The sequence below is a fragment of the Uloborus diversus genome, chromosome 5 (assembly GCF_026930045.1).
Source record: "Uloborus diversus isolate 005 chromosome 5, Udiv.v.3.1, whole genome shotgun sequence".
In the NCBI taxonomy this organism is placed as follows: domain Eukaryota; kingdom Metazoa; phylum Arthropoda; class Arachnida; order Araneae; family Uloboridae; genus Uloborus; species Uloborus diversus.
Genome location: NC_072735.1, coordinates 68,629,435 through 68,773,613, shown reverse-complemented (window position 1 = coordinate 68,773,613; position 144,179 = coordinate 68,629,435). Strand labels below are relative to the sequence as shown.

Genomic DNA, 144,179 nt, shown 5'->3' with positions numbered 1-144,179 from the left:
AATGCAACCAAATTTTAACAAAATAACTTAATTTATTCTGCAGGTATTTAAAGACTTTAGATTTTTCAGTTAAGTACGTCGTTTTATTGTTTAACTAGCACTCAGATACGATAATTGTGGATAAGAATGGGTGAGTGTGAGTTGCTATACTCACATGAGTAATAATTGCCATTCAAGGTCTCTAAGCCGAGAGAGGATAAATTGGGTAGCTACAAGGACACAATGGCAAAAATCAACAAGCAATGCTTTGTGACAACAACGATTAACGAGCAATCAATACACTGCCATCAAGCAAGTACGGATGGCATTAAAATATCGGATAGGTCAGTTCGTATTTATAATTACTTCACTACTAACTACCACAACTACTCTGCTACCAGTACTGGTATTACTCCTGCTGCTACTGCTAGTTCCTGAAACACAGCTGGTCCTGAAAATTTACGGTAAAAAGCATTGGCATCTATGTTGCAGCACCATTAGGTGAGTGAATTGCTCATGAAAAGAATCGTCAATCAAACGAGTAATTCAAGAAAAAGGCAATTGCTAGCGCAAAACAGCAACCCTTTTTGTTTTCTTCCGCTATCACTTCTCCATGGATGCACTATAGCTACGTTGAGTCAAGGAAAGGACGTAGTATCAAGTGATGTGATTCAAAAAGCTCTTCACATCTTTCGAAGAGAATTGGACCCTATAAGAATGCTCAGAATAGACAAATTACATGCGCTCCATCGTAAGCCACGTGGTGTTACAATTGGCAAGTCAATCGTTTGCCTTTTCCGGTATGGTTTGCTGCAATATTTTCTCAAAAAAATTAAAAAAAAACTAGAATTGAAAAAGAATTTTCAAACTAAATTTTGTTAAAATTATTTTAAAGAAAAAATCTGTTGACAATCACTACTAAAAACGCTAAGAAATAAATTCAGAAAGCAATTTTCACTCAGTTTTTAATAAATTGAATTTATTCACACCTTTATTTTTAGAAATGAACTACTATACTTCTTTTCAGTTTTTTTCTTTTATTTTATTTTTTTATTTATGGGATGTAATCTTTTATAGAGGTATCTAAAGAGAGATAGCGTCTTTGCTGCAGTCTTTTATAGCAATAATTAAAAAAATAAAAATAACGTTTTCGATGCAGTCTTTTATTGCGATAGTTGAAAAAATAAAACGTATTTGCTGCAGCTCTTTACAGCGATAGCTAAAAATCATAACGCTTTTGCTACAGTCTTTTACATCTATAACTAAAAATTATGTTTTTGCTGCAGTCATTTATAGCGATGGCTAAAAATTAAAACATTTTTGCTGCAGATTTTTAAAGCGATAATTAAAAAGTATAACGCATTTGCTGCAGTCTTCTATAGCGATAACCAAAAAATATAACTTATTTGCTGTAGTCTTCATTCCCTTTTTGTCAGCCCAAAAACCTGTTGCAGTTATTCAGCAGTATATGAAAATAATGCTCATTGCCCATCCAAAGATTAAATGAAACACAGCTAAATCACTTTATATTTTTCATAAAACATGCAACTTGTTTTAATTTTTTCCTTAATTAACTATGATCTACTACTGTTCGGGTTAATAAATGAAGGGGAAAAAAAGCAAAAACATATTTAATTTAGTGTTTAACATGTTCAACATCGATGTATATTTCTCAAAACATCGTTATGTAATTAAAACCAATCACAAACTATTTAATTCAGACAAAGGAAGAAATAAATCTTCTTTTCAGAATAAAAAGAAAAAAAATCTAGTGAGAGAGTTTGAAAAAAAATCAATTACTCTTAACTTTTTAATTTTTCTCAGAGAACGAAAACGAAGTAGACCATCACAGAAATTAAAATAAAGCACAAAGTAAAACAGCGAAAAAGAAGGAAGAAAACTGGTTCCACTTAATTTACCGCGCCACAAACAAGATTTCATTCTAAATTCAATTTTCTCCCAAAGCCGGTAAATAGATTAAATATTTTAATCTGTTAGGGAACACCGAAATCGTGCAGCTCGTTTGGAAGAAAAGTAGTCCAAGTCGGCCACGTTTGAGCGTTGAGCGAATGATGAATTGGACGACGAAATGTCGTTCATTTGAATGTTTATTACTAGTGGTGAATGCTAAACATTGCTTCTACCATGATAAATGGATCAAATTATGAAAATATCTTTTTTAATCCGAATTACGATGTTAGGACGTTATCAATCATTTTGAATCGAGACTCTTCCGCTGCAATGAATGACAAATATTTCAACGAACATTAAGGTAGTCAGTCTAGAAGTATACGGTAATGGGCAATGAAAGAAGTAACAGTAAAAAAACTAGTTATTTGCTTGGGAGATTAATACATTTGAAATATCTGCTCTAAACACTGAAATTGAAACGAAAAATAAGACTGTTTTGTTGAAGAAAAAAGGGTTAAACGCTTATCATTAGAGAAGCATGGTTTGCTAATACTTTTTTGATAGAATTGAGTAGACAAGCACCTTTTTTCTTAATTCTTCAATAAGGCTATCGTTATTAAGGATAAAAAAATTCATTTGTCGGCCAAAAAATATACGGTAATGGGCAATGATAAAATAATAATAATAATGAAAATAATAATAATAATAATAATAATAATAATAAATAGTACAAAAATAGCTATTTGCTTGGGAGATTAATACATTTGAAATATCCGCTCTAAACACTGAAATTGAAGACGAAAACAAAAAATAATATTAATAATAAATAAAAATAAGACGGTTTTTTATTGGATAAAAAAGGATTAAATGTTTATCATTAGAAGAGCATGGTTTGTTGATAAGTTTTTGATAGAATTGTGTAAACAAGCATCTTTTTTCTTAATTCTTCAATAAGGCTACCGTTATTAAGGACAAAAAAATTCGTTTTCAGCTAAAAAATATATGGGTGGCAATGATAAAAAAAAATAATAAATAAATAAATAATAATAATAATAATAATAATAACAACAACAACAGTAAAAATGTTATTTGCTTGGGAGATTAATACATTTGAAATATACACTTTAAACACTGGAAATTGAAGACGAAAAAAAAAATAAATAAATAAGACAGTGTTTTAGTGGAGCAAAAAGGGTTAAACGTTTATCATTAGAACACCATGGTTTGTTGATACGTTTTTGATAGAATAAAACCGAAAAGCATTTCTTTTTTTGATTAAATAAGGTTACCGTTATTAAGACCAACAGTCGTTTGGCCGAAAACCGAACAAAGATAGCAAGCATATTGTCTTTTAGAAATTAGAAAATTTTGATACGATTATTTAAGTTTACACCGACTGCACAGTTGGTTAATCAAAAATTTTTTCACTCTACAGCGTTCAACATGTGACATCATTCCCTTATAGAATCAAAGGGGTGCAAATGCCAAATGAAAATTTTTGAGTACCTACAATCAGAGCCGCAACCAGTCTTACGCTTCTATGAGGGTTTTACGAAATTCTTGTGAACCATGATCAATTAGTCGATAAATTTTGATTTTATTTGTTCATTCTATTGCGTTTTGTTACAATAGGTTATTTACATGAGGGGGTTGTCGTATCGTAGTCTTAGCTAATTAAGAGGATCTTGATCAAATGCTATAGAAAGTCGATGTTGATGTACCGGAAAGTTGGCTCGTTTGTTTTTGGACAAACTTCTTCTTTTCTACATTTTATGTTAAATTAACTTCCGAGGCTATGAAGGTAATGTTTCTTCTATTTTTTTTTTTTTTTTTTTTTTTTTTTTTGCCTGAACTGACATGGACTCTAAAGGATAGTGGAAAATTTAGCCTGTGATATAAGTCAGCACTTTTAGATACTGTAATATAAGCAATGATCTTTCCATTATTCTGTTGATATGTCTGATTAAACAATAAGCGAACATCATAAGAAAGATTTAACTTTGATTGCATGATTGCAGTCACATTGGTTTGCTGTTGGATCAAATGGAATTGAGGGGGGTGGGGACCTTGACGAAAAGTATATATGCACCGCTTCATTGCAGGTTATTTGTGTCACTGATGGCATAACAGGGAGATCTGCCCAAGGCCGAATTCAGCAGTGGATCAAAGGGTTAGCTGACTCCCCCCTACGATGAGAACCACTTTTCATCAGTTACGAAGCCATTAACAATACAGAGGAGATCGTATAGGGTAAAATCGGTTCAGTAAAAGAAATTTTAAATCTTTAATTTACTTAATATTGTTGAACTTGAAATTTTAGTTCTGAAAAATTAGTATAGGTATGCAATGTTAGTCGTTTTTTCCTTAGTCTTGTTAGATATCTTGTTTCGGCGCTTCCCACGATTTAAAGGGGAGACTGGTTTAGTTCTTTGGCGTTCTGTTACTTTGTGTTCACGCTCATTCCAAGATGAACACTCATCTATTACGAAAACTAGACATTTTCTCAGAGTTTTGTGCCGCCTCAAAACATGTGTTTTTTTATTTCGTTCTAATTATTTAACAATTTTAATTTCATAGTATTCATAGTTTATGATAGCATGACCGCAGTGACCAGCCTTCAGCGTCAAGAAATATGCCTGCTGGACAAAAATGCAAATATTTTCTACTTTCTTAAGAGAAACACATCAATATGATGTGAGCAAATCCATCAAATTGTCAAAACAAGGAGACTATGGTGTGAATATAACAAAAGCTGAAAGCATAAAAAGTAGAACGTAATATGAAGCCAACTGATCCTTTTATTATTACAGAAATTACAACAAATAAATATCGATATGACATCGGGAATTTTTTTTAAGTAGGAAAAAAATTAAACGGTGCATTAAAGTATACCACATTTTGACAAGCACGTTTTGACCATCGACGTATTGATTTCTGATTACTAGTATGTAATCAGCTACGCAAAATGCAATTTCAACAGTCATGGATTTCCAAAGGCTTTCTTAATTATCCTGATAGCTGAGTTATAGTAAAATAGCAAAGCGAAGCGTATTACGAAACGTGTGTAACTATTTGGATCAAAAGAAATAGGGAAAGGAAGGTATCTTCTGGCAGTTTCGTCTATTTCATTACTACAAACTGCAAAGAAGGAAAAACTTCGAGGGCACACTTGAGATGAATACCAAAAAAGTAGCAACAATTAACTTTACTATTTACAGAACGTTTGAAAACCCTGCTGACTAGATGCAAGAGGTTCCTTTCCCAATGACAACTCCGAAACGCGCGTCTGCAATATTTTGCATATTTATACTTCTTTTAACGTTTAAAAAAAATAATGCATCTAGGTTGTACTATTCTTGTTTTCATTGAAACAAAAATTTCTCGAAACGTTAAGTACATAAAAAGTGTAGTTTCATTTAATCGAGCAATTTTATAATTTAAATGCGATCCACATACTATACAATTAATAACTTGTTATTTATATTTTTCACGATAGTAATTTTTATTAGAATACATACATAAATAAATTGATAGAATTTCATAAACATCTTAATTGATATGACATATGGCCTACACCACTAGCGCAGCCAGAAATACCTTCTTGAGAGGGTTTTCAGATCAAAGATACCTTATGGAGGGTTTTTTTTTATCAAAACAGCCCTTTCATATGCATAAACCCCTGTATTAAAATTTGCATTCATGTTTAAACCAATGCCTCTAAGGGGTGTTTTCACCCCCCCCCCCTCGCTACGCCACTTCCCTATGTTATAAAGAAGGTTCAAATTATACATTGTTTTTCCTCTACCATATTGGTCACTGAAGTTTGACCTCCCTTGCAAACATTTCTGGATCCACCCCGGGTATCCCTCACATTAAATATTATTTTCTTGAGTTGAAGTCAAATATTCAAATTCATTAATAGTATTTTGGAAGAATACTAAAGTGGCGAATATTAAAGTATGTGACTGCGTTCGTAGGCCATACTTTCACAGCTCTTTATTTTAAACCACAAAGAACTCCGAATTTCGCTTTCAAAATGTGAGAATATATTCAGAAGCTACACAAAATTTTCAATTTTTTGGTGCCATAAAATAATTTTTTAAAACCAGAATTCTTTATATTTTTACACAACGCTTTAAAACTAAAAAAAATGAACGGAAAACTTAAAAAACTGAAAGTAGCTCCACAACGCATCCGTTAATGTACTCAATATCGACTTAAACCACTTAAACGTATGACGTTCGCTGCATTTCAGTTCTTCAGGTGCTTTATTTCACCCAGACAGACAAAGAGGAGTGGCAATAAAAGCATATGTGTTAGTTTTGAACTAAGTTAGCACAAAAAGTAATTTGTAAATCAATGAAAAAATAAAAATAAATAAAAATAAATAAATAAATAAAAATAAATAAATAAATAAATATAAATAAATAAATAAATAAATATAAATAAATAAATAAATAAAAATAAATAAATAAATAAAAATGAATAAATAAATAAAAATAAATAAATAAATAATAATTTTCTGACGATTTTAGAAAGCCAGAATTCATTTTATTTGTATACAACGCTTAAAAACTGAAAAATTAGCTGAAAAAATAGAAAACTGAAAATAGCTCCAATTACAATGCATACGGAAATTCATTCAACATCGACTTAAACCACTTTTGCATATGAGGTTGCATTTCAGTTCTTCGGGCGCATTATTTCACCCAGACAAGCAAAGAAGCATGATAATAGAAGCATAAGTGATTGTTTTAAACTAAGTTAGCAGAAAAATTAATTTGTAAATTAATGAAGAAAAAGAGCGAATAAATAATAATTTTCTAACGATTTAATAAAACCAGCATTTATTATTTTTGTATACAACGCTTAAAAACTAAAAAATGAACTGAAAAAATATATAACTGAAAATTGCTCAATCACAACGCATAACGGATATCCATTCAATATCGACTTAAACCACTTTTACGTATGCTGTTGCATTTCAATCCTTTGGGTGCTTTATTTCACCCAGACAGGCAAAGAAGCATGGTAATAGAAGTGTATGTGGTAGTTTTGAAGTAAGTTAGCACAAAAAATAATCTATATAATATATAAAAATGAATGTTTGTCTGCATGTCATCCATGAACTCAAAAACTACCCGGCAGATTTGGCTGAAACTTTCACCGTTTGTTATTTTTGGTACTGGGAAAGTTTATAGACCAGTTCGAAAAAAATCCGATCGATAGTTCCTTTTTTATTATAATTTAAGTCACAATCCATTGGATAAATACGAATAAAATTATCGGCTGCAGAAATTAATTCGCGTGAAAGATCTCATTGATAAGAAGTTAGCTGTTGCATTTTTCTTGAGTTTGAACAAATAAATTCTTTTTTTATTGTTTTATGACTTTTCATGCAATGGGGGGATTTAAAACTTTTTCTATTTGATATTTTTAGCGATTGATTGATCTTGCAAACTGCGTGAGTACAAAATTTGAGTAAAGTCACGGCTTCACTTGATACCTGGACCGATTATTATGAAAATTGCTATATATATATATATATATTTTTTTCCACGGAGAAGGTGCATAATATGCTCATTGAAGCCACTCGCCACCAGGTGGCACTGCAGAGTAGCAACTTCTGCCCCGTTCAACCGATTGTCATGAAAATCAGTATAATTTTTTTTGTTGGCATAGCAACGCGCGTCGGGTACAGCTAGTTTGTAAATAAATGGGAAAAAAAGCAAATAAGTAATCATTTTCGGGCGATTTTATAAAACCAGAATTCATTACATTTTTATACAACGCTTAAAAACTTAAAAAAAAAAAAAAAAAACCTGAAAAAATAGAAAATTAAAAATAGCTTCAATTACAATGCATACGGAAATCCATTCAATATCGACTTAAACCACTTTTACGTATGACGTTACATTTCAGTCCTGTGGGTGCTTTATTTCTTCCAGACAGACAAAGAGGCGTGGTAATAGAAGCATATGTGTTTGTTTTAAACTAAGTTAGCATAAAAAGTAATTTGTATATTAATGAAAAAAAAAAGCAAATAAATAGTAATTTTCGGACGATTTTATTAAACCAGAATTCGTTACATTTTTATGCGACGCTTCATCCAATTTTTTAAGCAGCAGCGTTTGATTAAAAGTTGTAGCGACGAGAGAAAGTGATGTTGGCTTTTAATTAAATTTATCCCACCGAAATCTTAACGTGTTTAGAATTTTTCTTCCAATCGTATTTGGTGATTGTTTCCCGCAAAAATGATTTCATTCCGTTGAATAATAATTGAGCTGATTAATTCTTTGCATGATGAGTTTTATTTCATACTTTTTATTTTATTTTGTTTTTTACATCTCTGGGTTTATTTGCCCGTGGTAATGTAGGAAGACAACAACAAAAGACGAACATTAAAGTTCTGGAAAGAAATCAGCCCCAAGGGAAGGTTGATGAATAAATCATAAGGTGGTTAAATCGAATTAAAATTTTCTATCTGGGAGAAGAGAAAGTTTTTCTGTACATATAATTACCATGTTGAATGCAGTCTAGGATAACGCTTGGCTGCATCGCAATTTTCAGCAAGTTTGGCTTGATTAATTTTCAAAATTCGAAGAAATGTTATGTAATCTCATTACTTGCCGGGTATTTGGAATTTAAAAAATAAGTTCGAAATTAGCATATTGATAACAATGAATTAAGTTTTATACGTAAAGTAATAAGAATTTTGTGTTTCTGGTGATTACTTGTTGATTACTTTAGAATTTGCTCATTTGAGGATGAGTACACAAGTACTGGATCATTTTACTTTCCCAATAACAAACTCTTCTGATTAAGAGGGTATGCCGTTATTTGAATAGAAAAATAAGAGGAAAAAAGTCGTTTGCTTAGCAAACTTGAACTTGGAGTGAAGTCTGCATATTGCTATCTTTCCCAGAGTCGTAATTAAAGAACATAGCTCGTGGTCAGTACGCTCGTAGATTCATGCTAAATATTCGCATTTCCGTACTCAATTCATTCGTCGATTTGTGCTGATCCGTAGATTCGTGCTAAATACTCTTAAATTCGAACCCAATAGACTCAAGATAAGCACTTTAATGAAGTTGTATTATGTTTTATATGTTATAATGTGCATTATTGATTGCGTTAGCATCAGTACTTGCTGACTGCGATTTGAGAACTTTTTCCTGATTGTCGATTATTTTACTCTGGCGATCTTCCGTTATAATTGCTAAAATAAATATTGTAGCGAGTAGGGACTCAACTTCCCAAGAGGCCTTAATTTTAACCTTATTTCTGATCCCAATACTGCCATGGGCAGGTAAAGGGCAGTAACTGCAAATTTTTCATTTTTTCTTTTTCTTTTTTTTTCTTTCTTTCTTTCTTTCTTTTTTTCTTTTTTTTTCTTTTTCTTTTTTTTTTTTTTTTTGCATTTTTGTCAGCTATAGTACGTTATCTTTACTGTACAAGCTTGCTTATTTGGTTTCCGCTGAAAAAAAGGCACAAAAAAAAAAAAAAAAAAACGCGTCTAATTCCAACATTTTGATATTGTTAGCATTGAATCCAACACACATTTCTTCAAATGGTTCGGAAACTCATTTTTGCAGATACTGCCATTTACCTGCCCACGACAGAATACATTAATGGACTTTTTTGACCATTCCTCCCCCAGATGGTAAATGCTGGCTGCGCTAGTGCATTAAACTGGAAATCAAAAGGTGGAGGCTGAAGTTACTACAATAGGAAAAATATGTTGCAAATTCGACCTAAATATTTAGAACTGTGTTGTATGCATGCTATTTGAGAGTTTAAAAGAAAACGAGTATTCATTAGGTTCTAGATTCATGTTTAAAGTTTGAAAAGGGAAGGAGTAAGGAGAAGGGAGATGAGAAGGTTACTTCATTTTAGCCTTATTTACTTTAAGATTATTTTCGTTGCACAGTAAAGTACTAAAGGAAGGAAGTTAGCTGATTTGTATTCACCGAGCTATTTATGATTTCATTCTTTCTTTCTTTCTTTTTTCTTTTTCCTTTTTTTTTAATTTATTATTATTATTTTTTTTTTTTTGAAAGAGTGTGTTCTCAACAACTGGCTCAAAATTTTCTCTTTCTGTATTCCAAAATGTCCTAATTTATTGTTACATGCGAAAACACTGTTTATTTTGATAGAAAAGTTATAATGGTATCCCAGACGAGGCATCTTTTTCCTAATAAAATTCTAAAGAAAAATACGTTTTCTAACAGTCGAAATGACAGTTCTACACATTACCTGTATTATTGTTAATTACGAGTCAGGCTCTGGAAAAACGTATTTAAATATAAAGGGGGGAAAACATGGGATTTGGAAGTCACTGATACTCCATGGTATTATAATACAGCATCTGAGCATAAATCCATAACAGCAAATATTATGTAAGCAAAAGGATTTGCATACTACTTTTCAGCATTTATTTACTTTACGAAAAATTGGTAAATTGAAATCTTTCTCCTTACAGCAAATTCCTCAAGGCACAATAATACATCTTTGAACTCATACAATACATCATACAATGCTTGTACTTGACGCTTAAAATTCTACACGGCTAACCCTTGGCTCCACAAAGCTCTTGCATTACCATTAACTTTACAGCCGGTCATTTTTCTCGAAAGAGCCAAGTGACAAGTGGGACCATTTCTTGATTACAGGCAAATCCCGAGACTATACCTACCAGTCTTGGTGACAGAGGGGGCCTCTTTTACCTCCTTCAGTCCCTTATATCTTGCTCCAGGAATCCATGGACAGTTTCCCGCCCATGAAGGTCCCTGAGGGGCCATTTGTAGACCCATCCTTTTGCTGTTCGATCATTTACCTTTGTCATTCCTCAGGTGTTGCAAGCTTCTTCGTCACCTTTTTGGAATAGGAAGGTGAGTTTACTTTTCCCACACTGTTTGGAATCTATTTCTTCCATCTGGGACAAGAAAATTGCTGATTGCAATGTACTACATATTGTACGTTCATTGGGGATACGAACGGAAGAATTTTTGCTGCGGGAACCTGTTAAAATTTACTAAATACATTGCTTTGTAGATGGAAAGATTTGAAATAGTTGTAACGCATTACAGAAACAGAAAAGGAAAACCATCTTTCTTCCTGTCATGCATTAAGTTATTTACCTTCTAATTTGTGTTCGTTTTAATTAAGTAAACCCACGTGCCACTTAGAAAGTTGTTCCACTTAAATCATTGGCGGCTGGTGCACCAAAAGGGGAGGTGGGGGTCAAAGAAGATGTGGGGTGGGGGGGGGGAGTGGGCTGTTCCTTTAACGTATATTTTTTTTTTGGACAATTGGATTTCATTATTTTATTTTAACCGCATTATTTGAGCAAATGATCTTTTCTAAAATTTGGGACAGGTCACCACAGCAGACAACCTCATTTGAATTCAAAGTTAAATCATAATTTTGATGAAATAACATGAGAAAAATATAAAACACACACTTATTAAGTCAATTCTTTCTCCTTAAACAGATTAAAAAATCAAAACTACCATTTCTTTATAGATTATTAATTTTCAACTTAGAAAAGTGTTCAAACATTACTTTTGAAAGGGAGAGGGTAGTTGCCCGACTATGACTTAAGTTAATCTCAAACGCATGCTTTTGAAACTGTAGATGAAAGTTTCCAAAATAGTAATTTTGCACTGAAATAATAAAGGGCAACTAATATAAAAATACGCTGTGCAATAATTTTGCTACATTTTAATAACTTATACTTTATAGTTACAAGTATTAACTACTACTTCTACGTTAATGCAAACAAGAACACGAGGCTTCTATTTTGATAATTACTCTTAGCAAGTAAAGTATTCAAACCGATTGGGTGACTTACGTCTTATAAAAATTGCTCTTATTTGTATAAACTACGAATAATCTATGATCGATATTAAGAATCTCTGACACATCATAAGATTTCTTACTTTTCTAATTCATTTTCAGAGTCTAAAAACTGCTATGAACTATCCCATGGCCTTATATAAATATACATATTTCTCGGACCACATAGAGAAATATTCTTAATTAGCTCATTATAAAGAGTGCAAAGTGGAAAATGAATTATTTTTCTTAAAAACATTAGTAAGTTATTTCCCTTCTGACTTGCAGTAGCTGTGTAAACCAAATCGTTTATATATATATATATATATATATATATATATATATATATATATATATATATGTGTGTGTGTGTGTGTGTGTGTGTGTGTGTGTGTGTGTGTATGTATGTATGTATATATCTTGGTCTGTTGGCAATGATTTCTGAAACATAAAATGCATCATAACGGACACAAAATGAGCAACCAGATCCCTCTCAACGCTGAACATTAGGTCATTTTTCCTCTCACTTGCATCGGCTCCACAAAGCATACTAAATTTTACCTAAATACGTTCTTTTCAAAATGGAAATAGCAACTAATCTAATGACAGCAGATCATTCAAAGAAAACAAAGATACTACAAGAGCAAGAAATTGACAGCTGTCGCGGAATAATGACTGGAAAGGCCGTACTTCGTAAAGGATTGGATACTCTCTGCCCCCAGAACGTCTCGATGAATAAGGAGGGGGAAGGGAAAAAATGATCCATCTATGAGGAAGTGAGGTAAAAAAGGCAGCAATTAGTTGACAGCTGTCTTGAATATCGGCGGAATGAGGCGCTAGGAATGCCACCTTGACCCCTAGCCGATGCATCTTCCTTCCAATTGGGTGCACGTGGGGTGCTTCGTACCTTCCATTGATGCAACTAGACTGAAAATGTTTCGTCCTTATTGTAGGATCGGTGGAAAATCTCTTGTATTCACATCTGGAGCTCTGGAAAAATTGTGGGGATTAGAATTTACCTTTGAAAGAAAATCCTTCTTTACCATAACTTGAAGAGAGATTTTCACCAAATTTCTAGAGTTGAATTAGTATAATTAATGGTTTTGGGATATTTTGAACCTTTTTTTGGAAGGGGGTGGGGGAAGAAAATGACCCAATAAGCAATAGTTACATAATCTGTGAAGATATTACCATAAAGGGTGCAACAATGGGGTTTTGGATCTTAGCTCCTTAGAATTCTCAGTTTTAAGCTATATTGTCAGTCCTAAAATGTTAATGTGTGTACATATAAAGAAGACTTTGTATGATTGCTACCCTTCCTCCCAAGAAAAATTTCTGTCTGCTTCAGTAGTTGCTTTTAATTTACTATTAAGAGGTTTGAAGCGTTTGTTAATGGTATATTATAGTTGACTAATCTGGTTGCGCACGTAATGGTGGTATTTTATCTATTTATTTATTTATGCATACAGAAGCTCAACGGCTTCAAACACACAGAGAACTGCGTACAAAGCGTCTTGCCTCCGGACATACACAAGAAAGATTTACAACACAAGACAAAGAAAGAGCACCCAGGGCACCGGCAGGAATCGAGCCCTCGACCTCATGCTCGGAAGACGAAGCTTCTACCACATTGCCACGGAGACCTCCAATGGTGTGATTAGGATAAACTTTTCAGTTCTGCCATGTTAGCCTCGTCCCAACTATAGTTGGTATGCAAGACAATATTTCTGATTATCAAATCTCAATTTTTACAAAATGGATTATTATTATTTTTTTTAATTAATTCCCTTCAAAAAATTGAATGTTTCTTGCATTGTTTAATCACAACATTTTTGATCAGGACGGAACAAAATCAATGGTTATTTTCTCGTGTCTACAATTCTCAAGTTGACGATTATTTGTTTTATTTTATTAGGATATATTTATAAAGTAGAACACAGTAAAATTTTGCATTTGTTTCGTTTATAGATTGATCCACTTAACATTAAATAAACAAACATTGACCTTTCATACTCGTTGAAACAAGATTAAGTTTTTCAATTATTCTTATTTGCTCAAAACCTTTACTGCACTTTCTCCGATATAGAGTCTATAATTACTTACTTCCTTTGCGAAATAACCTTAGCTGAATAGAAAAAATTTTACACGCAGAGAAAAGTACAAGTTCAGTCGAAAGAAAAGAGAAAAAAAAAGTTGAAAAAAGGGCATCAAAAATAACAGTTTTTCAAACCTTAAAAACATTAATTTTATGGCTTCGTCGTCCCAACCATTAACACGCACACCTAACAAGGGGCGGTCAGCCGATTCTATTTTGGAAAACTTCAAATGTAATCCTCGCTAAGGCCCTTTTGGTCTGCAGCACGCATATAAGAGCTCGGAATTTGAGAACAAACCCGCAGAATCCTTTTGCGTGAAGATTTAATCAGCCAGAGGGGGGCTTTCCGTGCACTTCTACTCACTAGTTGCATTGGCCAAGTCTAGTTCTCTCTCTCTCTCTCTGTGCGAAAATGAAAGATGACGAGGATGCTTGCCAATGACTCGAATCACGCCAACTACAGTGAACATAGTTTAACAGAGTGGGGATGCTAAGGGAATTGTCATAAGGGCATAGGAGTTACATAAAATAGATACGCTGAATTTGAGATCTCAGACCGTCATGAAAACCGTGAGTGATTTAGATGCGAGTTAAGAAGAAGTACAAATCAGCTGATACGTAATATTTGATATTTGCACATATTGTCCGTCGTTTAAGTCAGCGCATTACTTCTGTAAGGAAAAATATTTCTTTTCTCTTTTTCTTTAAACGAGATTTACATTAAATTCAAACAACGTTTTTCCTGTTAAGCAAAATAAGTAATTTTTTAATAAGAAAAGATATTTGTTTTAAACTTTATTGATGCATAGTTCAAAGATCGCGATGGGTTATCATATACCATCCTTCCTATTTTAAGATTGCATTGAAAAAGGCTTTAAAAGTTACACCTTATGAATCAGTTTTCTTAGCTTATTATTTTAAATGTCTGCTCATATCTTTATATATCGAATTTTGAGTTAACAACAGTGGAAGATTTACCATGTTGAAAATGTCACAATGGCGAGGGGCCCACACCACATGGGGGTCCAGTAGATGATCATAATACTTGTTTTTCAAACTCATCTTCTTCAAAAGTGATGGACTGCTGCCCCCCCCCCCCCCACCAAAAAAAAATCAATGCGAACGGCCCTTATATCTGTAAATTCGCCACAGCTTACCAAATATCCAAATATGCGAGAGGTTATTAGTAAGATGGGTCAGCCAAATTGGGCCATAGAGTAGACCAATATTTCATGTGTCTATGCTATGACCCACCAGACTCATGTGTCTGGTTACGTCTGTTTTGAGTGACGCATGATCTTTCTTTTGTTTGAAGTCACATGTGATTTTTCTTTCGTTTTAAGTTACGCATGATCTATGTTCTGATTTGAGTCACGTTTGAACACCAGATCTTTCTTCTATATTGAATCACATATTATATTTCTCTTGTCTTTAGTCATATCTGCATCTCAGAGCCAGATGGATTTAAGTCACATATTCGCAACTTTACAGGAGAGAGGAAACACATTTTCTTCCTTATGGAAAGGCTGGGACGCGCGATCTTTTAACCCTGGTAAAATACTGTAAAGATTTTTTTTTAGTAAGAATTACGGTTCACGTGGCTCGATGCGGAATAGGCTTCTACATACAATGTCCTAACAAACGAAAAATTGCAATTTTTGGACAAGTTATTCTGGTTCTGAGGTACAGATATATATGATCTTCCTTTTATTTTGAGACAAATATGATTTTATGCTTCTTCATCTGTTCTGAAACGCGTATGACGTATTTTATATTGAGTCTCTTATGATCTTTCTGCAGTCCTCGGTCTTGAGATCTCTTACGATCTTTCTTCTATCTTGCGTCATATATGATCTTCCTTTTATTTTCAGTCCAATATGATTGTATATGATCCTTCATCTGTATTGCTTGAAACGCGTATGACCTTTATTATATTGAGTTCCTTATGGTCTTTCTGCAGTCCTTCAGTCTTGAATCACATAAGATCCTTCTTGTGTCTTCAGTAAGTCATATATGACCGTTCTTATGAATTTTGTCACATCTGAAGCAGTGAGAACCAAAGGGATGTAAGTGGCAAAATCAAAATTGTGGAGATAACCAGTACAAATGGTAGGTTAATCATTTGTATTATTGTATCATTTAAAGGTTAATCATTTGTATTGTCTTGGGGCAAATACTATAGTTGCCCGGTAGGTTCTGTTATACGGTGTGATTTAGAAATCTTTTCATCGAAAGTTTACCTTAAACGCGTTTTACTCGAAATTTGAAAATGTCCACTTACATCCCTTTGCTTTTCACTGCCTCATATGAACTTCATTTGTCTTAGACACATACAACCTTTCTTCTGTCTTGAGTCACGCATATAACATTTTCCCTTTTGTATTATGTTCCAGCTATTAGAAAATTTGCTCATGCAAATAGATTTTATTCTGATTTGTTCGGAGAGTTCTGCACTACATACTTGAACGACATTTTCTCTCCCCCCCCCCCCGCTCCCTCAAAGTTGACTCATTTTCTTTATCTTAATTAAAAATCAGATCAAAAATACTTTATGTAACCAAGACAATTCAACCGCTTTTCCCAAATACATGGGGTTCCCAAACTTTTTCCGATTCGCGGCACCTTTTGAAGTATTATAATTTTCTCACGGCACCCTAGTCTACCGTTATTCCATACATACATACATATTGATACCATAGACACTTCGCAGGACCCCTAGCCTCTCCTGTAGCACCCCAGAGTGCCACAGCACTCGCTTTAGGAATCTCTGTGATGTAAAGTTAATTCGGGACATACTGAACTGTAATTGAAATAAGAAAACACAAAATATTTTCTGCTTCGGTTTGTCGCGGATTTAATACAGTAGTCTGGGAAATTTTAGTCTCGTTTTACCACGTAATAAAATAGTTCTTGTCGATGTATCAAAAACCACCAGCTTTTTCAAACGAACGTCTCTTTAAACGGGAGCAAAATCGAAGATCATTTTCTGTGACACTCATTTGGCCCAGCGTCAACATAACTTATGTCTAACATTGACCACACATTTATCAACCTCAGAAGTTTCTAAAAGATCGATGACTCCTTTTTTTTTCGAACAAAAATTTTTATTTAACAAGCTCTATCGAAATTTTCTAGCCGGAATAAAACGATACCCCAAAACAAAATCAGGGAAACCGTTTGATCCTTTGAAGTTCTTCATTAATATAAAGGTCTCAGAACAACATCGCCATCTGTCGTCGCTGAGTTTCCCAGCCCATCCATTACAGCGAGCGACGTTTTTCCTGGGCAATTTGTTTTTGCCACTTTGTCCTTTCCTTACCTTTTCTTCGTCAAATATCTCCATTCATCAAAGGGAACCCGCCTATCGATCAGATGGCAAGCGCAGACACCACGACAAATATCATTTTTAGGAGTCACAGAAATTGTTTTCTGCCTTTTCTTTGTCCTCCGAATCCTGTTATGTGTATTTTATTATAACTTTTCGAAAACTGGAACCTGATTTCGATTAGGTTTACTCAAGGCTTTTAACTCGCATGCTAGAACGAGCATAGAACCTGCAGCGAATGGCACTCCTACAAAGCTGTAATTTCCTAAAAGTTCAGTCTCTCTCCAAACTGGAACGAATACCATTCCGAAAGATATCATTTATAGTAAGTGAAACGATTTTTGCCGGGCAACTGAAATTGATGATTCGAGCCATTTTCGATCCCTGTTTGTTTCTTTTTTATATTATTTATATAGTAATATCACAGAATGGTTAAATTTTATTCAGGAAGCAAGAAGCATCGATATTCAATTTATATATAATGACACTTTTCAGTTTATTATAGTATGATGGATTGTTTTTTGACGCGAATATAGAAGTGGATGCCAAACGCGAAGAATAGATTCGCTAGCAGATTTTCTTCAGAAGGGAATGACCTCTGGAGAACAATTATGTTTGCATTAAGTACTGGATTTACGACCGTTAAAGTAAATCGTTAAGATTTCTTTCACGGTCTCAAGGTGAGACAATTTCCTTTTTATACCGAAAAAATACTAAATACTCTTACACCAAAATATGTAGTTTTGCCTTAAAAAATATTGTGAATATATTTGGTACTTATCGTATAAAAACTGACAAATGACCTCCGATGAGAGATCATGCTGATCAGGTTTTTCAGTTTTAGTGTCAGTCGTATCAAAGGTAGAAGTGCTATGGAATGTAATTCTTGGCAAATATGACTGTTTTGGTTCAAATATTAGTGGAAGGAATTAGGAAAAATTAGTGTGAAGGCAGAGTCCGACATGAGCTGGTGCTGATTGAATATTAGTCAATCATACAATAGAGGTTGGCGTAATCGAACACTTGTTGCTTTAGACATTGCTGATGTAACTCAAGCATTTAGGCAAGGAACGAAACGAAAACCAGTACTCTAATAGATCTTGATAGAGAGTGGTGCTGATTGCTTTTTAGCAACAATCATTTTAAGGGAAAGACTCAGCCGATTTTTTTTTTTCTGATTGATCATAATTGCTAAGTCGGAAAAACAAATGTGAGGAATAAAACGTTTTTGCAAGGACAGATCTCAATTAAAGCTAGGTTTGATTAAATCTGTATGCCAAACGCTCTAAAAGAGGAAGAACAGTCAAAATTTGTCCATCTTTCGCGTGATTTTGTGGAACTCAAAAACTAATAGGTATGGATTCAAACGGGGAAAGTTGAAATGTATCCAGACGGGAACTAATTCTGATTTGTTTTTTGTGAGGATCGCTCATGTTTGGAATTTTAAGGATAATATGGTAGTCATATGAAAGATTGATAGTAAAGGCTTCGCGATGTGGCAGCAACATAGTAATTAAAATCAAATACAATCTATTTTGCAATTGGCTCTTTCTTCTGTTCAGTGATAAATATTTTGCTTTCATTTGGTGTGAACTTGAATGCTGATTGCTTATAGAAAACATTGATAACGAGTTTAAAACCGGAATTTTGTCACATTGTAATACCTTTTTCTCGTTCTTTCCTCCTTTCTCTTTCTTTTTAAAATTTTTTATGTAAGTTATTAAGGAACAAAATATTATTCATGGTTCTTTATTTTACTATCACGTTCATCAAAAGACATTATAGAATTGTTAGATAAACGCATAAGTGCAAATGCTGAGAAGTTACCAAAAGATTTCTTGTTAAACGGGGTAAATACATCATTAAATCCACAGGACAGGAGTGAAAATGACAATGACTCACACGTTTCTTGAACGTTATTGACTTGTTTGTTTCATTGAACATTATTGGTGGAGCTCCCACCGAAAAGAAGTCTTTTGCCTTATAGCGTAAAAAGATCTAGTCTCACATTAATATTTTGCAATAGCAATGAGGGATTATCTGATATATTTTAAGTATATAGCACACATCACTTTTATGTGGACTAATGTGAGCTTATACTGTCCCTGGAATCAGTATTCGATCATCACGACCAATGACCAAGAGTAAAGATTGCTTTAAAAAAAAATCTTTAAATTCGTTGAGAAGTATCAGAAAATTTTAAACATATAATTATATTTCTAATTTTTACCTAAAATATTGAGGCTTGTTGTCTCAATCCTTCATTTTCAAAGTACAAATGCTTTCAGTGCAGATGTATTTCGTCTATGTGTATACATCTTAATATTAATTCTCTGTAGTCAGGTTACCGTTCTGGTATTTAATACCACTATTTATGATTGAAATATCCTGTTAAGTATTGGAGGGTTATCTGATTGCTGTGTATTCTGAAATATTGGGACAAATATATTTTCTAACAATTTGAACCGCCTTGCTTTCTGTTAAAGTATTTGAACTTCTGTAGTTTCTTCACTGCAGTCAAAGTAAGGGTAATGAAGAGCTGGTGAAAATACTTGAGTATGCGAAAGCACAATGGTGTAGTGTCGCAGTTGAATGCACTGTTATGGTTGATTACTGAGAATGCTTCCAGATGACTGTTCCTCTCTTTCTCTTATTTTAAAAATCAAGTTATAGTACAGTAGGCTATTGCTCTTGTAAATTTAATCCCAGCAACGGGGAATATTCAACACATCTAAAGGAGTTTTACTGACTGAAAGATTTGTAGCAGCACCGATGTTGACTAATACATGGTTTTTATGTATGCTCCCAGTACGGTCGGCTACTTTCTCGATATTGGGAAAAAAGTGCTTTGCTCTAAAGTTGAGCTCTGTCATCCCAAGATTAAGCGAGTGGCCATAAAATTCCTCTGATTTCGTTAAACTCTAGCCATTCTCATGGGGTAATTGCAATGTGGTGGCTAATTTTTTTTCCTAAATGTTCAGACTGATTAATTCTCTTTCTTGATAAAATGAGAGTCTTGTTCATACCGACCATGATCACTCTTCTGTTTGACTTGGATGATAAACGCACTTGCTTATATACAGCACAGTAGAAGGTGAGTGTAGTAGATTTACTATGAAAGTGTTCTAGATGTTGATTTACTAGTCAGAAGAACATCTAAGGAGGAAATAGAGTATTTTTTTTTTTACTATTGTAAAAATGAAATCTAAATGAATGTTGCTAATATGGCAAGAGGTGAGAAACTAATAGTCCCACGTCCTGCGGATTGTTTTTCGTGGCGGGAGCCTATTTCTGGAACGAACTAAGTACATAAGAAATATTCCTCTCCCATGTAGGTTACCCTGGGTGTGAAAGCAATTCCGATTTATCCGACTATAATCAGCATACACTGGAACCAAGATGGTCTTCAACTCTGGACATTGCCTAAAGGTGCTCTTCTAACACATTAGCAGGAACTTCTCACTCTTCCTATATGTAATCAGACTTAATATACTTTCTTATCTTCAACGACCTTACGGATTTTATGTATTTATTAATTTTTTTATTTTAAGGAATTAGCAAAGATCACAGAAGGAGTGAGCTCGATCTATACATGATTCCGCGTACTTTAACCATACCGCTGTTTGGCAGGTCGTCAACTGTTTCCATCACTCTAACCTCAAAGTTCTTGTGTAGAGTTTACCACAACACTGCTGCGAGGAGTTCTAATTGCTAAAGGAGGGTGGGGAATTGTGAGACTTGGGGTACAGTGAGACAAAGCTATTTTTTAAATATTTTAATTCTAATCTGTAAATGAACCTTGGCACCCATGTATCTGTTCATCAATTGATTCTTTCCGTCAAACTTTGCTTTTTGAACAACAATGGTCATCACGCACCAAATCCTTCATATCACTTATTGCCGCTATCACGTGACCAGCAACGTCGTAAGTCTAAATTTGCACCACATCACGTCTTACTATGTCGCGAACTAATGCTTATTTCCATACTTCCTTGCTTTCCATTTCGTGGTTTCTAACGCTGGTATTGTCATTCGTCCTTAGCAAAAGTCCACCAGTGTATAGAAATGACTTATCCACGACAAGGAGATCTCTAACGTGTTTTGCTTAGTGAAAAGTTGTTAAAGCTTCGATGTTTTTTTTTGTTCTTGATTAGTTGCTACTGCAGTTACTAATTCGATCAGTTACTTTGTCTATACACAAGGTGTGGTGATTAAATACCCAGACTGGACATGCTGTAGTTGATACACTTCATGTGGAGGAGTCATTGGCGGAAACTCGGGGGGGGGGGGGGACCGCAGCTGGCACTTTTTTTCGTCATCAACGATTTCCTCAACGTTAAGGTTTTAGTTTCAAAACATTCTGGGTGAGATTACCCGAACGTCACCAAACATAGTTTAAAATTTCAGTTTTAAAGCTTCAATTTTGAAACATTTCCGGGGGAGAAAATCTTCGAGCGCACTCCCTCCTTCTCTTAAATGCAAGGATGACCTAAATTTACATTATAAAGTCTCCAGTTTGAGGGTAAAAAAATCAAGAAAAGAATCCCCCTAAGATAGCGTAAAACTGCGTTTTTAAGACTCCTATTTAAAAAGAAAAAAAATCCTGAGATTTTTTTTCTGAAGTCCCTAAAGGATGTTTAAAACTACGTTCTTAGGATTTCATCAGTTCAAAAAAAAAGAAAAAAAAATACTAGGAGAACCTCTGAACTCTTTTGTTCCTCCTTCAGTCAATAAAAGAGAAGTATGAAAGAACGTTTTAAACTTTGCAAAATTTCTGGGAGCGAACCCTAAACCCCTTGCTCTAAGTTCGCTAAAGATGATTTTAATTTGTGTCTTTAACACATCATTTTAATTTTTTTTTTTGGGGGGGGGGGGGGGAGAGTCTTCCTTATCCTTAAATTACCAAAGTCCAAACTTCTTCGTTTTTAGCCTGCTTTCCCAGTAAAAGTCAGAGAAAGACGAAAAAAGCATGAAAGAAGGCTTAATGCATCTTGAAAATATAACAAAAAACAAAAAAAAAAGTCAAAAAAAAAAATTCAATGAATATCGAAAAATTAAAAATTGGAAAGTAGGGCATTGAGATAGAAAAAATGTCTGTCGGTCTGTTCGTCGGTTTGTCTGTCTGTCCCCCCCCCCCTAATAACTTTTGAGTGGGTAATCCGATTCGAACAATTTTTTTTTCGAAAGATCTCGGCGAGGACACCTCATTCCTATATTTCATTTTTTGATCTGCACTATTTTTTGTTCAGTTTTGAACATTTCAAAAAAACTTAACATTAGCGCCTACGGGGAAATGCAAGGCTATTCCGAACTAAGAGGCGAATTTGCTTCAAACTTTGTAGGAAAAATCTTTTGATGAAAAACTTGTATATAAAATATCTTTCTGATTTGAGCAATTTTCCGTTCAATTTTGAACAGTTCAACTCCGTTAACATTAACGCCGACGGAGAAACTGAAAGTCAATGCAGATTCCGTACTTGAAGGCGGATTTACTTCAAAAAAGTTTTGTTGGAAATAGCTCTTGACGACTAACTCCAGACTCCAACTCCGAGAATTTAGGGGCACCCGACTCCGACTCCTGTGCCGTGCCCGACAATTAGTCGGATTCCGACTACCCGACTTCGACTCTGACTTCGTAGCTTTAGCAAAAATTTATACACGGAGGACAAATGACTGCCTCCGATTCTTGGATATTCGACTCCGATTCCTTTATCTCAAAATGAGATTGATTCCGACTCCGCAGCTATGGTTTGAACAATGAAATAATTATTGTTAATATGACTTGTTTTTATTTTCACGCTAAAATTTTAAAAAGGGTATTCAGTTTTCGGCGTATAAACTCGAAGTCATTGATGTTTCTACATAAAGATATGCGCAGACGATTTTTTTTTTTTTTTGACATTAAAAATTATTTCTTTAGTATGATATTTTATTGTTTTTATTTATTTTGGTAAGTGCATTAATTCATTTAAAAATTATTTTTGGAAACAGGAGAAAAAGAAACGATTTTTTTTACATGATGTATTTATTTTAATGAGCTTATTAATTTTAATTATTATTTTTTTGTTTTGAAAGCTGTTAAAGATTTTTTTTAATGGGAAAAATTGTATTAGCTGCTTTGTTTAAAAGGTGCTGCTATTTTATTTGTTCGTTTATTTATTTATTATTTTTACGCATCTAATTTTTTAGATGAGTGAGGAATATTTTATTCCTAGAAATCAGCTTAAAATATTTAAAAAATATGTTTGAAACAATTTGCGATGTTAGATATTTTTGAGAATATTGATCAGGTACTAGAAAGTAGTATGGGTATACGGGAAAGCAGGCTCGTTTAGTTCTAGACGGAACTTCTTGTTACTATTATTATTATTAATTAGACTTTATTTTTAAAGAAAACATTACAGAGACAACCCGGGAAACTCATCTCCATTCTCCAAACTGTAATAAAACTCTATTAAAACGGCGTTTTTAAAACTACAATTCCAAAACGTTTACGTGAAAGAACATCAGAAGCCCCCCCCCCTCCCCATTCACTCAAGCTATAGCCTAAAATAGTTTTCAACTTCGTAAAAAATTTTTGCCCCCGCACTTATAAACCCCACTCGCCGTCTCTGGGAGAAGTGAAACTGGAATGTACGTTTAGTTGGTCTTTATACTTCTAGTGCTGTCTGCACTTTATTCCATCTCATCTTTGTTCCATCTAGTTCAGTTTTTCGTTTCCTTTTTCTTTTTTTTTTTTCATCTTGTTTTGAATAAGACGATGTTGTTTCAAAGTGCGGCGATCGTGATAACTTCAAAAACCGGGCAACGCATAAATTTAAAATTACCAGTATTTTTTTTTTTTTTTACAAACTCTACCTGAATGGTTTCAATTGTTAAGAGAAGTGTTTGCTATGTCATGTAGTCAAATTTGTTGAAAGGGAGCATAAACGGTTTCTGGATGGTACATAGGTTGTTGAAGATGATGAACTTTTTGGTCGTCCTTAAACTGCAAAAAACTGACGAAAACGTTTAAAAAAATTATGAAATCGGGCACAATGACCGATGTTTGAATGTTCAGATATTGTCAAATATTACGAAGACTGACAGAGAGAATATAAGAAAAATTTCAACCAAATATGTACATAGGTCGAAAGCTTGATCACAACTGTTATAAAAAAAAACTGACATGCTCAACGCTCACTGCGTTCCCTGCGAAAACGTTCTTGGCGGACAAACTCATTACTGCGCTTGATCATCTACTATACTCACCTCATCTCACACCATGCGACTTATGCCTGTTTTTAAAAATGAATAGTGCATTGAAGGATACTCATTTCCAGTCTATAGTAGAGGTGAAGGCCAAAACGGCAGACTTTAAAGTAAAGGTGCCACCAAATGACATGCAGCTCTGCTTTGAATAGAAAAAAAAACTCTTGTGCACAGATGTATTAATGGGGAAGAGAAGTATGTTGAAGGAACAAAAAAATATTTATACATGTTTTCAAAGAAGCTAATTTTTAAGAGTAGTCTGGTTACTTAATTATCACGCCTTGTATATAGTTTATAAATAACTGTCTTTTCCTTTAATTTCTCTGCTTTTTATTCTACTTTCCTAGTAAAAGTCAGAGAAAGAAGAAAAAAGCGTGAAAGAAGGTTTAATGCATCTTGAAAAGTGGGGGTATTGAAATGGGGAGAAATGTCTGTTGGAATTTTTTGTTCGAACGATCTCAGCGAGTAAACCTCATTCCCATACTTTTTTTTTTTTTTTTTTGTTTGTTTGTTTGTTTGTTTGAAAATTTTTCATTTAATTTTGAACGGTCCAAAAAAAAAAAAAACGTGCCGGAAAATTCTCGGCAAGTATAAATTCCAAACTTGGAGTTAAGTTTGCTTCAAACAAACTTTGTAGGAAAGCATTTTTAAAAACGACCGTGTATAGAAAATATATTTTCGATTTGAACAGTTTTCCGGTCAATTTTGAACAGTTCAAATCCCTTTTCACTATCGCCTACGGCGAAACTAAAAACAATATAGATCCCGAACTTAAAGGCGGACTTAGTTCAAACAAATTTTGTTGGAAATAGCTCTTGAAGTCCCGACCGACTCCTAGAATTTCAGAGCAGTCGACTCCAAACCCGACTCCTGTACCCAAAAATTAATCGGACTCCAACTCCACGATTCCAACTCTGACCCCGTAGTTTTGGCAAAATTTTAAACAAGGAGGGAAATTGAAATTTAAAGTTTTTGACTTCGACTCCTTTATCTCAAAATAAGTCCAACTCCGTTCCACAAACATTGGCAGAGTTGCGGTATTTAAGGGAAAATAACTGATTCTGTTTCCGAGTCTTTGAATTAAAAACCTTCGACTCCCGAATCTGACTCTTTTACCACAAAATAAGATTGACTCCGACTCCAACTCCGCAGCCATGGTTTTTACAATGAAATCAAATTGCAGATACGATTCGTTTTTATTTTCCCACTAAAGTTTCAATTTATGTATTTAGTTTTTGGAGGAGAAATTCGGAGTTCTTTATAATTTATACGCATGCAATTTCTTTTTTTTTTGAAATTTTATTTATTTTTTTATATATGAAAATTGTTACTTTAATTTGACACTTCGTTGTTTTTAATTCATTTTAAAATTACGTTTATTCATTTTTCTAATTAACGTTTTTTTAAAAATGTATTTATATTAATGAGCTTATTATTTTTCGTTCATTTTTTTTCTTTTTGAAAGCGATTAAAGATTTTTTTAGTGGAAAAAAAAATATATTGGCTACTTTGTTTAAAAGGTGCTAATACTTTTTGTTTGTTTGTTTGTTGTTTTTTTTTTCTTTTTACTCATATATTTCTTTAGATGAGCCAGGTATATTTTATTTCATGAAATCAGATTAAAACGGTAAAAAATTACGTTTGAAATAATTTACGATTTTTGCTGATTTTGAGAATATTGATCAGATACTAGAAAGTCTAGTGGGAAAGGAGGCTCGTTTAGTTCTGGTCGGAACTTCTTGATGACTTCTCATCTCGAGATCCAATCGGTGTTCATAAAAAAACGTAAGAACAAACTTTATTCACTTGCTTGCAGGTTGCGTGTGTTATATTTTTTTTAATGCAATTATAAGGCTAATTGAGCGGAAACATGAATTAACGGTGAGTTTTTTCTTATTTTTTAACTTTATTTTTAACCAGACTGAATTTACCTTATGGGAAGGGTGTTAGTCATAACTGTCCTTACATGTACTACATTATTATTGACAACATGTCGTAAAACCAAAGGGTCCTGACAGGTTGACCACTCCCGCATTCGCTGCGCCATTTCTTATAAATCTTATAAATACCCATATGAAACTTTAGAGAATGGAGAATGGTACTTTCCGTTAGATTAACGTATGATGGGTAAACAATCAGAACTAATTCTGTTCTTCACAGGATGTTATAAGAAAAAGAAAGAAAATCAAGAAAGAAAAAAAAAGAAAAAGGCTAAAGATGTTCGTGAAATTACATGATTTACGCATTTTAAAACCTGGATGCATTTTTAAAACAGGACAAGTGCAGATGTATTTAAAACCTGATGTGGAAATTACATTAAACAATTAAAGGTGATAATCGCAGTCTGAAAGAAAATAATCATCTGTAAATAATTTACGAAAATATTTTTTAAACGATATTTGTTATATTGCTTTATTATACAAGCTTTTTGTAGCTTTGGTATTGGTGAAGCCTTAAACACTTCGGAAGCTTCCTTTAATATAATAAGATATTAATGCGTAATAATTATTGAAATTCGGAAAGAGTGCTTTGAAGTCACGATGATTGGAATTACACATTAAAAAACGCATTACAACCCTGCTCCTCTATAGGGGAAAATATACATATTACAACCAGAAATTGTTTTTTAAAATAATCTATTCCCAAAGAAAAGCAGTGATAAAATAGGCTTTACAATAAAAAAAATATCCTGCTCCCTTCTGAGAAAAAGAGTATATGGTTAAATGCTCGTTGCAATTAGAACCAAATGAAAATCATACCAGCTCCTGCTCCCCGTAGCGCAACACAACTTGAATAACAGGAAAACTACACAGGAGTGGATCCAGAAATTTCTGTAAGGGGGTCAAGTTTCAGGCCAGTAAAGTGGAAGAAACACAAAGTGTATAATTTCAGTCTTCTATTGTCCATCAATTAATATTTTTATAACATTCTATTAAATTATCTATACTATGTAATTCTAAAAAAAAAATATTATGGCGAAAAATATGAATTTCAATTTTTTTCATTGTATAACATGTTGATAATGTCCTTTCAAAAAATGAAATTATAGATTTTTTATTTTTAATGCGTCGAGAAATTTTTTTGTTACTATGAAAACAAGAAAGGCATAATAATGTGCATTAAAATGTTATGCAACAAGGTTAAAGCAAATACGAATACGCAAAAGCAGATGTATTACGCGTTTTGAGTTTGTATTGTAAAAAGAACTCTTTTACAATGCAGTAATATGTGAACTTACTGAGAACAGGCATCAAAACAGCAAGTTTCGCTTTTTTATGCATGATCGTACTATTTTAAATTTTAAAGCCATATTTGAGTTTCTATTTTTACTGGTATTATTTAAATTTTTAAATCTAAGTTCTTTACATTTAAATCAATTAGGTCAATCGCCAGTTAAATTTTTCGTTTCTACAAAATTAAAGTTCACTAATAATAATACTAAATAATGAAAAAAAAAAAAAAAAAAGCTTTTCAATGTATTTTTTTTTTGGGGGGGGGGGAGTTTTTTACACTATACGTTCTCCTACGCATTGTTAACTTTGATCCTCTCTTGAATCTGCCCTTGAAACTATACTCCCCAGCAAAAAAAAAAAAAAAAACTGATTAAAAATACGAGTTGAATTTAGAGCGAAATAAAAATCCTGCTCTCTGGGTAAAAAAGAATTTATTATAAAATACGAGTCAAAATTGAAGCGAAATAAAAATTCACTAATCCCATGCACAAACAAAAAATTAGTTACGGTAAAATAAGAATTACAATTAGAACAAAACGAGAATTCTCCCTCCGTTGAAAAAAAAAAAAAAAGAATTCAATTGAAATAGGCATTACAATCTGGGAAAAACAAAGGTCTCGTCCCCTCCCTCCAGAGAAAAAGAATTTAATTGGTATACTCAATGCGGTTTTAATAACTTAAAAACTTCACCCCCCCCAGAAGGGGGAAATTGATTGAAGTAAGCATTACAGATAGCATAAAGCAAAAATCCTACTTCGCCTTTCCCCCAAAACAAGAAGAAAGTAATTTAAAATTCACAATATAATTGGAATATGAAATCCGACTGTGAGCCCCGAAGAACAGAAACGCGTTACAATTAAGACGAGTCCCTCACCCCATCCCCTATAGTAATATAGTATTAAAATATAACGAAGCGCTCTAAGTATGTGTGAAAATTCATTTAAAATTCGTGTTGTTCAGTAACATTGCGCTTAGTTACTAAATTAAGTTTAGTCTAGGATTTTCGCTAAATTAGAAAAGATTATAACTTAAATTCTAACTAACTGTGAAACATATAAAAAACTTGGTTGTGTGCTGGAAAAAAAAATCTCTTTCAAAAGGTATAGGATATCGAAAAGGTGTGGGAATTTTTCTGTGTAATTTTACCTCAAAAACTAACAAAACTTATTTAAAAGAAAAAAAATCACTTTTGAAAATCACTTTTTGGTCCAATTTAATATTGTACTAAATTGCAATGTGGATCTAAGGGAACCTTTGGCACAGCAGAATGCAGAATGGCGGTAAAGAGCATTTGAAAAGTCGTTTTTTAATTCATGGTCTCCAAGTGTAGTATAGTAACATGATGCTCTGTAGCTCAGCACTTAAATAGAATTTAGCTCAGAAATTTTGCTAAATTTGAAACGTTTATTATTATCTTTTTTTAACTTCGTAATCCCAATTTCATTAATTGAGAAAATTGGAGCAAACTTTCTTATTTTGCAGAAAAAAAGGTCTTTCGAATCATTTAAAATGTTAAGGGATTCCGAGGAATTTTTCGAGAATTGTTATTATTATTATTATGAAATAACAAAATCATACTCTTCGTGCCCCACAAGGAATCTCACGGGGCTTGTAAGCGTAAGTAACAAAACCCAATAATACTAAAACACAATAAATGCACATTTTAAATTATTTTTTGAATAAAAAAGAACCAATTAGTCCATAGAAAAGAGTTAATCACTAATGCAAAAGTCGCTACTTAATTCCAATCCGTGTTCGAACTAATTGAATACCAAATTTCAAGGTCGTAGGTGCTACAATATCTCCAGGGCATCGAGAACTAAAGGACAAACGCCGTCTCCTTTAGAAAAATAGATACATCAGGTTTAGGTTATTTTCTTCCTGTCGACAATATGTGGATATCTTGTGAGCTTTTCGGATCTGCTTTCGAGTTACCTTCTCTTTCTCGTCCTCTTCATTAATCTTCTCAGTGTACCAACACCATCTGTAGCCTTCGTCACTCTTCTGAAGAACTGACACCTGTCAGAGTTCTTCATGAAGTATTCATCTAATCTGCGACTGAGATCATTTGGACAATTTGTGCATTCTTCAGATTTATTTACAAGTTTGAACAACTTTCGAAGTTCATCTACCTGATGACACCTCAAAAGTTCTTGACGAGTTTCAGGTGGTTCGAAAATTGCCGAGTCTCCCCTAAAGAGGAGTTCGAATATTCCAGAGATATTTTGTTTCGAAACTAAGTTACTTAAAGAAAAGCGTGCCCCGTTGTTATTGATTTTATCAAACTATTTGTCATCTCAGTAGCTTTATACTTAATTAGATTGGAATAAATCAGTTGTATTTCTGTCTTTGAATCTGCCGAGAACAAAGGTAGCTCGATGTGGCAAGACAGTTCTTCTTAAATATCAGTGGTCCCCACCCCTGAAAAATTACGCATCTCATCAAGGGCTGCGGAGTACCCTCCAAAACAGAAGATCAAACTCCTTAAAACAGCCCCTGAAAATTTTAAAGGTGCGGTCAGTATCATCTGATATCAAAAAAAAAAAAAAAACATTGAGAATAGTGTAAAATTTAAAAAGTGCAAGTAGCAAATTGCACAATAATTTTCTCTTAGGGAACTTATTGTGTAATAGGAAACTTATGTAAACATTTGCCTTAAAAATGGAATATAACAGTAATATTGAATTTTCCTTAATTTCCATGAGGAGTACTGGTTCATTGTCCACACAAATCCGCCAAATTTTAACATTCTACTGATGGAAAACGAAATGTGAGCCAAAATGGTCACAATAAATAAATAAATAAATAAAATCAGAAAGTCAGGTGGGGGAGAGTTCCGTAATTTACTTTTAGAATGTTGTTGTAGTTGAATGAATATCTTGCTGGGTAGAACACGTTTAAAAAAAACTAATCTTTTTACGTTAGGAAAAGGTCAAGAAATATTATGATTTGGACAAATTATTGTGTTAAAATTAGTTTTAATGCGATTTTAATTTTCTCTGAAATAAATTATCCTTTATAGTTACGAACTGCTACGATCAGAATAAAAATTTAATAACTTAAAAAAATTATATTTTCATTAATCATTATTAAATAATTAATTAAGAATTAACATTTATTGAAGTTATTATTAATATTATTCAAATCGAATAAAGGCTTAATATTAATTTTTTATTGAAAGTTTGAAAATATTGTTACTTAAAATCCGGCCAATTAAAAATCACGAGAGAGATAGCAACCAAAAATGCACTTTGATGGAACGACACATTAAGCTCGGTTAGTTCTAGCAGACGTCACGTCTCTCGCATTAATACCAAATCTAAAGGAATTAATTTATTCCAGATTGTTTGAAGCCTTTTTCCCAAGAGCCGCGCCGCCAACGGAACATTCGCATTTTATGCCCCGGCCCCCCTGAAAATTTCTTCCCCTCCTGGGGGAGAGGGGGTTGAATGAATGGCTGGTTACCCAGCCGCAGGAGGGGGAAATAGGATTATCATAAGCATGACCGCGGCAAAGCTAAAGGGGCTTTGCGAAACCCCATGCAAATGCTGCCTCAAGGAAGGGCCCTGTGTGGAATGATGCCAGTCGACCTCCAACATTCGAAAATGAGGGGGAGAGAATGTTTTTCAAGGCCTCCCCTTCTTCCACCGTATCAGTTCCACTAGATTAACTAGAAAGGAGCTACTCTGGGAATTCTAAAAAGGAAAATAAACTATAAAATATCCATTACTGAAAATCTTGGGATAGAGCAAGTCAAATTTGATGCGACTTAATTTGGGACGCATAAAAGTTGCGAGGGCAGAGAGGTTTGCCTTATTTTATTTAGTAAACTTAGTTTGCTTATTTTCGGGGCGTATTTATATTTCTTTTAGTTAGTTTTTTGCTGCTTAGTGTTTTGTTCTGTATGCCAGTGAAAGTAAAATAAATTTTTTTAAAAAGTAGGAATGCAACATGAAATGAAAATAGTTAATTGATTAATTAATTTATTTTTTTCTTTTCGTAGATAATTTGATGAATATAATTTTCCTTTTTGACGCATAAATAAAGAAAAAAACTACACTTTGATTTGTTTAGCGGACCTGCATCAAAATTACTTTTTGATAAACAAAATTGGAGGCGCCCTATAGTTTTCAGAACTTATTTCCGTACGTATAAATTGCAAGGCAGTCATGGAAAATGTTAAAATTCTCATAAAATTGAAAAGAAGTACAGGAGCTCTCATTATTCAAATTACTCCCTGCCTGAAGGTATAATTTAGTTATTCTCCAATGTATCACAAAAAGTATATTTGAATTTTTCTTGTCTGCAATTAATTATACTATCACAAATCGAAATGCACAATTGAAACGTTTTGCACAGTATATGACTCGCACAGAAGTGTAACAAGTTGTATTGGAGTTTTATTGAAAACTAGCAAAAATCCCCGGCGTTGCCTGGATCAGTAATAATTGTGAGAAACAATCGCTACTTTCTTTCGTTTTCTGTTTTAACTGAAAGAACTCAAAACACACCGCTTCGACGTGATTAAAAATCGAGCTTCTACCATACCCGTAAAAGTAAAACATCAATAAGTATAAAGAACGAACGAGTGTTCACTTAGAAACGAAACCACGAATTGAAGCATATTAAAATTTGAAGAATTTCCAGAATATAAACTAACAAAAACAAAGATCACTAAAAAAAAAAAAAAAAACGTGCGCTTTATTTAGTTAAATAGTACACACACGCAAAAGAAAAAAAAAAGGAAAAAAAGCTCTCTACTATGTTTCCCTAAGTGTGCAAAAAGCAGAGTTTCCAAATGTTTAAATGAATTTAAACTCATGTTAGCTCCGGAGAAGCCTTGATTCAAAATTTTCATTATGATTACTTTTAATATTGCTGTTGTTAGGCGACGAATTTTTGTAATAATGGGTTTTATATTTAATCATTTCAGGGGGTAATTACAGGAAATTTACTGTTTTCCATCATATCTTTTTTAAACTTAAGTTTTTAGGAATAAATTATAGCCTAAGTTGCTCCCTGATAATGTAGATATCTATGGTGAAAAAATGGTGGAAATCGGCCCAGTAATTTTTAAGATTACCCCCGACACACATACATACAGAGATGTAAATACAGAAGTAGCCGTTTATGCATAAAGATAAACGTTGTTGTTTTTTTTTTTCTGACAGTTTTTTCTGTAATTATGAGAAGCAAAATGCTACAGTAAATTAAGAGCAGAAACTTAGTCAAAGAAGTTAACTATTAAATTAACATTACGAGGTGCTCCCACCACCATAAGAAAGCCTGAAGCTTGAAGTGGATCAAGAAATGTATTTGATGAATGTTTTGCATAGTTCTGTGATAGATTAAGAGGCCTCATTGCATTGCGACGGACCACCAAACCAGTAAATCCTCTACTCTAACCCTTTTGTGCACAGACATTTCCAATATTAAAGTATTGTAGACATTCTTACACCAGAATTCGTCTGCCAAAATCATATTGAATATTAATAAGAGAATTTCATGTAATCCAAATATTGAAAGTTTGTGTTTTATAGAGTCGTGTTTATCTATATAAATATCATTTGCGATTTTTTTGTCTTTGTGAAAATGTTTTTATTCTATAGTCTTACATTATTTCTTGATGTAAATAAAAGTAAGAATTTAAAAAAATTCTGGAAGGAAGTCTGTATTGGACCTGCGTCCAGGAGACCCCGTAGTACTAGCCTACAGCGTTGAAATGTTTTACAAAATTAATTCGAGCTCCGGGGGTGTGCACCTGGGGTTTATTTATTTATTTTTTTAATTTGAATTAGTTTTTTTGTAATTAATTTTTTAAGATCAAAAATCGCTTAAATTGCCTATTATTGCCCACAAAAGGGGTGAAAAATTACTCAAAATATATTGCTAGAGACCACGAATATGAAAGCGACTTTTCAAACGTACAAAACTGCAGTTTTCAAATGATCAGGAGCTCCTTAGCCCTTTTGGCTCTGCAAGTTGGTACAAGTTATTTTGAAACCCGGGGAAGGGGTGCTCTTTGTTCCAAATTGAGCTCATAATGCGTTTTCAATCTGTTTCTTTCCAATTGAGGATATAAATCTTTACGAATCAAATAAGATCGCGAAGATAAGGTTGGTGAGCGTTAGCGAGCAGGGGGCAGAACCCCCTAGTTTATATAATACAATACACTATGAAAAATAATATCGATCCATAATGCGTTCGGACACTTGGAGTCTCAACGTATTAAACCTGTTTGCTTGAGTTTACCAAGATCGGAATCGCCCTTCGCAAATGTTTCGCAATGGATCATTGTAAAACGCGATGTCCCATCAATAGTCTCATACATCTTCCACTACCTACAGCTTCCCTATCGCGTCTTTCTGTTTGATGAGGCTTTCAAATTTAAGAATTTGAATGAAGAAAAGTCTCGAATATCTATATTATTCGAAAGGTTTTAAAGGCCCATAACCATCAATCCTAAGCTTGCTTAAGTTCCTCCTTGATATTAATTTATTTTTTAACCATTAGTACTTATACTATTATTTCAAAACTGAAGGGACAGAGCAAGTATAACACTTTTTAAAAAAATATTACCCTAATGTTTTCGGTTACTTGGAGTCTTAACGTAATAGACCGCTAGGATGCCAAGATCGGAATCGCCCTTTGCAAATGTTTTGCAATGGGTCATTGTGAAACGCGATATCCCATCAATAGTCCCATACATCTTCCACTGCCTCCAGTTTACCTTTCGTGTCTTTCTGTTTGATGTGGACGACTTGGCAGAGACCGATGAGCGCCGGTCAATTAATCGGTCGACACGAAACTTGCATTTTCGGTTGGACGGCACCCCTGCGATCCATCATTCCTTCTGGAAGCATGGGCGGAGAGAGAGAGTCTCTCGAATATAGAGACACAACAAAGCTCCCCCCTCCCCCTGGCGATTCCTGGGATGCCCAAGAGACCGTTCATCCAGATACAATGTGCCAGAAATGCCAGAGCTGTCTTAAAAGAGGGGTTTTTATCGCGGGTTTTGCGGAGATTTTTTTGCAGTCGAGTCTGTCTTCGGCGTTACGGTTATGGAACTGTCGATGTCAGTAGAGAGGATAATGTTTCAGTTACTCAAAGACTTGAGTTTAGTGGTTCCGTAAGGCTTTATTCTGTTATTTTTGTGTTTGGGTGGGAAGAGTTTTAAAGTTTGAGTTCTTCCATTTTCTTTTTAGGAGTTTCGTTTCGTGAACATACTTTTAATCGAAATTCAAGGTACATGAATAGAATGGATCATCAACGTTAAGCATACACGGTCAGAATATTACAGCAAAAGCACATTTTTGGCAATTTACGCTTGACTTACGTTGACTGTTCATGTATTTAGATTTTTAGCATGAAGAATTTATAATTTCTTTTTCTTTTTTCAATTAAATTCATAGCTTCTTTTTTATGAATTCAAAAAGGGTGCAAAATTACAATTCTTACGAAATCCGCTACACGTCAAAAACACCAATTTTGGTAATAAAAGTTCATGCAAGGTCTTAAGCACATGAGATCTGACAAAGGCTTAGCTTAGTTTTTTTTTTTTTTTTTTTTTTAATTCAATATTTACCAGTTAGATGGAATTTCAGACTACTTAAGCATGTGACATACGTCGTTCTGTAGGATCTATCGCTGCTGCATTTTTTCTTTTTGTCTTTTCTTTCCTTCTTTATTTTCTCTTTAATTTGTTGTTAGAAACAACGTGTACGCGAGTACGCGTGTGCATATAATGTTGTGAATTTGTTTAAAATCCAGTGGACACTTAAGAAGTTGGTATTGTATTTTTACCACAGGACCTTGAACTAACGTCCTCCCTTCTTTTCTAGAAATAAATAATGCTTGTTTAATTTTTATTGTTTGAAGAAATTAAAAAAATATAAATTAATAAATTATGATAATAATAATATCATCAAATCATTTTTCGCCGTAGATGCTTTCAATCATTTATTTGTATGGTTTGGTGTGTTTGAAAATTCAGTTACTTGTTTTGATTGACATTCTGTATCTATAATTTACAGCAGTTACTAATAAACCATTCATTTTATTGCATTTCATGAAGTAATCAACCCAATGAAGTAGTGTTAATCAAACAACAACTTGAAAATGAAAAAAAAAAAAAAATCACATCAGTTTGTTCAAAAATTCAAATATAAAAACTAAGTTACAAATAAAAATAATTTTTTGTCCAATTGTAAAAGGGGAAAAGGATTAAACTTGAAACCAAAATTACAGGTAATTTATCCCTGCTGTAAATTTAATAAAAGAAATCTATAGTGCAGACATAACTTATCTTCTAACAGAGGGGAACGTTAATAGCTCTTATATGTTCATGAACTACAATATTAGGATTGGCAATACATGTTAAAACTAAAGGATCTTTGACTTGAAATATGATATTATCAAATCAAATCCATTTTGTCCAGCAGCAAATAAAAGCGTTTGTGCAATTGACTGCTTTTGATGATTTGTTCAGAACAACTTCACAACAGCCATTCATAACTGAATTTTGTAATGAGCGATTTATTAAACACAGGCGTAACGTGATGCATGGATACAACATCAGCTATTTTCCAGAACCACTAATATTTGTATATGTTTGAAATATATCAGTTTCTAATTATACTATTTCGGAAAAACTGAAGTAATTATAATATCATTCCCGCCCCCAAAGCGTTGCAATTAACATTATCATTATAGATGTCAATACGCTATGCGCTTGATACAAATATACTATGTTATTAGTTCGCGAACAAAATGTCATTTTATCTGTGAATTAATCTGATTGATAGTTTCTGAATTGAAATTATTACTGTGTATTTGCTCACAAAGTTATTAATCTTTGCACCTAAGGTTAACATGTGCATAATTTATAATTATAAAACATATTCGAATTTAATCGCATCAAAGGATCTTCAGAAGTCTTTTTCCAAATCGTTGATATTAGTTATTGTGGATAAAGTGATTTTATCAGTAGCATTACGGGTTTATTTGACAGACTGCCACTCATAAATTGTTCATCAAATTAATTAATTCACATTCGTTTAAATTTTTATTTTTATTTGACAAGCATTAACAAAATGCTATTCTCCTTTCATAAAAAAGGATGGAATTCTGCAATGCAAATAAATAAATAAATAAATCATTGAATGCATAGGAAATTTTTTGCCAGGCATAATTTTCCTTAATCCATTCATTTCTTTAAATTATTTCACATAAAAAATAAAATTGTTGTCTTCAACGGAAGATTAGATTATGCAATACGTTCGTTTTGTTCTGTTTAAAAGGTTTGATAAATATTGAAAATTATTTTAATCAATCAAATGATCAATCTAAATCTTTTTTTCTTAATGTATAGCAAATAAAATTGACTTAGAATTTTCATTAAAAATGTTCTTTCGAAATTCAGTGGTGTAAATGTACATTTCGCATAAATTGTGTCATCTATCAAAAAATACAAACTATCTTCAACATGCATAATCAATACCAATACGAAATTTTCCATTGGTGGTATCACGACTTTAATGCACGCCCATTTTCAATTTCGAAATAGCCCCTTCTCACCAACCCCTATTCACCCCCTCAGTGAACAACAACTTTGTTTATGGAGCAATGGGATAAAGTAGGGAAAAGAGGGAAGGGGAGGTAGAAAACATATTGCCCGGAATCACATGGAAAGTCTCCATTCAATTTCACAGTTCATTAGCAAAGGACGAAATTGAGCCCGGCCTCTCCATAGCACCTGACCGAAGCTATATAACTGCAGGTCGGTCCCATTGCTCAGTCCAGTCAGTTCGCCTTTCTAATCATCATTGGTCACTGTATTTCCCTGGTGGCTGACCACTGTTTGGCGGAACTTTTCAGATAAGCTTTCGTCGCGTAATTGAGTTTTGAGTCGCTGACGGACTTTGACAAAGGACGGATTATTGTTGGCTAGAACTCTGGACCAATTGCTGTTGATGGTGGTGATTTAAGTTTACATAACTGTGCGACGTTAGATGTTGATTAACGATATTTTTTTTTATCGATATTTAATCTGAGAAATATTTAGAAGTATGCAAAATATTCAAGTGAAAAGTATATCTGTTATTCTCAGGAAATAATTTGCCAAACAGAAGTTGGCAATGTACTTGGAAATATGCACTTAAGATTTTCGAAGCAACCATTTTGTTATCGCATGTTCTTTATATTATAAAAAAGTTCCAAGCAGTTCCGATCCCCAGACGAAAGGAAAAATGAGAAATTAAGTAACAGAACAGCATTTTTTTACAAGAGAAACCTGTAACTGAAACTTAATGTGAAATTTCCAGACGAAGGGGAAAATAAGAGCTGAAGCAATAGAACAGCATTTTTTCTATAAGAGAAACTTATAACTGAAGCTGTATGTGAAATACGAAGTGAAATAATAGAACGGTACTTTTTGCAAAGGAGTCTTAAAGCTGAAACTATTACAAAACTAGCATTCATACACACCGAGCTGTAATTGTCGAAAATTACTCGAAATATTCAGAGTACTTTTTTAAAAATTTAAAAAATTTATGTGAAATTTTGTGAACATACATTCATTTTTAAAAAAATTCTAAAATACTTAAAGCATTGAGAAATCAGCTAAACCGTCATTATTGCAGTTTGACGAATATTAATACGTGTGTTCTGATTTATTGGAAGAGAAAATTATTTCCAAATTATCCAGATGGAATTATGTTTTATTAATATTAATTGCAAGTCATTTGAGTGAAATGTTTGTTTAAAGCATACATGATCATTTCCATATTCTTTATCGCTTCCAGTGAACTGCAAATCGTTAACAAATGAAGCTAGAAAAAAAACTCGCCGAAAAATTTATCAATCTTGAAATGTAATCTCAATGTGAATCCGTTGTAATAAACGGTATTAACGCTTCGCAATTAACCTCGTGAATTGTTTTTCAACGGCCGCTCTCAGAGAGTGCGCTCCAAAGAAGACAAAGAGAGCAAATCGAGTCATTACGAAGTTTTCTGCAGCATCCGATAAATAATTGCCCACCTGTTAATTTCTGGCGTCACCTTGGAGCGAGTTTTCAAGCCGTCGTTCTGTTTAAGAGCCGCCGAGTTTAAGGACTCTTTAACGTCTTATTTCGTCTTATATTGTCGAGGGAGAGGATAAAAAAAAAGAGCGTGAAATCGTCCGAACGACACGACTCCGGCTGTACCAGAGAGAAAGAAAAAAAATATATAAATAAAATAAAAACTCGGGAACCCCCGCTTCGCGAGCGCCATGTTGTGGGCGTGTCTTCCCCGCATCGATCAACGTCGTCGCCTGCGCTCGGGTCAGTGGCGGCTTCCGCGATTGGCGCGCGCACGTCATGTGATATGCTAATTTCCCGTGGCAGGCGGAGTCACGGCCGGGAGTTAAACGACGTCCCCCAAAGAAAAATTATTTCCATCCAATTCACCCAAAAATTAATGATCATGAGTTCGTTTTTGATGAACTCTCAGCCGTACGTGGACCCGAAATTTCCACCCAGCGAAGAGTACTCGCAAGGAAATTACATCCCGGATTACTATCACCAGCAACAACACTACGGCGGATTCCACGCGGCACCAGTGAGTTATGGGCCGACGGAAAACGGCCAAACCTACACGAACCACCACGGCAGTTCGCCGCACAGCTACTACCAACACTCGTGCAGCCTCAGTCAGAACACGGTGACACCGCAGACGATCGCGGCAGACGACAGTCTCCACCACCACCCGCACAACAGGTCGTCGCCGGACAGTTCGCCACCCCCTGGATCGCTTTTACAGCGCTCCGAAGCACAAAATTCGGACTGCTCCGGATCAGAACCACCTGTAATATATCCATGGATGAAAAAAGTGCACACCAACCCCGGTAAGTGGACCAAAAATACTTTTCCCGCCTATTTTCATTTGCGCGAGAAATTTGAGTGAAACCACATCAAAAGAATCTAAAAAATCCAGAATCGTAACGTGGGATGAGTGCTGAACTATAGGTAAATACAAATTTGGCAAAATCGAATGTTTCACTATTGTTAAACATTTTTTGCTCGAAAGAAGACATAAATGTTTCCTACTTACTTCGAAATGATAATTTATTAATATTTAAAACTAGATTTCCAAAATCAGTGAAGAAACACAAATTTGTTAAGTTTTCATCGAAGTAGTATGAAAGAAACATAATTGCACCTGGTTGTAGTATTCACCCACTATAGTATAGTATATATACACTACAAAACATTTTGTGCTATGTTGCACCAAATGGTTTTGCTATCTTTCTACTATCTTTTAGTGCAACAACGCTGATTCTGGTGTTTACATGCGTATTTTGCATGCCAAAATATTGTAAAATTATCCCCCAAAACAATTTTCACACAGTCTAATATCTTGTTTTTGGGACATTAATGTTGTATGCATGATAAGAATACAAATGAGCCAGAATCGTAAAACTCACTGTAAAAAAACTGTGACATATTGCACCAAAAATTAACTCTAATTTGCTTAGCACCAAAATTTACACCATTAAAATAGTGCCAATTCGCTAACTACAAATAAGGGTGCTGGCTTGTCTTTGTTTTAGTGCAAACATGTGCAAGTAATCACCAAAACATATTTAAATAAAGCACCATTCTTTCTAAGCTACTAATTGGTGCCAATTATTGATGCAAATACCACAAACAGTATTTAGCGACAAAGTAAAACATTTCCTAAAGCATCTTGTTCCCTAACCTATAAAAGAATGAGTTATTTTTCCCACTAATAAGTTTATGAGAAAGACACAATAATAGATTTTCTCCTGCAAAAAACGTAAAAATTTTATTCTGATAGAGCGTTTCCATAAATTGTACCTTTTATTAGCATATTTTCTATTTTACAACACCTTAGAAAACTATAATTGTTATAAAGTAGGTATAGACGTTAAGAAAAAATCATGTACTTCCCAGGGAAGGGAGGGGTGGGGGAAGATTTTACAAAACTCATAACTATTTGGATTGGAAACTGGGGAAAAGTATATGTTTACATTTGTATGGTGATCACTAAGGGGGCTCCAACCCTCTTTTTTTTACATTTCCTATAAGTATTTCTTTTATGCTTGTCTTGAAAACATTATCCTCAATAATGTCGATAAAGTCGAGGAAACTTATTTGTAGCATTCATAATGATTGTTATGTTGTGGGATAAGCGTTAAGGCATATAAATATACGTACTTAATATTACTTATTTAACTAGTAAAAAGTCTTATGATTTCAAAAGCTTGTAATTTTACTCAAATTAGATGAAAATTACTAGTCGAAATGAGCAGTAAAATATTATTTTAATAATATTGAAGTCGCGGCTTTTTTGTGCTGTTATTCAGGGACTGTTGTGCACATTACTTTTCAGAGCTCATTTTTCATTATCTGATGATAATCGCTACAGCTTTGTAAATCACTTCACATGTCAATTTTGTGTAATTGCACGCAAATACTACGTTTCTATAATACTAGTACAATATTTGAAATAAAGAATTTACAGTTTGTGCGAAATAAAAATTAAAAGCAAACTTCCTTTGCAAGCCATTTATATATTTAGCATTATATATTAACATTTCAGCATTATTTATATATTTAGCAAGCAAGCCTATATTAGCAATATAGAAATACTTACGTTTCTTAGTGACAAGGAACCCAATGTAAAAAATGCGAGTTTATGCATGTAAAAATGTTTGTCAAAAGTATTTCAGAGAATGCCTATCATTATGCGATTCAAACGCAGTTTATAATTTTACATTATATTGTTGTTTCGAAAACCATCCTTTGAGTTTTTAACGGAATAACATAAGATTTTCCCATGCCACCTGTATTTGCTACAGTGTTTCTCTCCATACAAACGCGATGGAATGACAATTGAGTACAACAGCTATCTCAAAATCTTTGTACAATTATTTACGTCAATGTACAAATTTATTGATACGAAACAAGCGAAATAACGTTAACATAAAAATTAAATTTGGTTAATTTAGCTAATTCAATGCTATGTTCTTAAAACACTTTTAAATATTTGTTTATAACTTCAACAATGTTGACCTAAAGATGTAAATACAATTTTGCGGTTTAAAATTTCCTTTGGTTTAGAAATTTCAGCAGCATAAATTCTTTAAGAGAAGTTTATGATTTCTCAAAAAATATCTTTAACAATGTCAATGTTTTCGAACTAAAATGTGATTGTTTTGATTGTGCAGCTGAAGAAAGTCATTGTGGCAAGGCTCAAATTTGTATTAAAAATTACATTAACATGTTTTCCAAGATACAAGAGACTTTAATGCAAGATAATGGCTTCTTGTTGCACAAATATTTGTTGTGTTTTTCAATTTCTCGTAATGAAGAAGGGGCTAGTTGTATCTATGAAATGCATATCATATCTGTGATTTTCATTACAAATTTGTTCCATATCACGTTGGGTTTCTTCATATATCACCAAATTTTATCTTACATTTTCTTTTTACTACTTCCCTAAACTTTTGAACTGAAGAAATGGTTCGTTGTAACTAAGAAATACGCTTGCGTAAGTTTCACTACGAATTTGCACCATATCACATAGAGCTTTTTCAAATATCGTGAATTTTTTGTTTGAGACTTTTTTTTTTCCATCGATTGTATCTACCCGAGGAATCAGACTACCAAATGCGAAGGTAATTTCTTTTAAACCACTCAATGTTTTATGCATTTAATTAATTACAATCTGCAGACAATGCATCTAATTTTTCTCTTTTTCACGTAAAAATCGTCAAATTTTTTTAATAGAAATTATTGGTAATGTTATTATATAAATGAATAGAATTTTATCTGAAACAGAAGGCATTTAATCCAAAACGTAGCAGAAACACAGGTTCAGATCTGTATTTCCGTATCAAGTACTTTTGAATAGAATTTTCTGTGGGCTTGTATTATGCAAAAAATATTTCTGAAACATTCGATAAGGTGCTTTTATGCAGATCGTTTTCTAATGAAGAACAACTCAATCGTTAATATGCTGGTATTTTTCGTTTTATGTATGACTCTAAACTAAATTTTTTCAAAAAATGAACGACGAAATTTTTGTAGTCTAAGGACAACTTTATCGTTTGGCATTAAGATTTTCAATGAATGAAATGCGTGTAATCATGTCCAAAAGATTGCTTCAGTCTTTTAGAGATCATATATACATAACACAGTTTTGCATTGGATACATGCTAGTTTTATTGGTGATTTTTTTTCTTTCTAAGCAAGTGATATTATGACCCCTCAGTCCCCTTGAATTACATATTTTTTTCTGAAATGCTAATTTTTCAAAAATAATAATTTACTGGAATTGCTTGATGCTTGATTTGTGTTTCAAAACATGCGTGCAAAGAACAGAGAAACCACAGAATTTTTTCTTGAGTTGTAATAACAGTAGAATTTGCTGGAACAAAAGTCATTCCAAAAATGTTAACAGATTTACTTAGATTTGTTTACAAATCAATTTTTCTGGTAAAATGTTTACACTTTCCTACTGTTAGACGTGGCTAAATTAGCGTTTGGATTTCAACTGAAATATATGTATTCCTAACCGTTAAATACGATGTAAATTGAAAATAAAGTTTCCACAATTAGTCAATGTTGTGTAAAACAAAACATTTACATCGAGCACTTAATTAGGACTACTTTTTGATGCAAAATATTTTTTAATCATTCGTGCAATGCTTCTAAAATGTTTACTTTGTGGAAAAAATATTTTAAAAAGAGTATTCTTTATCGTACCAATACCAACTGTGTAGAACATATATTTCATTCCGTAATGTACTTATTTAAAGTAATTTGTGTACTTCAATTACAACCATTCTCTTTTCAAAACTTTAAAAAAAAAATAAGAAAAGAAAAAATTTTTAATGCATATGTTTATTTAAAAAACGACTTAATGTACACAGTCTCATTTTCGCTACGTAATTAATTTACACGTAATGTAACTTATATTGTGTAATAATTACGATGCAAAAGATATTCATAAAATTATGTTTCAAATCGTTTTCTTTATTTTTATGCGAGATATTTTGCTTTATCTGTTAAATAGCAAATAGTAATTAATTTGAAAATTAATTTTCATATACACTACGCATGCCTCATTTTATTTCTTGAATGGGAAAATAACTATCTTAGTTGATTTATGAAATAATTTTTGTTTTGCTTTCGTATGTAAAATAATAGATCCATATCTATATATATTAAATTATATCATTATTTCAGGAACAAAGGATGGTGGTAAAAAATGATTAAGTTAACTATTTATTAGAAGGGGTTTTCCATTTAGGCTACAAAAGTTAGTTTTTTTACACAGCAGAAAAAAAAAAAAAAACACGTACATGCCATTAATTTTCTATGTACTTTTTCATTCTGAAACCATTTTTGCTTGCTAATGCGGAGATGTAATTTCCAACTTGATAGGGGGAAAATGTTGGGATTATTATTATTTTATTTTTGCATTTAATCTTTATTGGATTTCACTGACTGCTATATCTAAAAACTAGTCAGAAAAATTTCTAACAAATATTCGTTGTTTTATATTTATTTAGTTATATGGTCATGTTTCATTTTTGATTTCGTTAATCATTATTATAATTATTATTATTGTGGGTTGGATGCTGTATTTGTATGAAGAGGATGTTTGTGTAAGTCAGAGAGAGCCGGTCAGAGGAGCTTGTGTTGTAGTCATTGAAAAGTAAATCAAAGGAATATCAGCTAGGATCCAGTGAAAACAATAAGGAATCGTGATTGTGTTGGTGTTGCTGTTAATAATTTTTATGTGTTTAAAACTAAAGTACCCTAATGTTGTAGATTGTATGTTAAGTAACTTTAATTTATATATTTTAAATAGTGTGCTCAAAACTTCGCGTGTCAAAGCAAATAAACTATTGCAATTTATAAAAAATGAGCATTGAAAATGCCCTAACAGAAAATTATCATTTTAATGAGTAGACGTTAATCATCAATAGCTGTTTTCCCTTGCAATATTCTCTTGCACTTCATTTTTTGTAAGCAATCACGATTCTTTATTGTTTTCACTGGTCCCTAGCTGATATTCCTTTGATTTACTTTTCAATGCCTACAACACAAGCTCCTCTGGTCCACCGTCTCTCTCTGAATTACACAAATATCCTCTTCAGACAAAAACAGCATCATCCAACATCACACAACAACCAGCACACAGCGCACAACATCCAGCATCCAGCACTCAACATTCATATTAATAAGTTGTATAAAAAAAACTCATTAATATTTTTCTGTACTAATTTTTGAGCAATTGTTGTTTTCAAAATGAGTTCAAACAATAATGACGAGATATTCAACATATTTCTTACCTGAAATCAATTATCATCACCCAACAACAAATACTCAACAAATTTAAATGTAGTGAATTTCAAAACATCATTTACACGTTGACACTGTAGGTGTATTTACATCAATGAAAGTCATTAATGCAGTTTAATGTGAATTCAGTTTTTCTAAAACTTCTCTTTCCTTTCTGAATCCATCTTTTTTTGATCTGTTTACTAAACCATAACGTTATTAATACTGAATTAGTACTGATAATATATATATATATATATATATTGCTAAATGGTTCTGTGGAAATAAAATAAGCATATCGCATAAATAAATAATCATTTTGTTCGAAACTTAGAGATAATTGTTTATTCATTTTGAGAAATGTTGATAACTTAAAAAAATACGGTAGGGCTAATAATGGAACGACAATGACTCACGATGTGTTTATATAATAATTTTTAGGATTCCTTTTTCGTAAAACATTTGTTTTTGAAATATACACCATGCTTCAAAAGGGGTAGGGGCTGCCTATGCATGATGTCACACTTTATTTCAACAAATTTGACACCTTCCACCTGTGTCACGAAGTGTCACACTTCGTTTTACCCTCTCCCCCTTGACACTTTTCACGCAGTTCTTCATAAGCATGTTGTTGTAAAAATTGCTTGAAGTCACATTTCTTCGTACCCTCTCCCATCCCCTTTTCAAAACTTCTCGAACTTCCTCCTTCTCTCAAAGTGTGACATCATTTGTGGACCACTCCAAACCTCTATAAATTAAATATAACCCCAAAAAAATATGAAAACACAAACCAATATTCAGTGAAAGTATAAATAGTGAGTCACTCATTTTTTAACATTTTCTGTCTGTGATGTAATGAATGGAATTCATTGTCTGAAAAAGAAGTATATGTCTAATTAGAGATAAAAATCGTATTTATTATTAATTATTATTATTATTATTATTATTATTATTATTATTATTTATTACTATTTTCTGTTAATATTATTTTTTTTTTTCTTATTATTATTATTTTAGCATTTTCAATTCATAATCGAATGGGTATGATTAAAACTGCGCTCTTTCAGATGAAGTGAATGCAGCGAAAACTGAATTTTGTGTAACTTCCTAACGAGGTTTTTTTCTGGTGCTCCCTATTATGTTTAAACATCTTTACATCTCAAAACGTCATGTCGTTGCTCTGAAAAAATGAATGCATCCAATTTTCGCATCAAAAAGTTTAACATTTTCAAAACTCTGGGAAAAATAATATTTATCGTAATTATTTATGCAAGGGAAACACCATATTCGTCAATTTTACTTATTAGAACTCAAAACTGTTAAATTAGAGGTGATTGTTTTTTCTATTAGCATATAAATGACGCATCAGCATTCATTATCAACAGGATTTTCTTTTCATGACAATTGTCAATATGTTTGTGTCCAGTTTCAATTCTTTGGATGGTGTTTCTCTTCAAGTTTTATTTTCAAGACTTAGTTAATTTTTCATTCTTTTTCGATGTAATATCAGTTGAAGAAAAGAGAATTTCCTAATATAATGTTTATACTTTTAAAACTCCAGGTTGCATATGGCACCTTTTAGGGAGAAATGTTGTAGCACCAGCGTTACACCCTAAGAGTGCCATTTGGCTCTCTATGGCTCCCCAATAGCACCCTTAAAGGTACCATTTGGTTCGGTATGACTATCTATGGCATCTCTTAGGATGTCATTTGGCTCACCCTGGTACCTTACGCCTTTGGTGGCAAAATGGCACACTAACAGGGGTGCCTCTGAGAGGTTTCACCCTAAAAAGTGCCGTATGCAACTTGCAGTTTTAACAGCGTACCAAACTCAAGGGGAAGTATTTGTTTTAACTGGGTTTATTAAAAGTATTTTCAACCGCCTAAAATTAAATGCAAAACATTTGTAAGTCAAAAAATCTTAAACGCTTTCTGCCAACAAGTTTGTTTTTATTTTTTCCAGTGCCGACAACTTTTCCTGAACGTGTAACTTTTTTTCTTTCAAAAAGCACGAATCTGTGCCGTTTAAGCAAAAGAAGGACTGTGCCACGATGTAAAACACCTCCTTGTTGCTTGAAAAAGAGGATGAAAAAAAAATGTGGGATGGTGATGGGGGAAGAAAGATTCCGGAATAGTCCTGAATGCCATCTGGATATCCTTTAAGCGCTATCAGAAAGGCATTAGGCTTCAATAGAATCCAGCTCAGTCGTGCTTTTTTCAGCCTTCCTTAAAGACACTGCAGCAGAGAGTCGACCATTTGGCCCTAATGCTGATCGTTGTTCGTGACAATTCCTTTTGCAGCAAGCATTCTTTACCCTAAAAGCGCAGATTTTAAATTACAGCCTTGGCTCATGTGGGCAAGTACAAGAGAAGAAAAACTTCACGTAGGCTGTGAAAAGGAAATAGTTTGCTTTTTCAATTTTGTCTCGAGAAAAAAAAAATGTAATAAACATCAATATTTTTTTGCGATTCATATGCAAGTGTCGAGTCTTGGGTCGATGACTCTGCTGGTTGCAAATGAGGATTAAGAGGGCTCTGACAGCTATCGTGTGGTATACTTTCCTAGAAAATAAATTCAGAGTGCTGTTTGTTGTCTTTCATTGTCGTTTGGTTATATCCTGGCTTTTAGAATGATAGCATCTTGTTCCGGATCAAAATGCAATAAAATATTCCCTCATGCACCTTATTCTACCAAGAACAGTACATCGTTTTGAGGATTCTCGTACATTATTTTCAATATCCCCACATCTTCTTCGAAATGTGACCCTACTATTGGTTTTACACCAAATGTAACAGCGACGAAAACTTTGTCGCATACTTTCTGAATTCGCTGACTCTCCTGTTGCCAATATCTGATTGATTGACAGATTATTCCATAATGAAAAAATACTTTCACTCAAGGGATAGTGTTTGTTGATCGCGTTGCAACGGGAAATTATATGATGATTCAAAATCAAATAGCAACATTAGAATAGAAATGAGTTTGGCTGCTGGCCTAAAATCATATAGCAAGCTAGCAAACAGAGACAAAAATATGTTGCTGTTGGTGCGAAGTTACATAGCGAAATAACAAATTGGGTGTAATATGAGGTTATCACTGCCATTCTAGAGTCAACAGAAAATAGCAGAAGTTTGCTTTGTCACTTATTTCTTACTTCCTGCAAGTAATACCTTAAACGTGGGTGCAAAGATTATTTCTCACAAATCGTAAAAGCTTTCTTAAAAGTAACCTACACATAACATTTTGCAGAAATAACTTTTAAGTTTTTTGGTTGTCTAATTAATTCAATAAGAACAAAATAAAATAAATAATTTGAAAAAAATACCTAAAAAGGAACTAAAATTAGACACGAACGTGTGGAAAAGTGTCATTTTTCATAAAGATCATCCTGCAAGTAAAGACTGCTCGTATGTCTGTTATATTCTAACGTGAACTAATAGCCACACATTTCACAACTTTGCTAATTAATAGGTAGAATCAGCAATGGTGCCCATTCTTCCTTGAGCAAGGGCACCCCACAAGTAACAAAGATCCAGAGCAAGAGATCCAGAGTAAACAAAATCCAAGAGCAATAGCCAACCAAAAAGAGGGAACAAAACCCCTCAAAGCACCACTCCCCTAAACATTTCAATGGTGCAGTCTGCGTCATTACCTCTTAAACATGTGCACCCCTGGAATCAACAAAATTCAGTTAGGTAAACCAAGCAAGGATGCCTACAACTGCTTTTAAGCTTCACCGACACCATTCCCCCCCCCCCCTAACCTCTCCCAAAACAAATTTTTGACAAAGTTCTGATCGTTAAAAAAGCCTTTGGCCAAAATCGGCTTCTTTTTTTTCAAACAAAACAAAAAAATAAGTACATAAATAAAAAAAATAAAATAGATTATAAAATTATGCTACTGAAAGTGATAAAAAATTGATAGTGTTACTGAATTAGTTTTCTTACTGTTTGCTGAAGTTTCAAAACATGAAAGTAAAAGTTTGATGAATAACAAAATAAAAATAGTAATAGTAGTAAAAAAAATTTCCCTTAATCATGCCCAGAATTTCAAGACGATTTTGGAAAAACTTCTTCCTCTATTCTGCTGCTGTTATAAAAACTGAAGATACATCATCTAGAAGCCGTTTGGTACAGCAGCCAAACACTTGATAAAATGAACATCTCGCATGTGATGCCATGCGTGCCTAATTGTTATTAAACAATATTTTCTTAGTAATTAATCATCACTTGCCTATTTACTTTGTATTCATTTGAATTTATTTAAATAATTTAAGCAATAATTTAATACTAAACAGTGTTAAAATTCGTGTTCCAATTTTCAGAGTTCCAATTTGTTGCTGTCTTTGAAAGCCATAACTTAGTCCAAAATATACTCGTTGATTTTATTTGTTTACTTTTAAAAGAAAAATATGCTGTAAATGTTGAGTTTTAAGTTCGTTTTTTTTTCTGAAAAATAAATTCGTACTCATAATTTAGTTTTTTCACTGATAATTTGGCATTCTCGTGTCCCCTTTTATTATTTTTTTCTTTTCTAAAAAATTCGATTTTCTACATCATTTCATAAAATCTTTTGTTGTAAACATGATTGTCATCAGCATTGTAATTGTTTGTTGGCAGTATGGGAGAGTGTTGTACTTTGAGACACTTTTCACATTTAAATTTTTAACGTCAATTATTTGAATCAAATTTAAAATCTAAAAGTCACATTAAAATGCCCAACATATTTATATGCAATATATTTTTTTTTAATTCAGACAGTTTGAAAATTAAATATTGCCAGCCATTTTAAGAGTTTCAAGCTGTGATAAGGTACAACATCCTATTGTACCTTGGGTCACATCCAGTTGTTTTATGGGAAAGTACTTATGATTCAGAAAACAATCATATACTTAAACCAATTTTGCACCCAATAAGTAAAAATTTTTTTTTTCATGATAAGGAATTAAATTATGAATAATGAACAATGAATAATTTTGAATATTAAATTATGAATTATTATCTAACATCAAATATGTTTAAAATACTACATATGATTAGAGCATTGTTCCATGTACCTAAACAGATCTTAAATATCAAGAATCATGCATATGTTGTTCCTTGGAACGCGTCCAAAGGTTTACAATATGTTTGGCTGTCCCAAGGTACAATCCGCACGAGGTTTAAGAAAAACCAAAACAGTGGTCAATCTAGATGCACTATCATTATTTTCTCATAACCAAAATATTTAAAGTACTTCACTTTTATAACAAACTACAATTCCGTTGATTAGTTTTACAAATACAAATACAGAAAATGAAATAAAAATGAAGAAAATATTTACGTTGGAGTTGTGAAATTTTCTTTCTCTCACAAAATCGTCGATTTTCTCATTTGATGCTGATTTTTACTTCGCACCAATTAGTGCTGAAGGTTACTATTAAAGATTACCAAAACATGACTGCTAAAAATAGATTCTTAGAAATAAACAGTGTCCCAAGGTACAAACGTCCCAAGGAACAACTCTCCCCTTTTTATTATTATTATTATTATAATTATATCGTTTTTTTTTTTTTTTCTTTTTTTGGAATGATGGGAAAAAGGAAATTTTCAGAGAACTGCTAGAAAAACCTTAAGGCAGTTAAAGCTCTGTAAGAAATCTATTCTTTTTTTTTATTATTTTAATTTCAACTTTTTAAAGTTACATTTAAAGAATTCCGTTTTATTATGTTTTACAATATCGAACTTGGTTCAGGTTTTCGGTTATTTCAAGCAGAATTTTACAACATAAAAAAAAAACCTTATTCAATTTCGTCTACTTAATGTACCTTTAATAATGAGCAAATTTCCCGAGTAATTTGTTACTTGTATTAAAAAACGTAATTACATGCGAGGAGGGTGGAAAGAAGATCCCTTCACCCACCTCTCACCTTTGAGAGGAATTAATGGGTAATCTTTTTAACTGGGTTTTTCATCCGAACATTTTTTTCTTTCCCTATTTTTCCCTTTTCTCTTCCCTCTTTTTTTTCTTTTTGAGAGAAAACTCATGCAAAAAATGATGAAAATGTGGAATATTATTTTTACCAATCATATCCAAATGGGAAAAATATTTTATTGTATTATTTATTTTACGCAAAAAATAATTTATTGTTTCTATCAGTAGAAAACTATAATAAAGAGACTATAAAAATAATATAAAAAAACCGTTGGTAAATATTTTTAGGCTCTTTAGAATATCATTCATACCAAACACATCGAAATGCAAATATTTCATTGTATTCATCAGTGAAAACTGGGGAAATTAACATAGAATATTTTTTTATTATTAATAAAATAATTAATATGTAAATATTAAAAAATATTTTATATTTAATAATATTTAAAAAAATTAGATGTGTTTACCAAAAGATGGTGCCAATGAAATGGCAAAGAAGGATCATGCATAGGATTTTAACATTGTGTGTTTTTTAAATTGAAGATTTGAAAGCATGTGTAAATAAACTAACATTTGTTTGGCTTTTTTTTTAATCGAAGAAAAACGCAAATGAAACATTCTCCAACAATTGCTATTGTCTTCGTAGGAATACATTGTGAAATTTTTTTGATTTGTTTCACCAAAAGATGATACCAATCAGCTGGTAAAGAAGGATCATGTTTGGGAATATTCATTGCACGTTAACCTTGCGTGTTTTTTAAATAGAAGATTTCAAAGCGTGCGTAAGCAAATTAGGATTTGTCCGGCATTTTTTTTTTTTTTTAATCGAAGCTCGAAGCGAAACGTAAACGGTGAATTCTCCATTTATAGTTTGTCTTTATAGGAACACCTTGTTAAAAAAATTTTGTGATGGTTGCACCAAAATATGGTGCCAATTAACTGGTAAATAAAGTTTTCGCCTGAGATTAGCTTATTGCACATTAACCGTGTGTATTTTTTAAATTGAAGATTTCAAAGCATGCGCAATCAAAGTGTAACATTTATTTGGCATTTATTATTATTTTTTTTAATCGAAGAAAAATGCAATTGGGAAATTCTCCAATTGATGTTCTTGTCTTTATAGGAACACATTAAAAAAAAAAATGTGATGTGTTGCTCCAAAGGATGATGCCAATCAGTTGGCAAAGAAAGATCATCCCTGGGATAATTTATTGTATGTTAACCTTTTGTATTTTTTAAATTGAGGATTTCAAAGCATGTTTCAACAAAGTAACATTTCTTTGGCTTTTTTTAATCGAAGAATAGCGTAAAGGAAAAAGTCCCCAAGTATTGTTTCTTTCTTCATAGAAATACATTGTAAAAAAAAAAAAATTGTAGTGTTGCACGAAAAGATGGGACCAATCAGTCGGCAAGGAAGAATCACACCTGGAATTATTTATAGCATGTTAAACTTGTGTATTTTTTAAATTGAAGATTTAAAATCCAGTAATTTTTTTTATCGAAAATAAATGTAAATAATAAATTTTTCAATTTTTGTTCTCGACTTTATACAAACACAATGCAAAAATTTTGTGATATGCTGCCTCAAAGGTCGGAATAAATTTTCTGACTTGAATTTTATGGAACGTAATTTTACCATGTTTCGGTGCAACATTCACAAAGAACTTGCGAATGTTGCACCAAAATATAGTAAAATTACTTGCCCTCTTTTGTAGTCATCATTCGGTGCAACATCCACAAAATCTTTAAACCCATGTTAACTTCGTGTCATTTAAATTAAAAATCTGATTCACGAGAGCCCAGAAAAACACCGAGTTTGCTTTTGGACACTGACGCAAATCATCACCTTTTGCGCACAGCAAAATGATATTTCGGCGAATCAAAGAAATAAAAGAACCACGGTGTGGCACTGACGGTATCCGATCTGAAAGGTCACGTGCCCATAAATATCCGAAAACGGCACACACATTGAGGAAATGATATCGATCAAAAGGTGTAGCTGGGGGGAGTAGATTTAAAGCACAGCACTTACTACATTGAAAAGGAATCAATAACACCACGTGACAACCATGACTCATCCCCATCAACTCGCGCGCGCCCAAACTCGCGGGTCCTCTTTACTCTGGCAATTTACTTTAGCCGACACTCTTCCTTAAGAGAGTGTGCGATTAAATTGAATCTGAGAGAAGAAAAAAATTGTTCCGACATCGAAACTTTTGTCGTTGGGTGGTTGGAGAAAGCTCACGCCAGATATTGATTGTTGGGATGAACCGCGTTTTTGAAGCCGCAACAGTTTTTGCGAAAGTTGTGTTTGGTATTTGGTGAAAAAATGGTGTTTGGGGGAAGTTTAATGAAATTTTTGGGGTAAATGAAAAACATTTCATCTCAAGAGGAGGCTTAATGGAAATTTATCAATTTTAAAATTAGAATATTTATTAACACTAAAAATGTTGAGAAAAAAGGGTACAGTAAATCGCAATTGAGACTGATTCGTCTAGCAAATAGTCCATTTTATTGAACTAGTTTGTTGAACAAGAACTTGTATTGAACAAGTTTGTTGAACAAGAACTTGTATTGAACAAGTTTGTTGAATAAGAACTTGTATTGAACAAGTTTGTTGAACAAGAATTTGTATTTTACAAGTTTGTTGAACAAGAACTTGTATTGAACAAGTTTATTGAACAAGAACTTGTATTGAACAAGAACTTGTGTTGAACAAGTTTGTTGAACAAGAACTTGTATTGAACAAGTTTGTTGAACAAGAACTTTATATTGAACAAGTTTGTTGAACAAGAACTTGTATCGAACAAGTTTGTTGAACAAGAATTTGTATTTTACAAGTTTGTTGAACAAGAACTTATATTGAACAAGTTTATTGAACAAGAACTTGTATTGAACAAGAACTTGTGTTGAACAAGAACTTGTGTTGAACAAGTTTGTTGAACAAGAACTTGTATTGAACAAGTTTGTTGAACAAGAACTTTATATTGAACAAGTTTGTTGAACAAGAACTTGAATCGAACAAGTTTGTTGAACAAGAACTTGTATCAAACAAGTTTGTTGAACAAGAACTTGTATTGAACAAGTTTAGAAAGCGGCAGTGGCTTTTTCCCACATATAAGTAGCTTACTTAACTTTCTTTCCAGGCTTAATATACTGGCAATTAATTGTACTTGTAAATATTTTAGAACATTAAGAATGCCATTTTATTTCCCCCCTTTTCTTTGAAATTTTACTTTCTACAAAATTAGTACAAAGTTATGCAGAAATCCATCTATAAATTATTACATATAAACACTTTCGCAGCCAGTATATCCTGTGAGGGAGGAGGGTGTTGTAAGTATTTCGATGTATCTTTAATAGCATTAACTGCCGTATTAGAATTGGCGACATGTTTTAAAATAAGGATTCTTGGGGGAGGGGAGGGCTATTACGTGTTTATGCGAATTACGAGTGGCTTTTCTCATAAACTATTTACACTGATTCTATCATGAATTACTTCACGCCAATTTGAACAGATTTTTTTCGTCCTATTTTTAAGATTTAAAAGTTTGGGCGATTCGATTTATAAAGAAAAGACTACAATCTTAGCGTTTCATGATTTCAGAATTATTAGGATGTACTTATAAATTCCATCATTAGAAATTTGTTGCAGCAATATTATAAAAAAAAAGGCCATTTAGAAAACCCGGTCTCTTTAGGAGATACTTTCTCTCAGCAAGCTTTTAGAGTTCCAACTGAGTTTTATGGAAAACCATGTATACAAGTAAGGTACTACAAATGAATTCAACAAATTTTAATGCCCTAAGAAATTTCCTATTAATTCTTCACAAGACAATTTAATACTTAGTGATAGGAAAGTAATAGGATATTTCGAAGAAACAGCTTTAACATGTACTGAATAACAATAAAGAACTAAATACTACTTACTCTCATCAAAATAAAGCACATTAAAAGAAAACCTAAAGTGAAATGATTTCAGAAAAGTAGAAATTGTACTTGCATTGCAGTTTGAATGGAGAAAAATCACGCTACCATTCATTGATCACAGACTAGCAGTCTCTGAAAAAGCGGGAAAGATCCGTTTTCCGTTTTTAAGTTGACTTTTAAATGAATGCTCATGAAACTAAATCAATATTTAAGCTAAAAACTGGTTAAAAAGTCTTTATTTTTGAAAGAAAGATGAAAATAGTAGTTTTAAACTGTGGTAATAATTTTAAAACTAGGAAGAAATAAGTTTCTGGGAAGAAGCGAAAACAATAAAACAGCTTTCTCTTGAGAAAGTTGTGCGTTAAATGGGAAAAAATCACGCTAAATATTAATTGCTTTTTCCTCCGTAATTGTATCATTTGACGATATATCACAATATTTAACTCACTGCTGGCTTTGTCTTGAAATGGCTTTCGCTAAATTTTGTATTTTCATGCAAATTAGAAAATGTTTGAAAATCACAAGTCCTTAGTCTTAGTCTTTGATTGTACATGAATGATCGTACTAGGATTGGCGATACTGTTAAAATCAGGGATTCGGAGGTGGGAATTAATTGACTCACGATCATCGTCGCTGAGATATTTATATCTTTGTGTTAAAACGGAAAAACATATTACTGCACTCATATTCTAAAGATTTTAGAAAATACAATCCTATAATTAATCTGCCGTATGCAGGTAAAGAGCAGTAATTGTAAATTTTTCATTACCCCCCCCCCCCTCCCTTCCATTTTTGTCAATTATTGTATGTTCTCTTTATTGTATAAGCTTGCTTGTTTGGCTTCCGCTGAAAAAAAAAGAACGAAAAAAGTCCAGACCCAGCATTTCTCTATTTTTAGTTTTGAATCCAAAATATGTTTCTTCAAATATCTCGAAAACTTATTTCTGCAGATACAGCCACTTATTGCTATCATTTTATTATTTAACTTTAGCTTGTCATAATCATGTGTATCCATTCGTTTCTTAATCATTTTATTTCATACATTTATTATTTTTTACAGAAAATATTTTTTTCTTTTCAACCTAATGATAGCAAGAATTGTAATTTGTGGACATCACTAGCGCAGCCAAAAATACCTTCAGGTGTGGGTTTATGTATGAAAAATACCTTCTGGGGGGGGCTTGTTGAAAAATACCTTCTGGGGTTTTTTTTAAAACCAAAAGTATCTTCTGGAGGGGGGGGGGGGCGGTGATCAAAACAGCCCTTTCATATGCATAAACTACTGTATTAGAATTTTGATTTATGTTAAAACCAATAGCTCTAGGGGGGGGGGTAGTTTTCACCCCAAAAACCGCCCTTCGCTGCGCCACTGGTGGACATAAAAGTTTTTCTGAAAACCGAAACATGATGAATTTGAGAAAAACCTCAACAGCCATGTGTAAGCTAATTTTGATCACTCAATTGCTTTCATGTCTCAATGTGCGGACAGTGTGACATGAATAACAATGATGGATCATTCGTGTAACTAAATTACTTTTCTTCTGCGGCAGTAAAGCTTATGACTATCAAAAGAGCATCAGAGCAGAAAAAAATGTTTTTGTTATAGTAGAGTTTTGTTGTAACTGATCAAATTTTACTTTTCAATTTTATGATTAAAATTATAAAAGTTGACAGAGAATGAGTATAGAGCGCAAGTCACACATGTGGGTATAGAGGCATTAACCATTTTGTCTTATACTGCATAGAAAGCAGCAATGTACTTTAAGAAATTTTATTGACATTGTTTTTACACATTTATACATTTATTATTTTTTAAAAACTTTCTTTTAAAGTGGAGTCGTTACAAAAAATCTTTTGAAATTTTTGTTGTCCTAATAAAACAGCAAGCAACACACATGCATACTTTTTTTTATTGAACACATCCAGAAAAAACCTTACGCAGCAAAAACAGTACAGATCCTGACAAGACTATAAACCTTGCAATAACTATTAAAATTAACTTGTAGAAATCCTAATCTAAGCAAAGGAGTTTTTGTCCATAATTTCCGCTAATTGTTGGTGTCAATTTTTAAATATTTTTTACGTTTTATGACGTTAAAACACTACTTTTGCTCATCACTTATAGCAGCTACACTAAATTTTAATTTTTTTTAAATATTTATTTCTTAGTTTTATCTGAAACTTGATGACGATCGATGAAAAGTATAAGTTTCTTTAGCAATGTTAATAATTTCCTATTACACAGTTGATTTTGTTTGCAAAATATTAGTTGTAATCGCTTTTGCTTTGTTAATTTTTTATTTTGAACACGATGAAAGGTCACGGGAGACTGTGACCCCCCAAATTTTCCTCATTTGGAAAATTTTGTGTGACGATTCGGCAAAATTATCATCATTCTGAAACATTTGGATTTCTGTTCGGCAAAATTGTCATCATTCGGCAAAATTTTGAGTTCCATTCGGCAAAATTGAAAATTCCCGCCTTTCCAAAAATTAAATTATTTAGGCACCCCTGCATGAACAATTTTGTTTTCTATAATGAATTAATAACAAACAGGTCGCAATAATAACTGTTTATCTTGTATTTAAAACATTTATAAGGGACAATTTTCCCAACAGGATTAAATCTCCTGTAGACTGAGATCAAGTCTCTTGCAAACAGGAATAATGTCTTTTTGTATAAAGGAGACTTGATCCTTTTCCCAAATTATGGTTTGCCTTAAAAAATTTCATTGTGATACATACATTTTGAAAACAACACATCATTTTGGTGGGTAAAAGACTTCTAAATATGTACCATGCGATCGTTTAGTATAGTTCCATTGATTCAAACAGAAGTTACAAGCTCTAACCAAAGAGGGGATCAACGGTCCCAGTTAATTTACGCATGGCCGAATTTAAGAGGCACATTTAGTCTGTTACAGAGCAGGGGTGTGCCTCCAACCTGCAAACATGGGTGCACGAAGGAGTGAGTGCACGCAAAGGGGGTACATATTTGCACCTCCTGGTGGGGCGCATATGTGTAAAAAGTAAACTACTATAATGTTTTGTACTGATGTAAATATTTTCGACTATATCGCCGTCTTTTTTTTTTCTTCTTTTTTTCGAGATTTTAGTGCAGTTTTCAACCACATATCTTTCTAAGATCTTCAGCATTAGCAAACATGTATACAAAATATCGAGCGTTTGGGTGTTGAAAATGACCTGAGGCAGGGGGTGCCCACCTGTGGGGGGGGGGGGGGCGTGATGGCGCTGAATGTGCCATTAAAATTTTTAAAGGGAGGTGGTGTTTTGAGGAGTATTTTTTCTCAATTGGGGGAGTTACGATCTATGGGGAGTGCGCTATTGTTCTTAGGGGGGGAGCACTCCTGTTTGAGGTGCGCGTTGTCACACTCCACTGATGTTATGAAAGTTCTTGCTAATACAATTCAACCTCACCTAGATCCTAAATAACCTCAAACTGATTTTTACCAGTTTTTTTATTCGTTGCTTTCGTTCTTGTAGTAATATTTTCAAAATAAAATGTGTAAGAAAATTAAATTTTGTACACGAAATTTTTTCTATTTTCATTTAATAAACGGCTTTCGCTGGCCTCAGTAGGTTCAGTTTTAATTCCGAGTGTATTACCGATATTAATCACATATTATCAGTGTTCAGATAAACGTCATTAAGCCTCAAAAAAAAAAAAAAAAAAAAAGACAACTGCTGATAATTTAAAATCAAAATTAGTTTTTTTTTTATTTAAAGCAGCTGTACAATTTAAAAGTTACAATAAAATGATTTTAACTATTTTTCGCAACGATTTAAAAATTCAAATAAACAATCTCAAAAGTTTAGTTTTGCACTAAATGACCTTTGCCTGAACGACGACTATACAGTGCTGGAGGGGGAAGGGAAGCGAGACCTCATTCCCATGTTTAAAGGGGGCTAAGAGCCAGTATTGGTTAAACTATAGAGCATCCTATTTCTTTTCTATCTTTGTCAATAATCAAATGTTTTCCTTCATTTCTTTTTCCTCAAGCGAGTCTCTAAATGACACCCATGTCTCAGTTTTTGAAAAGAAGCCCTGAGTAAGTAGTTAGCAAAAACGAACAATCAGAAACTACAGTCAACAAAAACGATTCTGGGCACTAAACCTTCTCCTCAACATCAAGTGTTTAACTTCAACCGTGATGCATATAAATAGAAACGAGTGCTCCTTAAAATGTATTGTACCAGGTTAAAACTAAATAACAAAATACTATATTCGACTTCGTAATTCTCGTCCCTTTTACCTTCTTTCTTGTTTTGTCTTCAGTTGGCTCTAAGCTACGTATTTCAAGTCAACGCCTCAAGCGCTGCAGAAAGAAGCCTTGTTTACTGGAACCCTTTCCAAAAGATACGTTCTTGCAAAAGTACTGTCAACTTCTAACACTCATAATTTATGGCAGTAGGACAAGCGACAAGAAGGAACAAGACGGAATACCCTCTCTTCTTCGGTTTACAATACAAGAAAGCACCAAGTCCTTGTTACACCGACTTTAAAAATAGAACTTTTTTTGTGCTGTTGGGGAGTGCTCACAGTGTGTTGTTGAACTGGATGCTTGAATTTTGCTTCTGAAGAGGTGTACAGCGACTGTTTTGAAGATATATCAGCTTAAACGGTTCTGAAATTACCGTGCTCATTGTTGTGTTTGCTGTTGTTGGTGATGCTTGAACTTTTGTGAAAAGTAAATAAAACATAGTTGTTGTGAAAGATGTAGTGGTTTCGAATATTGGTTAGCATTCGAAAAAGTATTCACATGGAAAGATGATTTTTGATAATTTCGAACTTCTAGACAGAGTTTAGAGGGAGAAGAAAGTTTAATCTATTGAACTTATTTTTATCTTTAGCTTTTTATGTGAAATATTTGAGTTAAGTCTTTACTGAAGTGAAACTGTTTATGCGAGGGCTTTGAAATTCTGATCAGCAAACTTTTGGTTCACGGAAGTGACGTAGTTGTTTTGAGTGACTTCTCAGGGGCGCGCACAGAAATCTTGGGGCCCGTCGCAAGTGACTTTAATACCCCCTCCATATTGTTTATCCCACGTTCCTACTTATATATCACCCCGCATTAAAAAAAAAATGGGTCCGTTTCAGGCTCGGGCCCGGGCCAACAGACACCCCATATCTCCTCCCTGGACACGCCCCGGCTCTTCCCGCTTTCTTCCTTTCTCGTTGTCCATGGTTACTTGTACTGCGTTGAGAATAGCTGATAGTTATCAACGAGCATCCGTTGAAACACGTGTGTATAACCAGCGTATTTTGAGTACACTGTTCAAAATTCAGGAAACTTTTATAGTAAATATTACTGAAAAATAGTGTTTACAGAACAGAAAAAAAATACAGTCAATTGTACCTAATAAAAAAAAAAAAAACGATTGCAGCGCCAATTGATACGCCAATTGATACACAACGTGACTTATAGTGCGAAGCACATAACTCCATATTTCTCCTTACTCAATGCGTCCCAATCCTTATGGTGGGCAGCAAAATAACTCGTCTACCGTAAAATTTTAGTGAAATAGGATCTTACGGTATAAGGTACTGGCAACATGGATGCCAGTAACTTTTATCGTAAAATTTCAAGATTTTTTTAAACAGTGTATTGTTTAGTGTTCTCGTTGTTTATAATATAATTTCTTCATTAAAATACACAATTTTGTTTTGAATATGCCTGAAATGTCTTTGTTGCGACTCGATCCTGATTCCGATGGATTCGAAACTTAGTGCTCTGCTAATTGAGCCACTTGGGTTGTCGTCAGATTGCGCTGTGCGGCGATGCATCATGTGTGCAAAAACGATAATTTCTCTTCTTAAGAACGAGGAAGATGATGCAGAGTAACACATATGTACAAAATTTTATGTAAATAAGTGAATGATAATCACAATCAATGATATTCAAAAGTTATTGTTGTGAATATGCCTGAAATGTCTTTGCCAGGCCTAGATCCTGATTCCGATTAATCAGTGGCGTAGCGAAGGGGAGGAGGGCATTAGGGTTACTCCCCCCCCCCCCCCCCGAGGCATTGATTTTGGACTAAATGCGTATTGTAATGCAGTAGTTAAATCATATGAAAGGCCTGCTTTGATCAAGAAACCCCCTCCGGATGGTATTTTTGATCAAAAAACAGTTGTTTCTGGCTTCACTGGTGCCCCTCCAGTTGGTTTTTCTGGCTGCGCTAGTGCGATGGATTCGAAACTTAGCTCTCTGTCAATTGAACAACTGAGATTGTCGTCAAATCGCGCTGTGTAACGATGTATCATGTGTACAAAAATGATAATTTCTCTTCTGAAGAACAAAGAAGATTATGCAGAGTGACACAAGTGGTGCAAAATTTTATGTAAATAAGTGAATGATAAACACAATCAATGATATTCAAAAGTGATTGATGGATCATAAAAACGTTTCCTCCTCTAACTAACCTCTCCTAATGTAATCCTCTACTATCGTGTGTCTTTACGAAATAAATACCCTGTTTTTTTCTTCTTATATTCATCTTCTCTTCCGAGCTAAAATATTTCCATTGAATAAGACATATCTGAAAAAATAAATAAATAAATAAATAAAAAATAAAATGATAGCTCTGAAATCGATACAAACGTAAAGTATTGGTATAAAATTAAAAATTTAATTGCATATTTGGATAACATTAATCCGAAAGCAGCAGTGGAAAATGCTGACAGAGTTAAGACAAAGAAAAAAATTGCCTGTTTAGTTAATGTCTGCAAAAAAAGTTATTTGACTTCATCTTTTTCAATATGTTGATTAAACAATAAGTTAAGGAAGCTTAAACTTAATCCTCATAAATTTTACCAGGGAAGAACCTATAGTCTACCAGATTAAATATAACTATTTCTTCTTTGCTTCAGAGCAAAGACATCTGCAACAACGACTTGCTCTTTTGTTTGCTATAAATTTATCGAACTATTTCCATAACTATACGCTGGTTTTTCCTCAGTTTTAAAATGATACAAGAACTTGAGAATTTGAGAAAAAGTAATCGATTTATTAATGTCAAAATTATGCAGGATTTTTTTTTAATAGAAACAAATGATTTGAATTTTTCAAATGCTATTTAAAAGCATGATACTGGTCAGACAAAAAAAATCTTATAGTTTTTACTTTAAAGTCACGCATCAAAGCCCATATTTTGTTTATTTTTTTAATTATTGCTCATAGTACATGTGCTAATTAGTAAAAAAGAAGAAAAAGAAAAACGCAGATAAAAGTCTGAATTTATTTGGGATAAAAAAAGAAGAAAAGTTAGTTTCTTTAATTTTGATTGATTGCAAAAATAAAAAAAATCGTGTTCTTATTTAGAGAGAAAAAATTATTCTCGTGAAAAATGTGCTACAAACTAATAACAGTATGCATAATTTATAGGCAGCAATATATTATTTTGGCACATCAGGTTAATGCAGCATTATTTTTTACGGCAAAATAATTGGTTTCGCAACCCTGCATTTTAATTTTATATAGATTCCGTTTAATGGGATTCCATCATAAAGAGCGAAAACACCCTTTTGCGCAATAAATTTACCTTCTAACCTTTACTCTTCCTTAAACTGGGGTCTCTTGTAATGAGAAACTTGAGTTCAGTTAATAACAAAGTTGTTACAGAATAGAAGCAGCCTAAGTTTTGAACAAAATTAATACTGAGTTACACGTGAGACGAGCATTGCATTCTTTAGGTTAAAATAATATTCTTATAGAAAAAAAAGGAAGCCGCATCTTTTTTAGGATATTTTTCTTCTCCACCTCATATTTTAACCATTTTTTTGCCGTTCGTTCTTCCAGCATTTTCCTGTTCACTCTAAATATGATCTTTTTCACCTCATTATGTGGCTTATTTTTTTACACGGGAAGAGAAGAAAAAAATCGCAGAAAAGAACATGTTTACTAGGAAATAATGGGCATTTTTAATAAACGCGCATGCCGGCGCAGAGTGAGAAAGAAAGAAAGAACCATAACAGATAATTTTTCAGTTTCTTCCTCCTCTACCTCCTCTCCACTCTAACCGGCCACCTCACATTCAAGAAAAAAAAAAGAAAACAGCCGCACAAATGCGGATGTATATATATATATGTATATATATATATATGTATATATATATATGTATATATATATATGTATATATATATATATATATATATATATATATATATATATATATATATATATATATATATATATATATGTGTGTGTGTGTGTGTGTGTGTGTACGTGTGTGTACGTGTGTACGTGTGTTTATAACATATTGTACATAGCAGTAAAACCAAACTTTATTCTAAATCTGCTACTTTTAAAAAACAACTTAGTTTTTTTTATTGTCTCACAAATTTTGTATCTTAATTTAAGTGTTTATTCCATTGAAATTAATTGAATTCGTATTGCTACAAAAGGTTTAAATTGACCTTTTTGATATCATAAAAAAATGCGCTCAAGCATTTCCTTGCTGAGTCAAATTAAAGGCAATCTTTCAGAAAATTACGTTTATAAAACGTATTGTAGTAATTATAGTAATATTATATCATAACGGTGTTCTTAAAGTTTTTTTTTGGGGGGGGGGATTTATAACTGGTTTAGTGCTTTCATTTTTTAATAACAATATAAAAAGATGTTATTTTTCATTCTTCATAAGACGTAATTTTATTGATGTACCTGAGATAGGTATGCAGTGCTCATAGAACAAGAAATTGGGACACTGCTTTTCCGCCCCTTTTAACTGTTAGTTAAGTTGCGACTGAAAAGAGAACGAATGAGTAACATTACAATAAATCAAGCTCATTGTTGTGAGCCAATGTCAAATTCTGGGCAATGTTTTGTGTTTTCTTCCAATAAAATACTCCAAACTGTTATACATTTTATTAATTAAATACTTTACTGTTTATTAATTAAATATGATACTGTATGTTACCAGCGGTCAATCCACTTTTAAAACGCAAATTCGAGGCGAAAGCTATGTAAAAGCTGCCGGTAAATCATTTTCTGACCGTGTGAACTGTTTTGGCGAGTTCTGAAAAAGAACGTATTTATTCAGATTGTATTAGCTTTATTTAATTTTAATTGTGACAAGTTGCATAACACAACTTGTGTTTAATATACACATTAAATAAGTAAAGCACCGTTTATACGTTTCTCTTTTATACGTTTTTATCAATTATACGTTTTTTAAGTTGTAGTCTAATACACATTAACCAACACTTATTATACGTTTTTTCATTTGTACGATTTTTTCATACAGTTCACTTCAAAACAGTACTTCACAAACTGTACTCACTTCAGTACAGTTACTTCAAAAACGTATGAACGGTGCTTCACTGTATGTACTGTCGTACCCGGTAATCCTTAACCGCAATATTTTGAACTTGCACGACTACAAAATAAAAAAAAAAAACGTTTGTATTTCTTGCATGGTTATGAAACAGTTCAACTGCAAAGATACTCTTTCATATACCTTTCTGCTCTTCGGTATTTCTTCACATCTTTTTTAAGTGTTGGGATGATTAAATGAATAAGTTTGATGATAATAATCAACGTTGACTATACGTACTCAGTTTTGATTAGGTCTGTCTAACAAAGTCAATATTTCATGTTAATACATATTTTTGATTGTAGATGATGCTTTTTGAATTCATTCGACTTTTGAATTAGCGTTGCAAACATTAATTGAGTTTTTGAATGTATTACGGGGGGGGGGGAGGTTTGCATCACGAAACACGTTTTATAAACTTCTGCAGAGAGGAAGCATTAAGTTATTTTTTACTATTTAACTAAAAAAAGGCTAAAAATTTAACAGTATAGACGTTTTCAACGAAACGTTGTTGGATTGCAACCCTAAAAAGAGAAAATATAACAAATAGATTTTTATTATCATCCTCTTGAAACAATTTGCTGCGTTACATCAGAGAATTGGACAATGGAACAAACGCGGAAGGGATATCTTTTTTTAAGTATATAAACTAGTAGACACATTTTCATTAGTTTATAAAGTTTGGAATTTATAACTTTTAATTTGTTCAGAAGCGATGTTTTTTTATTACCAACATTTTTTTAACAAAAATATGTATTTAATAATACATACAGTTTACTCAATGTTATAACTTACATCAACAGCATGCAGCTAATTAGGACTTGTTATAAATCTTAACTGGTTTAAAAACGTTTAATTATTTCGAATGTTTCATTTTTATTTGCAAAACAATTTTTTAAAGATTGAAAAAGATTACTGAAATTATTTTGCACAAAATAATACGTAATTCTTTACTTCAAATTGTTAAACTGAAAGTAGTTTCTCAAAATTTGAAGAAAAAAAAAATTGAAAATTCCCCATCTATTTAGCTTATTTATTTCTAATCAAATTTGCGTTTAAAACTTCAGAAAATTTTAAATATGGCATTTGCCTCGGATCATTACCGCAGCCAGGATTCTCTTAAGGGGGGGGGGAGGAGGGATGAATTGATCTGTAGAAGCCTAAACCTAAGTCAATAATAACATGCTGGGACTTGCAATATGGATCGAAACAAAATAATTTGGGACTACCACCTCCCTCTTCCGCTATGGGACGTATTTAACATCGCCTTTCAGAAGTCGATTTTTTTACGCGACCAAAATTAACCTTTGTTTATTTTCTTATTTTCTCATTTTTTGCTGTACATACTCCGATTTCAAAAACAAAATTTGATGTTGCAATAAAAATGGCTTCTTATCTCTAGCTTTTGTGAAAGTAGTTACTGCAATTAATTACAATAAGGACAGGTAGTTTAGTAAACATCGCACTAATACCTTCAGTTGAGCAAGAAAGGATATCATTAATTCTTTAACTGAAATTTTTGTCGTAACTTCGTAAAACTTTGAAACGGAATTTGAATTCCGCACATAGGAATTAGTGCCACAACATCTGCTCTAACAGTTCCGTTAACACAAAAAAGGAGCAAATCAATCTGAAAGTAGAAAGTTCGATTTTTTTCTGTATTTTGGTCAGTTTATTACTTGTGTTCTGCGCTCATTTTTTCAATTCATCTTTATGTTTCTTCATTTTGTGCAGCTCGACCATCATCATAAATTCATAAAAGCTAACAAGGAATAAAATATACGCAGTTAAAATTGCACGTTGCATACGGCACTTTTTAGGGGGAAACGTTGTGGCAACAGCGGCACCCCTATGAGTGCCAGTTGGCTCCGAATGGCATCCTATGGCACTCTCAGTGCACCTTTGGCTTCACCTGGCAACCTTAAGGGTGCCATAGGTGGCAAAATGGCACCCTTAAGGGGGGCCTCTGGTACTACAACGTTTCACAATATAAGATGTCATATGCTACGAGAAGTTTTAAAAGTGTAAGCATTTTCGGTTCATCTATTACTTGATTCTTTTATCTATCAATCCATTTATAATGATAAGATCTTTTATCCATTCTCAAAAATCCGTTCTCCCGGTCTTAGTTGAGCTACAAACTTACCTTACTCAATGTAATGCTTAGAAATCAATTCTAGATCAACCACGACATAAATTCACATCAGATTCTAACTGAAATCTTTAAAAGTTCATTTTCGTTCTCAGAAACAAAGAAAACTTTTCAAACAAACTATCCTTAACAGACAATCTTCTCTTACATTGGAATTATTCAAAAAGCTTCCCTCTTTAAATCTATTCCCCTCTCCTCCCCCCAAGACAGCAGTAGAGAATAATTTTTCAGGACTCTTCTTCAGTCTCTTCCCCCATGCAAAGCGGAATCTAATCTTTTTCACTTTCGTGTTGCGTCTGCCACGGTGGATGCTATTTTGATCAATATTCCCCAAGGTAAAATCTTTCCACTGACGCAAGTTACAGGATGTGCGAATTACAACAGAACGAAGACGTGGACGGACTTCGTAATGCTTTGGTGGAACACTTTTGGTTGGAAAGCTTTACCGTATGTTATGCTAAATTTACTATGCATGAGTTGTTAAAGACTGAAATATGCAGAGCTTAGTATTATGATTTTGATTGCTGATACGATAGTGCATCATTAAACGATGCTCACGCGTTGCGACGTGTAAAACAGTCCTATATTTGTCTGGGAACATGAATGGACACAGATGACACAGCAACATTCTTCATAATTTTAAGCTTGACTGATTTACGTTTGTAGATATTTTATCATTGCTAAGATTAAAGAAAAATGAGAAGACTTTGGAAACAGAGCTACAATTTTGAGATATTTATGATTTTGATTGCTGATGTGATAATTCATAGTTAAACGATGTTCTCTGGAGAAGACATTTAAAAGGATTCTATTTTTGTCTTGGAACATGAGACAGAAATAGAATCGACAGAACGAAACGAACATGAGATATAATATTGACATATAGGCGTGTACAGAGTTACAGAAATTTAGGTACTTAGGTACCGGGAGAGTAATCTTGCGCTCACACTGTTAAAACATTTCCGGAAAATTTACGGTAATTGTTACTGGCATCCATGTTGCCAGTAACTATTACCGTAAAAATCAAATGTTACTGTATAATTTTACGGTTTCCTCGGTAGGCCACAGCAACCAATTGGCGCTGGGATCGCTTATTTCTCCGGTATAAATTACCGTAGAAATCAGAGATGCGTTAAGTCCGCCATTTTACAGTAACAATTACCAGAAAATCTTCCTGAATTTTTAACAGTGCAGAAAGGTTTCCATATGCTCACTCAATTTTTTTTCCTTTTAATTCAGAGTAAAAAATAGGTATGGGGTATGAAACTAATGAACATAAAAACGTAAAAGATTCGTTAGTTTAATATTGACGTTTGTTTGTATGAGCTAAAGGAAGTACGACGGTACTCCTGATGATCCCGTGCGCATGCCCGAATATTGCAGGTGTAGATGCAACAACCACATTTTTCTCAATTTTAAGCTGATTGATCTCGAATTGCAGATGAGTAGATTTTGGAGACTAGCTCTACAATTTTGAAATACTTAGCCTCCCCCGCTCTCATAGCCCTTAGTTTTAACCGGTATTGCCAACCCTAATACGATAGTTAGTATGCATGTACGGACTGTAATGACGACATTAGTTAAGGACGATTTTAAATTCTACATGAGTTAGTGGTACAGTACAAATTGGAACATTGCCTAGCTTTGTTAATTTGCTCTGCCAGAATTTATATGTACAGGTTTTGTCAAAGTATGTTAAGATATGAAACACAAAAATATTGGAGTAATGTGCATTTCATATCACTCTCACAAAAAGAAGAAGAAGAAGAAGAGAGAGAGGGAAAGAGAGGGAGAGAAAAGGTATCAACTTGTGGGACTTATTTAATTCTTCATTAGGAGTTTAGTGACATTATATTTTCCCAATTTTTTTTTTTTTTTTACAAACATTAATCTTACACGTAATCCATACAAATGTGCATGCTCAAATATTTGAAAATGAGAAAACATTTTTAAAAAAAAGAAAAGAAAATCGGAAAAGCATGCAAGAATTGTTTACGTGCGTAGGGTACAGTTGGACATGGACATGTTTGGGGTACATTTGGCCATAATAAATGAAAACTTATTAATAATTTAAAATGTCGAAGATAATTGGCTTTAATTCCCGTAAATGGGAAACTCTTTTCATTATCCCAATACAGCTTGATTAAACTTTTAACTTTTTACTAAAATTTTACTTAAACTTTATCTTCCTCTTTTTTTTTTTTACTTTCAGAAATTACTTTTGAACTTTGTAGGAACTTTGAGATTCCAAGCACATCAAAGTTTAGAAGTCTGCTTTAAATAAACTCCTATTATGCCATCACATCTAAACATTTTTTGAAAACATGTATCAATATTTTCTGCATTTAAGATCCTGGCTAAACTTTTATTCTTGAAAAAGAAAGATCTGGACATCGCTCATATAGCTATTTGTCTTCCTTCAGTTGATGCCACATTTTTCTTCAAATTTTATAAAACTTTTATTTAAAGCTTCTGGATAGTTAAATGCAATCGTTCTGGCTTGAAGAATGGGATAGATCATATAGTCCCTATTTGAAATGATTTTATGAGGTATAAAAAGAGAACATTATCTTCTTCCCCACTTATAAAGTCATGGTTACCATACTTCAATCCCAACTTCACTGCATGTTTTATACACAAGCAAAGAATGAAAGCGAGTCTTCGTTGGTTATTTAAAAATTATTTTAAGCATTATATTTCTTCAATTCGTGTAATAACTTATGTATATATAACATTAAAGGCACATTTAAAATTTCTATATGTATCCCCAAAGCAGTGTCCAAATGTGCCTCATAGAAGGATGTTTATAATTTTGTTAAACCTAGCATAGTAGAAATTTTGTTTGAGAAAATGGATTAAAAAAATCATTATAGTCAGCAAATGAGATTTTTACTTTTATGTAATTAATATTCATAATGCAATATAAAGGTGTATTAATTGACATTCAAACAAATCCAGCATAAATTACTTTGTTTCAAAACTGTTCGATTGACAGAAAAGGGGAAACTATTGCTTCAAGTTTTCTTTGGAAGTGGATGCTGCTATTTAAGTATATTTTTTTCATAATTTTCACTTTAAAATAAAGTTTGAGGAATATGATTTGTCCATACGTGCCCCTGTCCAAATATACCCCCCTCTCCCCTATATTTGACAAAACTCAGTTCAAAAGTCGATAAACTCTCCAAATCCAAAACCTTTCTCAACTTCACCCAGTGCTCCTCCGCAGTGAATTATACTCTTTGATCAATATCTTCTCACAGTAAAACTTCCCATAAACGCAGCTACATGATGTGCAAAATAACAACAAACGAAGACGTGAAGAGACTCGATAATGCTGGGGAGGTCTTTCCCTCAGGTTATAACCTCAAACACTGAGTACAGACGATTGTACCCACTCTCACACAAAGCAGGAACACGCGCCTTCAATCTGTTCTATAATTAGTCTTTTGGAAATAACGTAATTAAAGCAAAAGATTCCATCTAAACACTCCGAGGGGGCTGGAAATGGTATCGATCGTTCTCGGGAGGGGGATTTTAATATCAGATGCTTTTGGGGTTGGTTTTGCCGCTTTAACGATATTAATTAATTTCGGTCAGAAGAGGTATTCGAAGTAGAATGGTTCATCTAAACAATGGGAGGTATAAGAGAAATATTTTTTAATTACCAGGAAATTGGGAATTAAAATGGATTTCAGTGGATGTGGTTCGATGTTCCAAATCTATAGATTTAATTTTTGATCAGCTTTTATTCATTTTTTCTAATTGAAAATGCATCTAGTTCAAAATGAAAGCTTCCAGATCAGTTTTATAAGCATAATTTTTCAAGTTCAAAAAGAAATCGGAACAACATTTTATAAAATATTTAGAATTGCGCGAATTTGCCATCACTTCTCATAAACACATATGTTCACACACTTGTTATGTGTGGCCTATTCGCATACAACAGACCACCGATTATTCGACGCCTAATTAACCAAACTGTCCAATCAACCGAACGTGCTATCACCCTTCTTTTTTTTTACTATAGGGAACGAAAAATCAAAAACATTTCCTCAATGTGTAAGAGAATAAGGACTTGAGAGAAGGGAAAAAATCAAAATAGTGACAATAGAATAAGAAATGTCAAAAATCTCGACAAATGGCGCAGAAATAATGTATGTGTTACCGTTAAAGTATATATGCAATTATTTTATAGAATACCTAGTTATTCCATGAAATAACTGATTGTGTCCGTTAAAGTGTGTAATATGTTATTGATTTGACACTTTAACTAGTCATTCTATGAAATAACTAGGTATTCTATAAATTAATTAATGAAAGACAGTTAAAGTGTAAAATAAACAATTTATCTAAAATGAAATAATTATATATTCTATAAATAAACTAATGATTGACGATTAAAGTGAAAAAGAATTAATTTATCTAATTTATGCAGCGTATAAGTGGTATAAATGTACCATAAAATCATTTGCTACAACAAGGATTACTAAAATGACACTTGGAATTAAAAAAAAAAAACATTGTTTCACAAGAAAAACTGGCGGAAACACGCTAAACAAGTTCTCTCCCTATGGTCTGGAATAGTTCATAAATGCAGTAGGGGTGGAAAGTAAATGTATTTGCCGTGCAAGAAATATGATAAAGATTATTTTACATTTTAACGGGCTGCAGATCGTTATTCTATGAAATAACTAGTTAAACCATGAAAAAGCGAGTTTTACACTTTAACGGACGCGATCAGTTATTCCATGAAATAACTAGGTATTCTATAAAATAACGGATTTCATACTTTAACGGTAACATATGCACACAATATTTTAAAAATCTATGTATTTACTGAAATTTTATTTTAATATACGTTTCCTGCTTTAAATAATTGTATTTAACCCTGTGTTAGCTCAGTCAAAAGCAACCTAAAATTTCTTTTCCAATTATCCGAACAAGGGCCGGTTTCGACAGATTCATATTATCGGGGCTCTACTGTATATATTTATATACAGACGTAAATTCTTTGCTCCGTGATAACAACTCACCGCTTTACTCTTCTCAACTCATATCTCTTATCGCTTTCCCAAACCTTTTTCCAGCCAGTAGCCATGGTTTCCGATATGCCAGCAAACAATGGCATCTATATCACAAGTACATGACCTACCAGACTATCCCCGGGCTGCCACAAATCTTTCTTTGCATTCTTGCCGCGAGCACTTCATGGCAGCCTTCAATTACAAAGCACGCAAGCCAGAAAAAAGTGTCTCGATTTAGCTGAATGTCATAGCGATATGTAATTTGGGAGAGAATTATGATTTTCACGCTGCATTAATAACTCAAGTATTTTTCTTAAAAGAGATTACAAACGAGTGTGTGATGTCGAAGAGTTATTTCACTCAGTCAATCCAAGCCGCTGTTACCTCAAAAAAGTTAAGTGGTCATGAAGCCACTTAACTCTTATGTGGGCTAGAACATGTGGGCTGGTTGACTTCAAGGGGAAAAAATATGTTTTTATTAATTTGCTGCTCATTATTACCAAGTAATTTTGGCGAGTTGAGACAAGCCAAACTGTTTTGCAGGAGAACAGTAAAATTTTACAATAATAAATTCAACATCAAAACCATTATCTAAATTATGTATTCTGTTTCGTTATAATATATTCTGTTAGGATGTAATTTAAAAGGGAATTATATATTTAACACTGTACTAATAACTCGAGTAATTATAGACGACAATACGGTAAAGCGTTGAAAAGTTATTTTACAGCTAATGCAACCATACGGCTAGAGCATGTGAGCTGGTTAACTTAGAGGGAGGGAAAAAAAGGTTTTTATTAATTTTCTGCTCATTGTTGTCAAGTACTTTTGACGAGTTGAGACAAGTTAAATTGTTTTGAAGGAAACCAATAAAATTTCACAATAATAAATTCAACACCAAAACCATAAGCGAAATGACATATGTTCTGTTTTGTCATTGTTTTATGTGTGCAGTTTGTGCTTATTAGCTGCACATTATGAAAATGACAAAAAAAAATCGATTTAGGATGTAATTTGATAAAGAATTATGATTTTTACGATATACTAACAACTCGAGTATTTTTCTGAAAAGAAATAGATTGCAGACGACGTGACGGTATTATGGTATTATGATGTTGAAGAGTCATTTCATTGCCAATTCAAGTCGCTGTTACCTGAAAACAGTTAAGTAGTCATGAAGCTACTTTTATGTGGGCTGCTTACTGTTTAAGGAAAAAGAAAGAGGTTTTGTTAATTTTTGCTTATTATTGGCAATGACTTTTTCAGACATAAATCATGAAGCCCAAGCTGTTTCGGACGAGCACAACCAAAATCAGAGCAATAGATTCATTATCAAAATCAGGAACTAAATAATAAGTAGTCCTTCGTCATTGGTTAAAATGCATCAGCTAATCGGCATTAGACTACAAAAATAAATAAAATGACTGATTTTTGATATTTCGTGTTTGAATACATAACTTATTCCAGGCTTCTTGATCCTGGACGTTGTTCCTGATCCATTAGTAGACCCTAGATATTTAAGGATATTTTGAACTACTTGGGTGAACTTTTCACCACTATTTCACTATTTGGAAGAAAGTGTAGAAATTCCTATCTTGCTCAAAGTTATAATATCAGTTTTGTACTTTTTATTTTGAGAAAAAAAAAAAGGTAACTGAACATAGTTCATTATACTATCCAACAATTCTGAAGTTACTAAGTTTTTGAAACATGTTGTTCCACATTGTATCCTATGCAAAATAATGAATGTTAGTACTAACGCAGCCAGATTTACCATAGAGTGTGTCCACCCCCTCCCGATCGCAACAGCGATTACATGAGTATAAACTCATTGTATTAAGATTAGCAATTATGTTGCAACCAAGGTTCTCGGGTAGTGCTTTTATCCCCAAACCCACACTTTCGCTGCGCCACTGGATTTTAGAAGGAAATAAATTGGGGAGTATTTAAACTTCAGAAATTTGATTTCTTCTGGTTCAAAATTACACTACTTTTTCTGAAATCATTTATCACATCACATTAATCTCGTGGCTGTATCATGCAACTATTTTTCCATTCGTTAATTTGATGAGAATTAGTGCAGAATTCCGACGAAATCACATTAAAAAAAATTATTGCACTTTTTGTGTTTATGTTATTATTATTTCAATTAAGTTTGAAAAGGACTCAAAAGACTTCATTTCTGTAAAACAAATAATATGTATACTTAAAATACAACGTACTGCCAGTGGCGGATTTACCATATCGCAATTGTGAGGTACCCCCACGAACATAGGGGACCCGAATCGAATTCAAAGATGTGCATGATGAATGTATTGCGTAGCTTTGTGACAGATAAAGTGCTCCCCAAATCTGTAAATCCACCACTGTGTCCTGCTGGCTGCCAATTAACAAGCATAATTCGCTGCTAATTGAGTAACAACTTGAACACTTTCCATGTAACGTTGTAGGGGCAACAAAATCGTTTGATTTTCTAAAAAGATTAGACTAAGAGTTAAAGGAAGCTTCATCTTAAACATTTGGATATGGTAACTTTTAACCTTGTAATATCAAACTAAAATTTGTACTTTCGCAATAGCCTTTACAGCCTTAAAAACAATTCATGCTTAAAACCTTTTGTAAGTTAATGGAGAGTTATTTTGTATTTTTAATTAGCACATACAAAGGGCTAATAATATGCTAAAAATGTTGAAAATGCAGCATATGTGCGCAAAAAATAGGTTTTTTTAATTATAAAATTTTTACGATACATTTATTTTATGAAGATTTAAATTGCCATCTAAGGTCGAACAATATTGTTAATGCAAAATCTATCTCAGTCAATTACCGAGTTTTGCGAGAGAGGGACTCCCAATCCGGGTGTGTGACACGCGAAGTGAATTTAAGACATTATAAAAAATATCAATATACTTAATTCTGAAATTAGCCCCTAATATACGTATCTTAAAATATATTTAATCTATCAAATTGCAACGAAAATAAACACAATATTGGACGGTGAGAGCAATTACATGGACGTCTAGAACAAATGTCGCATCAAATACATTCGGAATTAATGCTTGATTTTTAATTTAAACTTTCGTTACAAAATACAAATTAAAATCAGTTGATTCTGAAAATCGATGAACTCCATGGTTGCTCATCTATAGGAATTGTCACGGCGCAGACTGCGCCATTTAAATAATTAGGGGGGGGGTATTGAGGGGTATTTCTTTCTGTTTTGGGAGGGGGCTCTTGCTCTTGAAGGGGGCATTCGCAATATTTAGAGGGGGTGCGTCCAGCTCTTAGGGGGGCAACTCTACGAACTTCATGTTAACATAAAACATTAAGAGCTTTATTTTTTCCCGGAGGTGGAGCAAGGGAAGGTGACATCAAAAATTGTCACACCGGGTGACAGCCGTAAAGGAACGCCCCAGCTGAAAGAATTAATCTTTATTAAATCCCCCAAACTCTTGAAATGGTTAATGTTATCAGCTCCCTTTAAAGGCATCTTCATTTTCTCTCCGCTTCATAATTACCATTCAACGGAACGTTCTCTAACATGGTAGTTCTACTCTTGTAGCATAATAGAGATTAATTTTTCATAATTCATGTTGCAGTATTTCAAACATAATCGCTGCACTTCTTAGAGTTCCGACTTTTATTTTTATTTTGTAACTGAAAACATTGAGATTGGAAGATCTGACGTAATTTTGCATTTATGTTAGCCTTGTTATTACTCTGCACCTTTCAAAATGTTTATTTATTGTCTTGAAACTGGAATTACAGGTAAAACTGAATGACGGAGCTCTCAAGGCCAACTACTCAGATTTGCACATAACATAACACTGCTTTTAGGTAGAACTGCTTAACCTTTAACAGTTTCATCATTGTTTGGAAACAAAAGATTTTCAGACAAGATTTGTGGGAAAACTGCACGTTTTCTTTATCAAACCTTAGTGCTATTAAGTGTTTTACTTTCAATTGTTCGTTTTTAAAGAACTTTAATCCTTTGAGGACCATAAACTTAGCGGTAGAGTATGAAAATTTGCGATGTTTTTGCATTTTTTCCCCATTCATTGTACTTTAGCTTTATTGTGCAAGCTTTCTCATTCGATTTTTGATAAAATTAAAGCACGAAAAAATCATCGAATTAATACATTTCACTCTTGTTAGTATGGATCCCAAAACGCGTTTCTTCAAATATCTCAAACTCCTTTCTGCATATCCCTACGCGGATTTTCGTGTGGTACAACCTAAACAGCATCGTTAAAAGGTGGGGTAAAGTGAAGAGTTTGTAAAGGAGGCATTTATTTCATTTATTGTTTAAAGGTGGTTTGAAACCAATGTGCACTCAATTTACATAATTTCAACTATAACAAACCGAATATTTCAGAGAGCGGCTTTCCCCACGTCCCATACACATCAACTACAGCAATGAATGTAATGAGTTTATAGACAACACAGACATGAAATATAAATAAATAAGTAAATGATATTTAATGTCTTAAAATCTTTAAAACTTTTTTATTATTAAAAACACACACACACCTGTAATTGAATATTAAATTATCACAGCATCATTTCACAACAAAGAGTTGATAAGAAGATTAAAAAAGCTATCTGCTAAAGCATGGTAATTTCTGTAAAGTTTCTATACAAAAATGTTTTTACGATGAAGGATTATTACGCTTAGGAAAAAATAACTGCTTAATCGGACTACGGAAACTACGGAATCGGAGCAAGAATAACCGATTCCAAGCCATGGAATCTTAAAATCTCCAACTCAGATTCCGAGTCCTGGAATTTTAACGCATCCGTCCCACACTCCTGTTATTCTGAATCCTCCAATTCCGAATGATTTCAACACCAAAATAGCCCGGCTCCAGTTTTCTAGATCTGCAGAATCGGTGGGAAAATGAATGAATCAATCTCCGACTCCTTCACCCCAAAGTAAATCCGATTCCGACTCCACGATTCCGATACCGCAGTATTGCAAAATATTATGGTAATTACTACTCGTATTATAGTTTTCTAGAACTTTCAAGGTCATTGTAAAAAGTTTTTTTTCGTGTGAATTAACAAAGTGAGTAAAAATTTACACGGAGTTATTTACCGTAAGATGAGTGCACTAATAAGGCCGATTGGCTGACGCTCGATGTTTAATATAGGATAGCGAAAATTTTTTGGATCGTAATTTTGTCGTCATAAGAAAGCCTTATACAGTTATTACAATAGAGTCTTGTTATAATTGCCGACCTTGTTTTATAGTAAATTTTGTGTCTTCATGGTTCTGATATAAAAAAAAAAAAAAATTGTTCTGGAAAACCTAATTTATGCAGTTAAGAAATCAAAAAAGAAAAATGTCGCTGTGTATCCGCCGTCTTTTTTTTTTTTGTGATTTGATAGTCCTAGAAAAGTAGATTCGAGCCCAATAAGATCATGATTGGCCTTATCTGAGCTCTGATGTCCTTATTAAGATTCCGAAGGATCGGGTGGAGGATATGATCTGGTCCTACATATCCTGCACATGTGCAATAACTGTGCGCAGGAGTGACAAAAAAGAAAAAAAAAAAACAGAAAATAACGAATCGTCTCCGAATGTGACGATTGATCATTCTCCTTTCCATTGAAGTAAATATGGAATTTTCGATAATGTTTTGGAGTTCATCAAATGTGATTTAATATGTTTTTATATTGACGACAAAAAATTTTTCAATTTTTTTTTTAGTTTGATGGTATTTTTTGGGAGTTTTTTTTTTTTTTCCGGAGTTACACTGATTGGAAACCCGAGTTTCTAATAAGGCGAAATCACCTTTCTTTGTTAAAACTGCCGAAAAACACCATTGAAACTTAAATTTTTACATTGCATTATTTTTTTCTTATTTTTATAAGTCGTGAGATGAATGTGCAAAATTTGTTGTCCATTAAATTATAAATGAGCGAGATACTAGGTCATAAGCCTTACGGTGGCATTGTTTGGCGCACTTACCTATTAAAACTTGCATAAATGCATAAAGTATTATTGAAAAGGCAGTTTTTCTTTCTGATGTTTCCAACGAACTTGCACATTACTTTTGCAGTATCCTAATTTATTTATTTATTTATTTATTGCAAAAAAAGAAGATCGTTAACTCTTTCTTATCAAACTAAAAACGTTTGCAAGATGTGCATTAATTACATAGCAGAAAGGGTCAGTATTTCTTTTTACGAACAAACATTTTTAGCATGAAATTTTTTTCTCGTTCTTGTATTGCGTAAAATATGCGTACATTAGTATTGCTTTCTTTGCGGAAAATACCCCCCCCCCTTCCCCTCTTCTTTTTAAAAACATTACTATGAGGTAATTAAAGATCGAAAATAACATATCTAAGTGAAATCCAATTAACTTAATTTCGATTTCAGAGCATTTTTGTAAATCATATTATACAGTAATGAATAGCACCCAACTCTGTCGTCTGAACTTTAAGTGTTCTCCAATTTGGGGTTACATTTTAGAAAAAGACGTCAAACGGAAATAAAACGCTCCGAAACGGAAAGAATTGTGTAATCCCCTGTAGTGGGAGGGGGATGCTTACACTGAGAAAAATGTTTCAAAAATGAGTTCATTCATGTTTTCGAATTTTCTTGAAACCTTTTGCTTCAAATATGAGTTCCCATATTTTCAAATAATGTGCTGAATTATTTTCTACTCAAAAATGAGTACATAATACTCAGTTTTAAAATTATTACATATTCAAAAATGGGCACAAATACCTCAAAAATGAGCAAACATGTTGATTTAAGTATTTAGTGAGTATTTGCATGTTTCAAATTTGAATACCACGTAGCCGGAGCTATTTTGACTCGCGATATGTTAAAATTTGAGTACTTTTTCGTCATTTTTGAAATTGTTTTTTTTAGAGTGTAGCTACTGTTTCTCGTTCGAACTTGGCTACTGATCTTCGTTTTTTCTTTTTTTTTTTTTTTTAATAGTTAGAACTCAAGCTAATTTTATACCAATTACGTATGAATTCGTACAGTAAAACCTGTCTACAACGGTACTGTTGGGACCTAAAAAAAGTATCGTAAAGACAGGTTATCGTTATAGACAGTTTGATTATTCATGCTTAAATTTTGCCGTCATACACTGGTTTCACTGTATTCGGAAGAATACCGGGATGCTGTTTTTTTTTTTTTTTTGGTAGAAAAACCTTGGTCATGGCAATCCGTACATGCTTTTACGAGGATTTAAAATATTGCTTAACACCAAAGATTCTGGGAGGTTTAACCCATGCCCCTCAATATTTGTTGAGTTCATGAGTAGAGAAACTCTTGCTCAATTAACAAGCATCTTGTGAATTTCTTCGATAAATATTACACAAGTTTAATAACGTTATGTACACATTTAATAATATATTGTATAAACTTTAATCTTAATTGGTTTATTCATAATGCTCTTACCTTTTTTTAGTGTTGTTTAATTTTAAACATAATTTCCATTGTTAAAAAATGATTACTTAGTGCTCCAAATAGCAATGCTCCAAAATTCATTCGTGGGTTTGGATCTAAAAGCAGGAAAAATTGGTGCCAGTAGTACACTGTAACAAATTCCGGAAACGTTTCTGGATATATCGGAAACGTTTCCGAAATAGTAGGAATCCTTCATCTAATAGCGAACTCCTCATTATTCAGAAAGCTTTTGGTTATTTCAAGAAATCTAGACGCGGAAGTGATGACGCAACGCTTCGAAACGTATTTCATCTTTCCAACATGGGCGCCAATGAGTCGGAAATAACGAGAACTTATTTTTTTCTTATCTATGGTTGCTGCAGTCAGCAACTCTTTAGTGTTGGATTGCTTGTTATTTCATGTCTAGAGAGTAGTAAAATGTGTCGAAACTAATTTTACGCCTTTGCATTTTGGACTACCCTTGATTTTTTAGACGATGTACGCAGCTATTAAGTTAGTTAACAACCATTTGCTTTCCAGTGCGACTATAATTAGATATATATTGTGTGTTCAAGCGTGAATAGTTTCAACACCCGTGTTTATACTTAATGAAACGAAACCCTATGGATTACTTATTCAGTTGTAATGGAGGTACTTAGATTTTCTTCCGCTCATGTTCACTTGTAAGTATTAATGAATATTTTAAAACAAGTTGTTATATACATTTATATTTTTGTTGATTTGCATTTGATGAGGCTCCAATTGTAACTGTTTTTGAATTTATCGAATTAATTTAAAGTTATCCTACATACCTATGCGCGCGGTGTACTATTTGTTGTAACCAACTGAAACTGATTAATTACGCAAAAGAAATAAGATTTATGTTTGAGAAGCAATCACAGAAAAGTTATTTCGAAATACTTGGATGTACATACATTTTGGTTCAAAAAGAAAAAAAAAATCAATGGTTTAAGTCATTAAAAATATGGTAATGCAAATATTTTCTAGTATTGTAATATGCTTCACAAAAAATGTGCCAGTATTATTTATCTTTTTTTATTATAATTTATTCATTCATTTAAAAAATTTTTATACCATTAGAAAATGACCATGTTATCTATTAGTAAGAACATAGTTATGCAATTAATTCATCTGCTTATTCATTTTGTTAAATGTGTTTAACAATAAAAAAATTCCTTGACATTAGTTGTTCCGAAAATAACATTTCCTTCGTGGATATACTAATTTAATGTAGGACAGTCAGGAGGAATGAGTCAGTGGCAAAAATGGAATAGCTGTATTTACATGCCGAAATAAAAAGTAATATTATTTCATGTCATCGTTTTAAAAGTGATCATTTTTTAAATACTATGTTATTAAAATGCAATGGACTTATGGGGAGAAGACGAGGGGCGTTCACCACGCAGACTGTGCCTTTGACATTTTCAAGGGGTTGCTTTTTTTAAGGGGGGCGCTTTATATCATTTTATGGGTGCACCATCACTCTTATGGTGTGGGGGGGGGACCTCTCGTATATATGAAATGGAATAATCATGTAATAGAGTTCAATGTTTTAATAAATAAAATATATAATGCATTTTGCGCACACTCTAAAAATAAAATCAGTAACCTATTTTGATTACGTATCTATATTTGTGATAAACTGGAAAAGGGCAAGAACAGAAGAATAAACCCGAATGGTTCCAGCAGGGGGACTTTGGTGTCATATTTAAATTCATCAATTTCTCTGTTGGTACTTTTCGGTACACTTTGTTCGTCAAAGAAATTGATTTGACGTGAACGAATTTCGGAACGCAAAGTGTAGGTAAGTTTTGTCAAATTTTATCCGAAAATAAAAGCTATCAAGTTTGATACAAGATATGTTTTTAAGTTCTGCATTAAAAATACAATATGTTGATAATTTTGTCTTGAAAATAGAGAGAAAAACTGAAGTTTAATATTGTTTAACAAACAATCCCACTTTTGAGAAAGTTTTGTACTCCCCTTCCCTCCCCCGACGATTTTGTGATTATGAATGAAACTACTATATTATTTCATAAATTTTCAAAAATTTATAACTGTGCATATGTTATGCTGTTAACCATGCTATTTTTCATTAGAAATTCAGAAAAAAAAGAAAAAAAACACGAATGATTCTAAAATTGCTTGTTTCATTGCTCTTAGATATGAAAGAATTGAAACTGATATGGCATGCAATACTATAGTAAAGAATTATTTTTTAGAAAAAATCACGGAAAAAGGATTCCGAAATTCTCAGAAACGTTTTTGAAAATTGTTTGGAGAATTCCGAAATACTCGGAAACGTTTTCGAAACTTTCATGAACCACAGCTGCACAGAATACTCAGAAACATTTCTGGAAATTACGGAAAGAGGATTCCGAAATACTCAGAAACGTTTCTGAAAATTACGGAAAGAGGATTCCAAAATACTCAGAAACATTTCTGGAAATTATAGAAAGAGGATTCCGAAATACTCAGACACGTTTCTGGACATTACAGAAAGATGATTCCGAAATACTCAGACACGTTTCCGGACATTACAGAAAGAGAATTCCGAAATACTCAGAAACGTTTTTGAAAATTTCATGAACCGCAGCTGCACGATATACTCAGAAACGTTTCCGAATTTTTTTTACAGTGTAGGAATGACTGCCTCCGATGACCTTGAAGTGATATTGCTAGTTTACAACAGCTAAAATTTAAAGAAACCAACGTCGGTTAAACAAGTTTCCGGTTAATAGAGCTTCGAATAATCGAGTGAATGTGCACACAGATCAACAGAGAATACATCTGTACATAAGTTACAAGAACAATTCATTATTTTGTTTCTTCACTGGTGATACAAATTCAAAATCAATATTCCGTTCATGGTTATATGCCTCAGCAGCATCACAAACTATTAAATCACAATGAACCTCAACTATAACCCAGACCCTCTGCAGCTAATGTATGTTATGCCGGCACCAACTAGTTTATTATTCCTGACTCAGCTAATCAATCGCTCATAAATTATCTCTCACCATGCAGGAAGAGGCTACCCGGATGCAATCCCGATGCTCTTTTTTAATTATCCTCACAGGCAAAACGAATAAAAAACGAAAGAAAAGAACCTCTGCTACCAGACCGACCTTCCCAGACGTAAACAGAACCTTTTCGTAACACGTGCTTCTTCGCGTAACCAACGTAGTCTCCCCCTCCAGTAATAATAAATGATCGTTCCCTGTCACAAGCGGCGCGACTTCTTGAGTATGGCCATCACGACCAAGGAATCGCTCGCGATAAATCAGGAGGAAATTGTCGAGCAATGTTCTTTACAACAGCGACGATGTGGTTTCTGTTTGGGCCCGTATTTTTAGTTTTCGCATCACATTTCATCTTTTTTAGATTCGTAAATGATTAGAAGTAGTTATAAGATATCACATCTCACACCATCTTCTAATTTGTTGTTCCTTTTAACAATGACAGTAGCAAGATTTTTGATTGATTAATCAGGAGGATTTTCAAATCAGGATCATGTTGATTGATAAATCAGGAGGAAATTTTCGGGCAATGTTCTTCCAGTCAACGATGATGTGGTTTCTGTTTGGACCCGTAATTTTAGTTTTTGCATCCCATTTTTTTTTTTTTTAGTTTTCTAATTGATAAAAACAGTTAAAACACATTACATCTCATGCCATCTTTTAATTCCTTGCATCATTTAACAGTGACAGTATCAGGATTTTTGAATGATTAAAATTTGATTGATTAATCAAGAGGATTTTCAAATCACGTTCCTGCTGATTGATAAATCGGGAGGAAATTTTCGAGCTATGTTCTTACAACAGCTACGATGTGGTTTCTGTTTGGATCCGTATTTTTAGCTTTCGGATCACATTTTATCCCTGTTTTAGATTCCTAATTGATCAAGAATAGTTAAAACATATCACAGCTCACCACATCTTCTAATTTCTAACTCCTTTTAACAATGACAGTATCAGGATTTTTGATTTAGTAATCAGGAGGATTTTCAAATCAGGATCCTGCTGATTGATTAATCAGGAGAAATTCTCGAGCAATGTTCTTACAGTCAGAGATGATGAGGTTTCTGTTTGGATCTATGTTTTTAGTTTTCATACCACATTTTATCTTTTTTTAGATTCTTAATTGATTAGAAATAGAGTTAAAAAATATCACACCTCACACCATCAATGACGCACACAAGGGGGTCCGATCCCCTCCCAAAGGTCTTGCTCTTTTTTCCCGATTGATTACGATTCTATGTGTTTTGTACGTAGAATAATTTCAAACAAAGGTTACAATAATTTCAGTACTAATAAGTGAAAAACTAAAATCTTCATGTTAAAAGATTTTTAAAATATGTGCATTTCTCCTATAACGATTTGCCTACAAGAAGCAGAATGGTGATTATAAAAAATGCACCACTGTAATAACCATTTTTTTTTTAGATTTGTAATTTGAGATCGAAATAAGAGTCTATGAATTTAAATCCATTTTTTAATTATGAAAAAAGGAAAAGCGCAAATTCTTTTGCTTTCTGGTTATGTATTTAGTTATATTTCATTAAATATATTCAATAGTTTATTTTTTACTGTTTTTCGTTCTCTGGAATCGATAAAATCAAGTCAATATGTTTGACGGCGTGATATGAGAATGAGGGTTTCAATCTTGAACCCTCCCCTTGCAACATTCCTGTGTGCGCCACTGAACACCATCTTCTAATTTCTTGTTCCTTTTAACAAAGACAATGTCAGGTTTTTGATTGATTAAAACATAGTTAATTGACCAGGAATATTTTCGTATCAGAATCCTGATGATTGATGAATTAGGAGGATGTAGTTTCTGTTTGGATCCATACTTTGAGTTACAAAATTAGGATAGGAGAAGTTTGAATTAAATGAATAAAGAAAATAAACAGCAAGTCCGTTCCCTACATAAATAAATAAATTAATTAAAAGAAAACGACTTTATAACCAGAACGTCTTACATACTTTCGTTTTCAATCAACAATTCAGAAGAATTACTAAGTTTCGAAAAATGGCTGAGAGAGTATTCATTAGAGATTATTTTTAAAAAAAATTGTATTTATAAGTGATGAAACTATTCTTATATTCTTCCCCTAAATCTTAGTCATGAGTACAGAATACATGATAAAGTAAAAAATTTGATGCTAAAAAATTTGAGTTTAAAGGGAATCTATGAAAGAACAAATTTAATTACCTAATGTGGGTCTGCAATGCTTTGAAAGTATATGCGTATTTATTATCCAGTTTAAATAATCTCTATATTTTAGTACATTCATTTTCTTGCGAAAGCAAATGAACACATTTCGTCAGCTAATTTATTACCAAAGTTTTTTTAATTTCTTTTATTTGTTAAATTGATTTACTTTTTCAATGTGTGTTTTTAGAGCTCATGACAGTGTTCGCACTGAAACGTTGTAGAGAATACTGCGTTGATCCTTTCAAATATTTTTGCGTCGATGCCATATTTGTTTGCAGCAAAATTAGCCATGAAATTAGCCGAGGCACCTCCAAATAACATTGATTCTCATGAACTAAATTTCCGAACATAATACACAAATTTCATTTCGATATTAACAAAGTAATTACTTGAGAGTCATTATAAACTAATACCAGAATGCGAAGGCTTCATTATCAATATAAAGGAACGCACTATTATGGCAGATTATCGCTAATAATGAGAACATTACAGCAAACTAATAAGTGGGACATGGCTTTAATTGAAATTTACATCAATTTATCGCGACTATTAATACCCTGATGCTGAAAATTAACTTCACGTGCAACTTCTGCTTGATGATCCGATGTACCATAGAAGCACAATTCCATGCTTCATATGAGATGGACTGTTTATATTTTAAAGTGTGCTGAGCTACTAAGCAACGATGTACTCGGTGTCAAAATTGCGTGATACAATCATGTTTTAACTATCTTAAACAGGCCTATTTGCAATGTTATCTCTATCTGCGGGAAACAACATCTTGTTTATTACAGATATAGTGTGAATAGAGCTCAACTAACTTCTTCATGCCTTGTAAATTACAAAACTTGTGTCAGCCATAATGTTCTGTAAGAAGAGCCTGGAGAATAAAGTACTAAGTAGTTTTAATCGGTTAAAATTGATAATAGCATTTCTTTAAAAAATGAAAGCTCGAACTGATATTCTTTTACACGAAATTTTATTTGGTTGATTTTGTTATTACATTCCGAACTACGTGATCAGCTACACCGTTCATCTCATCTGAAGCAAAAATTTCATTGTGTTTGATTAAATGTATCATAGAAGCGCAACTACCAACTTCAGATGAGATGAACTGTTTATATTTTAAACTGTACTGAACTACTGAGCAAAGAAGTTACGCTATGTCAAAAATATGTTTAATAATTATGTTTTAAATATATCAAACCGGTCTATTATGAATGTAATCTGTATCTGCAGGCAACTACATCCTGTAGCGTAAATTGAGTTCAACTTACTTTTTCTTACCGTATAAAACTTGAGTCAACTATAAGATTCTGGAGGAAAAGCCTACGGATCGAAGTACTAAGCACATTAAATCCATAGGTAGCTGATGCACCAAAAAAGTGGGAGGAAGGAATTCTCCTGATTTTTTTTTTTTTTTTTTTGTGAAAAATTATTGGACTATATTATAGAATTTAAACATTACTGATTAAATAACCTCTAAAAATGTAATATGGCCTGAAAATTTGGAACAATGACCACTACAGACTACCTTCCGATCCAAAGTTAAATTTTTATGAAATAACTTGAGAAAAGACCACTTACTTGGAATTTTAAGTTTTCATTTTCGTAAAATAAATCAATCCTTCCAGAAAAAAATCTTTTTTGAATCGATCATTAATTTTAAACTCTGAAAAGTGAGGAGGCGAGGCCTATTTACTTTTGGATGTGTGGGAGCAATTGCTTCCCTTGCCCCTGTACGAGCCGCCTAGGATTAAACCGATTAAAATCAATAATAGTAGTAGCTAGTACTGATGTTATTGTTTTACATGAAATTTCATCTGGTTGATATTGTACTTACATTACGAACTACAATATTAGTTAAACAGTTCACCTTATTTGAAACATTAGTTTGGGCTTCTGTTTGATGATCCAGAATGTACCTCCACGCTTCAAATGAGATGAACTGTTTATATTTTACACTTTACTGAACTACTCAGCAACAGAATATTCTATGTCAAAATCTATGTAATGTAAACATACGTTAAATATCTGAAGTGGTGATGTTCATGAAGAGTTTAAACACAATATTGTTGAAATTTTCATTTTAACAAAAACTGTTTTTTCAAAATTGTGGCAAGGATAAGCAGCAAAACCAATCTGTCCCAAATCAGCTAAGTTAAAGTAAGAAGATTTTTTCAAGATTTCTGCTAAAATAATCGAAATAATTTAGTAACTTAATTTGAAATGTTTTAATAAGTTGACTTTCATCAAGTAGTTTGAGCTAAATTTCATCTGATCAGGCTTACTATGAATTAAATCTTTTATCTACGGTAAAACTACTCTTTATTGTAGTCAGCAAGCTAAGACCTAACGCTAACCTCAAAAGTGCAAAAAATTACTACAGGCCTTGAATTACAGGTCTTTTTCATGTGGTAAAAGATCGTATGAGATGAAAGGCAGTTCTGTGATCGACCACCAAGGAATAGTTCTTTTATGTTTGATTAGTGGTACCCGCACAGCTTTGCCCTTAGTTGAAAATTAAAAGGTCATTTGGTTCGCCTGTATATTCACAAATAATGGATGACAAATTTCTCGCCAATTTGCTATAATCATTTGCACGCCAATGTTACGGTTCCGCGTTATGCTAATTTCGTAATTTACTCTTCCACGTTGTGATAATTTGCTCGGTAGCATTTTCTTAAAATTAGAATAGAAAAGAACAAAATCAAATTTGCGAAAAATCGCTTCGAGGTGCACACCCCCATGCTACAAACTACAGAGGTGTGAAAATTATTAGAATAATTGTGATTTTTTAAGTTTCTGTTGAATAATTTTGTATATACTTCCAATAATTCAAGAAGGATAATTTGTTTTGTTATTCCAGTCATTTTTTCACTCATTAGATAAATGTTTGTACTTATAAAATAGGGAAACATTTAATCTAAAGTAATGAAACCTTTCGCATTGCTTGAAGCATGTATTTGATTAGCAATCGAATTTAAAATAAAATTTGAAAATTGTCAGCTTGCTGTGGTGGTATTTTATATTATCTTCTTGGGTTGGCAAACAGTATTATTTTATTCTTAATGCAATTTTTTTTTGCAGTTTCAATTACTTTATAATCAGCAGTTTTTCTTTCTCTTGTTAAAGAACTATTGCGTGATCATGAGCGAAAAAAGTGATACTTTTTCTAGAAAACTAGCTGCAGTAAAGTGTATCATCCAAGAAAACCACTATACACAACAAGAAATCGCTAAAAACTAAGCATTTTGGTAGCAGCTATGTGTAGAATAAAAATATCTTTGAATTTCAAATAAATTCCAGAGTAGGGAAACGCAGTTGGAAAGCAAATTTATTAAAATAACAAAGAGAGATAGAGAGAAATAAAATTAATATTGCCAAAACTATAAAAAAAAAAAAAAAAACTGATCATGAGCTAAAAATATTTCTAAGTGTATGGAGTAAATGTATGTGATTCTTCTATTCGTAGAAAACTCATCTTATTTGAACTCGTTGCTCGTTATCCTCGTAAAGAGGGCTAAAATCAAATTTGCTATGGCAAAAAGACTCGCTTGGGCAAAAATTGTGCAGTAACTATTTACTAGTAATTGAAGCAAGGTGAGAAATATTAATTTTTTTCAATTGTTCAGTTAAATTAAAGTTGTTCAGTCTTTCTTTCAAAATTAAATTTTTTGCATGCTGATTAAAGATTCAGAACTGTCAATAAATGTGGCTATAATTTTCTTTATGAAAATATTTCCCAACAAATTACATGCACCAAGGTACTTTTTACCTTTTAGGTATAGTGTTCTGAGAAATCGATGCTTAAAATACCAAAAGATAGCAGTCAGTATGTCAGTAGTAAAGTATTTTCCCGAGTCGCATTACACATACGGTGAAACGCCCCACCCAACTTATGGATTGGAGCGTAAATTTCGCTCAGGATACTGGATGTTTCAGCATTATAGAAGGAATGAGGACCGAATATCAGCATGAAAAAGTGCTTGAACAAAGGTTGCATAGTTAAAAGTTTGGTTTCCAAATGGAGACTTCATATTCTTGCATTGTTCTGTGTCTTGAAGCTTTATCTGTGACCAAAACTTAGAATGCAAAAAAATATGTAAAAACACTTCCACGGCATGGAAACAGTCCAGATATGAGCCTACTAGAAAATATCTGAACCATTGTAAAGAAAAAATTAAACAAATAGAACTTCACAAACAAGAATTGTCTCACAGAAGGACTCATTAAATTTGGCACCATGACGAGGTAATACAAATTAATTGCCAAAAACGTATAAAAAGAATGCCAAGACAGTTCGAATCTTAAGAAAAAAAAATAAGAGGATGCCCCCTTAATGTTAAATGTATCAACATTTTAAAAAATAAAGTATTATTTCTTTGATATAACAAGGATTTACTATAAATTTCACAATTATTTTAATAATTTTCACATCTCTGTAATTTTGTGCCAAATTTCATGAAAATTTGCCGAACGGTCTAGGCGCTGTCAGCGACACAGAGATCTAGACAGATATCTAGACAGAGATCAAGATATCTAGACAGAGAGACTTTCAGCTTTATTATTAGTAAAGAAAACTGAAATGAAATAAAAATTCTTCTGGAACAAAATTGTCATTTTCTTCGTTCGATTTTAAGTGGGAATTTTTCTTTTCTTGATCTGTACACAATATTTTGTACTGTGGTTTTTAACTTCCAAAAAATAATCTCTCTTCCAGTCACTTTTTGATTTTTTATGCTTAAACTCTTTTTGAAAAACATTCCCTCATATTAAAGCGGTCTATTAACGCTGTGATAAGCATGTAAAGATAAGAACATCAGGTTTGTTGATCCACTGAATTGTGTTCAACATTCTTTTTCATATATATGTCTCAAACATAAAACTTGTGTCAATCATAATATTTTAAAAGAAGGGCCAAGAGCATTATCTACTAAGTACATGCAATTAATTTAAATAAATAATTATTATTAATGAAATGATCGACCGGACGTCATTCTTTATACGAACTATCTGATTAATTTCTTTGTATTCACTCTTCGTTACATAGAAAATAAGAACGTGTTGCATTTATTAGCACAGAGATTACACTAACTGAATGTGTTAAAAACAGCCATTTCTATATTGAATGATAATAGAAAATAAAAATGTAGAAATTTGGTCCATTCATCTCCACCCATGGGGCTGAATGGGCCATTGAAGGCAACGAATGGGCCACATTATATAAAAATTATATAAAATCAACAAAGTAAAAGCATACAATTTTATTATAACCTATTTATTAAATACTGGATGGAATCACTCATATCAAATTCAAATGTTGAAATACTGGTAGGTGTGGTCAGTAAATGGAAAGTTCATCTTGAAAATTTATAGAATGTCACTTATGATTCTAATAAACAGCTAATATTTCTTAAGGTTAAAATGGACAAATTTTAGAAATCACTATAAGCCTATTCTTATTAGTCAGTAGTCGAAGTCTAAGACAGCCAGTTATGTCTAATATTGAAGAGAAAATCAGAGAAAACGAAGAAAAACCATATTTTGGTGGCTCATTCATAACCATGATATAGTGGCCCATTCAGCCCCCCCCCCTATACTTCTGGAATATATTCAAGTTTTTTTAATACATGAAATTGCAAATAACATCAAAATACATCTTAAAATTAGTTTACAGATGTGGAAAGACTTGCTAACACACATATTTGCTGTGAAATAACGGATACTTTTTAAGTTCGTATTTATTTTACTGAAAAAAGAAAAAAATTACTTTTGAATCAGATTCTTGATCATCCTACTCTCATGGAAAAAATTACTTCTCTCAAACAATTAAAAACTGGATGAGTTTAGTAGAACAAATAGCTCCATCTATTAGTGGCATCTAAAAAAATTTTATACAAATACTTTTTCATATTTTGTTAGTGGCCCATTAATCCCCATGGCCCATTCATTACCACTCTCCCCTACCACCAAATTTAGCATGGATGTGTTAATATGCAAGTATCGTAATATTTTATAGCTTCAGAATAAACGGGAATAGGGTTTGGGCACAAAGTTAATTTCATGCCCAGTGTCTTCAGAAATCTTAGCCTGGCTGAAGTCGGGGGGGGGGGGGGGGGGGCTGAAATAGAAATGTGCTCCATGTCCAATATCAGAATGATCGGACTCTATATGGTGCAACAGATAATAGCTTGGGGTACCACCTACTATCATTGTAAAAAAGTTTACTTTACAACTAAATTAAAGCAAAAAAAAAAAAACAATAAGTAGAACTAACAAACTTATAAGCTTTCAAAAATTTCATAATGTATACTTACCCCTGAAAATATTGTCCCCCCAACTTTCTTAATTCTTTTGAATGCAAGCAATGTTTCAACATTTTCCTACACATTTGGAAGCAGAAAAGTATTTGGTGAGCCCAAATAATTCCTCATGCAGTTGATTCTTAGTTCTTTATGTGCATCATTTCCCATATTTTCATTCATTATTCATTCTCGTTAGTGAATTTCACAACTAATAAATTAGTCTTATCTATACTTTGAGATTCATTTTCATTATAAGAACTAACATCCGTATACTTTGGCAAAACGTCTTTTGCTCATCGATAGATGCTTTTTTTTTTTTTAACCAATGATAAATTTTCTATACTGTAACACTATGACACATTTATTGTCATCAGAATAGTCATCATTTTTAAAATTTTTGTCACTATTGTTTTTCTCAATACAATTACGCAATTTATTCCCACAATATTCTTCGTAGACAATTTTCAAGCTTAGTACCCCCAACTTGGAACTGTATTCCAAGTTCGGAGTGCACTGAATGGCATTTCATCCTTTGTGATGTCATCGGCAGAAGCGTTAAACGATGAAAGAGCACCGATTTCAGTAATTTTTTAAAAATATTAAACTTAAAGAAATTATTTAAAAAATGGTCAGATTCTATGTTTTTAAGCATGCTCTTTCCGAAAAAAATACTTTTAAAATTTTGGAAACGACCCCATTGTATCACCTATTTCCTTCGGTTTAAATTATTTATTCATTATTATTATTTATTATTCATTCATATATTTATTTATTCATTTATTTGCTTTCAGCTATATAAGTTCACGATTCAGTTGAAATAGTTGCTTATGAAATAGGATGTTGTCATTTGTACGCAATTTAAAAAAAATGTATTTTAGTAATTCCTTTTACTTATTCTGAAACTTGAATCCACTTTCAAAAATTATGTTTATGGTTGATGAAAATAGATTGCGTTGTCTCTATTATCACTTTTAAATTGAAAAGGGGGTTCCCTGCAATCCCGAAAAAAATTAATTTTGTCCGTCAATACGTTGTTGATTATTATTTAATAAAAATCTAGTTAAAAAAAACTATTCTGTGTCGTTAGATTTTCATGAAAACTAGCTATTATGACAGACAAATTGTTCTGTTATTGTAACTTAATCAAGTCATCCTTGATGATATCTCCACTCTCTTCTTGACATTTTAGCAGTAACGTCAACAAGGATGGTGATTATTAAATATGAACAAGGATAATATTTCCATCACCCCTTATTAGATGGAATTATATGCAAAATCTTTAAGTGCGGAATACTGCTGTCTTTTTACTCAGATCATACTGAGCAATGCTCATAAAATTTAAAGGCATTTATTTATTTTTAACTAGCGGTACTTGCATGGCCCGTTTACAGGTAACCTCTGCCATTCGTTCAGTAACATTGTTTTTCAAGATCTCTACACATGTTGGGCAGATTTGAAAGTTTGTCTCCTTCGACTACTAGTTTATTAATCTATATTTCGTCAACAACTCCATTTCTTGCGAGAAAACTGAAAAAAAAAAAAAAAATCATGATTGTACAGGATGTCGGAAAAGTCCATGACACATTAAAAAATTCATAGAAAACTAACAAATTGTCGTATGAATTTGTGGTTTGCACCATAATACATCACAGGTTCAAGAGTTTTTATGACATCGCAAAAAAAAAAAAAGAAAGAAAGGGGGGGGGGAAGAAGACGAAAAAAGGCATTTCGCTGCCAGGGTGTCAGCATATGCTTTGTTTTTAATTTTTCGTTTAGTAATTTTCATTCCTTTTTGCGTTTTCCCATGTCAACAAAAACGATGTAAAAGTAACTTTTAAATAATTAATGTCATAAAAACTCTTGAACCAGTGAAGTATTATGGTGCAAACCGCAAATTCATACGACAATTTGTTGGTTTTCTATGAATTTTTTAAATGTGTAATGGACTTTTCGGACACCCTGTATTACACTCATACACTGAATTTGAGGCATCATTTTCCTCTTCAAAGACTTCGAGATGTCTCTAAGTTGTCGTCACTTCGAACCCCTTCACGGCGTGGGCAGCTCCCATCGTCCCCACTTAACTGCACCGAATTTGTAAAATGCTAACTTTCTTATCGCTTAACAGGTTATAAAATTCATTGGTAGCTCAAAATTTCGAAATTCTACTGAACTGTGTTTAACGAATTGAAAATTTCGCTGAGATTAAACGCATAAAAAAAATTATATTCATACATTCTTACGCTTCAAAACTTATGAAAGATTTTATCTAGAGCAGCCAATGGCCGAGAAAATGTAATTTCTATTGCATAACACTGTGAGAGTAAGAAATCTGCTAAGCAATGTTTGATTCCTATCTTTCTCTCAAGTTTTAAAAACTAAGAAAAAAACGAAGTTGATTTTTTTGTACTTCTCCGACCTAAATCCCCAAAGCGAAAACACGTGCTGAATCTTTTAGGAAATAAACAAAACCATTCGAAGTCAGAAATGAAATCATCGGTTAGCTTAGAATTGGGGTCGCTGTTACCGCCCCCCTAACAATACCTGCAAAACTTCCTATGCAATAAAGATTTTTATGCTTGTGTTCCGGAAAATAAAAACACACTTATGTACAAGTTTTAATAAGTTTTAACTGCTATTTGTGAAAAGTTAAGCACAAGAACAGGTGGTAATCTCACAATAATAAGAAGCTTAGAGTTAAGAAACATCTATTATGTCAGTTAATTGCTAGAAATCATCAACAGCTTTTATGGACGTGTTTTGCTCATTCAACCCTTTGAAAACCATACACCAAAGTAGAATATTGAAGACGACAAAAATAAATACATAAATATATAAATAAAATAATTATCAAGAATATTAATAATAAATAAATAAATAGATAAATAAAATAATAATAATAATACATACATAAATAAATACAGTAGTACGCAGGGGCGGGGAAGGGTTGTCCGCCCCGGGTATCACCCATCTGGGAGCGACACCCAAAGTGGAATTCAAGTTATAGAAAACGTTAAAAAGACGTTTACTTCGGCGTGCACAAAGAAGGGGGGGGGGGAGAAGGGTCACCTGTTGGTTCGAGCCTGAGCCTGAAGGTGGCCCGAAATTTTTAAAATGAGGTGTGAAATATATGGGGACATAGTGGTAAACATTATGGAGAGGTGCCCGAAAAAGTTATTTGTAACTGGCCCCAAAATTTCCGTGCACGCCCCGGCTAGATAGGCTACTTCAAGAGTACGTCTTTTACTACAGTAGAGAACCAATTATCCGGGAGGTTCGGGATCATTGCTATCCCGGATATCTGAATTTCCTGGTTTTCTGGATCACTAAAAAGCGCTATTGGCCGATTGTTTAGAAAACTTTAATTACTATATTAAATAAATAAATAAATAAATAAATATATATATATATATATATATATATAATTAAAATAAGAAGAAAACAGTTCAGAAATGTTTATAAAAATCGAAATATTAAAAACAACTATAGTGAGAGAATAATTCAAACACCAAAAAAATTAACTTATTCATAAGACCTGAGGCTCACGCTGTTTGAAAAAAAAAAAAAAAACCTTTTCGACGTTTTAAAATGAAAGAAAATGAAGGGAAGGGCAAGAAACAAGTTTTTGAACGTAAGTGCGATTTTTCAACTGTTGTTAATGAAAACATTTGTTTTCATGAACGCATTGCTTTTTTTTTCTTTTTTAAATTTTTTTTGTAAAGATGTTGTATTTGTGATTACGATAGTTATTGATAACTATTGCTTTTACATTAAGTTAATATCAATAGAAATTTGATTTATGAATTCGTGCAGCCTTATTACAGTCTTGTGTTAAACGATTTCCAGATTCCACGATCAGCTATCCGGAAATTCGCAAATCTGGTTTTCGGCGTTACCCGCACTTTCGCTCTAAACGACTATAATTTAATTTAAGCCATTCACGATTAAATATTGCATTAGAATGTGACAATATTTATTTCTTTGGATTTCAGTTGGAATAAAACACGAAAATTTTGGACTTACGAGCGCACTTTTTAATTCAAGAAAATATTTCGGAAATTTTGTCCCACTTAAAGCCCATTTGAAGTTCGATTTTCCCGAGTTATACTTGAGTAATATGATATTTATTAAGAAACCGTTCATATTCTTTTAGGTATTTCAAACAAATTTTTAGTTTTTCAAAAGTTGTCAAAAATGTGTATTTTTGAAAAATGGCGGGAAAATCGGCAAAAAGTTGCTGGTTTTCTGGTTTCCCGGTTTTTTGGTTCCCGGATAAAAGGTTCTGCACTGTATGTTAATTTCGAATTGATCTTGCATATAAACTTGTCAATAGAACCGGAAGAACTATTTCATAGAGCGTATAGTATTGAATAGTATTATATAGTATTTTAGAACCGTAATATTTGAAATTAAGAAAAATTACGTTAGTTGAAGTTTACTTCGAATTCGTAATAGAAAGTGATAATTATATTCTATTTAGGTTTCTGAAGCGTTGGTCAATGGATCCATTGATGATTGGCGGCACTAACACAACTTGTATTTCCCGGGGATGGGGTGACAGACATTTAAAACAGACCTTAAATAAAAAAATTACGAATTTCATAAAAAATAATATACCATTAGGAATAAATAAACTTTCATACGTTTTACGTTTCTCTTATTTTTGCGGTCAAAAATTACGCATGCTTCCCTTTTCTTTCTTTCTTTCTCTCTCTCTCTCTCTTTTTAAAATTCATTTTTAAATAGTATTTGATTGATAGATACTTGGACAATGCAGGGGATTGGGGGGGGGGGGGCAAAGTGAAATAGAAAAGATGACAAAGCTTTTCAAAACAAACAAATTAGAAATTTGTTTTGAAAATTACAGTACATAAAGAAAGAACATTGTATTTCGTAACAAAACTTGAATTGAAACAGTATTTTTTACTTTTGGCAGTAAATTTGACCTTCAAAAAAAAAAAAAAAAAGGTTGAAAATTTCATTTATTTATTTATTTATTTATTTTAATGGGGCAAAGTGAAAAATAAAATTTCTTTCTAATGAAATACTTTCTAATCGATTAAAAAAAATATTTCTGATCAAATAAATCAGTAAATAAAAAGTTTAATAAATGAAGGAACGAGAAGATACTGAAACAATAAACGAAAAATTAAATAAATACATGAAAAAAAAAAACAAATAAGTGAGTAAAAGAGAGAATGAATAAGAAAATAAGTGAATGAATAAATAGATGCATTACTAAATAAAAGAAGGTAAATGAATTAATAAATGAATGCACTTAAGTGATTTAGTAAATAATTGAGTGAGTAAACAAAATAAGCTATTTCACTTTGTCCAGCATGTGCTCGACTAATTGTGCAAAATATTTACGATACAAATAAACTTAAACTAACTAAACAAATACTTCACCGAATGTTTGAAGGTCTCAATTAATACTTAAAATGTTAACAACAAAAAATTATCATTTTATAGCAACAAAAATAATGTTTTACTTACAGCAAAATATTACAATATGAGTATCAATATTTGAAAATTGCTTGTATTATTACATGCTTTAATCTTCGGTGGTAGCTTTTTCCTGAACGGAAAAGATTACTTGTGTTACTATATACTTAAAATATTACCAGATAGGTGGCGCTAAAAGCAGAGTAAATATTTCCCCATTTCACTTTGCCTCGCTATTTCCCTTTGCCCCACATTTCCTTACATAATTTTATCCCATTTGTTCAAATCGTCAAACCTATGCTCCATTTTTAAATGAAAAATTGCCTGTTTCGTAAACTTTCATCGAGAGGATTTTTTTTTCTCTCTTCTTCACTCTTTCTTAATTTCCTCATTTATTCATTTTTAAATATGATTGATACTCATAATATATGGCTTCGGAAAATTTAAAGATTTTGAAGCTTTTGTTTTTATGTGCGAGCATGTGCTTGCGTGCATATGAGTAGACTATTTTTCGATATGCACTAAATTCAAGTTCAATCAGCTGAAAAAGATTGAAAATTGTCTTTCCAATATATAAACTTTCTTCAAAAATAATTTGTTTTTCTTCATCACTTCATGAAACTTCTCCCTGTCTGTTATGGAGAATTTTACTCTAAGAAAGTCAGAACATAATTTTCCTGACAGTATCTACAGTGGCTCCCAAAAGTGTTCGTACACTTTGAAATTTTGTAGTAAAACCAAAATAACGCAAAACTGGATTCGTATATGAAGTCTAATTTTTTTTCAAACCATTCCTATGCCATTCTGAATGAAAATCAGTATTTTTTTTTTTCAAAATATTTCCAGATTTTATTTTTGAAATTTGTCAAAGAACGAAGATACAGAAAAAATACGCCACAAAAGTCATCGTACACTGAAATATTTTCGAGTAAATTCATAATTAAAATTATCATATGTCGTTTTTTTTTATTTGCCTTTAATTTTTTGTTTATTTATTCCCTAATATTCTGCTTATTATTTTAAAATGGCAGGTATGCGTAGAAAACAACAAACACGATTCGAAATTTGATTTTTTCCCCTCACAGTAGCCGTAAATTGGTTTGAAATGTCTCTAAATTAGTTAATTTATACCATTATTTAGTGAAGTGCTTGATAAAATGCTTTAAAGAAAGGAATCGGATCGAAAACAAGGTAAGAAAAGGTCAACTGGCAAAGTTAACAAAGCGTGATCGGAGGTTTACAGTTAAACAAAATATGAAAAATACACATTTCAGAACTGAAAAAGTTTTTGCAGAATTGAATGAAACATTTTACGTTTAATTTTCACCTAAAAATGTTCGCCAAGTTCTCTGATTAGCTGGATTAAATGGGATCTCTTCCCGCAGAAATTTTCTTGTTCGTGCGAAAAACAGTAAGCTTACGCTTCCCGTCGTAAAATCAATGATAAATAAGCTCAAAACGTTTTGGAACAACGTCTTACTTATAGATGAAAATAAATTCAACAATTTGGGTTAAATTGTTGTATGATTGTCAATAGAAGAAAAAATGGGGAACTTGATCTTAAGAACTTAGTTGAATCAGTTAATCAGGACGGTGAAGGTGTTTTTGTGTGAGGGTGCATATCAGCATCAGGACTTGGAAATTTGGAATTTTTTGATGAAATAATGAATCATGCTGTTCATTTAAATATTTAAAAAACAATTTTATACTATTAGCCCAAAATTTGGTAACTGGGAACAACTTTGTTTTTTATCAAGATAACGATAAGAAGCACACGTTTCCGTTTGGTGCCTCAAAAATTGTCCTTAAGCTTAGAAATATCTCATCAATCGCCAGATTTAAACTTAATGGAACATATTTGGCGATATCTGGTGGCATATTACGAAAATACACCATTGAAAGGAAAAGCGAACTAGAAACAGTAAGGCACAAAGTGCGACTGAACGCTTACTCAGAAATTGCACAAAAAAAAGAAAGAAAAAACAATGAAATCTTCCCAGACGTTTCAAAGCTGTTGCTGCTACTGCATGATATTCTACTAAATAATAACTTAGTAAAAAGTTAGATTATTTACTAATTTTTTGGCATTTTTTCAAAGTGTACAAAGACTTTTGTAAGATAAAATTTCCGGCACTTTTTGATTTTTTGTTTTAAAAAAAATAAGTTTTAATGTTTTATTAAAAATTTTCAAGTGGTTTTGTTAAAAATAGATCATAGATCTTATAATAAAATACCTATTAAGAAATATTAATTCTAATTGATGGATACGGGTCTATTTCATTGAAAATCGTAGGTGTACGAACACTTTGGGGAGCCATTGTATGTCCTCTATTTAGATATGCATTTAGCAAAGTAAAAACGTGCTGCTGAAACTGCTGATATATTGTACTTATAAAGTAGGACTATCATTCAGAATATAAATGAGTACTGAGAACTTTTTTACATTAAATTTAATGCACATGCACCTGTTAAATCCCATTAGTTTATATAGGGTAAACGACTATTTATAGGCACCCAACCAGTATGTATATATATATATATATATATATATATATATATATATGTGTGTGTGTGTATATATAACAACCGCCACACTTTTTACAAACGTAAGTTTTTATCTATGTTAGTTCTTTTTAGTGACCATTAGTAAAATTTCGTTGCATTTCAGATTTTCCGTTTTTTTTTTTAAATCAAATCGCAGTTTTGTTGCTACGTACGCATTTTTTAGCTTTTTTCTATGATATACGTATACTTTTGACATTGTTTAAGATATTTAAGATCCTTTAAAGCTAATGTGACCACAACTAGTCAATTCAAAGTGAGTACTTCAGTTATGCGCACCAATGTTCAATGTATTCCAATATATGTCAAAAATAGTAAAACCAAACTAATGAAAATTTCAGTTATATAAAGAGACATAGTTATTGAATAATCAAAAATAAAAATGAGACTCAGATTAGAGTTATAATTAAATGTTGTCAAGTTAATAAATTTGTTAACAGAGCAAATCCTTTCTACGCGAGGATCCCCTCTAAACTAATCCCAGCCGACAAAATTAACAATCAAAAATAATAATCAAAGGTGTCCTACAGCTGCGTTTCTTCCGAAAAAATATTCAAAGGCAACCCTTGAATCTATCTCTAATATCATTTAAGATCGTCTAAAATTGAGGTTTTGGAACTTCAATTTCAAAAAAGATCCCCGGTTCCTGGGGTTTCTGTTCATATCCCCAGAGTAATAGGAGATGGGCTATGAATTCATTTTCAAGACTTCAAATTCCAAAAAAAAAAAAAAAAATGAAGGGCAAGAGTTCCATTTATCCTTACATCATTCAAGATTATGTAAAAGTGCCAAAGTGCCATTTTTGAAACTTAAATAACGAAAACATACCAGATGGAAGTTCCTGTATCTCGTGAGGGTTGGGGCGATCGTCCCCATCGCCTCACCCTTGTATCCGTCCTTGGTTATATAATATTTTGAAAGTGTATTAATAAAAGACTGATTGGAACGGGAGACAAGTTTAAATTAAAATTACCTGCTGCTGTCAAGTTAACAAATTGATTAACAAATGAATGTTCTCCAAACGATTATTCCAGTAAGCTCTCCATCAATTGATGGACTTCAATTATTCCCCTCAAAAACCATGATAGCACATTCTCTGTAAAGCAGCCTGCTTAACATCTATTTACAAGAGAAGAAGCCGGTAATGTAAACATTTTTAATGCAATAAAACATTATGAAATTTCAATAATAAAAAATAATTAATACGAGAGCCTTTTTCAAATTATAATTACTAATTAAAATAAATGTAGTGTAATTAGTGAATATAATGAGTAAGCGATTACTCCGACAGACCAATATTAGATGAAATCTAATTATCCTTCGCAGAAACAATGGATAGCCTTTTCCCCATTATTTAAGCTACCATTTTCATTATATACTATAGGAGCGACCACATTTTCTTCAGACTATTCTAATTTCAGTTCGCTTCAGGCTTCAGGAGACTTAATTCAGTAGTTTCAACTACAAATGGCACGTCTTTAATCGTTAGCACTTAAAAGCAGTTTGTTCCACTTCTAAAAAAATTAATGTCTGTCTGACCTTGAAAATTAGGATCTCAGTACAGTAAAACCTGTAAAGCTGATCACACTTGTAAGTTGACCACCTGTCTAAGTAAACCTCTTTTATCAGGTGTAGAATGTCACTGTATATGAAATTCAAAATAAATTTTAACAAAACTTCATAAGTTATTTAGAAATAAATGTGTTTGTTTTTTAGTCATGAATTTTATCGCCTTAATTATTCTCAAAGGCCTTCTCTATTCAGCAAAAAACCTTTTTTTAGAGAATGCTGTGGACAAGACTAATGCCGATTTGAAAATACATTTTTTGTAACACATTATTTCTGGATAGGTATCACACCAGTTGGCAAAACTTATCTATTCCCTATTTGTGGCATAATCTAACCAAGAAATCTCGTCCTCTGAGTGAAAGTAATCTTTAAAGATGGAATAAATGAAAATGAATGAGTTAACAAGGAACCAAGGCAATTTAGCTATATAGTATATGTATTGACAAGTGCAAAATGTTAGAGATAGAATTCCGTCTCTGACGCAATCAGTGTAAAAATAAATTAAATGTGAGCGCTTTAAACTTTAACTGACGAGATGGAGTGTATGAAACCTCATCATAATATGTTATGTGCACTTCATGAAATGTAGGATTAAATAATAAATGTCCGAAAAATTTAAAAGGATTTTCGTAACTATTCATTTACATAATTACATTTGAGAAAGAGTTCCGTGTAAAAGATATTCATATACAGATAAAGAAAGCGGGGGCGTGGGAGAAGGTGATAGCGCAGACTGGTGATATTGACTTTTTTAGGGACCTAATGTTGCAGGTTTTTTTTTTCATCTCATTGGGGGGTTCGTCTATATCTGGAGGGGGTACTTCATTGCATTTCAGAAGGATGTGTCATAACTCTTTGGTGGGAGGGAAATGGTAACCCCTGATATATGTAAATATTACAAAACGTTTGAAGGGAAAATTGCAGTTTTTTGGAGTTCAAGAGCGAAGAAATTCTTTGCCCCCCCCCCTTCATGATAGAAAATAACTAGTTCATAATATACAATATTTATTCACGTATTTTAATGCGCCATCTAATTTTAACGCTTTTGTGATAGATACTGAAGAATTTACTGCAGTAGCAATATTATGTATTCACTTAACCAGTTGGATCTTATTTTCAATAAGGTATTGTTCGGTTTGAGGGACGGTTACTTCACAGACTCCGCAAGTCCCGGAGGTAAACAAGCCGAAACGGCGTGACACAGCACGTGCTTTTTCCCATTTTACGGGGGCCTCTCCCGTTGTAATAAATGACCCGTTTTGTCACCGGCCCACGTCGCAACTTTACGCCGCCGCCACCGCCGCATACATTACGCGCGGCGACGATAAATCAAAAAACCGTTCGTCCTGTAAATAGCTTGCGACGCTCAAAAAGGCTTAATAACCAAGCAACGGGGGGATTTATAAAAAGTAAAGAGAGTCAGGAGAAAAAAGTGAACTCAGAAGGTAATTGCTTTATTAATTGCGACCTTCTTGGGGTTAAGTAGGGAGCGTTACGAAGCGATAACCGTTAAAGGTAATTGTTTTCTTCGCATAGTATGGCAGCAGTGAAGGTGATTATACGCGAAGTTTTGTTCGATTTTGATAGTTTCTGCTGGTGTGTCTTCTTTAGCACATGATTAATAGTGTCTTAAACTGTGCCGTAACTTTTAAATGTCAACTCGTGTTTTCTTTTTTATCAGGTTTTGAATCTCATCTCCGAAGTCATCGAAAATATGATTTTGTTTACACTTAACTAAAAATTCGTTTAACTTTTTAAAAACAGAATATGATCTTTGCCCCTTCAGTGTACATTGAAACACTCCTTGAATCACTGAAAATGTCAAAAAAAAAAAAAAAAGAAGAAGAAGAAGAAGAAGGGGGAAAAAAGAAGAAGAAGAAGAAAAAATCCTTGAAAATTTTGTACTTGAGAGACTCCCACTTCAGTTCCTGAAATACCTATTAGTTTGCTTTATTTTCATGGAATTGTTCTCCAATGTAAAGTTTTTAAGATTCATGAAATTAAGAAGGAGTTCCATGTAATCCCAGAACACATGTACGCCTTCATTCTGATCTTTATCTCACTTCCTGTAACCAAAAGTCAAATATGTGCTTTTACAATAGTTTTGCTCGTATGTCAGTTATTTTAAAACTCTTCTCTGAATTACATTAAACTCGTTAAATGTAATATATAATGTTAACTCGTTACAGTAAACTCTTAGTTTAGGATTCTTTTAGTTGTACGCTAAAGACAAATATGACGGATTTTTGACACAAAATGATTTACTGTTGAGTACAAATTATTAATTTTTATTCTTTGTTTTTACTATTAATTTCCATTTAATTTAAAACTATTCAACAGTTTGAATCAAACTGATCAGTAATTTCTCATCTGCTGCTCTTGGAGTACCATAAACGTTTTTTCACATGTATGAATGTTTTATTTTTATTCATTTTTGAAAAATGTTTACAGTGTTATGCAAGATGTTATGCGTATTGTGTTTATTAACTTAGGTTATTTTAAAATTAGATTGCTTTTACTTAGCTCAACCTTGTTTATCTAATCGAGAAATCGGTTTGCAGTAGTTTTCCAATCAATATTTTACTGGAAAACTATAGGCATTGTATGAAAACACAGTAAATCAAAAAAAAAAAAAGAAGAAGAAATAGATAACTCTGGGTGAATTAACGGAATGGCCTAGAAAAATATATTTCCCGTGCAGCTTTTGAGGAAATCAGAAAAAAAAACTTAAGCCACATTCAAGTCGTGTACTGTTAAAGTAAATTTGAAAAAAAAAAAAGAAAAAAAAAAGAAAGAAAAAAAGGGGGGGGGGAATAACAGGGAGAAAAAAAGACTGAAAATAAAGTTTTAATTTTTACTGAAAGTCAAAATTCATATAAACTTAGTTAATCCCCATCTACACATTACCGAACTATAGCTTTTACCGGATGTCTTTACATCGAAAGGCTCTCTATTTTGCATTGAAAAGGGGGTTCTCTAAAGCCCCGAAACACGTGTATGCAGTAATCTGCTAATTTGAGCGATAAAACCTATAAAACGCTTTTGACTTCCTCTTTCATTACCGTATATTAATTACATTTATACCTTACAATTAATAAAAGAAATATTAATAAACGATGATTGGATAATTGTTCCAATGGCCACTTTTGCCGTCCTTAGGTGCTTTTTCAGTTGTTAACAGATCAACGTCAATTAAGAAGTCATTCATCAGAAATCGGCAGTCCGCAGATATTCATTAATCCATTAAGCGCTCATTAAGCGCAATTCAAACTTCATTAATTAACTTCTTTCGCCTTCTTGATTTACAACAAAGATGCGATGATATCAAGGAGCATTTTTCTTTTTTCAAAATACTTTCCATTTCCGTCATCAACTGGCATTTCAGCCGAGTTGAAAAAGAAGACTTCGACAGCGCAGCGCAGCAGAAAAACCGCACGATGTTTGCGGTCCTTTGATACTGTCAAGCAGCACAGGAAAAGATAAATGTATCCGATCTTTCCGACTGCTTTTCGGACAGCTGTAGAGCTGTCAGCGCTCTTTTCAGTTTCACAGAGGCTTTAATTCACCTAGGTTATTTTTATTTCTGGACAACCTGTTTTAAATCGAGAGACATTATTCTTATCCGATGCCATGTAGTTCTTCAGCCTCCTCCACTTTCCCTTCTGCTTCTGGATTCCTTTCGGAATGTTTTATAGCGTACATTTTGCAATTTACTGCTTAAATTTGCACATCGTTACACTCAATATATCTTCTTCATTTTAGTTTTTCATACATGATTCTTCGTTTCAGTTGACGTATTTTTTATATAATTTTATAAATTGAGGCAGTGAGCAGCAAAGGACTGTAAGTGGATTTTTTAAAGTTTTGAGTAAAACACGTACAATGTTGAAAGGCACTTTAATAATTTTCTAAACCTGACTGTACACTGTACAGCCGCACCTAATACAACTGTAGTATCATCTCTTGTTCGAAAACAGATGAGAGTTTTTCCTACCATTTGAACTAGCTGTCTCAATTTTTTTTTCATTTTGTCACTTACACTATCACTACTTACAAGAAAGCCTCATAAGTGGTTACTTGAAATGTGCGTTGTCGTACTAGAAAAGAAAAAGGCCGATTCAAAGGCCAAAGATCCTTATTTGGCTGTTTAGCGCTCTCAACACTCATCAATACGTACGCCAATCTAAAATTAAGTTTCGAATAATTTGCCATTTTTTTTCGCTAATGCTACTACTGTAAAGCAGAGTTCACTCGTTGATTTAGAAAATCTCCTTTTTATAGTTAAATTGATTCTGTAAATATAAAGGTATTTTAGTAATCTTACTCTGTAACGAAGAATAAAACAGAAATGAAAATCTTTGAACTTTAACAACCTATAATGGATATAATTTACAACATATAATCCGGTCAATTTAGACAATGGAAATAACAAAAATTCCGGGAAAGCTAAATTTTTGTAGAGACCTTGGGTTTAGCGTTACAAATAAAGTGCCAAAAATCTCCATCGATCCCATGTGCGCTAAAAAAGCTATTCGGGGTCAAAGGTCAAAATTTTAGGTTTTTTGGATTTTTCTTAAAAACGGTAAGTATTATCGAAAAGTACCGTAGACCAAAGTTGTAGATCTCAAAATTCTCTATAAAAATGGTCCTTATGTTTTTTTTCTGTAAGACAAAACTTTCCCAGATATTGCGTACTCTCAAAAGACAGCCAGTCATTTACAGAATCCCCTCTACTCGCGTGACCTTGAACAACATCTGGCTATTCTAGTCCGTGTGGCATCGTTCACATACCCAGAGGTGTCCAACCCACTAAGAGCAAAGGCGCACCCCCCCCCATTTTCGCGGAAATCCCCCCAAAAGCATGCCTCCCCCCAAATAAAAAATACCCCTCAAAACAATCCCCCTAAAAATTTCGATGGCGCAGTCTGGGTCGTGACCCCTCCTAGGGGGGGGGGAGGGCACCCCTGACGGTGCCTGCTTCTTTTAGAGTTAAACGTGCAGTTCGAGTGAATAAACGTATTTATCACAAGCGTCTGCTGTTGTTTGTGCTGATCAATATTTAAGAAAAATGTCACAGTTTCGCTTTATTTGCAATAAACTTTTGACTGAAGGTGAAACTGTTGTGCTGGACAGTTGTGGAATGCCAACTTTAATTGATGCAAGTCTCAGGAGAAGTTATAAGAATGCTAATTATTTAAGAAGTCAAAAGTCCGTTACAATTCGCGTGGATTGCAGAAAATCATACACCCGGCAAAATTCAATCTCTGCAGCAACGTGAAGAAAAAGAGGCTAGTACTTCAAAAGTAAGTCCTCCTCGTACTGTAGTGCGATTAAGTGAATTTGAATCCAGCTTTTGTTTTTGAAAACACTGCTTATTTTGTGGCTGTAAAGCGGATGAGGAGGAGGCTGAGAAGAAGAAAACGCAGAGTAATGAAAGAAAAATGTAAAAAGCAGCGACTAAATCATACTCAAAATGAAAACGTGCAAGAGCAGCATTTGACACACCTCAGAAAGATCTTTAGCTAATTTTAAAAGGGATTCTTTGAATGTAAGTGTGGAAACTTTATAAATTTTTCTGCGATAATTCTGTGTTCTTCACAGCCTCTTCATCCACTTCCTCGCCACAAAATAAGCAGTGTTTTTTACAACAAAAGCTGGATTCAGATTCACTTAATCCCGCTCTTGTTCGAGGTGGACTTACTTTTGAAGTACTGGTTATGCTCATTAGGGTGGATTGAAAAAAATCAAAATCTGATAAACGCTAAGTAATGGCCCGGAAAAGTTGCCTTTTGTAGAGATATTTGGTTCAACAAAAGGATTTAGACCGCAAAAAATATCTTGAGGTGTCGCTCGCGCCTTGAAGTTGACGATAAATGCATAAAAACTGGAAAAAGTTATAATAATTTCATCAAATATCAAAATTTGAGAAATTTGATGTTATCGCTCTTAAGAGCAGGCTTTTGTGTAGATTACACATTGTATAAGATCATTTTAATATTAAACTGTATTTTAAAGTTCCACACATGCGTTGAGTCTTGAATTTGACCAATATAGTCAGAATTGAATAACATGGTGTTGCTCTGTACTTAGAAAAAAAAATATTAGAAGTTATGATTTGTAAAAGTTTGTTTTCAAATTCATAAATTCTTACATAGATACGAAAAAAACAAAAAGTAATAAAAGCATTTCTTATCTAGTAAAAAAATGTTTAATTCTCCACTTAGCAGATAACTTTGACTCAAAATGCCAAATTTACCTATGATAGAGAACAAAGGTTAAGTATAAAAATTTTAAAATAATGTGGCTTGCAACAGCCCACATCAGTCACCCTTTGAAACAAAAGACGTTGCTAAAGAAATTTTAATGGGTTTTGAGCCCTCAAACTGTAACCACATTGATTACAATAAAACATAAGTTTGGCATGCGAGTTGAACTATTTTACTTCTCATAATTTTCAGTTTTGATTGAAATTGTGGCTTGATGGTATTGTGGCTTAATATTTCTAGATTCTAATCTGACTCGAATAAATCCATCCTTTTTGGTTAGGCAGCAAACTGTACCTGACATTTATTTTTCTTATTTTACCTATCGTCTCACTGCATTAGTATGACATGTGAGGTTTTGAGTACCTGACACTTCTTTTTCTTATTTTTCCTATCGTCTCGCTGCTTTGGTATGACGTGAAGTTTTGAAAACCATACTACTTAGTAGGTACGCCACCAAGCAATTTCTTTCAAAGTTTTATCGGAAGTCACCCTTTTTGAAAGAGGGAGTTGCCGAGTTTTACCAGTTCTGCTTATCGATAAGCTCATAGCAGTCTCTCTGCCTCAAAATTGAAATCTGGAATTATACATGTTCATTATCCATCTTCGAACTGATCGTCGTAATCCGTCTTGAAACAAGTTCTCTGATGATGGTCATCCGCAATGCCTAGTGTTATATTTTTTAGATTCTCAAAGTAACCAGTTAGCAGAACAAGAGCTGATGATCCAAAAATAGTACGATGGCAAGTTAAAAAAATTCGATTGTATTGCGAAAATTTACAATTTCAGATTTCAACTTGAGTTCTTTGATAAGTGGAAAAACTCGAATCATGTTCTTAAAAAAGGAATATCAGATAAAACTTTAAAAGAAATGGTGCTTGAGGGCGTAACTACTGAATTATATGATTTCCAATACCTCATGTTATACTAAAGCAGTGAGACAATGCGTAAAATTAGACAAAGAAGCGTCAAGCACAGTTTGTTGTCTAACCAAGAGAGATGGATTTCTTAGAGTCAGATTAGAATCCAGAAATCTTACTCACAATGTATCACTAAGGCCAAACATTGTTAGAAGTTAGGATAATAATGCGACTCGCCAGCCAAACTATGTTTTATTGTATGAAATGTGGTTACAGTTTGAGAGCTCAAAAAACATTTAAAAGGGGGTTGTTTTGAGGGGCATTTTTCTCAGTTTTTGGAGGGGGACTCTTGCTTTTTAGGGGGGAGGGGGGCTCCGCGATATCGAGGGGTGCACCCATGCCTTTAGTAGGTCCGGCCCCTTTGGGTACGTGAACGATGCCACACGGACTAGAATAGCCAGATGTTATTCAAGGCCATGCAAGTAGAGGGGACTCTGTAAATGATTGGCTGTCTTTTGAGAGTACGCAATATCTGGGAAGGTTTGGTCTTGGAGAAAAAAATCATAAGGACCATTTTTATAGAGAATTTTGAGATCTATAACATTGGTCTGCGGTATTTTTCGATAAAACTTACCGTTTTTGAGAAAAATCCAAAAAACCTAAAATTTTGACCTTTGACCCCAAATAACTTTTTTAGCGCACATGGGATCGATGGGGACTTTTGGCACCTTATTTGTAATAGTAAACCCAAGGTCCCTACAAAAATTTAGCTTTCCCGGAATTTTCGTTATTTGATCACTATTTTTATGTCTAAATTGACCGGGCTAATAAGAACAAATAAGAATTTTGTTTTCTTTTTCAAGCCGTCAATGACTCGTTCTTGCTCGCAAATTGCATTTTTCCAATGAAAGAAATATTTACAGAATATTTTGGATATTATTTTACATTTTGCATAAAAGAAATTCTGATCACTAAATTTCTTGCGGTCGTCAGTTCAATAATATTCATAGAATGCAGCTAGATTTACGAAAATTAGTAAGAATAAAACTAAAAACTTGTTTTAATTGATTGGGAAAAATGTCGCCAAGGGAAGTAAACAAAAAGAAAATATTTCACTCACAACTGACATTTTTTCAATATTGCTTCCTTTTTCGCATCATATTCATTTGATTACTTCATGTTGCAGATTGTGACGCATGATTTCCATTGTTCCCATGTATCTTTTCATACTTATGCAGAACGCATTTCATATTCAATTGTACATTTTTTTAGAATACTTTATTGTGATAGTCATTGCGTTACTCAGAACGCTTCTACGATTGCAAATAGGAAAATTTAAAGTACGTTGTTCTTGTTTAAGTATAAGTCTATGATAGTTAAAATTTAAATTGTTCATTTACGTTTACTTCGTTAAGATATTGATAATTAAGATATTATTTTTCGAATATAATAAGACTCTTTAAAAATTATTCGGATGTAATACAATGTATTGAAAATTTTGGTTACAGTAATCTTGTTAGTCCCTACGTTCTTTCTCATTTGCTCAATTTAAAGAACAAAAAAGCGTAAACTTAGGAAATGAACTTTTGATTTCTCCTTTGATCTATGTTAATATTTTTGGTGAACTAATGTTCTCAAAATAATAGCTTTAGTGTGTTAAGAGATAATATAAGAGAGGAAATTTCCCGATGAAAATCGCTTTAATTTAATTAAAGCGATTTTCATCGGGAAATTTCCTCTGAGTCAGCCTTTTTCGGTCATGTGACGACAGCAGTGATAGGGCTTTCTATGTAGGAGGTGGTGCTTACACTCCCCTGCGTTTAGTGCACCTATTGAAGGGATGGGTGGAAGATGAGGTTATGTCCCATTTCTTCAAATTTTAAGATAGTTGTGTGGATAATCTTCTTCCATTCACCCAGTGCATGTAACACTCGGTCCTGCGGGTCCGTGGTGCTGGGTCCCATTATTTTAGGGGCACAATTAGTAAGATTATATTTTTTTTTCTTTCTTTGAAACAAAGACTTTAAAATGTGCCGATTTTCTTGCAATAGGGGCACTAAATTTTAACCTTGGGCCGGGAATTAGGGGGCACATGGAGGGCACTTGAAATAGTAATTATAATTGAAACATCAGTTTTTGAACAGCAGAAAATTGAAAACCAGCATATATTCTTGTGAGAATGTAGCTATAGAAGAATATTATAATTCTGATGGTTAATGATACAAATCAGTCATATTAGACGATAGCATCTATGCCAGTTGACCCAATAATAGTTTTTGTTGGTTCAGCACAATTGCTATTATTTCTAACTTTTATTCTATTTAGTCCGTTGATAGTTTGTTTTTTCATTTATTAGTTTACGATCAATATATATCATCTTGATAGTATGGACTTCAGCGTGAGTCACAATTGTCACAGTCACTAAGTAACGGAATTGAAACGTCTCAAACGAGTCCCGTTGTAACGCATTTGGGACATGTTTCATATGCCTACACTGAAACATCGTTGCAACAATTAATTTGTTGTCGGTCATTCTCTGAAGTTATGACTTTGTTGTTACCACGGATTGACATGTGCAAGTTGCTGCAATCTGTTGACTTTACATTACAGTCACTCGTTCCGTGACCCATCGAGTGACGAGGAATTTTATTTGACTATCACGTGAATTGTACATAAAGGTTTAATGCTAGTCACTATGCTAGTAGGGAAGAATCCGCACGATTGTCCCAATCACTACCTCAGAAGCAATTTATTAGGACTGCAGCTCAAAGTAAATTATGCTTGTGCTCAACTTTTTCCTGAGTTTAAATCTGGAGTATTCTCCAGAACTACTCGTATTTAACATATTGTGCATTTATTTATATACATTTAAAGTAGCCAAAGACTTTTGTTTATAATCAGATATAAACTTTCGTTTGTTTATGTATTGTATATAGATACTGTTACCAGTAAACCCACAAAACTTTTAACTTGTATATATATTGTGACGTATACCGCTAAGATTCCATATTTACACAATACAGTGAAACCTCTGTAAGTTTACCATCTGCAGTGCAGTACTTTAGTGGTCAACTTAACTTATGGAGGTTGTTGTATATGATCTAGGAGTAATTCTGTACCTGAAAATAGCTGTCAACTTAAGCAGGTGTAAGTGGTCCACTTACAAGGCTGGTGAACTTTACAGGTTTAACTATACCAGTTGTGTGGTTTTTCAGAGAATGTATACTGTATTCCGATTGCTGAATTTTATAAAAGAATGTTAACTTGTAAATGAAATACCGTTATGTTTGAATGTCTTTTGCCCTGCAAACTAGTAAAATTGCTGTCTTATTTCGTTTCAGTCAATGGCACCTTTCCTGGAATTGAGCCTAAGCGACAGAGGACAGCCTACACTCGACACCAAATCCTCGAACTTGAAAAAGAATTCCACTTCAACCGGTACCTCACAAGGCGGAGGAGGATCGAAATCGCCCACTCTCTCTGTCTCAGTGAACGACAGATTAAAATTTGGTTCCAGAACAGGCGAATGAAATGGAAGAAAGACAACAAACTGCCTAACACAAAGAATGTCAAGAAGAAGAACCCAAACAACAACAGCAACAGTAATGCCAACAACACAACGGCTGCTACCAATAACAATAATGTTAACACAAATAGCGTCGGGAACAACAGACCACAACAACCTGCCCTGGTGTCGCTTCAAGGGAGAGGGCTGCACACGCCCCACATGCCAACATGTGGCACGCCTATTGAACCAAAGGACGAATACGGTCTTACAGAGCTGTGATGCATTCCTTCATTGCCAAAAAGCTTTCTTGAGCTGTTGTCCTCAACAGCTCTGCAATATGAACAGAAAAAAGAGACTGTGGTTCACAGAAAAAATAAGTTGAGTTTCTGAACAGTTAATCGAACTGAGATTATTCCATGTTTGAAACTTTTTCACGAGTGTTGCACTCTGGAACATTATTGGAGCGCTTTGCAATACTAATGACTACAAAACTCCTACTTTCATTACCTTTGAAGGCATTTTTGATGAATTAATGCCATTGTGTCAGTTATTTGCGCCATTACATTATCATTATACCTTAACTCAAGCAGAAATATTATCAAGACGTAATATTGCCATCAACATTATTTTGATAATATATAGTTGCAACACAGGTAATAATATTTCAGGAAAACTCAATGTTACCTCTTTTAAGTAAAAGAAAAGAATGATTTCTTGCCAGTATGATACAAAGAATGATTCGATTTACTTTAAGATGGTACAAATTTTTTGAATGAGATTTGGTTGTGATGCAATACGAATACGCAATGATTTGTGTGAAAAAAAATCAGTTGATATTCTAGATATGTACTTTTAAATTTATATTTTTTCATCAAAACAAACCAAAAAAAGTTATTACTATCCTAATCATCACTATTTAAAGCATTTGCTCATCATTTCAAATTTCGTACATTCAGAAATTTCTATTTCCTTGGACTACACACAACACATGCTTTTCTTAAAAATACTGCATGTTTTTAGTTGAAACTGAAATAAGTATTATTAGTTGTTGTAAATTTTGTTACATTTTAAAAGTTTTATTATTTGACTATGATACAGTATCATTAAATTCAAAGCAAGTTTGACGTGCAGTTAACAAAAGAGTGATATAGATTTCTATCTTTATGGACATATTTATATTAAATATTTGTAGAAAAAGGAATAATTTTTATTTAGATTGCCTTGAAATTAATATTTTTAATTTAAAAAATATTTACATATTAGATATTTGTACACATAACGCACATATCCTTCAAGTATGTTCAACCTTACAATCATACCCTCCAACTGCGACGGAATGTCCGTAGTTTTTGCGGAAAATTGCCAAATTCAAATTTAAAATACAGTAGAATGTCAAAAATTCGAAACGTCAAAAATTCAAGCGCTGTCCCATGTAGTTTTTATGAAATATTTTTGATGTTCAGTGTAAACAATAAGTTTTGTTAAATTTTGTTAAAAAATGGTAGTTTCTCATTGCAGCCCTATGTACTGTGTTGTGTGTTATGGACATCAGTAGTGCAGCGAAGAGGAGGTTTTGGAGGGTAAAAACATCCCCCAGAGGCATTGGTTTAAACATAAATGCATATTAAAGTACGGTAATTTAAACATATGAAAGGATTGTTTTGAGCAAGAAACTTCCTCCAGAAGGTATTTTTGATTAAAAAGTTCCCTCTGGAAAGATATTTTTTGATCAAAAACCCCCTTCGGAAGGTATTTGTGATCAACTCCCCGGAAGATATTTGTGATCAACCCCCCAGAAGGTATTTATGATCAATCTCCCCAGAATGTATTTATGATCACCTCCTATAAGGTATTTGTGATCATCCCCCCCCCAGAAGGTGTTTTTGATCAAAAAAACCCCTCCAGAAGCTTTTTTTTGTTGCACTAGTGATGTACATACATATTGTATAACCGGTTATAAAATGCCATACTATTTTGATAAACGATATTTTCTTGGTTATTTTCAAAAGCCAAACAATTTGAAAATCCGAACTACCTATGGTCCAATTAGTTCAGATTTTTGACGCTCTACTGTAAATAAATGTTTAAAATAATAGAGAAATACCGGCATTACAAAATGTTTTGAAATTTTATAACTGTATCCATGTTTGTAAAAGTTTCCTTGTTTAAAGATCAGTCGGTTGTGTTTTGTTATGACAGTCATCCTACGGGAAGTGCCATGGATGTGGGTCAACGTTGGAGGGTATGCTTACAGTTCCCCGAATTTAGCATTCCGAATTGCACTTCCGAATTGACTACCTTCCCCTTTTTTGATTGGCCAGTTTGCATAATCTCGTTGTGTGAGGCATTAACCGAATTACTTTTCCTCATCTCACACAACTAGCCATAGAATGTCCGTTCTTTATATGAAGTACACGAACGATTCCGAATTGCACATCAAAGTTCGATGTTGTATTTGTAAAGAAAAAAAAAATATTTTAATATTGTAACGGTAGGTTGTATTCAAAGACATACATCTTCTTTTTATACAAATAAGATTTTCTATAACTAGTAGAAGCGACGGAATACATTGAATGCAATGCATATTTATAAATTTGTGTGAGTAAAACCTGTTTATAATGTTTACCCCCTGAGCCTTCTGCTGTTCATTTTATTCCCTTTGAGAAATTCTAAGATGATTAAATACATATTCCAGTCATTTAAATTTAATGTTTAAAAATTGAAAAAGCACAGTGGTATAAGTGCGGAATACGGATACATTGAAAATACAATGGATTTATCGGTAGTGGAAACTAATGATTTCCTAGTTGGCGAAGACTATAAAATTTTATGCCAACCTGTAAGCCGCCAAGTGTTTCCAAAGATACAAGGAAGATGGCATTAAGCTAAGCGATATCACATTATTTTGTCCATGTAAGTTATTTTGGAATAAAAAAAAGTCATTAAATAAGATTAAAAGTACCATTAAAATATAAAAAAATCCACTAAATAAATAAATTAAACCATTAAAATCTCATATAATGTAAAATAGTTCGCGAGATAAATTCAAAAATGCTATTAAACTGCATCAAAATTTCGATGGAAAAGTTAAATAATCCGACGAATAAATGTATCAGCCCGCTACGAAATATTAAAAGCTCCATTAACATATAAAATTAAATCATGATGTGCAAATATCACAGCATCATAAACAATATTTTTCTGTTTTCGCCACGGTAGAAAGTAAACAAATCGCCAAAAGCTAATGCACTCTCATTCTACATTCGAACCTATTGTTTATAGTAAGATCAAGCTTTTAGTTATTTTTAATAACTAAATAAACAACTCATTAATGTTGATGTAATTTCCAAACATTTAACTTGAGTAATTGAATAAAGGGATCATTTTGTTAAACGTCATTAATCAGTTTTGAATTTCATTCCATTGCATTATCTTTTATGGTTGTTATTTGTATTCAAATATCCCTTAAAATTAAAAAAATAAATGGATAAATAAAATAAGCAAATAAATAAATGAATAATATAAGCAAATAAATAAATAAATGAATGATAAAAATAATAAGATTTTCTATTAATTGCAATAAATAATACCTTAATAAACGAAGAAGTTTTACAGCTTTTGAATCAATCAAATTTCGTTACTAATTGACTTTATTGCAAATGTAGTAGCTGTTTGTTTTGGTAATATGACCCTTTTTTTTTTGTAATATTTAAATTTTTCTTGATTCAAAACGCTCATATCCAAGACAAACTTTCTTATAAAAAAAAGAGTATAATTCCCTTTTTTCATTAATCTACAAATTTCTATGTGGTTAATGGCAGCAGTTTCGAATTCTAATATATTAAATGAAGTATGCGCATGATCTGCTTTTGGAACTCAAATTAAGCACATTCTGTTCGACGTAACACAGTTTTTGAGACATGACTTTTTTTTTGTCTAACAATAAGTGGAATTGTTTTATTTTATTTCACAATTGTTACAACTAACACTGAAATATCAATTAAGGATGTTGCGTTATAAACAGGTTTCACTCAAAAGGCTCTTCTAGATACACTGCACCTATTATTTGGATATAAATATATAAATATTATCCAAAAATAGATTAATTTGATGAAAATGCATCTATTTTTTGTGTACCTCAACTTCTCCTACATAAATAGGATCTTAAAACTTTACAGAGATGGCCAAATCACTCTAACTTTTTTTTTTGTTTTAGACAAGTAAGAATTTTTAGGTTATGCAATATTTTTTATGATGATGCAGAAAAGGCTTTTTAAAAATGTGTAGTGCTTTTACTAGAATCATACTAACAAAAATGCAAAGATTCGATTCCGATTTTAGATTATTTTAAGTAGTTAGTCAGAAAAAACTCAGAAGATATTTTTTTTCAGTTTTTACAGTAAACGTTATCTTCTTGAGTTCTTAAAATTCGATTAAAAAGTAAAATTTAAAAAAAAGATGAAGAAAAAAAGACATTTCAAAAATTCTTATGCCCCGGTTAGTAACTTACTAGCAATTAAAAGATACTGGTGTTTTTCCATAATTTAAAAAAAAGAAAAAGAAAAACTAATGCATGCACATTAAGCGACTTTTTTATCTGAAAAGATTAAATACATATTCACATTATTACATTGCATTAAACTCTTTCTCCAGTTTAAAAAACCCACCAGCGTTTCGTTATTTATTTTCCATTTCAATGAGTTTAACTTATACGTCTTTAGGATCTTAAATTTTCATAATTATGAAAATAATTTTACTTAGATTAAAACAGTAGCCAAATATAAAATGACTTGAAGCCAAACAATGAAGTTTTTTTTTCAATTATATCTGTTATGATGTGTCCTTCAAATGACTTGCAATAGACGTTACATTATTCGAATGACCTTTGAAACAAATATATTAAAACTACGTTATATAGTTTTAATCTATTCTATTTGTAAAACAAAACCTTAAAAAATCGCACTTTTGTGGGATTGGCTATCTTTGAATTAACATATCTCTGGCTGTCATTAGGCTGAACAATTTACTAAATCGGCGAAATATATTTTGTAATTAAATAAATAAAGCTATTTTATAACTGAAAAAACTTAAAATGTTTCTTAAATAAGCTTAATGATAAAGTTCCGTCGCTCCTAACAACAACTTCCATTGTCAAGAAAGATAATTCAGCCATTCTGTAAATAAATGTGCCATATTCATTTAATTGTAGATCTTTTCATTCTGCCATGGTAAGATATATTGAATATTTAATTACAGAAATGTTTTGACATTATTTATTACTTACATGGCATTTTAATTATTAACTTTATATCTTGATGACAGTTACTGAAGAATTAATTTGTAAAAATGCCTCCCTATCATTCTTGTGCATAAATGTTTTTGATATTATTGCAACAGTGGTTTATATGCCGCATGTATTAAAAAATTAATTAAAGTCACACCTTTCGTGTAATAGTTAAAGAAATAAAAATTTACATCTTTTATGAAGTACATGTTATGAATGCAATTCAACTCTGAAATTAAAAGTAATTTTACTTCCTATTCCTTTAAGAACAAACAAAGTTCCCAAAAGGACAATGGTTTATGTTTTGAAGTTTTTATTTCAAAATATTTTTTTTTGTCTTACAAATAATTAAGAGTTAGTGACGTTCTTTTAATTGGGATATGCTTTTTCAGGTTAAAATTTTTAAATATGTTTTTTTTTTAAATTGTTTGACTGGATAATAAACTCGTTAAGACATGGTATTTAAAACTAATCTTTTCATTTGAATGTACAAATAAATAAAAAAAGAACATTAAAGTTACATTAATAAATAAAGAAAGAAAGAGGAAATAAATGAATAACTACTAATTTGGAGTTAGAACTGATCCACCTTGAATATAAACTATTTTCTGTTTTCAACAATTTTCTGCTCCTTTTTACTTCTATATAAGCTGATTTTTATCAAAATGTGAATCAAAAGAATTAAAAATAGGTTACAATACCAAATGATTCTTCATAAGAGGTAAAAGGCAATCAACGTCAAAATTAAAACAGACATCCTGATAATGCGCGACGTTGGGTGTATGCTTATCCACTTCAAAGTAGCGAAATGTTTTTTTTTTTTTTTTTTCATGATTTTGCATTTCTAAATATTTTACTTGCTTCAAAACAATCATAAAATTTAGTTTGAACTGAAAGATACCTCTAAAGTTCATGTACAAACAATTGCTGACATTAAGAAAAACCGTCCAGTTTGGGAAATATTATTGACTTTAGTTTTAATGCATGACCATGTAATTAAAATTTTAAAAATGAATTGAATGAACTCTGACGAAGACTGAGGCCATGACCATCGTCCTTCGCTTTTACAGATTTGCAAAATCTGCAGTATAGAATCATTGGTAAAGCGTTACTTTTTCTACTTATTTGCTTTGAAATTAATTTTAAATTGCCTTTATAGCGTTATTAGATTGTCCGAAGTGATTTTTGAGAAGAGTTTCTCTCTGAATTCTTCACACATTGTTTTTTTTCTTTGAAATTTATCTAGAATATATATGTGAACTTATTGCCAAATATTTTACGAAAATATTTCCTTATACAATGATACACTTATTGCAAACTGCAACTTTAATCAGGGCCTGATTACTGAATAGGCCAACTAGGCTGTGGCCTAGGGCCCTCACTTTTTAGGAGCCCCCAAATGGCTTTTTTTTAACCAATAGCTAAAACTGTTTTCGCCGATGGCTAAAATTGTAAGAGTTGACAACACAGGGGCCCCAAAAAAGCATATGACCTAGGGCTCCCTGATATCTTAATCGGACCCTGACTTTAATCGCCTTTTCGCACAGTCCATAAGTAAAATGAAAGTAAATTCACAATTCCCGTTACGAATTAAATAATTAATTATTTACATGCACAGATTTCTTTTTAAAATAAACTAATAACTAAGCATCAGTAAAATGCAGTACATTATCATACACTGTAAGAAAAAGGACTAAAGTTTGAACAGGGTAAAATCTTTATTTAATAAAATTTTACCTTAATTCAGCGTTTGAGATGAACTAGTAGTATCTTTACATTTTAAAGTGAATCGCAATAAAGAAATTTTTAGAAAAAGTATTTTGAAATATTTTTAAAATAAACGTTTTAAGGATTGACAATCGGAAAGTTTTTCAGAGAGAATTGCAGAGCTTTGGAATTTCAAGATTTAGGAGCAACGGTTACGGTTTCATTGTTAATTGTATGCCTTTTTGTATGTATATTTAAATTTTTTATAGTATGTTTTTCAGCTGTTGATGTAAATTTAAGAAATATCGCTGTTTAAATATCAAAATAGCACTCAAATAATTCAGAAAAGCTCTGTTATAAATACGTTTATTCTGCTTAGAGGGAAAAAAATAGAATTATTCAATGTATGCCTACCATCAATCGTAAGCAGAGTGCAAAATCGATGAAATAATACTAAAAAAATAGATCGCTGGTGCAAGAAAATCACATTTCAATTATATACATGTCAGAAGAGATTAAGAGCTTTCTAATAACCAATATCAGTCAAATCACATTCTAGCAATGTTGAATTTAACTATATTCTAACAACTATCCAATAAACCATTTAAAATTTTTGGATCGTAATACATTATAAGAGAAAACGACTTTTGAAATTCGTACAGAATAATGTTTATTTATGTTTTATGTACGGTAAGAACTGCTATAAGATACATCAATCTCGAAAACAACTCGTTCACTTTTCGATTTTACCAAATTTGAAAAACTGTTAGCATGGTACCACAGCACCTGTTGAACTTTTACATTAATTTTAAGAGATGCTAAAGCAAGACTAAATATCATCCAACCTCCCTTGAAAGAGTTTTGGTAGTTTAATTGACGCTGTCTGAGTGGTTTATAAAGTGACTTAAATAATATCAATTGAAAATTGTCATTCTTAAAGGCATCCAACAGAAAAAAGAAATAAAACTAATATTTAAGCAGCGATATTTTTATACTTTGCAAATATGTTGCAACAAGACTACGACTTTTTTTTCTTCTTGTGTTTTTTTTTTCTATTTAATGTGCTTTCACCAAAATGTTCACGTAAAGCTGTGGCCTTTTAAGACAGCAAAATAATTGTTATTATTATTTTCTAATTCCAAGCTGTTAACGGTTTCTGCACCATTTATTCCAAGCATAAACTTTCTAGCAGGGTACATTGCATCTACCTTCCAAGAACGACAAGATCATAGATGTTCCCAGTGATCCATAAAACCGAATTATTCCTCATATAACGTCCATGAACCATGTCCAGAACTTTTATCAGTATCAGGATTTATCAGTACCGAGCACCGAATTCCATCTTCAGAAGATCTAACGAACGACGACAGAATCCTCGGAAAAGTTCGTCATGAAGCGTAAGAATTCGTGAGAAGAAAATGGCACAAAATATTGTATGTTCTTGTATTTAGATAGCGGCAGTTAGAAATGCATATGTTAAGACTTGTACAGTACATGTATTTATTTAATGCATAGTAAATATATGCCGCTGATGTATAGTGATTGTACAGTTATATATTTAAAGGAGTACTCTCAGTACAGATTCATTTGTAATTATACGTTTGGAACTAATGTGAGAAATACCCAGTGATGTATTCGTAAGAAATGTGTGTAGTGATTGGATTAAAAGAATAAAAATTGAACACTCTAAAAATTGGTTCATTTCTCCATCACCCTATCTCCTTTTAGAACAAAAGTTTTACTACTTAATACGTGTTTTAATACAGTCGAAAACCGTTAAAACTAGCTCAAATGGGTCTTCAAGGTCAATTTTTCTTAACCATAAGTAGTCTTACTCAAAAAAGAATAAAGGGCCATTCCACGGAAAAAGTCAACTCTTTGTCCCGCACGTAACGGTTCAGATATTTTATTAAAAAATAATAATTCTAAAGGTTAATGACGAAATTTTTGCTTAAGGCATCACATATAAGTTTGTAATTTACTAAGCAAAATTTTTCATTAGTATTTTAATTATTTAAAGTATCATTTTTAATGAAATATATGTGACGTCGCGTGCGGGGCAAAGTGATCGTTTTCCGTGGCAATGGCCCTAAACTATAAACATTAAGACGGGGATAGCAAATGTAAGCCCGCCTTAGCAGTAATTCGTTTTAAGTGTGTTCGAATTAACGAGGTGCGACGGTATTTTGACTCACAGTTAATCTGAAAAATATGTATGAATGAATATCAGCAGAAAAAATATTGTAAGAAACATAAATAATTGAAGAACATAAATAAACTTATAAAAGTTTTCTATATCAAATAAAGGGACAAAATGCTATTTGAGAAAAATTGAGCTGTTTTTTAATTTATGCAAAATTAGTCTCATTTTTACAAAATTTATTAGAAATCTGAAATTAGCTTTAGGATTTAATTCTCAATAACAACAAAAAATGAAGCCCCTAAGCTGTTTTTGATTATGCTTAAAAGCATATTTAAGCCTTATGCTTAAATATGCTTTTACTCTGCTTTTATTGGTCAGCAGAACAGTATTTAAATAAACATGAATAAACTAATAAAGTATGATGTTTTCAATTTCAAATAAAGAGCAAGTGTAATTTAAAAATGCGTCCTTTTTTTCGAACACGCCCAAGTTACATATGGTTAAATATCAGTTATGTATAAACATAAAAGCCCTAAAAAAATTAATAATTTAGACGGAAATCTACTTAATCTTTACAGATTCAAAATGAAATTGGAATAATTTACTAACTAGAGGTGTTTCTAATATAACACGATCTCCCACCGCACGGCTTCGGTCTAACACAATTGGTAAAATTGCGGAAACCCTTGTACAAGGGATGCCGGTTAATTGAATCAGTGGTTTATTGAATCAACCGCTTTAAGGATTAAATTGTCAAAACCAGAATAAAATCCAGCTTTACTGAATCAGTCGCTTTATGGAATCAAAAGTGTTTAGAACAAACGTGATTCATATAAGCGCCGACAACACAGGTTTCTCTAACACAATGAGAATTCAGTTTTTGTACAACACTATTTTTTCAGAGTACCAGATAACTTCAATTTGTTTAATACACCGATTCAAAACCTGTGGTCCGACGACTACTAGTGGTCCGTGAGCAATTTTCATGTGGTTTACAAATATCCAGAGAAAAATAATTTTATCGTTTTTATAGTTGTTAGTAAATAAATTTATTAAAGAAAACTTTTGGATTAATCTCATTTCACCTCATATAATGGGGTCGTTTGCAAAATTTTAAAAGTACAGTCGAGTCCTGACTTACGTGAGGGATGCGTTCCAAGACTCCTCGCGTAAGTCGAAATTTCGCGTTGTGAAAAAATGTATGCATAAACATTTTTTCGAAACATAATAAATTTTTTAGACATTTGTGAGCACCCCTCAAACTGCTTTAAAGCATTCCTCAACTATACATTACTGTTTCTTACATAAAGAACTCAACTTTTACTGTATTTAAAAAATAAAAAAGCTGCTTTATTCAACATAAAATAGTTAAAAGACACAAAAAGAATGATTGATAAAATAAAACAACACAGTACGTACAGTATGTAGTAATAATAAAATGCTACACTATAATAGTACTGTACAGTAGATACAGTAATAATATTTATGAGTTGAAAAATGAAGATGATGAAGATTTATGCTGCATAATCAGATCGTTATTTTTTATTACAATTTAAAATACGGTTGCTTCATCTTTTCTTTTATAACGTTTCTATTTATGGCAACAAACATCTCTTCTCAATTTCTTTAATCCACAATGCAAGAGCAGCTTCCATTTTCATATACTTTACTCAGACTCTGCAAGCTTTAACATTGAAACTAAGTTCTGATGAACTTCATTCTTATAGGGAGATTCACTCACTTATTGGTTGCTACCGTCAACGTTTGATAGTCGTCCAAATATATCGAGAATCTTAATCTTCTTTTTATTGTTAGAAACTTTATTCCCCCCCCCCCCCCATCTTCATAAACTTTAGATAAAACAGCTCACTAAGGTGCCATTATATTTCATCAACTTTAAGGTTTAGAATGAAAAAAAAAAAAAAAGAAAGATGCTGAGCGGTTTTTTTATGCACTAACAACGAGATGCCTCGACTAGTTTGATGTGGGAACTTTCAATGGTCAGTGTGATGCTAATGGGACGTAATAACATTCACAAAATATATATTTAGTTGTCAATAACGAAGCCGATACATCCTTCTAAAGAAATTCGTGTTGTGGACGAGGAATTCGCTTGGAGTCAGCTCTAAAATTCGTTACTCGTGGAAAATTCGCGTTATAGCCATTTCGCGTAAGTTGAATTGCGTTGTAGCGGTAGTCGACTGTATTTTTTTCTGAAAGAGCATGCTTAAAAACATAGTACCTGACCATTTTTTAAATAATTTGTTTAAGTTTAATGTTTTCAAAAAATTACTTAAATCGGCGCGCTTTCAATATTTATGCTTCTGTCCGATGACATCACAAATGATGAAATACCATTCTGTGTTGCCATTCACAGAGCAAAATATTTAATTCGCATCTTTACTCACGTGTATTGGCAACGATATGGTTTATAGCAAGCGTAGAGCGTAATTTTAATTCGCTTCTTGATTATCATAACGTGGAATCGCGGTAGAAAGATGCGGCAAAGTGCATCATCTGTGACGTCATCAAGACCACGCCTTGTTTCAAAAATCGGACATTTTAAAAAATTAATTTAAAAATTAATTGTTGGGAAAATAAAAGTATTTTCTGGGTCCATGTTTATTTTTTTATTTTTTGCTTATTCTATCAATTTCAGTGACAAAAAGTACTACTTTTGACTGAAGGAAGCAACCCTATTGTTGTGAAAATATGAATTCTATCGTATGTGGCCTGTTTATTATTCGAAAGGATACTAAGTGGTCCTCAGTACTCGGTAGTAAAAAGTTTGAGAACCACTGGTTTAGTTACATTTAAGAGCTAGAGTTTCAGAATAATGACGGAAATGAGTAATAGATAGCCTCTCAATCAATTTCAAATGTTCTACATGACTTTTTTAACCTCTTGTGAAACATTCTAAGTGTAAATGTTAACCTTTCGCATCTCCCTCCCCCTTTTTTTGCGCAGCTTGTAATTTAGACTGACAGTTTTCTGAGATTAAAAAAAAAATACTATAGAACGTATATTAAATAATTTAAGACGTTTGGTATTAGTATCAAAACCAGCTTATGGCCTACCACAGTCCATTTATTTTAAAAAAACTTTGTCTTTCATAACTTGATACATTTTTGTCGATACTATCGCGCCACAAAGCGATTTGTAACGAATCACTCTCAATCAGCTCGAAAACCATTGCTTTTAATGTTTCAAAACCAGCTCGATCTATACTTCTAAGATTCCCGTTATTAAGGAGTGGAGGGGAGAGCAGGGGTTGGGTCAATTGACCCCCCCCCCGGCTTTGAAAAATTAATGTTTTTACTAAATGTGGGCATGTTTTTAAAGTTTTCCGATCAAAATTTCATAGAATGTACACCATTTGCCCCCCCCCCCCTCCCTTAAAAAAAGAATTGAACGTGGCTTCGACCATATAACCTCTGTGAAAACTTACGGGTAACATCAAAAGCATTAATGTAATAAATTTTTTACCAATTCACATTTCTTATTGTAGGGTTAAAAACTTGGCATAAAATTAAAATCAACATGAATTTACTTGGAAGTTGAATGTATTTAAAAAAAAAAAAAAAACTGATTTACTTTTAAAAAAAATAGCTCAATTCAAATTATTTTTATCTGTAAATATTTAGGCAATGTTGCTAATTTAAAGAACGAAATAAAAATGAAGTCCCACATCAAATATTACTCATACATTTTTCAATTTAATTTTTAATATTGAAATGCGAAAGAGTGAAAAGTTTTTCATCTGTCTTGTAAGTTTCTAAAATTGGATTGAGCTGATTTTGATATCAGCCGCCTCATATCGATTGCGTAAAAATCGGAGGCGAACCAAATACCTAGTCACTTGCACAGCTGGAATTTTCCCTTGGAGGAGAGACAAAAAGTGCAAACAACGGTAAAAGGACATAAAAAATGTTAACTTTTAACAATTGTGAACATAATAACTAAAATGGTTAGAAGCATCAAACCAATCTCAAAACAGAGCTCAACACATTCAGTTAAATTTAAATTATGCAACTCCTTTTCAACTATCGATTTAGTCAGTAAAAGAACGAATAATTCTCCCCATTTCCACAATACACATTTTTAATACAATATTAGTGAAGTCACTTCGTCCTTCATAAGTAATTTTTATCAGGATATTTCTGAAACACAATCTTATTAAAGAATTTGGTCCCGGAAGCTAAATCTTTGCATTGTGAACAAAGCGACAAGGCATCAGAAAATAATTAATGTCAAAAAACAAATTTATGGAGTCAAAGAAATTTTAATTTGAGAACATGCACACACACTCCATATTTACTCTTTTAATTACCTCAAAAAACAATCCGAGCCCTTGCTGCAGAAGTATAGGATATGATTACCGTTTCTTTTTTCCACCAAGTACCTCTGAATAATTAATGATTTAGTCCTTGCTCTTGTTTCCTCAGCGCGTTTCTATTTTCAGTATCAATCTCAATCTTCATGTATCAATCAATCTTCAGTGCCTTGCATTTCAAATCTTAGATTTATAATTTAAAAACTCACTGCCAACAAGGCCGAAACGGATTTATTTCTACCCTAAAATTACTCAATTATACTGATTATATCGTAAATGATTGTCTCTCTTTGTTGAAATAATTCATCTTGTTTGCTTGACAATACTACTGGCTACCGTGTACATGCGGAACTGTGATTCTTTGACGCGGATAAGTGATAAACAAATAATATTTCAACGCCCTGATATATGTAGTCATGATAAATGGATCCGAATCACTACGGATAACAAATTGCATTTTGCCGTGTCTAGCCTTGACCTGTTATAGCAATGCTTTTCGCATGTGATAAGTTACTGTTTATTTCCAGTTCAGTTCACAAGAGAGTCGAGAGCTTTGTCGTTTTCAAACAGAAATTTGATTTTTCATTGATGTATTTTTCTAAGAAAGATAATTTTCGTTAAAAGTTTGTGAAAATCATTCTCAACCACAGTGCATTTTTAGCCTATACCAGGGGTTCTTAAAGTGGGTGCTACGAAATTCTGGGGTGCCACAAGGAGAAGCACGAGGTGCATGCAAATATATATACATATGGAGAGAGATAGGTTCAGTGAGAAATTTCTCAATTCTTCATAAAGTGACGCGAATCGGAAAAGTTTTGTGATTCCTAGCACATCCTATACTTACGTTTAAAAAAAATGTCATTTTCATTCACACTGTGAGGAAGAAATAAATTATAACAGTGGCAACAGCGCTAATGCAAAAAAAATAATAATAATGATAATAATAATAATAATAATAATAATAATAATAATAATAATAATTTTAACAACACTAATAAATAAATAAACAATAAAATAAATACTGAAAAATTTTTTTTTTTTTGAAAACAAGGTTATAAAGTCGAGAAATATGTCTGTTGATAGGTTTGCCTCGCCCCCTCTCTCCCCTCCAGTTATTTCGGAATGAATTTTTTTTTTCTCAAAGATCTTGTTTCAATTTTCAATTTGAAAAACATCTCGAACAATTTTGAGCAGAAAATCTTAATGCTAGATTGCACAAGAAAATTTGAACCCTATATAACCCTCTTTATTTTAAGGGGAGTTTTTTAAGGTCAAAAATACTGCGGGAACAACTACGAGAGCAATTGAAACCTTTTATTATTTTGCTCCTAGAAAATCATTTACACTAAAAAAACATTCTTAGGGATTCTGAAGATAATTTTTAATATTATATTTCAATAAATACAAAAACAAAAATTGTTAATAAAAGTAGTCGAGATACATTATCCCAAGATTAACTTTGACGAAGATACAAGATTGTTTGATTGAAATTAGTGAATTCACTGCGCTTTAATTTTCAGTCAAACGAAAGAGCTGCAAAAGATCTTATTTTTGGCTTAAGTTTTTATAAGGTTTCTTTTTTGGGGGGCAGGGGGAGTTCTACCCTCAAATTTTAAAATTCCACATATTCTTTTCGTCTGGCAACAATAAAAAGAGGGGGAAAAAATAAAACTTATAATTAGTTATACTTGCACACTATTTTTACAAATTATTCCTTTGTTTCTTCATTATTTTTTACTTGTAAAAGTTCTAAATTTTATAATGTAGGATTTTTTTTTTCAATTCAGTTACATTTTGTTTTGATTTAGTTCTACAATTCATCTTTTTTTCATTTGTTTGTTAAAATAAATGAAAACATATCTTAAATTCAAAATACTACCAATGAAATATTCAGTCTTTTTCGCAAATTACTGAAACACGTCACCTAACTGTTTTAGAATGAATTCCATTTCGATCTCATAAAAAATAAATTTTCTTTTTGCTCAAAACACACTCTATTTTATTTTCAAAAATCTGTCTCTTACATTTCTCTTCCTCTTTTGGAAATGTACCGAGACTGTCACACCTTATTAAGAGAAAAATGATGAGTAATGCTTTGTGTTGCAGTATAACTAAAATTTAAAAATAAAGTACACATTGTCAAGGAAATGCTGCTGCTATCTTTTTTAAGGCGACAAAGGAGCCCCTTCATTAGTGCTAAAAGCATCTTCTAGCCCTGATGAAGGGGACCCATTGTAGTCTTGAAATAGCTATTTCCAGAAATTTGTCTTGACAATTTGAGCATTTACGTGGAAGCTAGACAACAAGTCTTTCACAACAATGTCTTTGACTTGCTAATGTCCTCGGCGGGCTTGCCAGGACTTGTCACCTCCGAGAATTTTTTGTGGTATGATGGACAGGTAAATTCAGTTGTGCAAAAATACGTCACAATTCACTTACCACCGAGTATCGACTTGAGCAGTTCATCACGGATGGCTTTACCACTTACTGATTTTCATTCTTTGTGTTGTTATTGTCTTGTGCCACCTAGGCTGGAAATTTTAGGGTGCGCTGCTTCTCTTTTCCACCTGTACCGTAATGGTGTGAAGTCCAACCTCCACAATACACACATGCTCTAAGAACTAGGGCCTGATTACCATACAGGTCTACTAGGCCTATGCCTGGGGCCCCCTCTTCTAAGGACCCCAAATTGCTTAATGAATTATGCATAGCATCACAACTATAGAAATAAATACACATATTTTTTAAATGAGAGTGAAAAATAATGACATTTTAATTGAAAAAAACTTTCTTTAAAGATAATTTTCATTCATTCTGTAGCAAATTTACCATGTCACAATCAAGAGAGGCCCCGGAGCGGATTAATAAATGCACATGACAAATGATTTACATAGTTCTGTGATAGACAAAGAGACCAAACCTTTAAATCAACCACTAGATTCCGCTATTGAGCCTTCAGGGGGCCTCCAAACTATTGTGAACCTAGGGCCTCACTTTTACTTAGTCGGGCCCTGATAAGGACCCATTTATGAAGTAGGCAACTATTCACAGCAGAACATCACATTTTCACAAAGAAAGGACAAGGACAGGAGCGAGAAAGTACATTCATGTCCGAAACGGAATTCTAACCCATGACCTCCCCCCTCGCAGTCATACTTCTCTGACCACTATACAAGGCAGCCGATTCTTTGTATTGGTACTTGGGAAAAAAAACATCTTCTTACTGCTCTAATTTTTGATAATTAGTTCAACCATTTGTATACAATACAAAAACCAAATTTCATAGCTGCGACTATTCTTTCTCGTGCATATATTTTACTTGCTACAGAGCATATTCTAGTCAGCCCCTAATTTCTGCATCACACTGATACGTGGTAGTGCTTCTTTTCCTTAAATGAAATCTTGATATTTTTTATGTCATCAAAATTTAACTTTGCAACAACAACTAAATTATCAACAATCCTAATGACGTTGAAATTTATCAAGATACATGTTCCTCCTCTGATCTGCTATTCTGTAACATATATGTGGCACTAAATCGTGCCATTTTCAAACTTTTTGTTTCTGCCCATTTCAAGACAGGATTATGACTGAATGTCAACTTCATTGCATCCAACTTTGGGCATGGGCCCTAAGTGAGAAAGATGAATCATTCCATAAAAATAACTTCCTAAAATGTGATTTGTTTTAGAGCGCTCACAGAAGACCTGAAAGGTTTCGTGAAGACCCTGAAGCACGAATGACTCTTCAGTGAAAGTTTATCATCTCATAGATCAATGTCATCTACAACACAACGCAAATCAAATCCGATACGGGGAACGTTATCCTCAAATATGGCACCCTGAAAAATTGGGGTGGGAGACAGGAAGTAGGAATATGTAAATCATAAATTATACTTCACGGGGAGGGGGTTAGGGAGGGAGTGTCCTTTCCCATCTGATATGTCCATTAGAGGTGAAGACTGTCTTTTAAATGCAGCTTTAAAGAGGTGGCATAGTTCGTATGTGGGGAGCTCAGGTTGCCAGTCTATCCTCCATCCTCTCTGGCAGAAGAATATTGATTGGACTGTAATTTAATATTGGTAAGTTTCTCCTCCGATGGACGGTTTGGAACAGCTGGCACTAAATAGTAGTGCAAAGGGGGTGCGGGATTCGAGTTATTTTGCAATTTCATGGATTATGGCTTGTAACTGACACCACAAAGACAAGAAGTGGTGCAGGGCAGATTTGTTCTGATGTCTTAATTTGGTACCAAAATTGTATGATCTTCAGCTTCACAGCAAAACGTAGGCTTGAAATACTAAATCTGCGAGCCACGTACAAATGAAGATACTATGATGAAAAAAAGTTATTTTTTGACATTTTGTCGATTTTTCATACTACCTTAAAATAGAAAAAAATATATGGTACTTTAAAAACAGTTGTATTTGAGCTAGATATAATTGAGCACTTAATGGTAGCTGTGGTCAGTTATGTATACAGTATAAGCCCATATTCTGTGTAGACGTTATATTTTATTCTTAGACCATGTCTACTTTTTGCACATAAGAGACGTCATGACTCACGTCAAGTGCGACTACAAACTGTTTACACAGAGCACAACGATTTTAACAGACTCAGAACCTCGAGACAGTCCCTTGAGATTGAGAGGTACACTGTTTGGAACAAGCTAAGGAATACAGTTACAACCCAGTTCTCAAACCAGTTAACTTTGGCTCGACCAGTTAACTTGTGAACTACCAGTATCAGTATCAGTTCAATTCGAGTCGCTCTCTTGTATTCCAGCTTCCAAACCTCACATGTTCCAGTAACCTTCGTTACTTTGCAACAAGTCTTAACTGCCAAAAAATGTAACGTTAATCGTCATGCATAATTTTTCTATGCTAAGAACATCGTCTCCGTACTTGAACCAACGAGAATTAATTTTCGTGCTTCATTCCGCGAGTAGTTATTTGAAACATTTCTTCCAAAATTTATATATTATTTTATTTTATTTAATTACATAATTATTTTTTTGAGATAATACATTCAGTTAAACTATTTTACTTATACTGTGTTTAAACATTAACATTTTTACTCATCATTTCCTTTATAGAAACTTAATTTACCACTATTAAATTTCTCAGTCTCCCTCTCTCTCTCCCTTTTTCTCTGAAAACTGCTCAAAACTACTCGCTGTAACAACATTCCTTGCTTAATGGAAATGATTGAAGACGAATATAGTATTTACTAAAAGCTTACCATTTGTAACTATGAAACCTCGATTATCTAAAACTCTTAAATCCGAAACTCTTTGTTAACCGAAATTCAGTTTTGTTAGTGCGAAATTTTTATTTTCATGGCAATCGCATTCTTAAATATAAATTTAGGTATCTACATATACTAATGAAATAGTCCATTAATGCTTCTTTTTTTTTTTTTTCTTTGCTAGGTTTTTATTTCATATAAAGCGCGTTTGTTGCAATAAGACGTGGTATTATGTAATAGTATGTAATGAGAAAATTAAAGCATTCTCGACCATCCGAAAGCTTTGATTTCAGAAAGCAGTTGGGGCCCAACCACCTTGAATATTCGCAGTTCTACTATACATTAATATTATTGATAGTAGTATAGCTGGAGTGCGAAAAATTAAAGAACATTCATTTGTACCTAGCCCCCGATATACTTCAGTGAAACGACTGCCTTTCGGATCGACTTCCGAAATTCCTTGCTGGCTCAAGTTGGATTTTAAATTTAATCTCTCTTGGTTCGTCTGTTGCTGAACCGCGAAGCCGCATGGGGATGCTTAGGGAGGTGCTACAGCGAAATTTTCCCTTTTTTTTCCGACAGAAGCTGATTGCTTCATCGTCTCATCGAATTTTTGGATTTAATTTCCATATAAGTATCTCATTTTCAATTTTGATCTTTGTCAATCTTTATTCTTTACTTTGAAAGGTTAAATAAAATTTTGAATTGCGTTGAGCAGAAAGTATCGTTACTGCATTGATGAGTTAGGATTAAAAAAAAAAAAAAACTCTTTTACATTGGTTGATACGACAAATTTGACCAAAGTTTTTGAATTGTTAACCGCTAACTGCATTAGGCATGATTTGCATTCTTGATAAAACATTGCATACAATGGAATTATATTTCTATTACATTGTATTTTTTACTCAAAATTCAAAGACCAAGAGTTAAAAGAAGAAATTGCTGTAGTTATTTTGTAAACTTTAGTGAATGAAGAAAAAAAAAGTCACTCAGATTTATTTTCTCAAACCGACATTAACAATAGCTATTAAAAGTCTGAGGATTTTTTTTTTTTTTTTGAAAGAAATCAAAACAATTTACGTGAAAGAAAATGATTCGTAAAAAATTGATTTCTAAACTGGGACAGTTTTTTTTTTTTTTTTGTTACGTGACACACTTTCACTATCACTATACTTTTATATTGGTCAAAATATTTATTGCTTAACTGTATGGGTAATATATTCTTCTTACAGTATTATAACTGCGTTCAGCTCAATGATCGTTAATATGATCTTTAATGACTATATATATATATATATATATATATATATATATATATATATATATATATATATATATATATATATATATATATATATAATACTGCATCTTGAAATTTCGTGTACCCATTTTCCGTGATCCACTTTGCAGCAGATTCTTTCCTAGACCTGTCAATGTCTCCAAAAACTACACACCTTATCCCAGCCCGCTATCAGAGCAATGACAAATCGTGCCCCAACAAAGGGTAAAAGAACGAGGTATCGTTTCCCGAAGGGAGCTATGATAACTGGGGGCTATTCTGCTTTCAGAGATCCCTGTACCCCCCAAAGGGTGGGAAGGTTGAGGCATGGGTGAAAGATTTATGATCTCCGGAGATTTATGGTCGGAATGACAGCGAAACCCATAACTAGTCCCAGCTGGGCACTGGTCAACACTCCAAAACACCATTTTAGCGTCTCAAGCATCAGCACATTCCGGGATTGTATTTATGGATGGCCGCAATTATTCGAAACAAGGCCCTGCGTGTTAATGGTCGGAATATGCCGGGGATCGGACGAACATTATTAATTTGTAGACATGGTCTTGACACTTCGCTTTCACCCGCTTCACGATATGTGATTTCTGACGAAGTACAGATTATTAAATGCAAAAATTTACTTTACGTTTAAGAGCGTGTAAATGTTTCCAGTTTAAAAAACGTTAATTTGAGTTAAAAAAATAAATCAAAATTTTGCTGCATTTTATTGGTAAATACATATTGAGCACAAAACTTTTCTTCGTACAGGAACGTAATTGAATGAATAAAGATTTTGCTTTTTAAACTATAACTTTTCGCCACTTTCACCACTTTACAAGGAAATTAATGTGCACAAATAACTTTTCAAGTGCCTAAGTACAGAGTCAAAGAAACAATAGTACACATTATTTCTATGTATTACGCTCAAAAAATTTGAAAATGAGGATATGTAAAGAGGAAGTGTCGAAATGCAGATAAATGTCTGATTGAAAGAAATTTTAGTAGTTAATTTTATGCTAATGTCTTAACAATACACGACGAAACAGCATTCGAAAACTGGAGAATGTGAAGGAGTGAAGGACATATATTTTCAAAATTACATTTTTTATTTTAAATGTCTCATGCATAGACACTAGAAAATTAAAAGGAAAAAGAGAAATCGTACATAAGACAATTATTTTATATCAAAATGAATGTGCCACTGTTTAACATTTTTTCTTCACTACCATAAAGCTATTCCATGGATGATGTCTAACTTATTTCAGCCTAATATCTGTGGAAAATGAGGATATGTAAAGAGGAAGTGTCGAAATGCAGATAAATGTCTGATTGAAAGAAATTTTAGTAGTTAATTTTATGCTAATGTCTTAACAATACACGACGAAACAGCATTCGAAAACTGGAGAATGTGAAGGAGTGAAGGACATATATTTTCAAAATTACATTTTTTATTTTAAATGTCTCATGCATAGACACTAGAAAATTAAAAAGAAAAAGAGAAATCGTACATAAGACAATTATTTTATATCAAAATGAATGTGCCACTGTTTAACATTTTTTCTTCACTACCATAAAGCTATTCCATGGATGATGTCTAACTTATTTCAGCCTAATATCTGTTTATCAAGTCTTTTAGAGAGAATAAAGCAAAAATCTGTGCAAGCAATGCTAAACATAAGAAGCTTTTAACTGCGCTTGGTGCAACGGTAAGTTTTGGCTTGTAATTTCAGCTATCGATGACAAACAACTTCTCGTTTTAAAATAGGTAGGTTTTGTTCAATATGAGAAGAGAGGGAATTCTATTTTTAAAAAATATTTATTTTTGGAAATACATTCAGTAGGGGGGGACTAGGGATAGTTGATCCTTGCGGATCCATGATCCTACAGTCAAAAATGTACCGAAATCATTAAGTAGGGTTTTGAAACCTGGCAATTATGTTAAAGTTATACTTTTACATAAAAACTGGCAACATTTAGTCATTTTGTTTTATCTCAAGAAATGATTGTCTGAATGTGTCAAGAGAGACTTTTTTAAGGAAAGCTCTAAGAGGCCAACAGTCCAAAAAAACACAATTTAAAAAAACTAATTAAAAGATCCTATACTGAAATTTTAAAAGTTTAAAATATTTTGATATGTTTTATAAAAAAATTGAGAAAAAATAGAAACTCAACAACAGCTGCAAACTGAGCAACAGCTATTCTTACTTTATAGCAATAACTTGCTAGTTAAAAACAAACAACACTCACTCGTTTAAAAATTCATTATTGGGGTTAGGTGAGCAATATCCAGTCGGTAGTTAGGGACCCTGTCGATTTTTGGCAGGGGGCCCAAAATTTATGGCCCCGAAAATGTTCAAAGGCAAACTTTTTCACTACGATTATCTGATTTCGATACGTTTTGTATATATGCCCTTTGCATACAATGATTAATTCCATCGCAAAATATTGATTAGTGCGACAATTGACTGATGGTAATTCCGAACAGTGGCGGATGGGGCAACATGAACCGGCCCTGGCATTCACAGGGCAGCCGGCCCCCTTAAGACTTGCTGCTTGAAGAGGAGACGCTCCCACCGTCCTTATTTTTTTTTTTTTTTTTCCAGATATAAAAGATAGAGCGGATACATCTTCTAGTTTTAGTAGGGAATCACCATTAGAATATGAGTATTCAAATTAGGAGAACTGCGTTTACGAATGTGGAGAAAAAGAATCAATAATACGAACACCTGCATAGTAAAAATTAATATTCTTGCTGATGATGGGGGGAAAGGGGGGTTCGGGGGTACTCCCCCGGAAAATTTTCAAAATTATAGCTTCAAAAACGCATTGTTAGACTTTTTAAATGATCTTGGGCGAGGTTTGCGGGAGGATGTATGTGGAGAATTCCCCCAAAACTTTTTCAAAATCAAAGCTCTAAAACGTATGCGTAAGCATTGTTTTGAAACACTAGGGGGAAGAAGGGCGTTCAGGAATTCTTTCTGGGCAAAATTTCTCAACTGAAGTTCCCAAAGCGCCAATTTAGGTGACAATTGACGATGTTTGAGGGGAGGGCTATATTTTTTGAAATTGAAGTTTTTCAAAAAGTTTGTTACCTATAAATTGCCCCTCCCCCCCCCCCCCTCCTAAAGTCAGTATCTGAAGGTCTTATGTGCAATAACGATTGATGAGGAATTTTTCACGCGATATCGCGTGAAAAGAGAACGTATAATTTTGATGAACGTCTTTAAACTGTCTTTGACAATGTTAATGAAAGCAAAGATCCGGTGTCCCCCCCTCCCCTCCGTGAATTTTTTTCAATTAGTTGTCTTGAAAATGCATTCTAGCTGATCTTAGGTAATGTTTAGGAGAGAAGAGGCTCGAAGGTGCTCTCCAGGAGTTTTTTCGTAATTGAAATCTAAAGAAAGGGATTGTAGGTCTTCCTTGATAACGTAAAGGGGGCAGAGAATTCTGGGAAACTGAAGCTTAAAAAACGTTATTTCATCGACTTTCAATGACGTGAGGGGGGGGGGGATTTTTGGGACATATTTTGGAATTGAATCCCGTAAAACGAAATTTGAGAGGCCCTTTAGTGATGCTGGCGAGCGTGTTGGGAACAAAAAATTTTCTAAGTTAGCTTTTAAAACGCAGTTTTTGTCGATCTTCGGTAATGTTAGTGGGTGAAGCTGTTGGGGGGCTTTCATTCGGTAATTTTTCGAAATTTGAATTCTAAAACGCAATCGTAGATGATATTCGCTGATGTTACCAAGGGTTCAGGGGCTCTTCTCAGAAATCTTTTCGGGATTGAAGCCCTAAAAAAAGAAATTTCACACCACCTTTGGTGATACAAGTAGGAGGAGAGATTCGATGACCTCTTAAAAATTTCTTAATTGTAGTCCTAAAAACGAAATTTTAAATGATCCTTAAAGATGGGGTGGAGGCACTTCTGCAGGATTTGGGTGATCACTCTCCTGGAAGCTTTTCGAATTTGAAGTCCTAAATACGAATTGTAGGCCATCTTTGATAACGATAGGCGATATGAGATGGGACTGGGTTCCGATTTAGAAACTTCCCCTGCACTCTTTCAAAATAAAAGTTATAAACACGTTTCTAATCTACCTTGGAGGTGTAAAATGAAGGGTAAGGCCTAGAGGATGTCTCTCCCTTCCGCATTCTTTGCTAAGTCCCTATCTTTTTATTAAATTATTGATACAAATGTTATGGAAAAACCTTCCCCAGTATATCTTTTCTGCGATCATTTTAGTTCTTTGGTTTTTTTTTTCATAGTGAAATTTTTAATTTCCAACCTGATGTTTGAAGTTGTTTGAAAATAAAGAGCTTAAGATTCGTTAAAATATTTTTTAACATTTTGGACTGATGTGGTACTTTTCAGGGACACCAGATCTTCCAACTTTATTTTACTTTAAATATCCTCCAGCTAGAATATCTTAATAAAGTTTTATTTTATCGTTTTATACATTCAAACACTTAGTATTCATTACGTTACAATGTTTTAAATCTCCCTTACTGCATTTTAACTTTTTTTCTATTTAAAACATGCTTCGGCGGCCCCTATGAAACCGCCATTATTATCTAGCTATTCATTCGTTGTATTAAATTAAAATTTGTCATAGGTTTTTACTATGTACTGAATACTTTTTTGGTTGATTTTTTTTTTTTTTTTTTTTAAATTTGTCAGAATATCTCGAAAAATTTCAGCTGCCTTTAGTTAGGTAAATTATAATAAAGAACCGTGGATGTTCCTAGATAATATTTAAAGGTTTAATATTCAAGGGTTGCATTTTCTTTCAAAATTTTGTTGAGAAAATATTTTTTGTCACTGGAATTCCACTTGGCATTTTGTTACTTCTGTTTAATTTTTTTTAAATACTGAGAAGGTTTTCTTTTTCTTTTACTTTGTTCATCCCTAAATTAAAATTGGCAGCCACGGTTCTACGCCACCCCTGGAGGCGGCTCTGCCTTTACGTGTTCATTGTCCCCTACAGACTATTATCACAGGCAGCTGTTAGAGCCTTAGAAGGTCCTGGACAGTTATGCAACAAAGTTATCTTGTCGGCCGACCGATTGACTTTTAGTAATATAGCAGAATAAAACCGCTTCTGATGACCCTGTCAATTCGACTTTTTGTGCTTCGTTACATGAATATATTTTTCTGCTGATCAGTCAAGTTATCTTGTCGGCCGACCGATGAATTTACAGACACACAGTAAAGCATCTTATTGCTCACAGCAGAGCATTTTTTAATTAATTTTTACTAGGCGACACAAGTTTATCATAAGAGTAAAAATTATTGAGAAGTTTACAGCCTTTTTCTCAACAAATGTATGCATAATCGTCGCCTCAAAGTGGTATTTCTGTAAGTACTGTTTGTTCTGTGGCGGCTGTATAGGATTTCTGATTTAAAAGGAAGCCGATATGAACAAACCTTAAGCATAGTATTAACTCCGAAGTAAAGGGGGTCCGGGGAGAATTTTTCGAAATTTTTAGTTTTGAAGACGCATTTTAGGAGATCTTTGGTAATGTTAGGATTGAAGAGGTTCGGTGTCGCTCACCTGTCTACACTGTAAAAAAAAATTTGGAAACGTTTCTGAGTATATCGTGCAGCTGCGGTTCATGAAATTTTCAAAAACGTTTCTGAGTATTTCGGAATTCTCTTTCTGTAATGTCCGGAAACGTGTCTGAGTATTTCGGAATCCTCTTTCTGTAATGTCCAGAAACGTTTCTGAGTATTTCGGAATCCTCTTTCCGTAATTTCCAGAAATGTTTCTGAGTATTCTGTGCAGCTGTGGTTCATGAAAGTTTCGAAAACGTTTCCGAGTGTTTCGGAATTCTCCAAACAATTTTCAAAAACGTTTCTGAGAATTTCGGAATCCTTTTTCCGTGATTTTTTCTAAAAAATAGTTCTTTACTATAGTATTGCATGCCATATCAGTTTCAATTCTTTCATATCTAAGAGCAATGAAACAAGCAATTTTAGAATCATTCGTGGATTTTTTTTTCTGAATTTCTAATGACAAATAGCATGGTTAACAGCATAACATATGTACAGTTATAAATGTTTGAAAATTTATGAAATAATATAGTAGTTTCATTCATAATCACAAAATCGTCGGGGGAGGGAAGGGGAGTACTTTCTCAAAAGTGGGATTGTTTGTTAAACAATATTAAACTTCAGTTTTTCTCTTAATATTTTCAAGACAAAATTAGCAACATATTGTATTTTTAATGCAGAACTTAAAAACATATTTTGTATCAAACTTGATAGCTTTTATTTTCGGATATAATTTGACAGAACTTACCTACACTTTGCGTTCCGAAATTCGTTCACGTCAAGTCAATTTCTTTGACGAACAAAGTGTACCGAAAAGTATCAACAGAGAAATTGATGAATTTAAATATGACACCAAAGTCCCCCTGCTGGAACTATTCGGGTTTATTCTTCTGTTCTTGCCCTTTTCCAGTTTATCACAAATATAGATACGTAATCAAAATAGGTTACTGATTTTATTTTTAGAGTGTGCGCAAAATGCATTATATATTTAATTTATTAAAACATTGAACTCTATTACATGATTATTCCATTTCATATATACGAGATTCCCCCCCCCCACACCATAAGAGTGATGGTGCACCCATAAAACGATATAAAGCGCCCCCCCCCTTAAAAAAAGCAACCTCTTGAAAATGTCAATGGCACAGTCTGCGTTGTGAACGCCCCTCGTCTTCTCCCCATATGTGCATTGCATATTAATAACATAGTACAAAAAAATGATCACTTTTAAAACGATGACATGAAATAATATTACTTTTTATTTCGGCATGTAAATACAGCTGTTCCATTTTTGCCACTGACTCATTCCTCCTGACTGTCCTACATTAAACTAGTATATCCACGAAGGAAATGTTATTTACCGAACAACTAATGTCAAGGAATTTTTTTATTGTTAACCACATTTAACAAAATGAATAAGCAGATGAATTAATTGCATAACTATGTTCTTACTAATAAATAACATGGTCATTTTCTAATGGTATAAAAAAAATTTAAATGAATGAATAAATTATAATAAAAAAAGCTAAATAATACTGACACATTTTTTGTGAAGCATATTACAATACTAGAAAATGTTTGCATTACCATATTTTTAATGAATTAAACAATTGTTTTTTTTTTCTTTTTGAACCAAAATGTATGTACATCCAAGTATTTCGAAATAACTTTTCTGTGATTGCTTCTCAAATATAAATCTTATTTCTTTTGCGTAATTAATCAGTTTCAGTTGGTTACCACAAATAGTACACCGCGCACATAGGTATGTAGGATAACTTTAAATTAATTCGATAAACCCAAAAACAGTTACAATTGGAACCTCATCAAATGCAAATCAACAAAAATATAAATGTATATAACAACATGTTTTAAAATATTCATTAATACTTACAAGTGAACATGAGCGAAAGAAAATCTAAGTACCTCCATTACAACTGAATAAGTAATCCAAAGGGTTTCGTTTCATTAAGTATAAACACGGGTGTTGAAACTATTCACGCTTGAACACACAATATATATCTAATTATGGTCGCACTGGAAATTGTAAAGAAATAAATGGTTATTAACTAACTTAATAGCTGCGTACATCGTCTAAAAAGTCAAGGGCAGTCCAAAATGCAAAGGCGTAAAATTAGTTTCGACTTATTTTACTACTCTCTAGACATGAAATAACAAGCAATCCAATGCTAAACAGTTGCTGACTGCAGCAACCATAGATAAGAAAAAAATAAGTTCTTGTTATTTCCGACTCATTGGCGCCCGAGTTGGAAGGATGAAATAGGTTTCGAAGCGTTGCGTCATCACTTCCGCTTCTAGATTTCTTGAAATAACAAAAAGCTTTCTGAATATTGAGGAGTTCGCTATTGGATGAAGGATTCCTACTATTTCGGAAACGTTTCCGATATATCTAGAAACGTCTCCGAAATTTGTTACAGTGTATTTTTCGAACTTGTAGCTCTAAGAATGCAGTTTTAGACGATCTTTTTGATGATGTTAGAGTGAGGAGAGATTTGAGGGTCTATATCCCAGGAAATATTTCTTTATTTGTAATCTTAGAAATGCATTCTGTCTTTAGTAATATTATGCGCTCGGGTGCGACTCCCTCCCCACGCCCGTTTTTCGAAATTGAAACGTTCAAAACGCAAACATTATGTCCAATAATGTTCAGAGGAGGGTGGTTCTTGTGTTGTCCGGCGGATTTTTTTCTGCAATTGTAGTGCTAAAAACGGAGTTCTCAACTACAGTTCTACTATACCGCACGACTACGGTATTCGAATTGAATTTTAATGTTATTAATGCGAAAGCGACAGAGGATTTCAATAGAACTAAATAAATAGGAATATCTAACCTATCAAATTACTGGTTTTAATCATTAGGACGATGATATTAAACAGCACCTACCTTGTTTCTTATCTTTTAGGTTTTTTGCCATAGTCGGGATTCAGTTTTTTAATCTTTTATTTTATTTAAATATTTTCCGTTTTAATCTAAGATGGACAAAAAATAATAGCGTGAGTAATTTACGGTAAGCATTTTAGTTTGATATACAAGAATGGTAAACTTAATTTATTGCTATTACATACTACATTTGAAGTCGGTTAAAATATAGCCTATGTTACTCGGGCTATAATAGGGAATCGATTGACACCTTATTTATCAAAATCGGATGAATAGTTTAGGCACAACGGTGGATAATACGTAAATACAAAAACATACATAATCTGCTAAAATTATAACCCTTCCTTTTGGCTTCGCCGTAGCCGAGTGAAAAACAGAAAATTGTTCCGCCAAAAGTCAGTAACCTTTCTGAAACGGTTCTTGAAACTTTTTAAAGAATTGGGAAATCTCCTCTGTTAAAGCCAGCCATGTCTCGGGAACCTTCGAGAAGAATGTGGTAGGTGGGTTTAAAATAATTAATTAGAACCTCGCCGCTCCACCAACAGAGATCCAGAAGCATTAAAGCAGACACGACAGAACTGCAAGTAAGAACTAAGCATACTCCTGGCAAAGCTGAAGCGATCCTTGACTAACTCGCTTTTACCAATACATTAGTCAGTCTGAACAGACAGTAACCCTGGTAAAGCCGACACACTTAATAAACAAGCTCAGTCAGTCTTTAAACTGGTAGCGAAAAAATATTTTTCGCAGCAGATCCATTCCATTTCAGATCAGGCAGGGTCTGTCACATGACCATCCACGATTTTTTTGAAAAAATTACAGTAGTTACAACTAAGGGACATATGAAATATCCCAAAAGGATTTTGCAAGAAATTTTTTTTTTTCCTTCAGTTACAGCCTATTAAAATTCTGAACAAAATCCGCCATTTTGGAAAAAAACGGCAAAACACTCCTTTGAAATGGACACTATTTCAAAAGTATTTAACCTACTTGAATTATTCTTTTTTCTAAAAATAAATAAGGACCCATATATCCTCTAGACATCGTTTTTGAAAGTTTAGTTAGGTTTTTGATAAAGAAAAAAAATCATTTTTGCGGCAAAAAAACTGCATTTTTACCGATTTTATGATTTTTTTTTCTACATGAAAAAAAAGTTTTTTTCACTAAACGGAGATGGCAGTCTAAAGCCCTTATATGATAGTTTCATAACATATTTTATTATAATCCTTGGATGCATACAGTCTCGGAAATAAAATTTGAAATTTTAAAAATTTTCGAAAATTAGCAATTTTTGAAGTGATTTTACTAAAAAAACCCATTTTTTAAAAATCTAAAAATTGGCTCATTTGAACCCCATATAATTCTTAACAAGTGGATAGACACCGCATCCCGTATTTTTTCCCATAAAATGTTTTATGATTTTTTGAAAGTGACCTTATCGCCCATGGCATGCATGTAAGATAAAAATTTCTAATAATTTCAGTCACTGAAAATCTGATTATATTAATGCCTAATAGTTAGTATAATGGTGCACTTTATCAGCAGCAAATAAAATTTTACTGACTTTTAGTAATATAGCAGAATAAAACCGCTTCTGATGACCCTGTCAATTCGACTTTTTGTGCTTCGTTACATGAATATATTTTTCTGCTGATCAGCGCCTAATTGTTATGGTAGCTGAGCTCCCATACTTTCTTATTTGTTTCACTCAAATTTTTGTATTTTTGAACGAATTCAGGCCACTTAAGCATTAAAATAAGTTCTGAAAACTATAGGGATCCTGCACTTCTTTTGTTAAAAATTGGATCCCTGGCTATAATAGCTACCTTTGGTGAGATCTGTTTGGTTACCTCAACTTACAACCACGTTCAATTGATTACTTCTCTCATAAAACAGGTGGACTTTTTGAATTCTTAAACTACAAGTGAGTTTTGCGGTTTGAATTTAGTATACATATTCTTACGTATAAAAGTAATCATACGAGGTAGGATCCAAAAATTATGCGACAACATTCGCCAATGACAACCAAAGCACGAAATTAAAATTAATCGTTTTAAATGCATTGTATTGTTCTTCCCTTTGATGATTTCCCCTGTCGCGTAATTGAGTTGAAGGGAAAGAGAATTGAAAGAGAAAAAATATGATTCGTTGCTTTGGAGACAAAATAAACTAATATTTATTAAAAAAAAAGGAAAGATTTTAACTGTTACTGATAAAGTACATCATTATCGTAGATATTAGTCATTAATATAATCACCAATGGCTCTTCTATCTAAAGGCTATACACAGAGTCTTACAAAAAGACGAATTGACTGGATCATCAAAAGCGGTTTGTTACTGATATATTATTAAAAGTCAGTAAGATTTTAGTTGTTCCTGATAAAGTGCACCATTATTGTAGCTATTAGGCATTAATATAGTCAGAATTTCAGCTACTGAAATTATTAGACATTTTTATTTTACATGCATGCAATGGGCGATAAGGTCACTTTCAAAAAATCATAAAACATTTTATGGGAAAAAATACGAGATGCGGTGTCTATCCACTTGTTAAGCATTATATGGGGTTCAAATGAGCCAATTTTTAGATTTTTAAAAAATGAGTTTTTTGAGTAAAATCATTTCAAAAATCGCTAATTTTTGAAATTTTTAAAAATTTCAAATTTTATTTCCGAGGCTGTATGCATCCAAGGATTATAATAAAATATGTTATGAAACTATCATATAAGGGCTTTAGACTGCCATCTCCGTTTAGTAAAAAAAAATTTTTTTTCATGGAGAAAAAAAATCATAAAATCGGTAAAAATGCAGTTTTTTGGCGGCAAAAATGAATTTTTTTCTTTATCAAAAAACCTAACTAAACTTTCAAAAACGATGTCTAGAGGATATATAGGTCCTTATTTATTTTTAGAAAAAAAATTATTCAAATAGGTTAAATACTTTTGAAATAGTGTCCATTTCAAATGGAGTGTTTTGCCGGTTTTTTCCAAAATGGCGGATTTTGTGCAGAATTTTAATAGGCAGTAACTGAAGAAAAAAGTTTTTTCTTGCAAAATCCTTTTGGGATACTTCATATGTTCCTTAGCTGTAAATACTGTATTTTTTTCAAAAAATCGGAGATGGTCATATGACACTTTTCATAACTGCCTGTCTGATTTGAAATGGAATGACTCAGCAGTGAAAAGTCTGCATTCGTGTAGGTTTTGGCAATTCAGGAAACTGTTTGACAAATATACTGGATTTTCTCAATAAGTGGATGAAAACCTGCGAAATCCCGAAACGTTCCACTGAAATAGCCAGTAACTTCGGCCTTTTTTTACAGTGTAGTCATCCAAGTTTCGTGGGTGATTTTCGTATCGTTCGAAGATATTTTTAATAGATTCAGGACTGTAAGTGTCAAATGTAGCCTATGTTAGCCGGGTCACAATTAAAAAACAAATGACACCTTATTTATCAAAATAGGTTGAATAGTTTTGGCGCTGTGGTGAAACAATCGTAAATACAAACATACATAGACTACTAAAATCATTACCTTTTCTTTTGACTTTGCCGTAGTCGGGTAAAAACGAATAATACAATAACTTGAGCACTATATACCTGCAAGCAAGCATTTTAGTTTGAAACACATGACAGATAAATTAAATTACAGTGTTACTACATAAAACTGGTAGACAACTTAGATTATAAAAGATTGCTCTTACTTAATAAGAATATAATAATAATCAACACCTAAATTGTTCTTTACCTAATGATGTTTTTTTCCGTAGAATGGTTACAGTTTTGTTGTATTTATTTAAAACCCGTGCTAAAAAGAGAAAGGAATGAAATTGTTTAAAATCAGTATGTATAAGGTTAAATCAAATTTTCCTATTGCTGAAGTCTGCAAAAATATAGCCTATGTTACCCGGGTCTCAATTACGAAACGAGTCGTAAGTGGTTGGATTCCGTTCTCGTAAGGGTTTAGGGGGCCCCGGCCGAAAGGTCAGTACTCTGGAAGCCCACGATGATAGCAGAGCGGGGTTCCCTTTTGTGTACCTTATTTATCAAAATCAGCCAATCTTGAACGATGCTGGCGAAAAGGAGAGGTGGGGGACCCTCCCCTGGAAACTTTTACAAGTTTTTTTTTTTTTTTTAACGCAGTTTGTAGACGATCTTTGGTAATATTAACAAGAGGAGTGGTTTGGAAGATCCCATATTAAAAAGGGAATGAAGAATAATTACATAGACTAGCATATAAAGCCAGTTTTGTTACTATTTCTAAAACATTTATGATCAGGGTCGGATTTAGACTTAACGGGGCCTTAAATTATTTCAGGTATGGGGTCCTTTTTGTAATTCGGACCACTTTGTCGGTGGCGAAAGAGGAAATGCTAAAGTGTTTTTTTTTAATTATTAATGATCATTATTACTTTTTTTGCTCTCTATTTGTCTTTTCCCCTGAGACACATAAAGTTATGCAGTATTTTCTTTCTTCCTTCCTTTCTTTTTCTTTTCTTTTTTTTTTTTGTCTGTTTTTTTAATGTGTGTTTGCCTGCCTTTTTGGATTTCCCTTAAGAAGGGGGAATAGCATCGAGAGAATGATGCAGGGCTCCCAATTTAGGGGTTCCCCCAGAGGGAATTTTGGAAAAAAAAATATATAGTAAAATTCTGTAGTTTGAAGCCATATAAAGGAAGATTGGAATCAAAAATATTCGGAGGAAAAGTAGGCAAACAAAACTCAAACAAACTTAGGCAAACAAAATTATGTACTCTTGCAAGTTGAGATAATACACAGTAAAATTTTTTTAGGGGTCGACACATCGATGAGGCAGTCGACAGAGAGATAGAGCGAGGGAGGAGAAAGGATAATGCATTGTTGCTTGCGCTCATGGACTTTCGATACAGCTAGTTTTTAATCACCTCTGCAACTTATCTACAAATTGCTTTAAAAGAAATAGGGTACACACTTAGAAAATAGGTAGCAAGAGAGTAACATACTGCCCATTTGAACAATTCATAATTTATACTCGTAGTAAGAAATAAAATTGAAGCATACTTTGACGAACATACATTGAAGCACACACCGAATTTAACATATTTTGGCACTTCTCCCCCTTATCAACTCCAATTTGTTAGAAATTTTAAAATTCAAGGCTTGTAGCCACATTTTTGCAAAATTTCAAGAATTTGAAAATGAAATTGATTTTTTTCAAGTATTTCCATTTTTTTTAGGAACGACAACTCACACAACTTTTTGTTA

The 144,179-nt window shown here is 32.9% G+C and overlaps 1 protein-coding gene across 1 annotated transcript; it reads left to right on the top strand.

Annotated features, from left to right (window-relative positions):
* The first annotated feature begins 38,994 nt into the window (after positions 1-38,994).
* Positions 38,995-110,784, top strand: LOC129222960 (homeobox protein Hox-B4-like). The gene is made up of 2 exons (XM_054857523.1): positions 38,995-39,514; positions 110,339-110,784. Exons 1-2 carry the CDS (start codon positions 38,995-38,997, stop codon positions 110,782-110,784), a joined length of 966 nt encoding a protein of 321 aa, XP_054713498.1.
* Positions 110,785-144,179: the final 33,395 nt, after the last annotated feature.

Excerpts from the sequence above, each read along its gene's own strand:
- LOC129222960 (XM_054857523.1), top strand. The coding sequence starts at position 38,995 with ATGCTAATTTCCCGTGGCAGGCGGAGTCACGGCCGGGAGTTAAACGAC. Across the intron at positions 39,515-110,338 it reads AAAAGTGCACACCAACCCCG|TCAATGGCACCTTTCCTGGA; the intron begins GTAAGTGGACCA and ends ATTTCGTTTCAG.